A 124354-nucleotide genomic window follows, 5' to 3' on the forward strand; every position below is an offset into this window, starting at 1 on the left:
ATTACTCTTCGCTCATTCTCCTCCCTTCACGTTCTCTCCCCATAACAAAACGTTGCCAAATTCCTTTAGTTTTTCCTTGATGTCTGCGTTGAGGATTAAAAAAACAAAATGACGGATTGATTGAACGGATTTAAAACGTTAACTCTAGATAATATAACCCTCTAAATATCGAAGTTTACGAAGGAAAAGAAAATTAAATCTTCATGAATGAAAAGGAGTGAAGGATAAACGAAGACAAGGAGGGCTCGTAACGGGACAGCTCGGAGGAAAACAAGTTATAAAGCCCAAGAAAACGATGGAATTTGTATGAGGTTTGACTTGTCGGACAGAATTTGCAAACACATTCTAACAAAAAAGTAAGTATAACGTTACCTCTAAAACTAAGCAATACAAACGTTTTAGGATACATCGTGTCAGTTCAATACGTGGCCAAAGTGTTAGCACCAGGATTACAAGACTTTAAATAATTGGAATGTATTATTTAATATGGAAATATTTTCTTGTGTATGACCCAATTTCCAACCTAGTCAGTTTCAGAGTAATGTTTTGAGAGTTTCAGAGGAAATACGTTAGATGGCTCCTTATGCATGTTCTGGGTGTTGTAATGTTTCAAGGAATTCTTTTTTTTATGTTCCGCCCATAATGTTTTGTGAAAGACAAACAAAACACAAATGTTGCTAGAAATGCACAAATGTAAGCCGTTTTAGCAAGTAAAATGATACTAGTTACAACTGAAATACACACTAGTATCTGTTTAATTAAAACAAGACAAACTGTGTATATAACTATTTGAATAGTTAAGTTACTAGAATAAATAGCCTACAATTACTTAATAAATACTAAACAAATAAGAAAAATAAAAAAAATAGGTACCAGAAATAGTCTGAATACATACTAGTCTGGAGTGATGTATGAACCACAGAACCCTATTAGTAATTAACAGTTAAATAATTTCTTGTGACTATTGGGACTGGATGCAAATGAATAAATGCTATCCTGTACTAAGTACTAGCGTCTCATTGAATAAATATTTTTCAAAAAGATGGCCGCTTTTGCATTATATTCCAGTAATTAAAAAGGTACTGTGAACATAAACGAATTACTTAGCTTTAATGAATACATGTTAAATGTTAAATAAATGGTTTATCTGATGATGCAGTTTCTCTTACGGAACTATGAGAGGCAGCTTCTTTCATAGTACCACCATAAACATGTGGTATTACCAATGTTTCAGCAAAACAAGTAGCCTTTGTCATGGTATGTACCTTACCTTGACAAAGGCTACTTGTTTTGCTGAAATGTTGGTAATAATAAAATGTGCTTAAGAGAATGTGTAGTTATATTTTCTTTGCATTAAATTTTCCCCTTCAACTTGCTCGTCAAAAGGTGTGTGTATGCCTTGCTGCTATTTTGAGAATGATAGAAATAACAACATTTTTAAACCTAAAATATATTGACTTCTTAATCTTCAGAGGCCTTGTGACCCTTTTATTCTCTTAGGGGTCTTGGGAATGGATGGAGAAAAAGAAAAAGAGCGGGAGAGAGGAAATGAAAAAGAGAGTGATGAGACAGAGGATGCAGAGGGGGCAGCCTTATTATGGCAAAAGGGATACCCTGATGATGACCTGGGCTTACCCATCATGCACTGGGAGGATCTGAGCCTTCGTATTGCTGAACTTGAGAAGCAACAAGAAGAGCAGAGACAGAGGGAAAAGGTCTGAATGAAAGTAAAGATATTCATCTGCATTAAATTGTAAAAGATGGAAAAAAAATACTCCTTGTCTACTTATCCACAGTAACAGCTACTATGAATTGATACTAAAATGTTTTTCTACAGGACTTGGACAAGCTGACGGTAGACTGGACAGAAATCAGAGGGCTGAGCAGTCTTAGAGAATCCTATGAGGACACAGAGGATGATTGCAACAGTCGTCTGACTTCTCTGACATCAAGGTCACCAAGATTTAATGAATCTCTCTCAACTACTTCTGAATTTGAATGAAATCTTTAGAAACTATGCTTTATTATTCTAGGCTCCAGAGCCAGATGAATCTACAGCTCTGCTTCATCAATAACAGTGAAAGTGAGGAGGAAGAAGAGGAAATAGAGGCAAAGAAAGAGGTGAAATAAATTGCCAGTTTGCCACACTGCATGTTTTTCCACTGTTGCTGGGTGTGGGTAGCAACATAATGTGGACAGTGTGAACAACTTCAGTGGGTGTAGTGCTCAGAAGGATAGGGATAGAGATAGAGACATACTGTACAATTTTGTTCATGTCTGTTTTATGACGAGAAAAACAATTGCTCTTTGTTACCTTTTCAGTTGGCAAAACAGTCCAGTAAGAGTGGCAGCATTCAGAGGTTAGAGAAGGAGTGTGGTTCAAGCTCTGCATCGACTAAGAAAACCAAATCAAGAGGGTTTAAGAATGATGTCAGAGCTGCACTGAGTGTACTTAGACACAAATTGAGACTGGAGCAAAAACAGGTTAGAGCAGATCACATATTCATGGTCTTGTGTATGTTTTGCATTTCATTTTATGCATTTGAATTGAGAAAGCACATTTATCAAAATAGTTATGTAGTATTTTGTATTTGTAATGTATAAATGGAATGTTCTGTACACCAGTATTTAAAAGTTTGGGGTCAGTAAGATCATTTTTAAAGAAATTAATATTCAGCATGGATGCATTCAATTGAACAAAAGTTACAGTCAAGACTTTTACATTGTTACAGAAAAATTATATTTCAAATAAATGTTGTTGTTTTGAATTTTCTATTCATCAAAGAATCCTAAAAACTGTATCACAGTTTCCACAAAAATATTATGCTGCACAAGTTCACAACTGTTTTCAACATTGATGATGATGATAAACGCTTCTTGAGCACCAATTCAGCATATTATAATGATTTCTGAAGGATCATGTTACACTGAAGACTGGAGTAATGATGCTGAAAATAGAAAACAGTTATTTTAAATTGAAATGATATGTGACAATATTGCTGTTTTTACTGTATTGGCTAAATACAGCTTCGGTGAGCATAACAGTCTTCTTTCAAAAACCTTTTAAAAATCATACCGACCCCAAACTTTTGAATGGTAGTGAAGATATGCACAATTGTGCATAATTGCACTCCACTGACCCCCATCCCAGACTATACCTCCCAGTGAGGCTGTCAGAGAAAGGAAGCACTATGAGCGAAATGACTTGAAGAATTTCAGCTTGAAGGAGTTGAAAGCATTGAGGACCTCACTAAGCAAAGACATTCATGGTAAACCGATGCATTTACTATTATGTAACAGTGATGAAATAATCGTCGGATGTGAATAAATGAGTAAGTGTGTGTCTGTGTGTGTGTAGACCTCAGTTCAGACCTGGTGGGTCGACTTCTCACAAGGGACCAGCTGAGAACAGAGCAGGACGCCATGCTGCTGGAGGTACAAGATATGACATCACTCTGATGCACAATCAACAAAATGGAACAAAATAACCGGACATTCGTTTACAAGAGCTGCCTGACCTAATGACTTTACTGTGAAAAAGCTACAGCACTCCATCATCACTGCAAAAGACTTTTAAGGTTTTTATAGTTTTTCATTTCAGCTTTTTTATGACACTTTTAAGGCACCAATGAGAATTTAAAACGGCAGTTTACATTCTTAAAATTGATAGGTCAAACAGATAAAGCAACATTTTCAACAAAAGGCACTAAATGCCATGCTATGCTCCTTTGCTCAATATTACTTTAATTTGTTTAGTGGCAAAGCCAATTATCCCAAGCCTCACATGTTAGGATATGGCTCATTAAATGCCACAAAGTATGTGTGTGTACATACATTGCCAAGCAACTCATAACTGGATTGTTGTTGTCACTGTTTGTGAAATTCTTAAATATTATTTTGTGAAATAAAAGGGATTTCATTAAGATTGAATATGTGTATTGTTTTGTTACATCATTGCTCTTCTGCTCTCGTTGTGTGTGTGTATTTTGCCTAGCCAGATTTTTTATTGTCAAAAGGCCAGCTCAGCACTAAAAGAGGAAAAAAGAAAGAGGGAGGGACAGATCATGGAGCAAGAGATGACCAAGGAGGGTTGGATTGAGAGAATGGTAAAAATAGTGAGAAGAAACTGTCAGAGAAACTGATGTTAAAGGCAAAGATTCAAGGGTGTATTGACTAGACGGAGCCATTTATGCAAACAAATCTTCTTTGAATTTGCGCTTCTGTATTTAGCTTGATAGTCAAATTAGCTGTTAACTGTTTTCAGTGTTAGAATAGAGGTACTCCTCATGTTTTATTCATACTAAGATTCTTTCTTTTTTCTAAAAAAAGGACTTTATTACTCTGTTTAATAGGTAAGTGAACATTTTCACCTCATAACCAGATGTTTTGGTTGTTGTCCGGTGTTTTGTTGTTGTCCTTGCATGTCATGTCAATGGTTTTACAATATATATATATATATATATATATATATATATATGTATATATATATATATATATATATGTATATATATATTTCTTGTCTTTTTACTTTTTTTACTTCTTGTTTTTTGCCATTAAATAAATTCAGGCAGGGACCTCTTGCAATATGTTGGTAATGTGATTTATAATTAGGGTTGTTTGCTCTGTTTATGATGTTGTGTTATTTCCCAAGTAAGGACCTTGTTATTTATTCAGCCAAAGAAGACTACCTTAATGTCATTTAGTGACCTTCAGGTACTCACTCATTTATTGACATAGTGTCTTATATGTCTGAGAAGTGGTAGGCAATAAGCAATTCACCGTGGGCTCAGTCAGCTGTGTGCAAACTTTACCAGGAGGTAGGGATAGCCATGACATAGCATCCCAAAGTTGTTTAATGTGCAAATGGATCCATAGGGAGTCTAGGCGTAGTTTGACAAATGCTAAAAGGAATGGGGTAGAGAGTCCTGATGTGAGGGACAGGCTGAGGGGCGGGTAAGATAGAGAATAGGACATAGAGGGGAAGTGTGGTTACTGTTTGATGGGTTAATGAAGTGAAAAGGGCCTGAATCAGCAGCATATATACCTATGTGCAAACAGTACCAGGGGTTGTGAAAGAGTAAGGGGGATGTGGGGAGGGCTAGAAAGAGCAAGTGGGAGGCTTTTGTGGGATGACATCTGCAAAGGTTTTGACAGTTGGTTATATTTTGTGTATTCTAACAGCAATGTATCTCTCTTAGATGTTAAACTAAACAAGGAGTAGGAGATCACAGGAAATTCAAAAAAGGTGCTTATTGGAAAAGAGGTGGACTCAGAAGCAAAGAATGGGAGGATGAAACAAGGACGCTCCCTAAGAACTAGCCGACAATGACGACAAGAGTGCCTACTGTTTTGTTTGAAACAGAGAAGGGTGTAGACGCCCAGCTTTCTTCCTTACTTAATTCTTCAGTTACTGGCGCCTGCAATATTGACGAGTCCTACAAGTACATCTTCCTGCCAATTTGTTACTCCTTTACCTTTGTCTTCAGTATAACTCTTAACTTTGTGGTTCTCTACCGTTCCTTTCGACGTACCAGACGCTGGAATGCGTCCCTGATTTACATGGTAAACCTGGCCACGACAGACTTCATGTATGGTTTATCCCTGCCCTTTCTGGTGGCTAGTTACGTCATGCGGGACGACTGGGTGTTTGGAGACTTCATGTGCCGCCTAGTGCGCTTCCTCTTTTACTTCAACCTCTACTGCAGCATCTTCTTTCTCACTTGTATCTCAGTGCACCGCTACCTGGGCATCTGTCACCCTATGAAGACCATCACCTTGGAGACCAAGCGAGCCGTGAAGGTGACTTGCGTTTTGGTGTGGATTGCTGTTTTTGCACTAACATGCCCAATTTTTCGTTTTGCACAGACGCAGTATCTTCCACGTGAAGGAAAGGGCACGAGGGAGGAGATGTTCAATAATTGCTGGGATGATGCCATTGATAGAGAGTTCCATGATTACATCCCATATGGGGTCACGCTTCATTTCTTGGGTTTTTTTGCTCCATTTAGCATCATTGCCTGGTGCTACTCACGTGTGGTGTTGACTATATTTCGGACGCTACACTCTCAACAACCTCCTCAAAGAGTCAGAAGTGGGACAGGCTGTGAAAGCGTCGCAGGGATAGGGGGAGAGGGCATGTCAATCATCTTGGGGGCTCATTCGCCTTACGTGAACAGGCGTCGCAAGTCCATCAAGACCATAATTACCATCACTCTGCTCTTTGCCCTTTGCTTCTTTCCCTTCCATGTCACTCGCACCATTTTCCTGCTTCTGAAAGTGACAAGTAAGGTGCCGTGTCACACCATGCGCATGGTTTCCATCTGTTATAAAATCACTCGGCCTCTGGCCTCATTCAACGCCTGGCTGAATGCACTGCTTTATTTCCTTACCAAAGAGAAAAATGGGCCCTGCTGTCAAAAACCTAAACATGCCCAGCATGGTTTGCTATGGCCCCTGAGAATGCTGGGAAAAGGAGAGGAAGAGGAGAATGAAGCTGAGGAGACACGGAACCATAAGGACAATGGGCCAACTGCTGAAAACAAAATATTCAGAGGTCTACCGTAAGGAATAACAGTGCAGGACACCAACAAGTGAGCCTAATGGAACTGCCTTCAAATGGGATTCATTTGAAATGAACTTTAATGTTTTGTTATATTCAATGTATTTGTATAATCCTGTGTATTCACATAAAACGTGGAGGATCTTGTGGTTGTTTTGTCTTTTCGAGACCCCTAACAGATTGTTTTTCTTGTTGATTGTTTGGAGGGTTAATTCGTTATTGAAATGTTGCTTAGTTGATCAGGTTTAATGATTTATTGTATTGCAAAAGCATATATAGAATAATACACTCATTTGTTGTTTATCTTATTTTTGCAGTTCTTGGCATACCTCAGATTAGACATATTTTGTGCATGAACTATGTTTAGTGCTGTCATAGATAGAATAGAAGATAGAATATATCTTGTTGTGAATAATTAAACTGTTCTAATAAATATGTTCTGAACCTGTTTAAATGAAAATTTAATTATGAGCTCTTTTAAAGATGCTATGCACCATTAAGCATTGTTCCAGATTAGTTTGTCCTTCTGTGAGTATTGAATCTTAATTTGTTGTAGAATAAACTTCTTAAGGGTGACGGTTTATGCATCTTGTTCACAAGTTATATTTACTTAATTTAAACAGACCTTCAGTTTTGCCATAGTGGTCAAAAAGTGTCTCTACTCCCTTTTTCATACAGTTGTATTGTACCACCTCGCTTTGTGTACTTTCTAAGTACACTGAACACAAGTACATTAGTATTAGGAACTGGTAAACTACCCTTTGTCCTTCCGTCTTACTAAAATAAGTTAAAAGGAGATGATCCACGGAAGACCTCAGCCTCAGAGACTTGTTATTACTGCTTGGTATTACATTGGTTAATGATCAACTGTCCTGTTGCAAGATTTTCTGAACCAAAGGATAGCCTGTCTAAATGTAAACATTTATATATGGTATTAGTGGAAGAATGCATGTTATTGATTAAATATCTTGTCAGTATTGTAGCAATAAATGTAGCTCTTTCTGTTCCTCTGTGAAGATCTCAGTACAGACTATAATTTGTTTTTGCGGTATAGATAATGTACTGTAGCCTGATACAGTCAGTCCTGATGCACAGATCATGTATGTTGAGATGTTTTAAGAGATTTTTTGTGTGATTTTTGATGTAGTCATAATTAATTTCTCAGATATTTATTATTGCATTAAGAGCAGACATGTTTCAAGGAGACTCACCCTGGACCAGTGACATTTTTTTTAATAAGCTGCAAGCAATATGTGCTCTCTGGATCAGATTTTGTTTTTAACCATATAAAAGACAGCTTGATGTCTATGTCAAATCAAATGCATTCTAAACTCATAACTAGGCATAGATAAAGAAATAGAAATCAACACACACAAACACACACACACACACACACACACACACACACACACACATATATATATATATTTATATATATATATTTTTATTTATTTATTATTATTATTTTTTTTTCTTTTATGTGTGTTTATTTTGTAGCCCCTGCTATGTTGGATTTTTGCCAAAAGTTTCTGTCTCTGCCCTGGACATTAGGCCTGTTATATCAGGTTCTGTGTAGGCTACTCTTGTGAGAAAAGTTGCTACGTTTGTCAAATTTATTAAAACTTCAACAGTTAGCTCTGGAGTTGGTCTTTTCATTTGTGTTTTTAGTTTTATTATATTTTATTATTATTATTATTATTATTATTAAACATAAAATAAATGAAAGAGAGAAAAACTACAATATAAATGAATAAATAACAGGTGCCATGGGAGGTAGAAATATAAACATAAAAAATACAAGCAGGTATAACAATTATAAAAAGGTAAATACTTTGTAAAGTTATTTATTGTTGGAGTCATAGCGCAGAAAAAAAACAAAGCTTTTGACGTCGACAGTAGGGTGCAAGCAAAGAGTGCAAGCTAAAAAATAATACACAGATAATACAACAGGGGGCGACATGGCGGCCATTCAGGACTGTAGTTTGGAAATTTAAAAGAAAACCAGCAAGGGCACTTCCCGACCTGCACCGCGGCTAAGGCATGATCTGACGGTTATCAAAAATTATCAAAAAATAATTAAAAATTATAGAAGCAAACAATTCAACAAGAAATAACTCGAATAGCTTATTTTAGCCAAAGTGCAACAGATCCGTTTGTGGAAAAAAATATTTTTCACTGAGGAAAATTTATATTTATTTTTTTATCTGTCCCGTGTCATCACAGTGGTAGAGCTGCTGCAGTGGAACATTGGCGCCATTTTCAAACTTCAGAGCATCAGTGACTGGAACACTTCTAACAGCTACATTATTCCTCATTATAATATTTTTTTCTTCTCAAGACTTTTTATTACGTTAACAACCTTTTTCAAATATTGGAAACTGGAAGAGGATTTTCATAAAAGGTATGTAATTATTACTTTTTTGTTTATGTAATTATTACTTTTTTGTATGCGACATATTTTTTTGCAAGCTTTGTGAAATTGGTCACGTTTACCATTTATTATTAACTTATTGAAAAAAATTAGTAACGAACATGTTGCTACAAACTAATAGTACTTTCAGAAAATGACGTATGCGTTATAGAAAGACGTTGTTAACATTATTTTTGTTGTTTAGAGTAAGCTGTTTCGGCACTTATTTCTTTTGTGTTGAACAAAACCAAAAACAAACATTATTTCTTAGTATAATTAAACAGACTACCTCCAAAACGTGTTGGAACCCGCGGGATAACGTCCAAACAACTTACTACAACCTAAACGATGGTTTGACTATATTAACACCATAAAGCAAACCGAATAAAGTGGTCTTCTAGTCTTTGGCATATGTTAGCTTTTAAAGACAATGATTTCTCGGTGCGTCTAATGCTCTGAACCACTCCCCTCTGTATCTGTCCCCTCACCCACAACCAAGCTTCAAGCACTACTTTCCCCTCTTTTAATTCGATCCATTCACAGCGATTTAATCGAAACAGTGTAGACAGGAATGAAAACATATTGTCTAACATCAAAATGACAGCTAAGTTAAATGAAATTGTTTCGAACAGTCTTTGTGATTCGAACATTAGAACGTTGGTTCGTCAAAATTCAAATGACATCTTAAGGTGACAGCGTGACGAAACGTAGATCTCTGGAAGCGGCCAAAAAAATAACGACGAATTTTTCGAATGTAATGTTAGTTGAAGACGCGCTTTGAGGTGACATTCAAGACCACGGCAGAATTATTTGGCGATGAATCAAAAGTTCAAGCTTCCAAGTATGCACGTTTTAAAACAATTGATTACTTGTCTAACAATATGTATATATAAATATATATATATAATTTTCTCGATACTCGACTAATTGGAAGTTTTGAAACATGCACCCATCTTACATCGCTTTAGGTAACGTTAACGTTAACTACGTTTAATAATAACTGATCATTTTATAGCGTTTCTCGTAGGTATGCCTGGCAAATTAATATTCACATTGTAATATAGCAACCTATTGTCGTCCTTTACTATTTATATGTATCTAGAGTATGTTTTGTTTTGTTAAAAAAAGTCCAATTACAGTCAGTGTCAGACCAATTAATTTGCTATTAAAATTACAGATGTATGACTAATATTATAGAATGATGTGTGACTTTGCTGTGCTGTTTTAAAAGTTGTCATAAAGTGTTGAAGTTATTGTCAAAGGGAATGTTGTGGTCTTTACAATGACCCTGCAACCTTGTGATAAAAGTACACGTTGCTTTTTCTTAGTTTTGGCGTGGGGTTTGCTTTATAGTTAATGTATTAATTCCAGTGGTTTCCTTGTTGCCTTTTCTTTTTTTCTGCGCTCACAAGATTTTCTTCAAGAACAATAAAAAAAAAAAAAAAATAGCTGTAAAAGATTTGATCAGTGGTTCTTGTCATACTGAATATTTTAGAATATCTAAAAGTATGCAGTGTGCCATTGTCTGAGCTTTTTTGAATAAATGACATAGAGTGAAGGTCTGGTCTTGGGTATGCCATGAAAGCTCTGCACCTGTTCCTGGATGTCATATTTAACAATATTTCTTGATTTTGCTACACATCTGCTGAAAGTAATATAAGGGAGAGGCTGGGCATTGGATGTGTAGTTTGGATTTGAAAAAGGTAGTTTTTAATTTTTCAGTAAAAAAAAAAAAATTTAACATGCATTAACCACGTATTGTCATTATTTATACTACATTTCTAATTTTCAAGGCTGTAATACGTTTTTGTAGTATTGTGAATTGCTATGAATTTATTCTTATTGTTTAATTCAATCAAGTCTTTACTGGCAGATGTCATACAAAAAAAAACTTTAGTTCTTGCCTTTTTAATGTTTTTAGTTGGGGTATTTTTAGTCTTCCTGTTTTGGTGTGTGGTTCCTGAAGCTTAGTGCTTTTGTTTTTTGATTGTACGAGATGGTACTTGTTGGATTTAAAGGTAAAAGACAAGGGACTGTATACTTTTGGGACAAAAATTATATTCACAAGAGCAACGTTAAAATATAAATGTGCTGTTTCAGTTTTATAATAACTGTGATTTTATTAAAATGTTATTTAGCTTTAGCTGGATTTTATTAGTAAATTATGAAGCTAATCTGATTTTCAGACAATTTATGAAAAATAAGATTATATTATTTAACTTTCCATAACAATATATTAATCTGAAAATGTATGGCTGGAGATTGATTTCCCTTTTAATTCGTTTATTTAAAAAAAATGTTTTATAATAATCACAGAGGCCTTTGTCTTGTCTGTCTGTGTGTGTGTGTGTGTGTGTGTGTGTGTGTGTGTGTGTGTGTGTGTGTGTGTGTGTGTGTGTGTGTGTGTGTGTGTGTGTGTGTGTGTGGTTTGTGTGTACTGTTGGACCATGGTTGTGCTACTCAGTAAAACTATCTGTAGAACCAGATCAACATATTCTCCAATCTTTGTAGCTAGCCTTGTACTAAACAGAAAACCCACAGAGACCCTGCTTAAAATCCGGTCGCACTAAGAGTATAAAAGTAATATAACTTTGCTTTGTTTGAGCACCCCAAACTCTTGACATCTGTTTTTGCTGTTCCTTCTTTGTTTGTTTTTTTGGTGTTTTTTTCAATGGATAATGAACTAATGCCGAGAATATAAAATAATTTTGTTGTTGTTTTTTCTTTTTGAACAATGCGTTTGGACTTGAAACACCCCCCTGTGCGGTCGATTGTGTTAAGAGTTTGTGGTGAAAGCTTTCCCGCAGTGTAACGCAAAAAACACCACAAACACATAACACTTTTCCTAGTTTCATATCCCCCTTTCTGTGCATCTTTGCAGCCGAGCCTTCTCCTTCTTTTGTTCCCCCCTCCTCCCTCTCTTTCTCTCCGTTGGCTGTATGAATGCTTTGGCAAGCCTACAAGAAATCAAGCAAGCGAGAGCTGCTAGCACTGACGCGCCCCAGACACTAAGCCCAAGAAATTAATTTTTTCCTCTGAAACGGTAGCGCCGACTGTCCTCAAACTTCACACTCTTCTAAGGGGAGCCCTGGGCGATGCCCTGATTTTTTTGGAGATTTTTCCTGTCCCCCGAAAATGTTCATTTTAATTGTAGAAACTGATGCCCCGGGAAAAAGGCTACAACCCCTGCTTTTTATGCCTACCAAGTTCCTCAGGCAGCCTCACTAGCTACAGCTAAGCAGAGGCTGCACACTGCACTGGACTGCTGGTCTGAAGGTGAATAGGGAGAGAAAGGGGTTTAAGGGCTGAAAATAGGTGCCTGTGGACAAAAGGTTTAGGCACTTATTTGACTCTTGGAACCCCACCCCCCAATCTGGAATGGGAGCCCCAAGCTCAGACGAATGGGTGTATTTTTGACCTGAAATTAAGACTTGGGATTCCCATTGATAAGTGCATTTGTGGGTTTGTTTTCCTTTTCAATTATGTTTCTACAATTTTTTTGAAAGCAACCAAAGTGTTTTAATTGTAGATTTAGCTGTAGATTTGCGTAGAATTAAAATATTTGCAGTGGGCGAACTACTTTGTGAGTTTAATGAGTTTTCTGAAAGAATGAAAAAAAAGTATTTTTCAAGTACTTTGCTTGGCTTTTTTGAATACAAAAACAACTTCATTGAATTAAGTTGGGGAATTACTGTTCCCCCCCCCCCCCCCCTACCCAGGTGCAGGAGACAGACTACACTGGAAGAGGGGAGTCCGGCGGGTTACTTTGGGAATACCAGGAACCTTTTCCTCTCCCCTGTTGCCTAACATTCTGAAAAACGTGGATCGAGGGTAAGTGAAATCTTTCCTGTGTCCGTTTCAAAGCTTAACCAAAACGGCCCCTGGTTTGAATGGGTGAGCAAAGTTAGGCCAGGGTGTGTATGTGTCTATGTAATTGTGAGCTTCTCTTTTAGGTCTCCCTCTCCCACCCATTGCTGTCTATCCTTTTCTCATTTTCTCTCTCTCCCTCTCTTTTGCTAACACCCCCCACCCCCCTTTCTCTCCCTCTCTCGATGAACGACGGGCAGAAGTAGACAGAAGCAAATGCCTTCTGCAACTGTGCTGACGTGATCATTTGACTCGGACCATAAATAGGCTGCCCTTTATGAGATGTAACCGTTTGTCAGGGTTGATTTGAACTAAAAGTATTAAACATAAAATATTAAATATACGTTTTTTAAGAACGTTTGGCTTTTGTGTAGCACAAATTTAGCCTGCATTTTGCTATGGATAAACTTGTTCTTTTTTTGTGAACTCTGACTTCAAGATGAAGTCTCAAATATCTTTAAGCAAATATTAAAGATCATGTTTTGGCATATTACAATAGTCGGAATTAATTATTTTGTATTTAGGCCTTGATTTTCTGCTAACATTAGAACTTCATCAGACAGCATAGGGTGTGGTGTACTTAAAAGAAAAAAAATGAAGCCCTTCAAAAATACTTTGTGTTTCTTTTTCTCTGCCACAACAGTTGAGATTATAAATATCAAATACTTTTTTTAGACCTTTCAACTTCTTTCAGTCATTGGTTTTGAGCAAAATATAAATAAAATGAGTTTTTCAGTAAAACAATGATTATTATTGTGGGTTTCCCACTTAATTGATGCTACATTTATGTTGGTCCAGTGTTGTAGGTGTGAGCTTCTTTTCCTCTATTTTTTGTTAATTTATTAACAAGCTAAATAAAAACAAAAAATAATAATAATAATAATAAAAAACAGTGAAATGTAGTGATGGGCCAAGATCATTCTGCCATTTACCTTTTATACACTGCAACAAATGATCTGTCATATACCCTCATCGCTTTGACCATCACTGGCTTTTTACAGATAATACTACAGTAATTCGTCTTAAAACTAATCTGGTAGTCTCAAAATCACACTTTTTAAAAAAATCAGATGTTCCTCCCTTTTTCTAGCCTCATATCTCTTCATAATTAAAACTCTACTGTGTTATTCAATATATTGCAGACCTTAAAGTTAAAAACCTTAAAATTTTAATTATTTCTTTGTAATTTTTTGTTAATGTATTCTTGCCTCTTTTTGCTAAGTATTTGTCTCTTTTTGAAAATGATTCTTGTGGAGTGTACAAGCATTCTTTTTTTCTGTCCTTATTTATTTTTACATTTGGACAAATTTTTCTTTTAATCCTTTAAGTTAATTTAACAATTTTTTTGGCAACAATTACTTCATTGGATTATTCATAAACATAAAATGTTAAATTACTGTATGTGTAATGCTATTAGATTTACTTTGATTTATTAGAGTGATACTTAATCTTGTTTCACAATATTAAGCCTAAGAATTTGGAAGAAGCATTTATTTTAAAAGAAAATAAATATTAATATTAAATTATAATTTTTGCTTGCTTCATTTCACCCAAAGTAAATTATTCCCATGGTAATGAAACCTTTTTTGACAGGCAATAGTTTTTTCTCCTCATCTCCCCCTTTTGTTATCCTCCATTTTGTCTTCATCCTCAACATCCATTTTAGGACAGTGTGTTCACAGTAACTCACTTATTAAGTCTCAAAGGGCATTATTAGACTGCCATCAAAAAGATGTGGATGACAACAAGCTTCCACCTGATTGTCTGTGCCAGAGAAATTGCAGTAATGCTGTCACTCTTTGCTGTCACACAACTTTTATTTAAAAAATTAGAAACAAAAGAAGCAATTTGTTCACATTGCTTTCTCATCAAATTTTGCTCTGTCATTCATTTTTAATAACTTAGTCATGGCGCTAAATATGCATAAGACATTTCTGTCACACTTAATCCAACAATTAATTTTGTCTCTAATCTTATTCTAGTGAGGACCACTGAAGTCTGTCGTCATCTTTTTATGTAGCCCAGAGTGCCCTGTAGCAGCACATCATGGTTTGTAAGTTCTAAGGGCAAATTCCAAATGATGATGTGCTGTCACTGGGAGCCTGGGAGTTTCTCCATTAACATGACAGCATTAAACACCTAGTCTTCTGCTTGTATCATAAATCTGAGTGTAATAAATGCATCAAAGGTAAGCTTTTTGATAAGTAATGTGATATGCTGTATGTATTGTTTGTATTGCATTTACAATTAGGTTTGAAGTTAAAGCTGTCTTTCAGATTTATGAATAAAAATGTGACAAAGCAGGGGGGTTTTTTCCAACTCAAATTTTATATATGTATTTTTTTTTTAACAAATTACCAAACAATAAATGATTCATGACTGAATCACCTGGTGTGGCTTAGGTGGCCTCTTCAGTGAATTATTCTTCAAAAACTGAATTCACATCCTTTATTTGCTAGGCTGTATTTTAGGAGATCAGCATTGCTTTTTTTTCTATGATAGTATAACCATTAACGCTGTTGAATTAATCTGCATATATTTTGTATGTTCCTTTCGTCCTCTTTCCTCCCTTGGACCACTTGATACCTCAGTGTGCCTGACAGTAGCAGCACATCAATATTGGCAGCTGCCCTCTCCCTGGGTTGCCAGTATGGTTTGTGCTGCTCCCGTCAGACAGACACACTCAGCGACTCTCCAGTTATTTGGAGCATTATAGAAACCGCCTGTCCAGAAATGAATTATTGTATGTATTTTACCTTGACAATCTCATAATTCAAATGAAAGCCATTGTTCAGTCTTGCAAGAAAACATAATTAAAAATAACATCAGTCTAACTTGGCCACAATAATTGAGGTTACTTCTGACAAATGAGGAACAAAGATATAGGCAGAAAGTGTAATTATGAGGAGATCTGCTGTGCTGCATTTTACACATACTCTTTTCAATATGCAATCAGTGATTTAACACTGATTTGGCTTTTCTTAATGTAGAAACATTGGTAGGGCTAAGACTATATGACTAATTCGGTAACAGCCCAATTATGCAAAAATTAGCTCAGATCAATAAACCCATAGGTTAGAATTTTATAAAAGTGAACAAAAATGAATTTGCTTTGCCAAACAAAGCTTCGAGTACCAGCAATGCATTTCAAGCCTTTTGGCCACACTTTCCCCACAAAACAAAGTACTGGTCATAATGTTGTTTTTGGAATGAATTTAAAAAAATATACACAATAATACCTTTATATCAGTAACTTATTTTAAAATGTGGCATTTTGGACCAAGAACATTAATATGTATTAAGCAATATGTGTTAGCATCTTTCAAAACTGTTCTACACTGATAAATGCCTACCTTCACTAATAACTCAAGTTCACTATGAGTCTTATACTGGAAAAAGAAACCTTTTCACCAGATTAAGAAAATGCAAGTTTCTTGCTCCTTTACTGAAGTGAAAATATTAGTTCAATTTTCTGATGGTATGTTGCAGAAGATTTCAACGGGATAGCAACGGTAAGTCACTGGAATTTATGATGAGACTGGAGTCAAGATTTAGACTATCTGCAGGGAAAAAATAAATACAGATATTATTTTTACCTTAAGAACCAGGAAAAAAGGAAATAACATGCAATGTGGAAAAACATGAATAGCACAATATAAGTAATTTAAATATATACATGAGAAAATTCTAAATTTGGAGAAATAAATATTGAGAAACGGTCTCTTACCTTGATCAAAATTTAGCTTTTTAGATGTGGAACTATCAACCAACCCCTCGATATCTACGAGATCGCTGTTGGCATCAGAGTCATTCAGTGCACTCAGAGTGACATCTGAGGGGAAATAATATGAATGCATTTGTTATATTTTAATATATTCAAATTGCTTAAATCAGTTTAAATGAAAGTAGTATTTTTTTTTTCAAGTGTAAAAATGAAATGCAACACAAATGAGTGCAATAAGGAATTCTCACCTGCTGTTTTTGATGACTTAATGCTAGATGGACCTGTGGTTGGGCGCTGTAAACCTGCAGTCACCACAACCTGAGATGTTGGCACAGCGATGACTTTAGGTGGGGCTGGGGGAGCCATAGAAACGGGCACCTTTTTCATACTCTTCTTTGGTGAATCGGTGGATAAAGGAATTCCACCATCTTCATAAATCTTCCTCTTGACAGTTGTCTTCACTTGTGGCCTTATGTTTAGAAAATGTCTAATTAATTACTGACAAACTTTTTATGGCCTACAAACACAAATATAAAACATTAAAACTTTTTCAGAATGTTATTTGGCTTTTATTGAATTTCCTCAATGAATGGGGAATCTAGAAAATAGCAATCCCTCTAGATTTAAGAAAAATGTTAACTGCAAATTTCACCTTCATTTGTGAGTAGGGTGTCTTTACATATATATTTTTTTGTATGGATAAGTGTTCAAGCTACTTCAGACTCTGTGTATCCACCTAGCTCTCTCAGTAAACGGCAATAGAAGTTACAAGGCCCATAATATCGTGGAAAACAATATTTTATCGTGTCCATAAAATTTTATCGTGTCCTAACCCTAACCCATAATATTAAAAAGTAGATAAGGAGCGTTGTCAACTTTTGAGGGATCCTTGGGAAATTCAAAAATAAAACAAGCCAAAAGATATGTAAAATGATGTACATTTTTTTCCATGTACGGGCCATATCCATTACACAAAGTAAAAAAGGTTAATATACCAAAAGACTAATGCACTGTGTGTATAATATAGGACCTTATGGTGAATACTAGTGTCTCACCCTGCTGGACTAATATCGGCCACTGGATGCAGCTGCATGGTTAACTCTCCTAGTTTTGTAAAAGCAGCTCCAGCTGCGGAAAATATCTCACCAACCTAAATATGCAAAGCAAAAATAACACTGTACCGAATGTTTATGAAAGCGTGTAAGTTATGTGTTCAGAAACGGACATATGGTTGATAGTTAGCATGCTAGCGATAACAAACCAAGACAAAAAATAATAATACGGCGAAGCAGTTAGCATGGACGTACACTATCAAGACAAACGTTTAATCTTTCTTTATGTAAGTTACCATATGTATAAACCCATTTACCTTGGTAGAGGCTGAAGTCATTGTTTTGATTTACAACTGATGACTGCGGTTTAGAAATGTTAGGAGAAAGCTAGCTAACTTGGGTAAGTTACCAATGACCGGCATAAACTTATATGATACTTATTCTTCAACTATTTACATTATGAAACAATAATAAAAGCATTTTTAACTAAACGGATAGCATAAGTGCGCCATAAAGATGACACTGTGATTCAATGGTGCTTATTGGTCTAAATTACAGGCTTCGGTTCTTATTGGTCAACACCAGAAAGGTACTCAAGACATTCAAAGCTGCGTTCAACCTGCGCAATTAGTTCGCGATTTCTCTAACTGTTTTCTTCCGTTTAATTTCGCTCTGAATTAATACATACAGCTAATCTAGAGCTAGTTTTTATATTTATTTGTCCAAAATGGTGTCAACATATTATGGAAGAAGTGATACGGTTGCTGTTGTCTCAGATGAAACAGTTGCTGCTTTTTTACCTTACACATCTTGTTCGTCATTGTGATCACCGAGATGACAACGCTTAAAACTAATTCATTATTTTGTATGTTGTGCTACAAAGGCCTACAATACATGGAACATGTGTCCAGGAATTGCATAATTAAAAATATACTCTCTATATTTTAATATATGTGTGTGTTATATGTTAAATACACAATTACTAAGTTTAGTAAAAGGACGTTTTGTCGGCCCGTACAATGTATAATCCTGCGTATGCTGCCCTCTGGTGCACAAAACAGTCCATTACTAGAATTCACCTTCAGATTTAGTCAATACTTTGTATGAGAGAAGAACCACACAGACAAGCAGCTTCCTTTAAGTCAATAACTTTTATTGTGATTGCGTTGGAAAGCTTCTGATATGGTGCCCAAAGAGGGCGGATATGACAAATAACATCACACGGAGGATTTGCACGATCCTGTCACTATACACATTTGGCACTAATTTGACACGACAGGCGATATCTGGATTTAACAGTTATTTCTGTTGTTATAAATGTTTTCAAAGTGCAACAAATTCAGAACACATGCTTGTTTAGCTATGTGCATTGTTCTACATATATTTGGGGTAGAATAATATGAATTTACCATATAATATTTATGGATAACATTTTCTCTTTGTGGTAAAATTAAGGGGCAGGTTTCCTCAACCAATTTACTTAAGAATTGCCCTAATATACGACATAAGGAAACGTTTAAAGCCAAGCTAATGCAAATTAGCCAAACAATAACATTAAGAACCGAAGAAAAATATTTGCAAGATACCATATGGCACTCTATATTGCTTTGAAGAAACAGCTGACTTACAAACAGTTACAATACTTATGATCATTGCTGTCAATTCATGACCACTGTTTTTATCAGTCAAGTCTTTGACATTAGATGAGTATCAAAGCATTCAAATAAATATATTCCATTTTAAGTGTATTTTGTTATTGCTAACATCAATATCTATCTCTGGGCTATTATAATGTTTTTATAGCTATAAATATGTAATATTATAAACAGACATCAGCACTAATATTGTCAGAGAGGATAACAGTCAATTTTAAAAGCGCATAATACAGAGGAGGAGGGGTCTAAGGCATGCACAGGGGGATTTCATGAAGTGGAAGAGATAGTTGGAAAAGAGCAGCTGTCGTTCAGACCCATAAACAAACACACATAATTGCACCATACTTGCATTACATTTTATAGATAGTACAACATATTATTTTCATTTTAAATGGCATTCTTTAAAGCTAATCTACATTATTCCAGTCATATTCATATTAAGTTAAATGCTTAATGTCAACCTATCGTTTTGTGTGCTGGAAGACCTGCTGTCTCATCACAGCACTCAGGCAGATCCCTTCCAAAGTGTTAACAAAATACCAGATGATTGGTACTAGACATATACTCTAGATTTAGTAAAAACAGACTGATGGGAAGTCAATGAGATGGGCATAGGCTAGCATTCACAAATTCAGCATGTTCACGTGTATATGCCAGTGTATATTATGATAGAATGATTGACTATGATACATTCACACAGTAAAATACAAAATAATTTTTGATCCAGATTCACAGGCAAAATTCAATATATACGTATGCAATTCCACACTCTTAATAAATACACACAAAAATAAACATTTGCTCTTATTAAAGCTAACTAAAAACTTTTAGTTCTTTTGATACTTGATGCAATCATGCAAATAATTTAATTAAATAAAAAATACACCAAATATTACAATAAATATCGAGCATGTCAGCATTTTGTAACCCTGTTTTCTTGTTTGTCCTTACAGCTTCCTTTGCCTGTGTTTTCCTTCATCATCCTCCCACTGCATCAAAAGGGCTAGAGTTAAGATGGCTGACACAGCGGGCTGTCATTTCAAATGAGCACTAAGTGAATTACTCTCCCTCCATTATCGTAATGAGAAGCCTTTCCCATCGAGAGAGGGAAACAGCAAGGGGGGGAAATTATATTGACCCTTTGGCACACATACATTAGTCTTACTTGCCAAGCCCTCTCCTCCATCCCAGATAAAATACTCAAACATACAATGCCCGTATGAAATTTGAACTAAGAAGAGGTGAAATACACAGACATGTATACTGTCCAGTGTAGTTGGTAAATGGTAAACACAGACTTTCTCTCTCATATACACACACACACACACACACACACACACACACACACACACACACACACACACACACACACACACACACACACACACACACACACACACACACACACACACACACACACACACACACACACAAACACACACACACACACACACACACACACACGAAGAGTCATGCTGTGGGCACTAGACTACATGCAATGTAAGTAGCAATCGAAATAAAAATAGGTTTTAAATATTAGTACATTAACACACAGACTCGCCCACACAGAAACTGTTCAGTACAGTTAAACAACATACATGAAATGAAATGGCTCCTGATTCCAGAATGAAGTATTAATATATTGAGTTGGACCACAGTCAGAAAGCAGAGACAGCCGGATAAAGTAGCACATGAATTACTGAGTAGATGTGGTAGATACATTATGGAGATAAATGTATGGTAAATCAGCCAATATAATTTAAGCCAATAAAAACAAGAAAATTATTAAAAAAAGTGGGATCCTGAGGACCAGTGTAAATGAGGGTTTCTAGGTTCCAATGGAACAGACATGTGTCACTGTTCAGAGGTAATATAACTATAACATTTTTTTTCTGATACATACATTTGATGACCGTAGCACTTGGTAATCTCTAATAGCATCTTGAATTCACCTCCTCTCTTATATATATATATATATATATATATATATATATATATATATATATATATATATATATATATATATTCACATAATATAATTGAGTGATAAGTATAATATTCTACACAGGGAGGAACTAAAGTGCAACATTCACAAATTCACTCTCATGCCTACTCAGAGACTGTAATCAACGAAAAAGCTTTGGCAACCTTTGCTGTTCTGAAAAGAGACTATTAAGGGTTATGGTCATCAGTTTTCCCTTCCTTTGATCTACACTTTCTTACATTAACACCAGATTTATCTAGAGATCTGTGCAGCGCTCCTGCTTGCTGTAATGGTCGAACTGGCTCTTCCAATGCATCATGTAAGAGCTCCAGCGATTGAACTCCACTTTCCATTGTCGCTCAACATCATCAATGTTTTCTGGGTAAGAAATATGGGAAAACAACAGCATGAGCTTTGACAGAAAGGCAAGAGAAAAACGTTGAGGGAATGATGATTTTAAGAATGGCAGAAAATAACATTTCTGTACAGAGAGCTGTAGAAACCAAGTAATCCATTAACTACTCAACAGTAGTTCATCACTAGAAAGGTCCCACCCATTTAACAAAGAATTTGGCAACAGCTCCCACAGGAGAATTTATAACTTACGATTCTAAGTTACTATGGACAGGCCTGCACAATCCTCCCTGCCCCCACCCAAGAGCAAGTGTTTAATTGCTTTATATTCTGGTTCACTTCCAGTGTAATAGTTGGCACAGGACGTTTGTTTAGATTCTGAGCAAAACAGATACACTAGAATAGACAAGGCATTTCCTTGAGAAACAAAGTGGATAGTTTACATTGTGGCTGTACTTTGTTCAGACTTCAAATATGTTAATAAAAAATGTTAGAGAGGGGAAAATTAGATAGGAAAAAGTGAACCTAACACATTTTCTTTTGTAAGATGATTTAATCTTACTGTTATGTAGACTCCCTCTACTAAACAATAAATTCCACTGTACCATTCCATAAAACACAAACCTGCAGTTTTTCATCTTTAAACTAAACTCTAAGAAAATGACCTACAGTATCTCTGTAGATCTTCCATGTTTAAATGTATAAGATAATGTAATTGCATGACAGAGGAATATACTGGTTGGGTTTGTTACCTGTGATGTTAAGCAGGCGAGGCAGGAAGCCGTTCCACAGAGCACAAACCTGTGTCCTTAGACCCTTGTGCACCTTCAGTGGCTCTGTGTTCAAGCCCATATGCTTTTGCTCAGTAGCTGTAAATTGAGGCCACTTCCTCCGACTGTCTATGGTGCCATCGTTGTTAATGTTGGGATTACTTCATGAAGACAGAAAAAAAGAATGTAGGGAGTTAACCTTCTAGGCAACAATACACAACATTACACAACTATTAGATAAGTTGAACCTTTTCTGAAAAAGCATGAAGACAAATTTTTCATGGACACAGACTCTTTTGCCATTTAGCCACCTCTTACCCGGTGCGAGCGAAGTTTGCCCAGTATCTCATCATTCGTCGACTGAGTTTCTCTTCCTCTGCTGTGTAATTGAGTCGTTTTTCTAATGGCAGGCCAAACACAAACTCAATCTCATAACCATGGATTACGCCCATCCACTCAGGCCAGGCCAGGTTTGAAGCTTGATGGTCAAACAGGTAAAGGTACACAGCACCTAAGGACAAAAAGAAGGGGTATAGATTGAAGAAAAACTGGAATTGCACAATTTCATATAAAAAGATACACTCTGTTAATGTACGTGTTGCTCTATCTTCATCCCATCGGTCTTGGATTTTATACTGACATCTGTCCGACTTGGTAAGGATGCATTAAGTTTATTAACTGTTGATGCTTCACTCCGGTGTGTTTTACACTGTTATCCTTTACCACTATAATGACCTTACCATGTGAGTTGCCACTGTTGTAGCCTGTTGGTCCTGAGTTTCCCCAGCCTAGTGTCCCTTGAGCTGCGGCTCCCTGCTGGGTATGGAGGCCAGTGTGCTGGGCGTAAGTCTTTGCAAAATGCTGCAGAGGACAGATGACATTTTGATCTCCTACAATATCATCCATGGCATCTCGATTCTTTTGGGGGTTGTTCTCATCCATCCAGTCAGTGTACTGAAGGATAACTGCATCCAAGCCAATCTCATTAGCATGGGGAACACTCATTTTCACGCCTTCAAGGAATTCTTCTCGAGATATCAAACTCTCATTGTCTTTACTGAATCCCGGTGCGCCGTAAAGCAAGAAGTAAGATCCCTCATCCTGATTTACACCCAGCATGATCTGAGTGTATTTGAAGTTCCCTGAGCTAATCATGGCATCTGGGGTGTCGGGAAGGAATACACCATCTATGACAGGGACAAAGGAAAAGCGGAACAAGCTACTATAGGGGAGCACTTGCCACTCCTGATCAATTAGTTCCTGTGGATTTTTGTTCCTCAGGCAGTCAACCAGCTCAGTATCGTTACCCTCGCTGCAGCCAACGAGTTTGCCCAACAAGGTGGCCCTCCGACGGGCCTCATCAAAGCTAACGGTAGCCCAGGGTGTATTAGGAACACCGCTCTGCATTATGGCACGTGTGAATAACGGGCGGCTGTCTGGTGATAGAACATGCATGCCAACTGATGCTCCTCCAGCACTTTCTCCAAAAATGGTGACCTGTTTTGGGTTACCGCCGAAGAAGTGGATGTTTTCTTGGACCCATTGGAGGGCCATCCTCTGGTCAAGGAGACCCACATTTCCTGGTGCTTCTGATGAGCCATTGAGGGCAAGGAATCCAAAAGCTCCAACACGATAGTTCATAGACACAACCACTACCCTTTCAGAGTATGCCAAGTACCGGCCATCATAGACATCAAGAGAGGAGGAGCCACTATAGAAGCCTCCACCATATATCCAGACCATTACTGGGAGGTTCTGTGGCCTAGGGGTAGGAGGTACCCACACATTAAGATACAGGCAGTCCTCGCTCATCATTCTGTTGGGGTTCCACATCTCGATACCTGGAAAGCCTGGGTAAGAGGTGTCTATGAACTGATGGCAGGCATTTGGGTAGTCTCTAGCCTCGAAGAGACCATTCCAGGGCTTTTTGGGCTCTGCTTTCTTGAAACGCCTCTTACCCAGTGGAGGTTCAGCGTACGGGATGCCCAAGAAAGCGATCACATGACTCCGGTCTGGAACAGGCAAGCGTACACCCTGCACACGGCCCAGCCTTGTTGCTACTACGAGGTCAGGATCACTCTGCGCGAGACACCAGTTGAAAAGGAACATGAGGAGAACAGCGGGCAGAATGCAAATGTCTGAGGTCTTCATTGTGATTTTCTGTTGTTCGCTGGGATACTACTGTGATCACACTGTTCTGAGCCAAGGTCAGTATGACCTGTGGATGAAAGACAAAAGTTACAAAACTGAGGCAACAAAACAGATTTTCGATCCATTCAATTTCATCCTATGCATGTGAATGCTGAATACCAGAAACACAAGCTCATTCAAAGAAAGTTTCCCCAAGAATAAATTTCAATACCTGCGAATTTTGCATAGCAAAAAAAAATAAAAAAATACCGGCTTCTTGATAGAATTCAATGTACATTTAAAATTTGCATGCTCAAAGTCTATTGTGACTGAATGAACACTGTTTAAGCCTGCTTGGCCCTGTCAGTGCGACCAAACAAAAAGGCACTGATCCGTAGATAAATTCAGAGTCTGCTTTAGTTAGGTTTCATGCTCACTTTCTAGGACCCACAAACACACCTGTGAGGTGAATGTTTATGTTTTACATGTTGCCTGGTTGCTATGCTGACTGGATTAGTTTTGGGGTCACAGTTAGGGATAGAAGCACATGAATTTGACTGCAGCTGTGTGAGTGTCTGTTTAAACAAGGCTATTTCTGTTCACCCAGCCCCCTTTGCCTGTGTGGGGTTCTATTTTTGAGGGTGTTACTTCTCTCTATCAGTCCATCAGCCTCTCTGTTTTTCCAACCCTTTCTCTTTTACAAGCACCCTACACAAAGCATCACTTACTGTAAGTGTTCTCTGCAACCCAATCTTTACACAATTAAAGAGGCTGTCTGCTCAAAAATGACAATTCACTCACCCTGATGTTGTTAACAAGCCTATGACTCTCTTTCTTCTGTGTGACACAAAAGAAGATATTTGGAAAATGTTTGTTTTTTTCCCATACAATGAACTTTCATTGTATGGAAAAACATTTGAAACATTCTTACAAACATTTTCTTTTGTGTTTGGTGAAATAATGAAATAGAGGCTTTCAAAGCCACCATCAATGGATTATTAGAATAAAAGATATCTTAATAAGGGATTGGTGCCAAATGCATTAAACTGGACTGCTCATTACATAATCTCTTGGCCATTTCAGAGAAACCGATCTTAAAATAACAAGTAAGATTATATTGGAATCAATAGTGAAAAGAGGCTTGGGGGACTGCAATCCAATTCATCAGTCACAGCGTCTCAATGGATTTATTAATATCTTAAAAGACAGCTGCATGCTGGAAATGGGGGGCAAGGGTAGCTATAAGTGGGGATTGCGGATAGACGTAGAGGGGGGAGAGGCTGCCGGGACTCAAATTAGATCCTGGAATCCATGTATGAAGTTCACTGGGGGGTTTGCTTTCAGCTTGGGATTACACTTTGTTGTGCACACTATCATGTCATTAAACACACAGCTTACTTTCTCTGTCTAACTTTCCACAATTCTTTCGTATGAGGAAGAATGACAGTCTGTCTTTTTTCAATTTAACGGGAAACTTTAATGCTAAGCCATTAGGCATATATCTGTCCCTTTCTCATTCTTTTCATGCATCACAATCACTGTCAGTAAACCTAAATCTATCTCAGGTTGAGCTCTGTTGCCATAGAAATTAAGAGCCTGCCTGCATTTCTCATTGCATCCTCACTTATTTGTCCAGTCGGTCTGTACTTGGTTTCAATTTTTTTTCCATCTCTAAGACTGTTGCTTACTTCATGTGTGAATGAAGTGGTGAGTTAACCCATTAATATCCTCAAAAAGAGCCGTGTGTTAATTTTGTAATGACCACAAGTAGGTCCAATGAATGCCATTAACAGAATAGACTAAACATGATTAGTTAGAATTTCCTTCTCACTAACAGTGGAAGCAAAAATTTTGACCGAATTAATACCACCATCAAACCTAAATGACAATCTATTTGTGTGTCAGTTCGTGGTACCCACAGTGTGACATGACCAATAGGCCAAAACATTTCAAAACTGACAGTTTGATGAGCGGCACTGAGATCGATGGAATTTTCCGTTTCGTGGTCTGTCCATCTAATATTTCATGAGAGCGTTCTCAGCAGTGAACACGTGCCCATGCATACATGCTTGTGCTCATGCTGTTCAGGAGCCAACTACAGACATGCTAATATTACAATTACAACCACAATATTTTAAGCTTTCAAACAATCCCCCAGTTGATGAGGTAGTGTCCATGCTACAATAGAATACTAATGTTAATTGCCCTTCTCTGAGGCAGTTTTACGACTATAATTAACTTTTCCCAGAGGAGCACAGCTTCTGAAGTCTAAAAGCTTATCATAACTGCATCAACATCTGAGTCAGAAGTCTCTATGTAATTGAGAGACCAAGTGGGTCATTATTGTAATGCAGTATATTTTGAGCTATCTAACTTAAATTAATATGCCTGTGTCAGACTTTCAGAAATGTACTCTGTTCAAACTAAGAAAACCATTCAATTATCACTGTAAGTTCTTTTTGTTGCTGCAACTGAGCATTGAAAAAAAGGTCCAGTTAAGACTTATTTCAGGGAGGGATTTGAGTTAGCTTACATGAGGATGTCACAAGTTATTTAATTTTCAACCATTTTAGGAAAATGTCACTAAAACATTTCATCAATATCTGGCTGGAGGATGATTTTATCACAGCTTGGCTTTTGATAGATAAAGGGAAACAACAGATAACATGATGGAAAGTGATATTGAGGACACATACAGAAAAACAATTAAGAAAACATATTTCCAAGAAAATTGTTTTGTTTGAAATATTTTAATTAGAAAAAGGAAACATGTGGAATATTTCTTAAACTGCAGTGTATACATGAAAAAATTGTAACACCCACGCAAAAAGAGATACAATTCCTTGAAATCCATCCCGATGTCCACATAATTGTGGGGGTGGGTGGGGAGCTAGCTTACTAATAGGCTATGTGTTATCTCTACACATTGAGAGTGCATTACGACATAAAATGGGTAGGCTACATGGAGAAATCAGCATAGCAGTGAAGACCCAAATCATTAAAATAAGTGTAAATCTAACCTTGACATGAAAGCTATGAGAGGGAAATCCGAAAACATTTAATAATTCCAATCGCCGTGTTTTGCGGTGAACTTCAATAAACAGAAATCACAGACACGCATGCACGTAAACTGAGCCTTTAGGCTACGTACCAGAAGGATTCGAAGCAAACGAGCGATCGGTTGACGCTCTAGTTAAATTGGTAAAAAGAAAAAAGGTTACAAGTAGACAGGTGCTGAAGGCAGTGGCAGGTTCTAGAGGGGGGGCCAGGGGGGCCCGTGCCCCTGTGACAACAAGCTTGGCCCCCCTAAATGTGGAGTGTGAAATAATTTTTACAAAACTGTTTTTTTGCTATCGTTGTTATTGTTGTATGCGTATTATTTTTTTATTATTCTATTTGTGGATTTGCTTGTTCACGTGACAATTCGCATCACATTCGCGGGAATCGCGGCAGAATAACGTCTGTCTCCTGCACGCGAGAGAGGAGAGAAGGAGAAAGCTGGTAAATGTCAGTTCAGTTGCAAGTTCATTCTTTGTGCGTATCGGGTGTGCGATGTGTAGGCTATTGTCTATTATGATATTGTAATCAATGTCTTAACTATACGAGGCACTGTGAGCTGACATCGCATTTCTCTATCGTCCTTTCACTGCTGTGTGCGGTTCATAGGTAGGCTATGTCCCCAAATTAGTTTATGTCTTATATTTATATCATATTACGTTCTTATTTAGAATATCAGATCAGCAAGAGTGCCGTTTTGCCGTGCACAATTGCAACTGTGATATTGATGTTATACAACAGTTAAATTAACAATAAGTGAACATTGGGAGTTACTTTTTAGAGACAATATTGTTTGTTTTCCCTTTTTTTCGCCGACTAGAATTTCAAAATGAAACCGTAGCAGAGTCTCAATGCAACAGACAGCGATGATTTATAGACTGAAATCCGCGTTTTGAAGGAATCACTTGCTCCTTTCCCGAATGAATCAGCCGTTTGAACAAATCGGTTGAATGAATGAATCCCTCAACTCACCTATTAAGACCGTGACTTGCCGCCGCCTACTGGCGGTTTTAGTTTCATATTTAAAGTATCCTTTAATTAAAACATTAAAATTAGAAATCATTTCATATTTAAATATTGATTTAAAAAAAATATCTCGTAGCTTTATTTATGAAATTATAAATGGACTGTAAATATATTAATGCCGCTTCTGTGTCACCTCTAGACTGCACTGCAAAGATTGATTTTGATTAAATACTTTAATTTGACTGGTAACAGTGGTACTGTATAATTATTGTATAATTAAGTATTATTGTATAAATAAGTATAATTACTGTATAATTTGAATGTTAGTATTTGACATAAAAGGTGATTCATAACTCTAAATAAGTTTAGAAAGAATGTCCATATATAGGTAAAAATGCCCCTGGAAATCAATTTAAGGTGGCAAATTAAATTAATAAAAAATTTAATTTCGGTCCCTGCTGTTAACTGAACACTGCATAGAATATTAAAAAATATGAATATCTTTGTGAGTCTGCTGTCAACAACAGGCCTAAACCAGCCATGTCACCAGCACAAAAACACAATCAGTAAAATATCATCTAATTATCAACAAAACATTGAAAATATTGAGATATATTTTTGTCAATATTGCACACCCCTAATGTACGGTATGAATTTTGATTTCTTCAGGTCTTAAAAAGCCTTAAATTTGGCTTTAAAAGGTGTGCAGGAACCCTGTAAACGGTTAGTAGTTACCTAGCAAGTCAGTTATTTTCAGTAAATAAATTAATACGCTACTTGGTCCCCATTGCTTTTGCTCTATAGTTCTCACCAAAATGAAGAGAAAGAAGGACATCATGTCAATTACAGTTACTGTGACTAATACTGAATATGTAATGCAAATGTAAAAATATAATGGAAATGCAAATGCTTTGTTGAATGATTATAAACATGGTATTTTGCCTGTTAATGCCTGCAGTGCAGTGCAGAAAATATGACAACAATAAGGTCTAAATGTAACTGGCCCCTCTAATAGTACAACTGGCCCCCAGCTTGTCCCCCCTCCCCCCCTAGTTGAAATGGTCTAGAACCGCCACTGGCTAAAGGTAAACAAGACTTGCTATCAGGGAACCAGGGTCTCCGAGTGCGCGTGCGCCACTGTATTTCTCTAGCATGTCTAATTTCATCTATTCTTCAGCGCCACAAATATGACCATTAAAGACACGAGCATCCAATACTCACAATGTTTTTCGGTTTGCTTACTTGTTTATAAATATATTTATTCGCAATGCGCACAATTTTGGCGGCACATTTTGTCTGGAATTATCCATATTTAGCGCAGCCTACTGTAAAACAGAAATTACAGTCAGTGCTTCATATAACAATTATGCAATAATCGGTTTGGCCTACAAAATGACATAAAATAATCAGCGCCGTTAACTATATTCTTAATTAAACCCCTACTCGATCACTATTCATGACTGTACAACAACACACGATATAATATTTACAAAACTGCCTTATTCGTTTATAAATGCAACATGAATCGAAATGTAAATATGCCCAGAGTAGCTGAACCCTGACGCTAAATTCGGATCTCATCTTCTATATATAGGCTATATATATATATATATATATATATATATTTTTTTTTTTTTTTACACAATATAGCCTGTTGGACTAGTCAACTGAAGAGCATATGAAGTGCCCGATTAAAAACTATAGAAGCCGCAAAGATGACTAAATTATTGTAGGCTACCTGGTGATTCCAGTTCACAAGCCGGCTTTGCTTCAGCGCCTCTGCCCTGGGCTCTTCCCCTCCTCTGCTTGTCCTTGAAAGAAGAAAGCCAGAATTGTTGCCGTGCCGTAGGGCGATAAGCAAAAGCAGGACAACTGGGCTAGGAGTAGCGTGAAGGGAGAGAATTATAGTGTCGCCTGTCTGATTTTAACGCTGGATCAAGCCTCAGACGGAACTAAGAGAAGAGTCGCACTGCATTGCTGTGTCGGTAGGGGGAGACTCATTATAATAAGCAAAATCGACTAAAAAAAACCAAACAAACCATAGAGTTCTCGCGAGACGATGCACCACTGTTGTTCGCACGCTCTCCACCACCCAGATCTAAAGCGCCTGTGTGTAGGGTCTGTCGTTTGCAGGCGTCAGCATTAAGTGCATTTCTCAGGTCCTCTATATTTCTTGTTTTGTACCGCCGGGTAAATAAACGCACAGTGTACAATATAAAATACATGGGGTATTTTTTATGTTTATCACAAAGATTCTTTCTCTAATAACAACTCTAAAAATATATATATTTTTAAATCTCAGCATACCGCACGTAACAATGCAGGATTAGTTTCTGTTTGAATAAGGCAGAATTGTCTAAATAAGCAGCCTATATTCTAAAAAGCATAGGCTATCATGGAATTATAACATCATACCATATATCTATCATTCCAAAAGATAAGCATGCTGCATACATTTGTCTATCTATATTTGATTTTATTTGTTTCAGATAAGATTGTATATCATCATCTTCACATGTCAATTTACAGTTCTGATCCAATCTTCCTCAGGTTATTGTCCTGCCTTGATGCCACTAGCTTATCACACAACAACAAAAAGCATGGAAGAGAGTATGGAGCTATATCTCTTACTTTAAGGGACTTAAGTTGTCTCTTGTCCACATTGTTCTTGGACATGTCTTGTCCTTGTTCTTGTTTTTACCTACCGTTAAACCTACTGTTTCACCTAGAAAATGTGTCATGCAGAATCTATTATCACCTTGCTGGTGTTGAGATGTAAATGGCTAAGATTACTCCACTCTACACAGTTATTTCCCCACATTCCTTTATTCCTCCTCACTTTCATTGCTAATGACCAGGCCCAAATAGAATCTGCTCCCACAGAACTCAGCAGAAAATAATTTCCACATAATTGAAGTACTTGAATGTCATGCCCCTCCCCGTTTAAACATTTTGATACAGTAATGCTTTTAGCTAGAAATAAGAGTGTGGCATACTCAGTTCAGGTTAAAACACTTTTTGTTTACATCTATTCCACAGATTTAGTACGATCAGCACAAAAAGGCAAAAAGGTCATCCGATTAATTATGGGATACTGAACTAGCAGATTTTGAATCTTTGAGTTTCTCTTGTAAACCATCTCAGTAGAGCTCAGTATGCCTCCAACCTTCTCTGGGTTACAGTTCTGTGAACATATTTACTTAAGTCAACGTCCACCAGGGGATCTGTACTGACATTAGTGTAGACATTAGTGTATAGTGTATGAGATTAGTGTATTGGGACCTGTGTGATGTTAAAGTGTGGGTCACACCATGACTCACACAGCGCATTCCTGTCATCCATTTAGAATATTGCAGTAATACATTTATGTTGACTAAATTGTATTTTTGAATATGTATGGCAAAAGAGTGGCTATGTCCTATTGCTATCAGTGTACTCTTCCCTAGAGCATTCTAGTCTTTAATTGGAAAATTATAGTGCACCATTTTAAATGCTAATACAGAGTAAATCCATCTTCCTCTTTGTTGGTTCTGCATTTGTGATTCCTGCCAAATCAGCACCATTAATGTATTTCCAAGCCAAGTAGAGAGTGAAAAAACTGCAGACAGGCAGACAGAAAAACGCAGGGAGATGGTGGATAGAAAAAAAGCACCTTCTCAGAGCAATCAATAAGAGCAGTTAAAAGCATCTGTTTGCTGAGCTCAACCTATTATCTAATTGCTGGCCTACCGGTGATTGCATGGACACATTAATCTCTCTCTCCCTCTCTCGTTCTGCCCCCAATAATTCTGGCCTATAATTCACTGCTGTAAATTTCAGCAATTTGAAGACAAAATGCTGTTTGTGAAGATATTCAAAAACTAGGTATGCCATTAGGAAGATTACATTTTTAATCAGAAACAAAAAGATTTTTGATGCACCAATAAGAAACGTATTTATTTGAGTATACATTTAGGCCTATGTGAGACATATGAACGTAATTAAAGGATGATACTGCATCAATCCTTAAGCATACTAATAATTATATATAATGACGATGACAGTAATGATGGCAGCAGGCATACAAGATCCTTAGTCGTGCTTCAAGTAGATAGAAATCACACAGAGTAACACAAAAAGCTGATATGCAGAATTGTACCCAGCATGCATCTGTTTGAAACTGCTCCCCCAACAGGCCAACGAGTGGAAACGCATGTATGCCACTGTAAAATGGCAGAGCGGCTTGAATTTTACTGTCAGTTAAGGGTGGCTTTACTTACTTACTAATTGTAGTTTGTAACTGATTTTTTCTTTTATTTATTTTTTTAGATTTGACATGTAATCAGTTTCTCTTTACAAGTAAAATGATTTATATAAATTCAGTGGTCACCTAGTGGCGTGTGCAATTCCACTAAATCACGTTACTTTTTTGCTCTCTTTTTTCACTCCGACCCAATCATATATATCTCTCAGCAACCTCATCAATATATATTACCTCAGCAAACTGCTCTAGAGCTCCTCCTGCTGGTAAATCCTATTGGTCTTGGTGAGTTGATGACTCATGAACTTGAAATAAAATATGGCAGGTTGTAACAACAGTATAGTTTAGGAATAAGTAGTAGCCTACATATGTCAAAATAACTCTAAACAGATTAATAGGGGAATATTATAGACATATATAAAGTTTGAGGCACTTAGCAAATATAATGACAAACAAAATGTGCTCCAACACTCTCTCCCATAACGCTTCAGCTAATTTGATTGTATATCCATAATAACCATCAAATATAACACAGAGGCAGGGTGAGCTGATTTTTAACTATAGTTAAAATAACTACTGGGTCATTCTGTAAAAGATTTTTCACATAGGCCTATATGTGAAAAATCTTTAACAAAATGACCCAGTTATCATCTTTTTGTGTTCATAAAATGTCTTCATAAAACATCAAGGTTAGTGGACAGCTGGCAGGTTGAAAGTTCAGTCAGTAAAGATATTTTCATGGTCCAGAGTCCAGAGCTAATTTTATTTCCGCAATCACTGGAGATTTGAACAAACATTGTAGCCTTTGATATCATTAAACAACAATGCCATCATTTGATGGCAGGGTTCTGAATAATACACCAGTACATTGTTATCTGCAATATGTTTGTGTCAGTCATAGACAGTAATAAAATATTCATTTATGAAGACATTAATCATAAAACAGGCCTACAGTACTGTTATCAACCATGACCAAAAGCACACTTTTTTATGATAAACTTGCGCAATATTTCTGACAAGCATATGACAAGTTACTAGGTGGTGGCCACATAGGCCATAAAAAATAAATAGAAATGTTGTGCAGAATACAGGACACATACTGGGGCAGGACACAATGCCACACCTGTCTACTTTAAACTGAAAAGTGTAACATTCAACCAATTAAATCTTCATCAGTCAAAGATGAAAAATAACAATTTGGTCGCAATGTTCAAATTTAAGTATTCAAGATTTGGTGATATATTATTGCTACACTGCAACAATTGTTTGTAATTTTTACAGAAGAAAATAAAAAAAATCTTAAAATCGTAAAAACAAACTGCAGGGTTTAACATCACATTATATGTAAATTTACTGTAAAATGCTGTCAAATTTATGTTTGACAGTAGGTATGCACCGATATGGAAATTTTGGCCGATACCGATAACCGATAACTCTTTATATTTGGAAGCCGATAACCGATAAATTGGCCGATAAATACAAATCCTGATATTATTTTCTCTGTTTACAAAAACAAAAGCAAAACGAATACAGTGAACTGCTTTTTTTTTTTTTTTAATTACAGCAGAAAACAAGGAAACTCCAAGGAAACATCTCGATCTTTCTTTACCCAAATTCATTCACTAAATGTAGCAAACTTATATTTGGAACATATTTCATAACTTTTCAAATTAATTATACAATTATATCTTTGCACAATATTATTTATACAAATATATAATTTGCCTGATAAAAAAAATAATAATGCATAAAACTTACTAGTCACTGAACAACATTAACAAAGAATCAAAATGTGCCATGGATAAATAAAGCATGACTTTGCTTTGTGTGCATTTAAGAACAGTTAGGCCAACTAGAAATTATATGGGATTGATTTGGCTGCTACTTATGTGAATGTAAGAGTGGAATGTTTTTTTTAACGAAGAGAAGCATTTCAGCTTTCTCACACAAAAGTCGTTTCTCTTTTCATCAATCACGTTTGATGCCGCTGAGAAGAGACGTTCGCTGTCGACACTTGTACAGGGAGCTGACAGGTATTTGCGTGCAGCTTGGGCCAGGGCTGGAAAACGTGACATGTTGCTTTTCCAAAACTGCAGTGGGCTCTCATTCCTGGAAATGGGTGGCTCGCTTAGATATGCATTCACCTACAAAGAGGCACACAAAGTCTATTAAAATCTTTTCTTCAATATAACACAAATAAGCATGTAAAGTTGTATGCATGTAAGCACTGTAAAAAATTAAAAAAAAAGAATACTTGCTGCCTTAAATTAAGTGCAGTCAACTTGGCTGTTAAATTTAGTCTTAAATTATGTTAAACTGACTTTAATACATGAGTTTAATCTAGTATAACTAATAAAAAAGTTGAACATTGCTTAACTTATGAGTTAAAGTAATGTAAAAACATGTAATGGCTTATTAATTATATTTTTTACAGTGAAGTCCTAACATGAATGTTTTGTTTTCTACTCTTTATAACTGTTGTCAAATAAAATTGTATTTGTTGTAATTCTGTTTTTTTTCTTTGTTATTAAATGGTTAGGTACAGCACTTTTTAATATGATAATTTTTTACCTGTTGTCCTACTGGAGTGTCTTCATATGTCTGATGTTCCTTAGTTGTGTTTTCTTCAAGAATTTCACCATACATGTCAAGCAGGGATTTTGCGCCTCCGTCGCTCTCTGTGCGTCTTTTTTTTAAAGGAGACTCTGTCTCGCTCGTCTCTTTCTCTGCATCTTCTGGTGCTGTCATCTTGTTCAGTTGTCTCAGCAGCATTTCTGTTGCTCGTTGTTTAGTGGCTTGATCAAAAAAGCAATCTTTGTACCTTGGGTCCAAGATCGTTGCCACGACGTACAAAGGCTCTGTGTATATGCTGTTAAACCGCTGCTTCACAGCCTCGAGCAGAGTAGCTTTTGTCGTCTTCACTCCGCTATCTGTACTGAGACTCTTGTTCAGTAAACGTTTCAGAGCCTCAACAGAGGGGATAACATCTGAAGTCGTTGCCTTGTGTGAACTTACTTCTCTCGTCAGTTCTTCGAAAGGTGCAAGGAGTGTTACTGCATTTTCAATAAGGCCCCACTGGTATGCGCTGAATAATGCGGGAAGCTCGTATTCTGCCCCATAGGCACCAAGTGCACGCTTCTGCGCGATCAAACTCGACATCATATAAAATGTACTGTTCCATCGTGTCGGAGTGTCTTGTTGGAGCATCTTTTTTGACAATCCTAGCACTGTCTGTATCTCTCCGAGTCGGGACATGGCGAGCTGAGAATGTTTGAAGTGTCCGACTATCTTTCTCCCTATCGCCAAACAGTCAGAAATGCTGCGCTGGCTCAGAACTCCTTCGTGTACGGCTAACTGAAGAGTATGAGCCATGCAGCCAAGACTGTTCAAACCACAATCTTCCATGGCTTTTGCCATATTTCGGCCATTATCTCGCATGACAACATGAACCATATCTTTCGTTATGTTCCACTGAGCTAACATGCTCTCAAATGCACGCGCTATAGCAGCGCCGGTGTGAGAGCCTGGGCATTCTTGTGCGTGAAGCACCACTCTCTTCATCTCAAAGTTTTCCTCAATCCACTGAGCAGTAAGGCTCAACATACTCACTGGACTTACGTCGGAACTCCATATGTCAGTAGTAAAACTGATATGAGTTACATTTTTGCTCAAAAGCATGTGGATGTGTGTTGCTACTTCATTGTATAAAGCAGGGAGCGACACATCAGAAAAGTACCGCCGGCTAGGGAGGGAGTAGCGCGGTTCAATAAACTCAAGTAGCCGACGAAATCCTTGGTCATCAACAATGCTAAAAGGTTGGTCATCAACTGCTATCATTTCCATAACTTTGCATGTGATTGCTTTTGCTTTGGCACTGCTCTTGTCGAATTTCCTTGTACTGTCAAGTGTTTGTTGTACTGGCTTGTTGGTAAGGGCTACCGCTGTTTGTTTGCTTGTCACTTTTGTCTGATTGTCTTTATAAATTTCGGAATGGCGAAACTTCAGGTGGCTAATTAAATTAGTAGTATTGAAGTTTTTTGTTCTACTGCCTCCTCGCATTACCTCACATTGACAGCTGTTGCAAATTGCAATTTTGATGTCCTCTTTTTTCATGCTGAAGAACTCCCACACCACTGACATTTTGTCTCCACTCTAGCATAAACACTTTCAAATGCGCGCGCGTCTGTTGCGTGTGACGTCATGCGGAAGGCGCCAATTTATCGGTTTTGATATATCGGCCAAATTTTCTTATCAGGCCGATAACGATAACACTAAAAATAATCATTTATCGACCGATAACGATATGGCGCCGATATATCGTGCATCCCTATTTGACAGTATATCACTTAATGAAATACACAGGTATAAGTTAACACATACTGGCCAATATGTCATCTCCAACCTGAAACATTTTCACTATATTTTTTATGATGAATTACTGGCAAATCACAGCTGACTGTCAGGGTTCTGCTCTGGCAGCTTAGTGTCACGATCCAATTTACAAAAAGTGGAGAAGAGGACTCAAGTGCAGTAAAAGGATATTTATTAACAAATGAAAACCAAAACACAAAGCAAAAACCCACAAGGGGGAAAACATAATCAATGAAACATAAAACAGAACTGAACTAGAATGACAAACACTGACCAAGAACACGAATACGAAGACCATTACAAGGAACAGGGGTAACATAAGACAAAGATTCGACCAAGACAGCAAACAAGAAGAGACTTAAATAGGGAACAAATCAAGAGGGAACAGGTGGAAGAACTCAAACACTAATCAGGTAACGAGGGGGAGGGATCAAACAATGACAAGAGCACATGGCCCAACATAACAAAGACACCCATGTGCAATAGGAGACAGGACAGACACGTGACATTACCCCCTCCCTACGGAGCGGCTACCAGACGCTCCATCAGGCGGGACGGGAGGGACAGACCAGGGCGGGATGGGAGGGACATGGCACTTAGTCCTGAGAGTCCAAGGCGGAACACAAAGTCCATCGGGCGGTCAGGACGAAACACAAAGTCCATCGGGCGGTCAGGACGAAACACAAAGTCCATCGGGCGGTCAGGACGAAACACAAAGTCCATCGGGCGGTCAGGACGAAACACAAAGTCCATCTGGCGGCCAGGGCGGTGAAGACCCCTCGGGCGGCCAGGGCGGTGAAGACCCCTCGGGCGGCCAGGGCGGTGAAGACCCCTCGGGCGGCCAGGGCGGTGAAGACCCCCTCGGGCGGCCAGGGCGGTGAAGACCCCTCGGGCGGCCAGGGCGGTGAAGACCCCTCGGGCGGCCGTGGCGGTGAGAACCTTTCGGGCGGCCGTGGCGGTGAGAAGCCTTCGGGCGGCCGTGGCGGTGAGAACCCTTCGGGCGGCCGTGGTGGTGACTCCGGCTCAGGAACCGCGGACACCGGCTCAGGAACCGCGGACACCGGCTCAGGAACAGCGGACACCGGCTCAGGAACAGCGGACACCGGCTCAGGAACAGCGGACACCGGCTCAGGAACAGCGGACACCGGCTCAGGAACAGCGGACACCGGCTCAGGAACAGCGGACACCGGCTCAGGAACAGCCACAAGAACTGAAACAGTTACAAGAACAGACACAAACACAGACACAAACACTGGGTCCGGAACCGACATGGGCTCCAGCTCTGAAACAGGCACTGGCTCTGCCTCCGGCTCAGGAACAGGCACTGGCTCTGCCTTCGGCTCTGGAACAGGCACTGGCTCTGCCTCTGGAACAGGCACTGGCTCTGCCTCTGGGACCGGAACAGCAGAGACTGGCATCTCCAAGATCCGAGCCAGACGCTCCAGATAGTCCGTCACAACCTTGGCGGCCACGCCAAAGGGGATTTCTGGCTCTGTCCCAGACTGAACAGACGGAACGTGATCAGTCTCTCGCTGGGCAGACGGGACGTGAACCGTCTCTCGCTGGGCAGACGGGACGTGAACCGTCTCTCGCTGGGCAGACGGGACGTGAACCGTCTCTCGCTGGGCAGACGGGACGTGAACAGTCTCTCGCTGGGCAGACGGGACGTGAACAGTCTCTCGCTGGGCAGACGGGACGTGAACAGTCTCTCGCTGGGCAGACGGGACGTGAACAGTCTCTCGCTGGGCAGACGGGACGTGAACAGTCTCTCGCTGGGCAGACGGGACGTGAACCGTCTCTCGCTGGGCAGACGGGATGTGAACCGTCTCTCGCTGGGCAGACGGGACGTGAACCGTCTCTCGCTGGGCAGACGGGATGTGAACCGTCTCTCGCTGGGCAGACGGGACGTGAACAGTCTCTCGCTGGGCAGACGGGACGTGAACAGTCTCTCGCTGGGCAGACGGGACGTGAACAGTCTCTCGCTGGGCAGACGGGACGTGAACAGTCTCTCGCTGGGCAGACGGGACGTGAACAGTCTCTCGCTGGGCAGACGGGACGTGAACAGTCTCTCGCTGGGCAGACGGGACGTGAACAGTCTCTCGCTGGGCAGACGGGCATTTCCCCCTCCTTCTCCGTCCGTGACGGCGAGAAGTAGGTCCTGAGCTGTCCCTACAGATGGACAAAAATTGGGTTGACCCACATGTGGCGATGGTGTAGTCCGGGCAATCCAAGTAATCGTCGTCCATATAATTATCATCCGGATTCACCCAGTCAAACTCCTCGTCCTCCATGCTGCTGAGTCCACAAGTGGTCGGATCTTTCTGTCACGATCCAATTTACAAAAAGTGGAGAAGAGGACTCAAGTGCAGTAAAAGGATATTTATTAACAAATGAAAACCAAAACACAAAGCAAAAACCCACAAGGGGGAAAACATAATCAATGAAACATAAAACAGAACTGAACTAGAATGACAAACACTGACCAAGAACACGAAGACCATCACAAGGAACAGGGGTAACATAAGACAAAGATCCGACCAAGACAGCAAACAAGAAGAGACTTAAATAGGAAACAAATCAAGAGGGAACAGGTGGAAGAACTCAAACACTAATCAGGTAACGAGGGGGAGGGATCAAACAATGACAAGAGCACATGGCCCAACATAACAAAGACACCCATGTGCAATAGGAGACAGGACAGACTTAGTCTGTCGTGACACTTAGTCTGTGTTGTCTTTGTTTCATGTCTCTATGTTTGTGTTGTGCTTCAACTTATGGTTTTGTTTGTGTTGACCATGTGCTCCTTTGTTCCTGCCTCCTTGTTTCCCTGTACCACACCCTCTTGTCTAGTTGAGTCCAGTTTGTCTGAGTGTTGTCACCTGTTCCTTGTCCGAGTGTTGTCACCTGCTTCTCATGTTCTCTGCTCCCTTGTTGGAGTCCTCGTTTACCTGAGTGTGTTCACCTGTTCCTTGTCCAAGTGTTGTCACCTGTTTATCATGTTCTCACCTCCCTTTATATGTGTTCTCTTAGGCTATGTTTACACGGAAACGATCTGAAGAGAAAACGCAAAAGTGGCGTTGCGTTATCACTTTTTATTCTGGGTTTAGACGAGCGTTATCGGGGGAAATCCGCGTGCATATGATGACGCAAAAGTGTGTGAAATTCGATGTAGTATGCACTCCAGGCGGCTAGGTGTCAATGTGAAGCACTGCGACACAACAACACCAATATCTGAGAATATTTTGTACAACTGCTGAAAAGACTCTAGTACGTTTATCAGAGCTGCTATGGCAACTTGAAGGTCCAACGTATGGAAATAATCCGGAATATTGGGGTTATTTTCCTGTAATGGCGCATGCCTGTGGCGTAAACACGTACGCGACGAGAGCCACAGTGAGCAGATTTGCGTTTTTACTGTTTAGATGGGAACGCGACGGTGGATCGTTTTTAAGATTTCCACTCTGGAGGGTGGTTTCACTTTTTTGCGTTTTTAAGCCTCCAAAACGCCGTCGCCGTGTAAACGAAAGGCACATCCGATAAAATATTTTTACGTTTTCACCCAGAATCGTTCTCGTGTAAACAGGGCCTTACCCTCATGTTTTGCCAGTTCGTTATCATTGAGTGTGTTGTGCTACCTGTTGCTCATGGTTTCAGTTGTGGATAGTGCCTGGATATCTTGTCTTTTTGCGTTCCTGTTTGTCCCAGCCCTGCAAGCTGGCTGCTTCCTCTCTCTACCAAGCAGCAAGACAGGTGCAGTGACTGATCGTGCCCTGTGAGTCCATCTTCGTGTGCAGTATTATCCTGTCTGGCTCTTGCTGCATCCATTGGCATTGTGCAGCACATCTACCGCAGAACACCAGTGTGTTCACCTTGGGCGGGTCTCAACTGCCACCCTCTCAGCTTGCCTGACATTGTGCTTTGTTCCCTGCCTACTGTTTGGACTGTTCACCTCCTCATCCACCATCTCTCGTCTTGTCAACTGTCTTTCAATCAAATCTGTTGACACTCATTCTGCGCTTGAGTTCTCTCTCATAGACCCGTAACAAAACGAACTGGCCAGCCCAGGACTCAGCAGAATGAGCATCAGAATCCTGCCACCTGCTAACACCCGAGAGAGACTGGCACGTCATCGTGGTCTCACTGCTCTCCGCCAGGAAGGTTTTGAGGTGGGGGGTTTTGCCCAATTTTTTGGACCATGTCTGTGGAGCTAATTATAATGATGCTGCTCTCAAGGACATCTTTAACTCTTGCTTGGATGACCCCCTACCTGCATGGGAGATGGATTCTCTCAGAATTCTGGATTTCTGGGGGTTCTCCAGGTACCTTGGTCATCGCAGTAAGTGGGGAGTGCCAAGTCGACCAGAATCTGCTTGCAGCAATCACCCTGCCCTTCGTCGCCTGTCATGCCAAGTTTATGATCCTCTTCTGGCTTCTACAAAGAAATTAAGAAGCAGAAGGATGAGGGCAGTCCAGACCACCACAGCCCTGAGTCATTCAAACCAACCGCCATATTCTCCCAGGCATCCAGGTCAGTTCCACTCACTTTAAAATCTGAGTCAATATCTGTTATTCAAGAACCAGTCAAGTCAACCACTGTCATCTCTCATCCATTCAAGTCAGTTCCAGCCATCTCTCAGTCTGCTGACATAAACTCTGTCTTCCCAGTAACTGCCAAGAATATTCCTGTCTCTTCAGAGTCCGTTTCAGTCACTGAGTCGACGAAGGTCAATACTATTCCGCCTAGGTTTGCTGATTTAGCTCTAGATATTACAGAGGCAGCCCAGCACACAGTATCAGCCCGTCGAAAGAGGAAGAAGAGAAAGGTGCGTTACGAACAGTCTACGATTCTCCATTCTCCAGCTCCATGTGTAATGGTTCCTGAGGTGTCAAGTTCAGTGAAATCCTTTTCTATGCAATTGACAATGTCATGCCCTCAGAAACTATTTCTGCCAGTCCTGTCATGTTCACAGAGGCCATTCCCAAACTGCCTGTTGTCATTGCCGCAGAGGCCTTCTCTGAATGTCTTGCAGATCTTGTCAAGTCTCTAGCAATAATTCCTGCCAAACCTGTCGTGACAACAGAATGTGACGCTGCTGTGGGAGCTGTTCCCGAGCCCGCTGCTGTGGGAGCTGTTCCCGAGCCCGCTGCTGTGGGAGCTGTTCTTGAGCCCGCTGCTGTGGGAGCAGTTCCCGAGCCCGCTGCTGTGGGAGCTGTTCCCGAGCCCGCTGCTGTGGGAGCTGTTCCCGAGCCCGCTGCTGTGGGAGCTGTTCCCGAGCCCGCTGCTGTGGGAGCTGTTCCCGAGCCCGCTGCCCAGGAGGGTGCTCACGAGTCAGTCTCCGAGCACACCAGCATGGCCCAGCAGGAGTCTCCGAGCACGCCAGCATGGCCCAGCAGGGCGCTCACGAGAGCGCTGCCCAGGAGGGTGCTCACGAGTCAGTCTCCGAGCACGCCAGCATGGCACAGCAGGGCGCTCACGAGTCAGTCTCCGAGCACGCCAGCATGGCCCAGCAGGGCGCTCACGAGAGCGCTGCCCAGGAGGGTGCTCACGAGTCAGTCTCCGAGCACGGCAGCATGGCCCAGCAGGGCGCTCACGAGGGCGCTCACGATTCAGTCTCCGAGCACGCCAGCATGGCCCAGCAGGGCGCTCACGAGTCAGTCTCCAAGCACGCCAGCATGGCCCAGCAGGGCGCTCACGAGTCAGTCTCCGAGCACGCCAGCATGGCCCAGCAGGGCGCTCACGAGTCAGTCCCCGAGCACGCCAGCATGGCCCAGCAGGGCGCTCACGAGTCAGTCTCCGAGCACGCCAGCATAGCCCAGCAGGGCGCTCACGAGTCAGTCTCCGAGCACGCCAGCATGGCCCAGCAGGGTGCTCACGAGTCAGTCTCCGAGAACGCCAGCATGGCCCAAGCAGGGCGCTCACGAGTCAGTCTCCAAGCACGCCAGCATAGCCCAGCAGGGCGCACATGAGAGCGCTGCCCAGGAGGGTGCTCACGAGTCAGTCTCCGAGCACGCCAGCATAGCCCAGCAGGGCGCTCACGAGTCAGTCTCCGAGCACGCCAGCATAGCCCAGCAGGGCGCTCATGAGAGCGCTGCCTAGGAGGGTGCTCACGAGTCAGTCTCCGAGCACGCCAGCATGGCCCAGCAGGGCGCTCACGAGGGCGCTCATGAGTCAGTCTCCGAGCACGCCAGCAGGGCACTCCTGAGTCATTCCCCGTGCACGCCAGCGCAGCCCTGGAGGGCGTACACGAGTCAGTCCCCGAGCACGCCAGCGCAGCCCTGGAGGGCGTACACGAGTCAGTCCCCGAGCACGCCAGCGCAGTCCTGGAGGGCACACACAAGGCAGTCCCCGAGCACGCCAGCCCCGCCCAGCAGGGTGCTCCTGAGTCAGTCCCTGTTCCTGATTCCAAGACCTTCAATCCTGCCAGTTCTGTCTTTGCTCCCAAATCTGTCAAGCCCTGTTGGAAGTCCAGACCTTTAAGGCCAGTTCCTGTGTCCAAGAGTGCCTCCAATCAGGTTCCCATTCCTCCCATCCCACCCTTTGTGTTTCCTGGTTATGGTTCCCCTAAGCCGGCACCTCCTTGGTCAGCCTTGAACTTTTTGTTCTGTTCTGTTCCCTCTCGCCCCATCCCTTCCTCTGTGTTCCCTGGTCAGTTTGGGACTTCCATGTTTACGCCCTACCCGCCCCCCCCAGTTGTTGCCTCTGTGGACTTCTTTGCCTGTTTTGGACGCCTGGAGGCGTCCATTAGTGGGAGGGTACTGTCAGGGTTCTGCCCTGGCAGCTTTGTCTGTGTTGTCTTTGTTTCGTGTCCCTTTGTTTCGTGTCTCTATGTTTGTGTTGTGCTTCAACTTATGGTTTTGTTTGATTTGGCCATGTGCTCCTTTGTTCCTGCCTCCTTGTTTCCCTGTACCACACCCTCTTGTCTAGTTGAGTCCACGTTTGTCTGAATGTTGTCACCTGTTCCTTGTCCGAGTGTTGTCACCTGCTTCTCATGTTCTCTGCTCCATTGTTGGAGTCCTCGTTTACCTGAGTGTGTTCTTCTGTTCCTTGTCCAAGTGTTGTCACCTGTTTCTCATGTTCTCACCTCCCTTTATATGCGTTCTCTTATCCTCATGTTTTGCCAGTTCGTTATCATTGAGTGTGTTGTGCTACCTGTTGCTCATGGTTTCAGTTGTGGATAGTGCCTGGATATCTTGTCTTGTGTTTGTTGTGTTCCTGTTTGTCCCAGCCCAGCAAGCTGGCTGCTGCCTCTCTCTACCAAGCAGCAAGACCGGTGCAGTGATTGATCGTGCCCTGTGAGTCCATCTTCGTGTGCAGTATTATCCTGTCTGGCTCTTGCTGCATCCATTGGCATTGTGCAGCACATCTACCGCAGAACACCAGTGTGTTCACCTTGGGCGGGTCTCAACTGCCGCCCTCTCAGCTTGCCTGACATTATGCTTTGTTCCCTGCCTACTGTTTGGACTGTTCACCTCCTCATCCACCATCTCTCGTCTTGTCAACTGTCTTTCAATAAAATCTGTTGACACTCATTCTGCGCTTGAGTTCTCTCTCATAGACCCATAACAGCTGTCAGTTTTTATTTTATTTTTTTACCATAAATTTAATAGGATATTTTTTACAGTGTATTATATTATTTTTAATGTTGGGCCTAAAGAGCAATGAAGTCTTATGCAGATTTATTTAAATGTTCATCTTGAGCTGAAAATAGAGGTTGTGCAGTGACCTAGATATTGTTCTGGAGAATGAGTATTGCATTTCACCAGAACAAAGTACAGATTACAGTTTTCTCAAGGCACAAATGTAAACCATTATTGTGGATATAAACTAGTGTTTGGAACAATAACAGCAAACAAAACAAAGACATCATCTTCCCATAATGAGTTAATGACAAAATGTATTTTCCATGTTCCATTGTGTAATGTAGTCATATGCCAGTCCCATCCCTCTTATAAAAAAAAGTTTTTTTTCTGTCTCACTTTTGCTGTACATTCTTTTAAAAGGGGTAAAAACTAAATTTGTGTAAAAAAACTTCTCAGCACTTTTGATGAAAGGTTACGCTATTTTTAATTTTGTCATTTCATATGAATATCAACATTTGTGAGATTTTAGGTTATAGGTTAGGGTATCTAATTAGGTTAGTGTCTGAAAATTTAGGGTTAGGATGACATTGTATTTTTGTCTATTTGATAATGGGGATTTGTGGACACATCAATGTTTTTGGATTTGTGGAGTAAAAGTTATAGTTTTTAATTTGAAGTAAAAAGATCAAATTAGACCTTTGGGCAAAGATGACATATTGATGAATAACACATATTCTGGGTATCAACACTGAGAGCTCCAACCCTGACATCCAAACCGTTGAAAACAAAATCGGTTGAATGGCAAAGCATACACACCGGAGGGTCAGGCCGATGCATACCATGGCAGTGTTGCAGGCATACCAGGCCGATCTGCTGGGGAATCTCGACCAGAGGGCGGGGCTGTCCCCTGAGGCGGTTGCTGAGCTGCGCCACACCACAGAACTAGCTCTCCGGGCCACCAAACAAACTGCTGCCACAATCGGCCGGTTGATGACAGCGATGGTGGGCACGGAGAGACATCTGTGGTTGAACTTATCCGACATTGCGGAGAAAGAGAAGGGCTTTCTCCTTGGTTCGCTGGTTTCGGCCTCTGAGCTTTTCGGCACCCCCGTAGAAGAGGTGGTTGGAAAGTTCAGAGAGGTGAAGACACGCTCAGTGGCGAACAGTGTTGGTGATGGAGCACCTCCCCTGAGGGCTTAATATATCTTACCTCTGTCCTCTATTCAGGCGGTTCTTACATCAGGCTTGAGGCTGGGCCCATGATGAGTGGAATACGATATTCTGATGGCCCACCTTGGCTTGGTTAGTAAGAGTCCCTCTTTTAGGCATGTAATGATGGTAGACCCCATGTTCATAAAAGAACTGTGGTGAATTATGGGGTCATGTCACTGGTATAAGGTAAGGTATGGTATTATTAGGGCCCTGAAGTCCCCCTGTTAGGTGGCTAGAACAATAGAGAGAAGCCCCAGTTATAGTAAATGGTAAATAGACTGCATTTATATAGCGCTTTAACAGACCCAATGGCCACAAAACATATTGCCTCACATTCACCCATTCACTAACTCATTCATACACCGACGGCGGTGTCAGCCATGCAAGGCGCCATCCAGCTCATCAGGAGCAGCTGGGGTTAGGTGTCTTGCTCATGGACACCTCGACACTTGGTCAGGTGGAACCGGGGATCGAACCACCAACCTTTCAGTTTGTAGACAACCTACATGAACCACTGAGCCACTGCCACCCAGTCACTGCCTAGTATGGGCTTCATGTGTGAGTATGTGATGGCCTTCCCTTTTTGTGAATTCATAGGGTGTGCCACTGTTCATTGTAGATGTAAAGTATGTTAACAGCTCAGGCTTCCTCTCATTATGAGAGCATTTTGAGGCCACCACTCATTTCTACTGGAATGTTAGCGGAGCATAAGTGACAGAACGTCATTTTAAAAAGAATGGAAACATTGAATGTTGCCACTTGGTTTATTTTCTAAGCACATCTGTTTTAGCCCTCAGGCTATTAGCCACCTCAGGGTAGAGTAGTTTGTCTCCTCTCTTAAATAATAATAATTTTTATTAGAGAGTATATAGATTTATTTCTAGAGACTGACACTGGAGCTTCAAATAGATATTATGTCCGGCCCAGGGGCCGCCTGACATTTTCCTGAGTACATCGCTCCCCTGAGCTTTGTTTGGGTTTTCCATACAGGCTGAGTGGTTTTGCAGCCTCTCATATTAGAAATTTTCTCTTGAGGCTGTTGCTCCTTCTATGCTTGTAGGCTGGGCCTCACCAGGGCCGCCTCAATAACTGGCCTAGGTTATACTAGGGATAGTGAAGGTGTTCTGCTAAAGAATTTTCTGCCTCTGGCCCTTTACTATGTGAATGTAGGCTTTTTAGAATCCCTGTATGACAGCCTCCTCCCATGGTAGGGAGTCGCTCGACCAAGGCCCACCCCCTTCTCTGCATTCAGGGGTGAGAAGAGTAATGCAGGCTGGTGCAGAGGCATGATTGATAAAGACCTAGGGTAGGCCTTCAAAAAGGCCTCCCCAGTACAATGGGTCTTTTTAGGCAGGGTTAGGCCGTCTTTCGCTCTGCGAAGGTTTGCCACTGTATGGTTGGCCGTTTAGGCCTCCCAGAAGGCAAACCCCCAACAGCGTGGGTAATTTTTGCCAGCTAGTAAGACCACTGTTAAGCGGTTGGCCTTATCAGGCCACCATGAAGCTCCGTCCCCAACCTTACTGGTCCATGGCAGTCAGTTTCTTACCTAAGAAAACTTTCAGGTGGCCGGCCTTAACAGACCGCTCCGAGACTTAGCCCCAGGACTGGACAGCTGGCCTTAGCAGGCCACTCTGGGACTGACACCCGGAATCGAGGTTCATAGCAACCAGTTTTCTAGCTTGCTATCAGGTAGTAAGCCTTTCCAGGCCTCCCTGAAGGCGAGTTCCCACATATGGGCAACAGGACAGCTAGCCTGACTGGCTATCAGGAAGTAGGCCTCACCAGGCCTCCCTGAAGGCAAGTTACCAAGTATGGGCACTAGGTAGCCAGCCTACTGGTTATCAGGTAGTAGGCCTCACCTGGCCTCCCTAAATGGTTTCCCATCGATACTGGGTTCTGGCTGCTAGTGTCAGCTTGCTATCAGTTCAGCTGGCCTTAGCAGGCAGCTTCTGGAGGCGAGCTTGCGCCCTAGCACTACTAAAGTGTTTACTTTCTACCACTAGTTCCCTCCCGGAACCTCTTTTTTATATAGCCTACAGCCTTGTTTGCCTACTAGACAGGCCATGTGCTCCCCTCACTGATGGTTACTATGAGTACTCGGCCTCTTGAGTCTGTTCAGACGGTCGTAGGGCTCTCGCGAGGCCTCCCAGTTAGATCAGCTCTTAGGCCTTTTCAGGCCTCCTCAGTGCTTTGAAACACAAGCCCTGGGTAGATCTGTGGATCGAGCAGAGAAACTCCCCTCGCTGGCAAGGGTTGTAAGCGCTATGCTGAGTCATGCTCTCCTGGGTACCCCGTCTCTGAGATCCGGGCTGAGTGGTTCACTGTCAGCTTCGCAGTCCCTCGGGTTGGATGCCTTACCTAAGGCAAGTGTCCAGAGGCTCTGTCTTCAGACAGACAGGAAGTTGGCCAGACTGAAGTGTCCCAGGTAAGTGGCGCCAGGTCAGGCCTTCCTGGTGGCATTTCGGGTGAGTATGTTCCCCTGAATAGTGATTGGTTGGTGCTCCTTCGGGATCCCTGGCCACATTCCCTAGAAGGGACCCCTTCTAATTTGAAGCTGTGGTCCTAGGCCCTTGAGCAGGCCCAGGTAGGCCTTTCATTAATCAAAGTTTACGGAGGTTTTTCCTGTGAAGCGTAGAGCTTTGGCTATGACCGTAAGGAATGCTGTCACTAGGCTCATTTCAATTACAGATTTGCGCAAATCTTTTGTGATATTTTCTAACTGTTGACAAAAAACGAATGCAAAATTATGGCGTTTCCATTATCCGATTAAAACTTCATTTTTTCCTCTCACGATAAGTCATTCCAAAAATCCTCGCAACGGACGTTGGTAGGTTTACATATATCTCAGTCAACTGGCCATTAATAATAATCAAAGGAGACGTATGTGTGTTATCCAATCATTATGACAAGGAAAGACCCTTATATTTGAGAGCGGCACAAATAAGGTGTTTCTGGGTGTTTCTCCCTCATATCTGCTTCGAAGTCTTGATTGTGGCATTTCTTTGAGGTTTAGAATCCAGTATTCCTGTAATTCTTTTGTCTTTAATGAATTTAATAAAGAACTCGGTCTCATATTCTGTCCAAACATACCGCGTCATATGTTAGGTGACCCGTAAATGCGCAAAAACCTCTTTCCATTGCAGTTTTGCGAAATATTTATTTTTTGAATTGCCTGAAAAACCACCTCATGCGAGCGAATTTTTTTGTTGTTGAAATTGACGTGTTTCCATTGCGCGTATTTTCAATTGACAATTTCAATTTGCACAATTTGAAGGGTAATGGAAACGTGGTTACTGACAGCCCAATGTGACCTGAGGGTGAGTGGTTCTGGCATTTCATTTAAATTCATTTGAAGTTCTGACAGTTGTCACTGCCAATGGGCATGCACTCCCCTTAGCATGGTGGCGTGGGTATATCGTTCCCCAATGTGTCATTCGACACAGTGCGAGTTCCCTTTCGAAAGGAAACGTCTCAGGTTACGACTGTAACCGTTGTTCCCTGAGAGCAGGGAACGAGACACTACGTCTTTTTGCCATGCCTCGGGGCCTGCCTGTCAAACAGTCCCTTCAGAAGATAAGGTGAATGTCATGTTTGCAAGGCTCCCTTATATACAGGTCCTTCTCAAAAAATTAGCATATTATGATAAAGTTAATTATTTTCCGTAATGTAATGATAAAAATTAAACTTTCATATATTTTAGATTCATTGCACACCAACTGAAATATTTCAGGTCTTTTATTGTTTTAATACTGATGATTTTGGCATACAGCTCATGAAAACCCAAAATTCCTATCTCAAAAAATTAGCATATCATGAAAAGGGTCTCTAAACAAGCTATTAACCTAATCATCTGAATCAACTATAATTAACTCTAAACACCTGCAAAAGATTCCTGAGGCTTTTAAAAACTCCCAGCCTGTTTCATTACTCAAAACCGCAATCATGGGTAAGACTGCCGACCTGACTGCTGTCCAGAAGGCCATCATTGACACCCTCAAGCAAGAGGGTAAGACACAGAAAGAAATTTCTGAACAAATAGGCTGTTCCCAGAGTGCTGTATCAAGGCACCTCAGTGGGAAGTCTATGGGAAGGAAAAAGTGTGGCAAAAAACGCTGCACAACGAGAAGAGGTGACCGGACCCTGAGGAAGATTGTGGAGAAGGACCGATTCCAGACCTTGGGGGACCTGCGGAAGCAGTGGACTGAGTCTGGAGTAGAAACATCCAGAGCCACCGTGCACAGGCGTGTGCAGAAAATGGGCTACAGGTGCCGCATTCCCCAGGTCAAGCCACTTTTGAACCAGAAACAGCGGCAGAAGTGCCTGACCTGGGCTACAGAGAAGCAGCACTGGACGGTTGCTCAGTGGTCCAAAGTACTTTTTTCGGATGAAAGCAAATTTTGCATGTCATTCGGAAATCAAGGTGCGAGAGTCTGGAGGTAGACTGGGGAGAAGGAATGCCAAAATGCCTGAAGTCCAGTGTCAAGTACCCACAGTCAGCTGCTGGTGTTGGTCCACTGTGTTTTATCAAGGGCAGGGTCAATGCAGCTAGCTATCAGGAGATTTTGGAGCACTTCATGCTTCCATCTGCTGAAAAGCTTTATGGAGATGAAGATTTAATTTTTCAGCACGACCTGGCACCTGCTCACAGTGCCAAAACCACTGGTAAATGGTTTACTGACCATGGTATTACTGTGCTCAATTGGCCTGCCAACTCTCCTGACCTGAACCCCATAGAGAATCTGTGGGATATTGTGAAGAGAAAGATGAGAGACGAAGACCCAACACTCTGGATGAGCTTAAGGCCGCTGTCGAAGCATCCTGGGCCTCCATAACACCTCAGCAGTGCCACAGGCTGATTGCCTCCATGCCACGACGCATTGAAGCAGTCATTTCTGCAAAAGGATTCCCGACCAAGTATTGAGTGCATAACTGAACATAATTATTTGAAGGTTGACTTTTTTTGTATTAAAAAAAAACTTCTTTTATTTGCCGGATGAAATATGCTAATTTTTTAGATGGGAATTTTTGGTTTTCATGAGCTGTATGCCAAAATCATCAGTATTAAAACAATAAAAGACCTGAAATATTTCAGTTGGTGTGCAATGAATCTAAAATATATGAAAGTTTAATTTTTATCATTACATTATGGAAAATAATTAACTTTATCACAATATTCAAATTTTTTGAGAAGGACCTATATATGGGCATCATATTATGACATGAATGCAAATGAAATAGAAAAATTTCTCAGATGCAGAAATTGAAGTTTCATTATCAGAAGTTCATTCAAAATGCCACATTTTATTTTCAAGCGAACATAGGCGTATCGGGTCCTAAAAAAAAGGAAGCTTGGCAGCATATTACAGATGCAGTCAATGGAGTTTCATCTGTTAATCGAACATTCCCAGAAGTGAGAAGAAAATGGTTTCGACATTAAGCTTGAGAGCAAAAAACGAATTAGTTCACTTTGGAAAAATCGTACTAAAACTGGAGAAGGACCACCATCGCAGATGCTATTACTGGCTCTCATAATAAGAAAAACCGTATGTAATTACTATATATAACATTTTTTCAAAATGCTGTGTAAATATGTACCCGATTAAGGTGAATTAAAATGCAGCCTGATTAATGAGCAAAACGTTCGGGTGTTAAGCGCACTATTTACGCGTGGCTGATTGCAGGTGTAGATTTCTTGCGTACCAACTAACATTTGGAAAATACGAACATTTTAATGAATCCGAAAATTTACGCCAGAACCACTTTACACACGATTTACACAAAAATTTGTTCTGCTCGTGTTTCATGAATGAGACCCATTGTGCTGTAATATTCCTGAAAATGATAATCTCTATACCGAAATCTCAGATGATGGTTAGTTATTCAGCTATTTTGAATTATAAAATGTTGAAGTCTGGGATGCCGTGAGACTGGACTGTAATGTACACTATGGCTTTTGAAAAGCTTAAATGTGTGTCTTGAATCAACAGTGTTAATGGTTGTTGAGTATTCTCATTAGAAATAAGATAGAAGTAGAAGTAGAGGCTTCGACCCGGAAACAGTATTCCTTATGTCACAACAAGCAGAAAACATTTTACATTTTAACAGAGTTAAGGTGCAGTAAAATTATCTGTTGTTCTGTGAATTTTCACTGGTGAATTCAAGTCATTTCAATAAGAATCCACACGATCAGCAGTTTCGTGTGTGTTCAAAAATGTCACTATGGGACCAAGTTGGTCACTGAATTCGCTGGATTTGACCAACAGAAAGCTGCTTGAATACATTATGTCGCTACACTGCTGACAATGGTCAATGGACTTTTTTGCCTTTGTAATTTCACGAAATTCACAAATGTGACCGCACCTTTACTTGCTGCAACATAAAATGCAATCATAAACTATTCACAAAGGACATGTGAGGTACTTAACGGGTTATAAAAGTGAAAAGGTGCAGCAGCTTCGTTTTCCATTTGTTTTTCCTCTTTGGTGGATGGTCCAGGCACTTTAAGGATTTTCAGGTCTACAGGAGGATTTTTATTCTTGTTCAAACTTGTATTTCCGAGGTCCCTGCAAAGAACAAAAATTCCTGTTAGTAATATTATTAAAGTGATAATTGTGAACTTAAAATAATTTCCTCAGCCTTGTGACATTCCAAACCTGTTTGACTTTGTCTGTGGAACCCAAAAGCAGATCTCAAGCATAATGCAACCCCAGTTATAATTTCAACTATAGTTCGATTGCACCCTTGATACATCTATTTATAACACAAAACATTAGTGTATAATCACAATATAAATGCCACAGTCATCAAGACAAGAATACACATGAACCAACATGTTAAAAGTCCAAACCTGTATGACCTTCTTCTGCGGAACACAAAAGAAGATATTTTAAAGTATGTTGGTAACCACACAGTTTTGATTACCATCAACATCCATATAGAAAGAAAAAATACAATGGAAGTCAACGGGAACCCAACCCTATAATATACCAACAAATTATCTTCTTTTTTTTTTGGGTGAACTATCCTTTTAATCTGACAAAATCATCTGAACCTAAATTTCGGAATTCTGTATGTGATTAACTGCCTGTGACTGGTAGATGCTCTGAGCTGTTGGTGGTCCTGAAGTCTGACCACACTGGCTATCCTCAGTTAGGGAGCTGCTCTGGGGTCCAGTGGTGATGGGTTAGGGTTAGGGCTGGGGTCTGTTTGCACCTTATCTGGCTGTTTGTGCTTCTTTAAAAAGAACTCTGATATCTCTCCCTTTCTTTTCATGCATTGATCCTGTGCAAAAATATGACAGCCTATGGTTACATCTAATCATCGAATTACTAACATTTTCATGTCAACTCTCTCCCGTCAGCATTTAAAATGAAATAAAAAGATGTCAGCCACAGCCAGCGTTTTTGGGCATTTTCACACAATTTCCAGAATATTTTTGTTGTATGAATATCTGAACATGCACTATATCAAAAAAAAAGAACAGACCCTCTGCTTTTAAACAACAACAACAACAAAAAGTTCTAGCTTCGTGCATCCTTTTTTATCATCCATCCAAATCAGATTCAGAATGACGATAAAAATGAAGAGTAGATCGAACACCCCAAAAAACGTCACAGTCCTATAACGATTGCATTATGATACAGCTTGTTTCTGCTTCTTCTTTGCCTGCGTTTTGATCTGGAGGTACTTGTTCAGGAGATGCGTAATAGTGCCACCTACCTTATAACAGTGAAAACTCAGAAAACTGGAAACTCTCAATGGTGGGGAGAGAGTAATTTAACTTACATTCTTAACTGTACATTAAAATCAACTACCAGTCTAAGTTACCAATTTAAACATGGCTAGCCCTATTCTGAACTGAAGTGACTGAGCTACCTAATCGATTTCAAACTGCCAAATGTTAACTCGCTAAACACTGACAGCTGTAGCCTACTTCCCCACATTAGCTAAACATTTGTAAACTGTAATGTACACAATGCTTTGGTATATGTTTGCATTACTAGCACATGTGTAAGCGTACGGATTGTTATGCTAAATCGCGACCGATCTGTCTAGTCTGATAAACTGGTAGCCTATTGCAGCCTCATAAAATGTATTCAGAGCAAAAACAACCCTGATGTTAAACCTTAAAACCTAACTTCAAATATGATGTTTTTCTTATTCTTCGGTATATTGCAACCATATTCTGTCATCCTCTGCTCGTCTGTTTGAAAACTGCATGCACTCCCGGCAAATGTAAAAAAAAAATAAAAAAATAATTCAGCATCAGAAACTGCCAGTAGCGAATAAAATTTTGAGGTGGCACCCAGAGTGGCCATTCAGATGTCAGCCACCCGTGACCCCGGACACCTCTCTGGCTCTGCCACTGTTTAAAACTAATCCACACCTTGTAAGAAAAGTGTGTAAGAAAAATATCTTTAATATTATATAATTTTATATATTTAAAACTTTATCAACTAAAATAACTAGCTTCCGAAGGACGGCCGTACACATCGTTTTACGGCGAAAGAGTAACCCTTGACATGATGCATGATGGATTGTCAAACGAGGAAGCGCAGAAGAGCAAAACAAAACACGGTCAATTAGAAGTCTAAAACGAAAATATGTTCTCAAAATATGTAAGAGTTTGAGTTAGTTGCCCAGCCCTTTTTGTTTGAACCGCGAGAGGCGTCAAAGCTTACGCTACTCTCCTACATATGTCATACATCATCAAGTGTTACTCTTTTGGCGTAAGTCGACTTGCGAAGGCCATCTGCTAGAAGCTAGTTATTTTAGTCGATAAAGTTTTAAATATGGATATTTATTTTACACAGATGCATCGCTTTGCTTCAGAAGGCCTTTGTTAACCTCCCGGAGCCATTTGGACTACTTTAATGGATGGATGCACTTTTTTGGGCTTCCAATTTTGTTCTTCCATTCACTGTCATTATAAAGCTTGGATTAGCCAGGACATTTTTTAATATAACTCCGATTGTATTTGTCTTAAAGAAGAATGTTATATACACATAGAATGGCCTGAGTTTGTGAGTAAATCATGGGGTAATTTTCTTCATTGGGTGAACTATCACTTTAAGGTGAAAATGGCGATTGTGCAGTTACCTAGATATTGTTCAGGAGATATTTTTTGAATGAGTATTGCATTTCACCAGAACAAAGTACAGTATACATTTTTCTCAAGGCATCAAAGCAAACTTTGATCGTGGTTAAATAACTAGCGTATTTTTTGGAACTATGACAGCAAATAAAACATCATCTTTATCTTCGCATAATGAGCGAATGCTAAAAATATATTTCCATGTTCCATTGTGTAATTAAGTCGTATTCCAGTCCCACCCCTCTTATAAAAAAATATTTTCCTGAGAAACATAAACGTTTTACACACATAATTTTAACAATCATAGACAAAGAACTGAACAAAACAGGAAATACTTATTCACAAAGATAACAATGGTAACTAATAAAATGACAGTTAAAAGTAATCATTAACATTCAAGAGAAGCCAAGGACACTGACTAGGGTTAGAACGCTAAACTGAACAGATATCCAGGGACCAAAACCAAAACAAAACTTTTTGACACACACACACACACACACACACACACACACACACACACACACACACACACACACACACACACACACACACACACACACACACACACACACACACACACACACACACACACACACACTTGTATATCTATGTAGAGGTTATAATAGTCACGTAATCTTTATGTTGGGATGTTGACAAGAAATATATATCAGATGTAAAGATCTTTTTCTTGAAGAAAGGACAAATTTATCAAGGTCAAGGTCAGGTTTATTTATATAGCACCTTAAAAGCAACACGAGTGCTGACCAAAGTGCTGCATAAAAACAGACATTAAGAAATGTAAAAAAAAATATTGTTTTAAATTCAAATATTATAAAAGAAAAAAGGAGAGAAAAACATAATACAAGACAATTTTAAAACATAATTGTACTAAAGGTGTAATCAAGTTACGCATAAGCCAGAGAAAATATATATGTTTTAAGAGATTATTTAAATGTAGATTCTAGAGTAGGGGGTGATCTAATGAAGATAGGTAAGGTGTTCCAAGACTATGCTGAGAATTGAGAAAACTCTATCTTTTTTGGTGTTTAATCAAGATTTTGGAACAGTCAGTAACAGCTGCGAGGAGGATCTGAGCATTCTCTTGGAAGAACAGGGATGAAGAAGATCCGAGATGTAACTAAAACCTTAGAATCAACCCTATATTGAAGAAGTAACCAATGAACTGATGCTAACACAGGCGTGATATGCTCCCTCTTTTGTGTCCCTATCAGAAAACAAGCTGCATGGTTCTGTACCAGTTATAGACACAAGAGTGAGGAGTGGCTAATTCCAGCGTAAAGAGCATTAAAGTAATCATCCAGCCTGGTTGAAATTAATGTGTGAATGACATTCTCCAAGTCATTAGAAGTAAGATTGCTTTTTTAAGATTGCGAAGCCCCGTAAGCTGCATAAAGCTGGCTCTGACTACAGAATTTCTGTGTTTGTCAAATTTTAATTCAGGATGGAAAATAACTCCTAGGTTTTTAATGTTATCCAGGAGAGTTGGAATCATAAAAAGAGCTGAAGACAATTGGAAATGTTTGTCCCTTATTCAGTGATATAATTTTGTTTGTAACCACACTCTAAAGCCTGACTAAAAAGGATCCAGAATGTTACAAAACTTCTCACATGACTGAACTACGACTTGGACTGGCTGCTCTAGATGAATATAAAACTGAATTTAAAGAAGAGAACACAATCTTTGGGCAGTTGGAATTTTTTAAGATTACATTGAATAGATACTTTGCCATTTGCAAAGAGACAGCTTCCTGGAATTTAGACAGACTATTCTTCAGTAGTTGATATGAAATTTGTAACTTTTCCATTTTCATGATTTTAATGTATATTAAAACCACCAAGAATCAACAGATTATCAGAACTTGGGACCACATAGGATAAGAAGTCTGAAAACTACAAGTCATTGTTAGATTTCGGCAGTCTTTAAATCAAAACACAAAGCAAATGACTTAATAGTTCCACTTTGCATATTAAAACCTCAAAACTGGTGTAGACATCAACAGGAAAAAGCATACATTTGAACAAATCCTAAAAATAACAGCAAACCACCAATCCTGACTGGAAGTTCTGGGGCAGCTGAAGTAGTTACAGTTTACAGGGGAAAGTTCAGATTTAGCAGGAATATTGCAGTCGTAGTTGTGTGTGTGTGGAACAAACTCCATGTTGAACAAACTGTATCGTAAGTGATGGATATTCTTCAGATCTATGCACCATAGATAAATGTCTGATGGTAGGTGCGCCACTGACCGATAGTTTGATCGCATGAGTTCAGAGAATGTTAAAGTAATGGCCATTCTCGGGGGAGGTGAGAACATAAGAGAAGTGTTATTCACTTTTCTAAGTGATGATAATTCACAGAACGGTCAAAAGAGACCAGCAGTAGCCAAAATCGTAGCCAAAATCCCATGGAGATATTCACTCACCAGAGAACTATATACAGGGGAATTTAACGATGAAAACTCTGATGAAGAGGAAACAATGCTGATGAATCCAGATGAAAGACTTGCAAATAAAAGGCCATAAATACAGCCCACAGAAACCAAACCTGAGAGAAATTGAGTGGCGAAAACTGAAGCAAAACACAACACCAAAAACCAAATGGCGAGATGTGCAGCAGTAGTCCTCAAATACGTTCTGAACTCTTCGTGAGGAAGCAGAGTGTCGTTCATTGCCAAACCATGCCCGGTATGGCCCAAGAGGCTGAGGAAACTGCACTTTTATTGAAAAAGTGGGTACTACTGACCGCGGGGCCAGCGGTGGAACAGAAATGGGGGAAGGAGTGGTGCGATCATCTCTGGGCTGCCCGTATCAGGGCTGCTTAGATGGACGCTCAGAGGGTTTAGCGGCGACCTGAGGGACTGGCTGCGTTGCTCGACTGGGTGGCAGGATAGACGTCTCCAGTCACACCATGCAGGTGTAGAAACCGCAGGGTGTGCTTAATGACCTCATTCTGCTTTTGGAATGCTGAGGACTGCTCGGAAAAGTCCTCGACAGAGTCGCTGAAGAGGCCACCTTGCAAGATGGGGCGTCGAGAAAGCGAGACTTTGTTGACATCCTGCATTTCTGCAAGGTTCAGCCAGAGATAGCATACCTGCACCACCAAGGTGGACATCGTCTGGCCGAGAGCCGGCACCGTGACTTTCGTCGCCCGGAGGGAAACTACCCTCATGCAGTACTTTGAGTGCTGTGGCCTGATAGACTTGCAGCATGGCCATCACATGCAGGGCGGCCTGTCCAGCGGCACTGTAAGGCTTATCATCCAGGGCTGCCATCATCTTACAGGTCTTGGACTGGAGACATGGATGGTTCCACCAGGTGGCAGCACTTTGTGGGCACAAGTGCATCTCAATTAAAACTGAATTATCCACGTAACCCTTTGCGGCCCCACCAGCAAGGGTAGGGAGAGTGGAGTAGCTTTGGAGAGTAATAGGTGCCTTCCACAACTTCTGCACCTCCTCATCCACTTCTGGAAAGAAAGGCACTGGGGCAGAACGTATTTGTGGACTGCTCGCTGCACCCAGGAACCAATCATTCAACCACGAGTGCTCAGGACAAGATGGAAGGTTCCACTCAAGTCCACTGCCTGTGGTGGCCCGGGCAAGCATGGCCATCAACTCTGAATCCAATTCAGAGTGAGCGACCACCCCAGAATGGGTAAGCTCAGCTTCATCTTCCTCTCCTGAGGAAAATAGCCCACTCTTAGATGCAGCTATCGACATCTGATCCTCATCCGGAGCACCGAATGACACGCTGGGTCCCCGCCCAGAAGGACCCGTGCCATCATCTGGCAGCTCGACGGCACATGGCATGCTAGAGGAGTGAGCGGTCAGAGTGGGGACTGGCCCGGTGGAATTCCTCCCGCTGTAACACTCAAGTCTCTCAGAGTGTAAACTATATACAGCCTACCACATTTATATAACCAGATTTGTGACCACAATGCCAATATGGTCATTCATCCATCCATCACAACTCAGAGGTGATTGTGGCTCCCGAATGAGACCCCTTTTGCCAGTCTTTGAGGTAATGTTGAGCGCGACTGACAGATAGGTAACTTATAGTATGTAAAGCAGACCTTTGTTCTTAAAAACGTTAAAATTGTGTGAGGAAATACAAACTTTAGCATGGACTTGAATCAATTATTGAATGTATCAATAAATGAAATAACATTGACCTTTGTTCGAAAGTCATTACCTGTGTATGAGGAAACAACAACTCAAGGAAGGTTTTCAATCATTGAATCTATCAATAAATGAAACTGAAATACATTAATATTACTGTAATACGGTAATATTTACTGAAAACATTCCTATGTTTAATTTCTCACCATTTTTTCCAACTCTAATTATCCCTTCTCAGAACATCTTCTTTCTATTTGTCAGTCTCTCTCTCTCTGTATGTATATATCTATTGCTGTTACTTTAAATTATATTTATCTAGAGAAATTGAACATTTAATTAATTTAGATTTATTTGGGAATGAAAGAAAGAAACAACCCTAACAATTATATACTGAAGGTGCTTTGAAGGTTATTTTCAAAATCATTTTAACATCCTCTTAGCATTTTGTGGAAACTGTGCTTGTTTCAATTGATGCATTTTATATTAAAATATTTTATCAGCTAATCTTTGAAGAGCATAATGAAGAAAGGGAAACAAATCACACTTACAGTAGTGTGACATTCTCCGTAAGAAGCCACAAATGGCAAGTTAAAACTGATTAGAGCCCATTGTTACAAATTCATAATATGGATATAGGCTAGTATAAGAAGCTAAATTATTTGTAGTTTTTGAATATCTTATATATATATAAATTTTTTTTTTTGGCTAAAAGGCCAATTCAAATTTATCTTAATCATTTGTCTTAATTTATTTTGCTGTAACAAGAATGAGTTGTGTAACAGCTGCGTTCCTTCAGCCGCGTTCCTTCAGCCAGCCATCATATCCAAAACATGAAAGTTTTTCACAGCGTTATGGCTAGTCAGGAAATATCCACCAGTTTGTGTAATATCAGTGTATTATAAAACGATGTTGGGAAATATGTAGCAATGTGAAATGATTTGAGAAAAAAAATATTTTTTATCAGTGTTTTATGATCTGTGCAATCCCTCTCTCACAGTGGACTTTGATACATAATTAAGGCTTTCAGAATGTGTGACTTATAATATATTACCAATGTACTTAGGTCAGTAAATCACATTGAGTTGGACATTTGAAGGTGCACAAGCTGAGATGTGTTAGAGGCTACACCTGTTAAAGACGGAGGCTCCAGTGTATTATTTTTCATGTGTTTGGATACTGGCATCATTTGCGGAAATGATTCTGATAAGCTACACATCTTCATTCATTTTGATCCTGAGTCTGTCTCTCATTTCAGGTAGGGAGAAAAATACACATCAAAATTCTCACAATTAGTGTCACTTTTTTTTGTTTCCCTTTGTTACCCATTTACTTTGTTTCATTTTTCCGCTCTTCGTTGGTTTTTGATTAATTGGCACCTGTTCATTTTTTTGAGTTCATAGTCCCTCAGTTCATTTCCCGGTATTATTTGTGCCATGCATGCAAACATGTTGTGTTTGCACCCATTTGGATATCAGTTTTGCTTTATTTAATAAAACCATGCTGTTGTTTTGAAATACTTTGACTATCTTCTTCCTCATTGGACGCTGTTTAAAACATTACACAAATATGAATCATTGAGTATAAAAATATAAATAGTCTGGCAGAGAGATAAAAAGATTGAAATATTGTTCTAGACAAATAAGAGAATAAATGAGAACATTAGTAAAAATTTTAAGAATCAATTCATATTTGCTGGCTTTTTAGACCTGCCAAAGTTCGCCCAGCATTAGTTAGCCTATATAAAAAAAAATTTGTATAAAAAGTGAATTCTAAATCTCATGATGTAACAACAGAACATAGTGTGTTGACACGTTTTAAAAGGCTAGTAATATTTGGCACTGAATGTTTTGTCTGTCAGATCTATTGTTAAATATTAAAACATTCTGTATAAATATAATTTAATAAAAATAAAATCTTGATATAAATTTGGATGAACCAATTAAAAGGACCAAATGTTTTGTTGATCTCATACATTGATTCATCCAGAAACAAGATTGCATGGTCCTGAAAGGGTGTTTAAAAGGAAATAAAGTATGTCTGTTGAAAAAAAGGTGTAGGCATTACCATATGCACACTCTCAGAGAAATATATGTCAATGTGTTGATTTAGGAAACGGAGTGGAAGAAGTAAATCTTTAATGATTATTCTGGTTTCAAAATCTATAAACCCTCTTCTAAAGGACATTGAATGGTGGAAAATGCAGGAATAGTGTATTTTTGATGGAAAAGTTTGAGAGGTGTTGATTACACAATTGTACAATTACACACCATTAAAAAGATGATCATATTATCAAAATATTTTTGTGAAGCTAATGTGAGAACCATACCTGTATAATATCGTTACACACTCTTTTCATATACTATTAATTGCTGGGACATAAATGGCACAATAGTTATAATGGCCTCATCTGAAACCACAATAGATGTCTAAATCATGAACTGTTAGATATCACAGTGAAATGTTTAATTTTGTGAAAAATCACATTTAGACTGACTTTGTGTTTGCTTTATAACCAGACTGTCTTCATACAAAAAAATAGTGATTTCTCAATTATACATCAGACTTCAGACATCAGATCCCCTTAAAGCTATAACTGTTTCTATATCTACAACAGATGCTTCTTCAACTTCATCTCCCCCGAGTCCTTCAGAAGTTTCATCAACTGATGAGGTGCCAACAGCTGTCCCCACTAAAGGAGGTAATTTAGATATTTCCATCACAAGCAATTAAAACTAAATTTCATTTAAGAAATTTAGAATTGGGAATTTCATAATTTAATTGTATATAGGCTAGGCCTACACATATTATAAAAGCTGCAACTAAAAAGAATGTTTAATAATATGATTTGTTGATAATTTCCTTGGTTGTTAATTAATCTAAGCACCTGTTCTGTTTTCAGTTAACTACTCTGTATGTATTTAAGCCCTCAGTTAATTCAGTTAATTGTCTGGTATCGTCTTTGTTCTATGTGGTTGTGTTTATATTATGTTATTAAAGACTGTGTTAGTTTGGATTCTCCTGCATTCTGCGATTTCTACAACCACCAGTACGTGACACCAGCTAAATATTCGACTTAAAACAATGTGCAAATTGAAGTCACAAAAACACATAGCCTATGAATGTAGGCTATAGTATAATTATGTGAAAACAAAATGTTATAGGCTAACATATAACAAAGACATCAGTGGTCAGACAAAACAGAAGCTTAAATAAGAAAGCTGAACTTCTTTGAACTTGACAGTGTACCGCAGCGCTCATGCGTGAGACACAGCGCAACTGTAATGTCATTTGGTGTTCTTATTAAAAAAATTGCTTGTGTTATGTATGAAAAAAATATTTACAGCACTCAGTCTTGTTGACATGCGTGCACACATGTTTGTTATTAGGACTGGACAGAGCATGATCATCATGGTCCACATTTACATATGCACAGAATGAAACCCAAACCCCAAATTGTGACAATGAACTGTGTAAATTTTCTTGATTCAGTTAGATATAAAAATAAAGCAAACTCTTAGGAAAAAAACAAAATTCTGTATAGACCCCTAGGGTTCTTCTTGACTTTATTTTAAAGAACACCTAAATAGTTGTAAATAAGGAGAAATGTCTTAAATGATTGCAAAATACTTTCATGTTCAACAGGTTATAATTTTATTTATTTTCATTTAAGGTTCTATATAGAACCTGTACTTCTAAGAGTGTGCTGATTATTTAGTTGTCTCATAAAAGACTACTGCAAAACGTTGTTAAGGTTTATTGCTAAGTTTTAACATATTTTCCACTGAGTGCAGCAAAATAGGCTCAGTGCTATACCAATAACAAGAAATGTTTCTATTTTCACAACAGATATCACTTCATTTTCTTCTGATACAACTTCAGGAGATTCTGCTACAACTACAGTCGACACCACTCATACACCAGATATGTCAACAACTACTGAAATCACAGAAACCAGTGAACCTTTGAATACAGCAGAAACTTTTACAACTCCACATGAAAGTACAACAGGGATTTCCAGTGTAACTTCAGGAGATTCTGCTTCAACTACAGTCGACACCACTCATACACCAGATATTTTAACAACTACTGAAATCACAGAAACCAGTGAACCTTCAAATACAGCAGAAACCTCTACAACTCCAGATGAAAGTACAACAGGGATTTCCAGTGTAACTTCAGGAGATCCTGCTACAACTATAGTTGACACCACTCATACACCAGATATTTTAACAACTACTGAAATCACAGAAACCAGTGAACCTTCAAATACAGCAGAAACCTCTCCAACTCCAGATGAAAGTACAACAGGGATTTCCAGTGTAACTTCAGGAGATGGAGATTCTGCTACAACTACAGTCGACACCACTCATACACCAGATATTTTAACAACTACTGAAATCACAGAAACCAGTGAACCTTTGAATACAGCAGAAACCACTACAACTCCAGATGAAAGTACAACAAGGATTTCCAGTGTAACTTCAGGAGATTCTGCTACAACTACAGTCGACACCACTCATACACCAGATATTTTAACAACTACTGAAATCACAGAAACCAGCGAACCTTCAAATACAGCAGAAACCTCTACAACTCCAGATGAAAGTGCAACAGGGATTTCCAGTGTAACTTCAGGAGATTCTGCTTCAACTACAGTCGACACCACTCATACACCAGATATTGTAACAACTACTGAAATCACAGAAACCAGTGAACCTTTGAATACAGCAGAAACCTTTACAACTCCAGATGAAAGTACAACAGGGATTTCCAGTGTAACTTCAGGAGATCCTGCTACAACTATAGTTGACACCACTCATACACCAGATATTTCAACAACTACTGAAATCACAGAAACCAGTGAACCTTCAAATACAGCAGAAACCACTACAACTCCAGATGAAAGTACAACAGGGATTTCCAGTGTAACTTCAGGAGATCCTGCTACAACTATAGTTGACACCACTCATACACCAGATATTTCAACAACTACTGAAATCACAGAAACCAGTGAACCTTCAAATACAGCAGAAACCACTACAACTCCAGATGAAAGTACAACAGGGATTTCCAGTGTAACTTCAGGAGATCCTGCTACAACTATAGTTGACACCACTCATAGACCAGATATTTCAACAACTACTGAAATCACAGAAACCAGTGAACCTTTGAATACAGCAGAAACCACTACAACTCCAGATGAAAGTACAACAGGGATTTCCAGTGTAACTTCAGGAGATCCTGCTACAACTATAGTTGACACCACTCATACACCAGATATTTCAACAACTACTGAAATCACAGAAACCAGTGAACCTTCAAATACAGCAGAAACCACTACAACTCCAGATGAAAGTACAACAGGGATTTCCAGTGTAACTTCAGGAGATCCTGCTACAACTATAGTTGACACCACTCATACAACAGATATTTCAACAACTACTGAAATCACAGAAACCAGTGAACCTTCAAATACAGCAGAAACCTCTACAACTCCAGATGAAAGTACAACAGGGATTTCCAGTGTAACTTCAGGAGATTCTGCTACAACTACAGTCGACACCACTCATACACCAGATATTTTAACAACTACTGAAATCACAGAAACCAGTGAACCTTTGAATACAGCAGAAACCACTACAACTCCAGATGAAAGTACAACAAGGATTTCCAGTGTAACTTCAGGAGATTCTGCTACAACTATAGTTGACACCACTCATACACCAGATATTTTAACAACTACTGAAATCACAGAAACCAGTGAACCTTTGAATACAGCAGAAACCACTACAACTCCAGATGAAAGTACAACAGGGATTTCCAGTGTAACTTCAGGAGATCCTGCTACAACTATAGTTGACACCACTCATACACCAGATATTTCAACAACTACTGAAATCACAGAAACCAGTGAACCTTCAAATACAGCAGAAACCTCTACAACTCCAGATGAAAGTACAACAGGGATTTCCAGTGTAACTTCAGGAGATTCTGCTACAACTACAGTCGACACCACTCATACACCAGATATTTTAACAACTACTGAAATCACAGAAACCAGTGAACCTTTGAATACAGCAGAAACCACTACAACTCCAGATGAAAGTACAACAAGGATTTCCAGTGTAACTTCAGGAGATTCTGCTACAACTACAGTTGACACCACTCATACACCAGATATTTTAACAACTACTGAAATCACAGAAACCAGTGAACCTTTGAATACAGCAGAAACCACTACAACTCTAGATGAAAGTACAACAAGGATTTCCAGTGTAACTTCAGGAGATTCTGCTACAACTATAGTTGACACCACTCATACACCAGATATTTCAACAACTACTGAAATCACAGAAACCAGTGAACCTTCAAATACAGCAGAAACCTCTACAACTCCAGATGAAAGTACAATAGGGATTTCCAGTGTAACTTCAGGAGATTCTGCTACAACTACAGTCGACACCACTCATACACCAGATATTTTGACAACTACTGAAATCACAGAAACCAGTGAACCTTCAAATACAGCAGAAACCACTACAACTCCAGATGAAAGTACAACAAGGATTTCCAGTGTAACTTCAGGAGATGGAGATTCTGCTACAACTACAGTCGACAGCACTCATACACCAGATATTTTAACAACTACTGAAATCACAGAAACCAGTGAACCTTTGAATACAGCAGAAACCTCTACAACTCCAGATGAAAGTACAACAAGGATTTCCAGTGTAACTTCAGGAGATTCTGCTACAGCTACAGTCGACACCACCCATACACCAGATATTTTAACAACTACTGAAATCACAGAAACCAGTGAACCTTTGAATACAGCAGAAACCACTACAACTCCAGATGAAAGTACAACAAGGATTTCCAGTGTAACTTCAGGAGATTCTGCTACAACTACAGTTGACACCACTCATACACCAGATATTTTAACAACTACTGAAATCACAGAAACCAGTGAACCTTTGAATACAGCAGAAACCTCTACAACTCCAGATGAAAGTACAACAAGGATTTCCAGTGTAACTTCAGGAGATTCTGCTACAACTACAGTTGACACCACTCATACACCAGATATTTTAACAACTACTGAAATCACAGAAACCAGTGAACCTTTGAATACAGCAGAAACCTCTACAACTCCAGATGACAGTACAACAGGGATTTCCAGTGTAACTTCAGGAGATGGAGATTCTGCTACAACTACAGTCGACTTCACTCATACACCAGATATTTTAACAACTACTGAAATCACAGAAACCAGCGAACATTCAAATACAGCAGAAACATCTACAACACCAGATGAAAGTACAACTAAGATTTCCAGTGTAACTTCAGGAGATTCTGCTACAACTACAGTCGACACCACTCATACACCAGATATTTTAACAACTACTGAAATCACAGAAACCAGTGAACCTTTGAATACAGCAGAAACCTCTACAACTCCACATGAAAGTACAACAAGGCTTTCCAGTGTAACTTCAGGAGATGGAGATTCTGCTACAACTACAGTCGACACCACTCATACACCAGATATTTTAGCAACTACTGAAATCACAGAAACCAGTGAACCTTTGAATACAGCAGAAAGTACAACAAGGATTTCTGGTGTAACTTCTGGAGATTCTACTACAGCTATGACAGATTCTGGTAAAACAACAGATTATGCCACCACTACAGCATATATAGCAACAACAACAGGTACAATTACGACTTCAGGAATTGTTCCCGCTTCAACTACTGAGGGTGACATATCTACGGAAAATACTGCCACAACTACAGGAGATGTCAGCTCTACTTCTGCTAGTGTCACAACTACAGTAGTTACTGCTACAGGAGACACCAAATCCACACCAAATGCTGCCTCAACTACAGCTGATGTCACAACTCCAAAAGAACCTGTTATGACTACCGTTAATGTAACAACAACACCCACAACACCACCAACAACAACAGGATCTACTCAGTCAACGACTGAAACCATAACCGCCAAACCTATTCAATGTGAAAATGGTGGAACTCCACATTCAAACAACCTGGCTTGTATCTGTCTGCCTGCTTATACGGGGAGATTATGCAATAATGTTAACAATGAAATTCCAGTCAAAGGTTTGTTAAAAAGTTATATCAAATATATAAAAAAAAAATTTATTGTATGATTAACTTTTATCTCTACGTCACACATGAAAGTGGGCTTCACATGCCTATTTCTCTGTAATTATTTTGCAACAATGTCATCTTCAGAAGGAAAATTTGTGCAGTTGTTTTTCCAGTAAGATTGGTCTCATTAATTAAAATGTGGTGAATTAAAATGTCTTCGAAGCTGAATGAAGTTGCGGCTTAATAAATCTATAGCTTAACTTTTTCTAATTGCATAGAAACTTAGCCACAAAACAATGGTATCTCGACTACATGAGATGGGCAGGATGCCCTTTTTAGTTTTAATTAGTTGTTACATTTTATACTTATACTTTCTAAAAATTTTACAAATTGTTTTCTGAAAGTCCTATACTACTTTGATTTCTTAAAATGTCCTCTACTTTTATTTCAGAGTACATTGAAAGGACAGTTCACGTTGAGATGGAAATGGATGAAATGTTTACTGATGATTATAACAACCCATCATCTGAAAAATATTTGGAGTTTGTTAAGAGGTGTAGAGAAAATGTAGGTATTATGGATTAGATGGCTTCCCTCTCCCCCATTTTAAAATTACATATTTTAAAGGTATAGTTCACCAAAATATGAAAATCCTGTCATCATTTACTCACCCTAAAGTTTTCAAACCTGTATGAATTTCTATTTTCTGCTGAACACAAAATAAGATGTTTTGAAGAATATGGGTTACCATTTGATGGATCCCATTGATAATAATAATTCATAAAATAATAATAATTCCATAATACTATGGAAGTCAGTGGGGCCCATCAACTGGTTGGAACAAGTTGAGGGTGAGTAAATAATTACAGAAATTTCATGTTTGGGTGAACTATGCCAGTTTAAGTAAAGGCCTTAGTCTAAATTACTTATTTTGCTGAGTTGACACAAGGAAAGTTGTTAACATTTAAATTTCTACAATTCTGCCCTTTCATTTTCTATTCATGTTTCTTGCAAATGTGCTTGATCACTTACATATTATTACCCATATATTTGGGGAGTGGATCTAACTGCATATATATTACTAAAATCAGCTTGGGACCGGTTGGTTAAAAGTAATTTAAGTGAGATTAATTTAAGTGAAAAAGTTAACTCTGAGAAAAGCTCTAGCTTTTAATCATTTGTTTACAGATGCCTCTTTGTTTCATACTTTGATACCTATGAAGTAACATACATTTTTTAAAAGTGACATAAGTATCTAAGACTTTCACAAAGTATTTTGAACAGTGGAGGTAATTTTTTTACTTGAAATATAACAGATACATTTGCATTCTATTATAGGTTAACCCCATTTATGACCGCCATATACCTACTTTTGAGAGAGTGGACAACATAAATCTAAGGTAATTCATCTACTTTGATAGCACAAGCTATTTTGTAATTATATTTATGCCCTTATAATGTACGACTATGAGGTCTTATTGTAGTTTCTTTTCTTTTTTTTGTCCTTTCAAAGTGCTGGTGGACAGATGAGTCAACAAAATAGGCATAAAGGAAAAAGAAGCTTGCCTTTTAAGCAAAATGAACGAAGGTAACAGTGCAAAATGTAATAAACCAAACATGTATAATAAATTGATTTATTTTTTAATGTATCAATTAAAAATAAACGTAATTATACAGCTTGAAAACACTGAAAAAAACAAACAATTTAAGGACTGATTTTATATTTTTGTCTTTTTTCTCTCTCTCACTCTCTCTCTCTCTTTAAATCATAGGTTTAGACTGAAATTTAAGCATGATGCTATTTGTACCATTAAAAACGATGAAAATGCCATCGGGGCTTATAATAATGTACTTGACCAGTTGAATATGGCTCTCAAAGACTTAAAAGTAAATTCAAGTAGGTTGTCATATGCATTTCCTCACTTTATATATTCTGAAGTTATTAGATGATTAGTTAATCTATGGTTGTCTTTTTTCTATAGCTGCAGACTTTCGTGTAATTAATGCCTCTTCATCACGGACTGAGCTCAGTGGTGAGTTTTCAGTAAAAATGTTGTGCTAGGAGCAAGATGAATATAGTGTTATTTTATATAGGCTACTGTTAATCAGTTCTGTCATTTCATTGAATTGCATATTCTATGCCAAAACAAAAATCGCATTTTTAAGCACCGAGTGAACTACTGAAATAACTAAAATGCGTTTTAATGTGTAATGTTTGATGTTGAAATATTCAAAACATTCTGCATGTTTTCAATCACAGTTATGCAAAAGCTTAAAGTTTACACAAATAACTTCCAACTGGCCTCTGCATATGAATTGTATTTTAGAGATAAAACACAAATGCACAAAATCAGAAAAAGGGCACAATACATTATCAATAAGAATTCTCATTTCTAATAATTGAATTGTTACTAGAAACCAATACACTACTTAGAAAAGGTCAAAAAAGGTTATAAAAGGTTTCAGTGAAAAAACGAGAGAATTGGGAGAGAAGCTATACAGAGAGACCAACAATTAATTTGAGGAAGCAAAAAAAATAAAAAAAATATACAGTAGCATAGATTTTCTATTAAAATCAGGCAATTGATTATACTTTTATTTATTTACTTTTATTGTATTTATTATTTATGTTAACTGTTTCTTTATTTCCCCGGCCAAAGAGGTGTGTGTTGTGGCTGCACAAAATATTTCTGTAAACATCCCAAAAGATTTTGAGGCTGTTGTGTTGGATGGCAAAGTGACATGTGTGACTCCGTGCCATAACGATCATCCTAGACCAAAATTGTGTATGCACTATGGCACCTGTACATTTGCTGAACAAGGACCAATCTGCAAGTATGTACTATCACTATATTTAATTATTTAACCATAGTGGTGGTTAAAGATCTGGGCTGGAAACAGAAATATTGTCCCCGACATAGCCTAAGTAATAAAAGCATCTCCTAATGGCTAGTTTGATTATAGAAATATAAATATATGCTTAAATTGGTTTGCAAGCAATATCAAAAGTTTGAATCTTTCTGATAGGATGAAATATTTCATGTGATCAAGACCAATGATTGGAAGAACTGGAATGATCTAAATGGAACAAAAGCAATTACAAAGCAATAGTAACAAATATGTACAGATGTCTTTATGAAAATTGAAAAGGACTTATAATGCATCTTTGCTCTAGTTGCCACCATACTGAAGCTTACTGGTTCTTGGGAGACAACTGCAGAATCCAGGTGCACAAGGTTGGATTATATGCCGGATTGGGAACAGTAGCAGCAATTGCAGTAATAACTATAGCAATCCTGACAGCTTATCTCGTGATAAACAAACGGACGGTAAAAAGGTAAGCTATCGCATGAAACTTATTTTTTACAAAATGTTTTGGAATATCCAGTCTGAGTCGCACTCTTGAGGTCATAACAAGGCATTTCACTAAGGTTCAAACTGGGCCTCTCCAAAAGTTGTATTTCCTTCTGCTGAAGTCATTCAGTTGGTCATTTACTCCTTTGCTTTGGGTTGTTGCCTTGTTACATCACCCGACGTCTTTTGAGCATCAATTGGTGGACAGATGGCCTGCAGAATGTCCTGATAAACTTCATGTTTGAACACAATGCCCTTTGAACATAAGATCACTACACGATCATTGTTCCACTACCGCCCTAAAAATAACCCATCAGCCACTCTCGAGTCCAGAAAGGGCAGTTTGCTTAAGAATTTTCTAATACCATTTGATTATTTAGCAGTATTTAACATGTATAAGGGCTACAATCCTGTCATAAAATCTGTGGATGATTCAAAACTTTCTGACAGTCACTCTAAAAATCTGGGGTAATGCAATCCCTCAGGTTTAATGAAAAAAGCATATTTTCCAAATGTGTATTGGAAAAAAGATGGTGTTCTTATGTTTTTACGTCTTCCTGTCCATAATTCTATTTCTTTGACTTACAGGAATAAAGACATTAAGCAAGAGCTTGTGAAAGAATGGCTAGATGATGACTTTGAGTGGCCACCACAAAAGAAAACATCAGGTACCCAAAAAAACCCCAGAACATTTGAATCATTCACCAAATTATTGTCGTGCACAATTAATTAGTGTTAACAGTAGTGTTATCTCAGAAAAATTTGTTACATAAAACACTTGTAATTAACCTGAATCGATAGGAAAACAATTTATTCATTCCCAATCAGTTCACTGTATTTCAGATACAGATTTTTTGTTGTTGTTGCTACTAGCACAAAATAGAGAGCATCTAAAAAAAAAGCAAGTCTTTTCTGGGCGCTTCGAATGCATGCATTATGGGAAATATTAGCGAATGTACATCATTTGCACACCATAAATCCCTGATTTATACCCATAAACTATACGGAGAATAAACTTAGATCACTACCCCACTACAAATATATGATTTAATTTTGACTTCCTGTGCAATAATAGAAGATTCCCCCCGTTTGAATATAAATTTTACTTTTTAACAAGTCTCTGATTAGTCAACTTACCATTTTTTGTATTTCCAGATGACACGTATTATAATCCAGTATACTCACATAAGCAGGGCAGTTTAGGAAAACCAGATTTCTCTGCGGCTCGATTCTACACCCGGAATTTCTCACCTGATCCTGATATTCATCTCCGCTATCTTCAGATAGATCAGCCTGTGAGTACTGACAGGATACACAGATAAACATGTATCAGCATATGTTGTACAAACAGTCAGTATAAAGTAAACAAATCTAAAACTATGTGCAGCCATAGGGTTGATAAAGGATACATTTTAATTTATGACTACTTTTACTGCACAATTGCATATGTCCACAGAAGGTACCTGTTACAAACAGCCAGTGATTTTTCTTGTACTGGTTTTTATGTAAGCATTGTAGCATCACTATATCATTGTTTTTAGAAAATTCCTCATTATGTCTTTTGCTCTTAACAGATGAGAATGGACAGACCTCAGATCCGGTCATCATTTGATATTTAAGTGGGATATTCTAAATGCATGGAATTTAACACAAGTAGGACGGCTCTGTTCGACATATTGAATATATTTGTTGCTTTGATGCTTTAAAATATCCAGTCTTGATGTATTAATCTAAATCCAGTTAGAAAAAGATTTCTATTTATACCATAAAATTTAGTAGTACAATTGTGCATATTTTCTGTATCTCAGATGTCTGACAAACATTGTCCGACCACATGTGTTTGATTCCATGATGAAGAGAAGCAGTGAAACTTCAGAAATGCCCTGCTACCCTTCAGATACGTTATTCAAATAATGAAGGTAGCATAAGAATATAGTGTAGAACTATATAATTTTACAGGTTTTACTTTGTTAGTGCTTCTTCAGGTGTCCTTGTGTTTTATTATTGTTGTTCATTATGACATTACATTAATATGAATTGGTTTGTAAATTACATAACCACAAATTATTTATTAACATTATACTCCACAAATTATTTATTATCGTTATACTCCACACGTTTGTAAATTGACACTTTCTTATGTTTAAATAAATAAATATCTATATTCTCAATTGTTTTAGGTGTCTTCTTTTTTTAACCTGTAATTGCAATTGAATACATGAACAACAAAATAATATTCTTGAGCTATTGTGTACTGAGCATGAGCATTAAGAAAACATCAGATTTAAACATCTAAGATTTTGAGCACATCATGAGCTAACAGAGAGTATCTTTATTAGTTCTTTGTACTTTTCAATGTTTTCTAATTCACAGACATGCAACACTCTTTGTTCTTCCGAAAGCACTGTTCATATGGATTTCTTACTCTATATATTATTCCACCACACAATTTAGTCCTTCCGGATTACGTTGTTACATTATTTTATATTCCCAAACCTATGTTTTGCAAAGTGAGTTTCTTTATCTCAGATATCTTATCGGCAGCCAGTCAAACAATGTGAGCGATGGTGAGTTATACACGCCATTGTGGGAGCGGAACAGATAAGAGCTTCAATATCATGACACGTTGCAATTGGTAGCATAACTTAACTTGATGTACCTCTGTATTGCAATTGGACTCATGAGTCATTGTGTAACCGTGTTACTCATCTGTGTAGTGATTCTCACTCTAAAAGGTAATTCTTTATTAGGGGTCCATGCACCAAAGTGTTGTGTTCCGTTTTGCCAATTATTCTTTTTCTGGCCTAAAAGCATCAGAGACTATAAGTCATAGAGATCTCAAACTTGGTGGGATGGTTCCAAATCTTCCCACTACTCGGCTACCTCCACACACATCCATCCGACATAAGGTTGTGTTATAATATGAACATTGGCATTTTGGTCTGGAACCATAGGAGAGATAAATAACAAATAATACAAACAAAAAAAAAAGATAAAAAAAAAAAGGTTTGTTCTCATCTGAAGAAAGTTTGTCATATACATCTGGAATGGCATTAAGGGGTAATTAAAGGATGAGAGAAATTTCACTTTTGGATGGAATATCCCTTTAACTGGTTCTTTGAAAATTGTTCTTTAACAAAAAAAAACTTTAATTATACAAACTGCAATAAATGGTTGTTTCCATTCACAACAATTTGAAGATGTAGACACTTATATTCAATGTTACATTTATTTTTTGTATTTTATGTCTTGGATATTTTTTATAAGAAACTTATTTTAACAAAATCAACAACTCAAGTATAGTGAAATAATATGAATACATTATACACACACATTTCCCAAACAAAAGAAAAGAACAAATCTGAACCTGTAGAAAAGTGAAACACAGAGGGTTACTTAGGCTCAGCTGTATTCTGAAGGGGTTCCGCCTAAGCATATCATTTCTCAGAATCCAGAGGCAGTCTTTTCAGCAAGGTTACTGGAACTAACAAAGGATTGAGAGGACAGGTGCCAGCCGTAGCCCAGTCTTTGTCCTTTGCTGGTTCTGTGACAGACTCAGTGGAGGATCCAGTAGTAGTTCTAAGTTTCTGTGTTGATACAGTAGAATCAGAATTCGCACCTGGGACGTTTGAAGAAGAAGCTGTTTTGGAGAGCTGCGTGTGTAACTGGAGGAGGTGATGTTGAAGTTCCTTGCAGTCCAGTAAGGGGAGCTCCTCAGGCAAACACATCAGCATATCCAACAGCACTGCACTCTCTGAGGACATATCAGATAGAATGTGCAAAAATATGAGGAAAAAGAGAGATCTTTTCACATAGGTATAACAGATAGGTTCACCTAGAATTAAAATTCTGTCATTATTTATTTACCCTCTTGTCATTCCCACATGATTGGCTGACTGACTTATGAAAGTCAAAGTTCAAAAAACAACATTGATCCTCATTGACTTTCATTGTAATCTTTTTAAAGCCAAAATAAAGGATGTCATACAGGTTTGGAACGGCATGAAGGTTGTTATTATGAGACTTTTTAAACTGATTAAGTTGATCTAACTTCCACATTCCTGGGACAATGTGTAAAATGGCCATGAAGAGTATAATTTATTCCAATTTTTAATATCATAATAGAATATTATACGTAAAAAGTATTATATAACAATACATACCCATAGAAGTAAGGGACGAATTGCCGGTTGTAGAGCCAACGCCACTTAAATATTTATAAATCTTGTCAAAATTCATAACACACTTCAGCATTCTTGGTTTGGATAATAAGTTATTGTGCTCTAACAGTCCCGATCGAACTGGATTGTGCCTATTTGAGGAAACTGATGGTGACACTGGATCAGTGGAAACAGGACTGGACACTGTTGGTTCTGCTTCTGATTGTAGTTGGCTTGGGCTTCTTGTCATCTGTGAGGATGTTGGTGTCTCAGGTGTGTTAGGCACTACAGGTGAACTGCTTGATGCATTATCCAATTTGCTAATATGGTCAACAGCATTAGAACTAGAGTCAGGCTGAATAAGAGATCCAGCTGAGGTAGTGAAAACGCTAGGATTTGGGCTCATGCCGGAGGCGGAAGGCCGAGAGGGGGTTTTAGGGGACTGAACAGGGTAAAGTCTGGAGAAAGCAGGTGTTCGGCTGGTGGGGTGTGGAGGTTCAGACTGCATTAGGCCACAGGGCTCCGTGGCAGCAATCACAAGCATCTGATGACGGAGTACAAAATAAACACAAATTATTTACATTTTATCTGATTTACGTGATAAAAGGCAATAAAGCAGTAAAATACAGTATACTGTTTGTCATAAATGAGAGTCATAAGAGATTGATCATCGACAGAATCAATTGCTGAACTTTGTGTTGTATAATTGTAGTTCAAAAGTATCATAAGTAACACAACCTTGTTGTCAAACATAAACATTATCCATCATTATTTGTCTACCTGAGAAAAGGCAGAGGAAATAGTCTTCTCATGGGATCTGGAGATTTTCTGAACCAGCTCTGCCCAGATTTCAATGGGAACCTTAGTCTTGTGATGCTCCCTCCTCTGACTCTGAACCTGTAGATAAACCTTCTGCAGCATACGTGACTTCAGGGACTTTATCAGGCCTTCAATCTGAAACCAAGCAGTAATTGCATTACAATGGACATGTGCATGTTCATCCGGCTTAATCTGTTTTAGGTGATGGCAATGAGTTTACCTCTTTGAGAGATCGTCGGGGAACTTTCTTTTGAAGCTCAGTCAGATCTAACTCCGATTCAAAATTATTCTGTAGTTTCAAAGCTTGCAAAAAGCTCTGTAGATCTTTGCGAGCCCATCCTTTGCAGAATGATTTGTCTCTCACTGTCTGGTTTTGCTCAATGCTCTTAATTAGAAAGCGTGACGGTTCAGTTCGCTGACGAAATGGAGGTTTCATTGTTACTGATTAGATAAAAGTTATGTCCAATGTAACTTGAAATTGCCTGCTGTATAAAAAAGAAAATGTTCACATTTAATATTTAAAAACTACCCAAGCTTAAACAAACTTTGTTCATGAGCACAAAATAATGGGAAAGCAACATTTTATATTAATATAGCCACAAGTGGCAATCATCAGAGTTCAAGCACTAAAAATAATCAGTGATCTAAATTAAATGTATCTTATGACATGGTTTTTATAGCAACATCCATATTGAATCTTTACTGAAGTTAGGGTTTGATTATGTGGACCCACATTCAACAATTAAATTTAAAAGGATGTCAGAGGACAATTTCAAATGAATGTGAAGATACCTTCAGTGCTTGGAGTCCTAAATATCAATGGCTTATTTATGTTTTTAAACCATAACTTACATTCCTTTAAGAAGGACTTTAAGAGGAAACTTGCAACTGAGAAACTAATGAAGGTCAGTTTTTTTAATGGAGTTAATAACAGGAATGTATATAAAAAGGTTACAAATGCAGCAGTAATGCCCCAATAACCTCACACCGGATCTTTTCAATCTCTGTAAATTGCGCCAGAATGCTGAAAAACATTATTATCGATCTAACGTTAAATGGCACTAAGGATTTCACACCACATTACATATTTTCAACAAGTTTTAAGCTGTAGGGCAGCGACCAACGGACATATTCATATTCATATTCATATTCACTTCATTTACACAGCTTTAAGGTAACGTTAACCATCAAATAAAATTACTTACAATAAGCTAGATGGAAAGTCTAAAGATCAGAAACTTACGTAACTTACTAGCTTGTCACAACCCAAGTGTTTCGGTAGGGGCAGAGCCATATAGAGGGGTAACGGAAGTACCCGTATCTCAATACGAGCCACTAAGAGGCTCAAAAACCACGAAGCTGAAATGCGTTTTCACATGTCCGCTTGCAAAGGCTGTTCTCGATTATTATGTCTAATTCAATATACACTTTATATATGTATATATCAAAATTTCAATTAATAAAAAAACTATTATAAAAGTCTAAGCGGTCGTTAGCTCTCACTTTCGTTTATACTTAGCAGATAAGGCCTACAGAGTTTGCACCACTTGTCATTTGTGAAACACACCACTAGAGACCGCTAAAACTTTTCACACGAAAACGAACTTCTCACTGCAGTAATTTTAATATACTATGAACTTTAAATACAGGTATACTATCACAATCGGTATTTGTCTAAACATGTTATAGTGACAAAAAGACCTGAATTATAAAATATTTTCAAACCTTGGAACCTAAAATCAATTTATCTTATTCTGTTTATTTTTTCTCCCGCATGCAATATGATGTGATAGATCTATTTCCGTCAACTCAGTTCTGACATTTCATCAATTGTACGGTAAAGTACTTCCGCCTGTGATGGAACCACTAAAGCCCTAAAGCAACATTATGACATTATACTTCATATCCAGTTCCGCCTTCATGTGGGCATTCTTTTCTTGTCATGAGAACTGTAATGTAGTATAAGCATTGCGGCTGCTGCTAGCCGTACATTCAAAAGCACTGGCAGCGGTGGGATTCGAACCCACGCCCCCGAAGAGACTGGAGCCTTAATCCAGCGCCTTAGACCGCTCGGCCACGCTACCTACGAGCTGGAAAGTAAATAACCGATTTTGAGCGATTTTGTTTCTGAATATATATATATAGTCCTATATGCCTATATAAAATGCAGTATTTATGCAGAATATATGTAGGCTATTACATATAATAACAATATAGCCTACATATTCAAAATTAATACATAGGCTACGGCATTCTTGATATGGACTGCATTATCTTAAAATATTAAATCCACCACGAGCATCAGTTGCAAACGAGTCCCAAATGAAAACCCAGGATCATAATTGAAAACAGAGGCACAATGGTAGACTGATATAATAAGCATGAGATGTTGTCATGAAGATTGGATAAATTCTGTGGTGATTATGACCTCTGCTGGTGATTGCGTGACATGATTTTAGTGGATGTGTGAACGTCTTAGAACTGCGGTTGTTTCTGTAAAAACTGAGAGATGCCAACACGTTTTGGTGATTGAACTTCGGATAAAACAAATTAAATTAATGTGTATGCCTTGACTGTTTTTGGATATTTTATTATTTCATAAAACATGATTGATTTTAAAAGGAGAAAATTTTAATTTCAGATAAGTTGTTATATATTTTACTGACAAACACTATTGAGTAAACAAACAAACCAACAAACAAATAATTACCTAAACACAGCTCTTGCATCGGAATGCCTTGTCATGTTCGAGCCCATTGTCCTCGTGTTTCATGTACTATTTCCTACAAATGGTGCATTTAATTCAAACTTCAGCCATCTTGGGGCTATGAGACAAAAGGTCAAGCAAGTCAAATTGATTTACGCAATGAATGTCATGTTAGGAATTGTATTTTTATGATCACGCTTGTATAAAGAAGACAGAATAAAGATTAAAAGGAAATCTAAATATGCACATTATATTTTTCTATTTTATCCCCTTAAGGGGATTTACCTCAGAAGGCTTTTCCATTTTACTTACCACTGCTGTCCAAATATGACGTGACTCCTGAAATGAGTATCACCTGTATAGTTTAACATGAACTAAAAGTCGATTTTCCATAATGGGTGAACATTCCAACATATACAGTAGGTGTTTAAAAAGGATAGACAGCCTCAGTCACCATTCACTTTCATTGCATCCTTTTCCATTAATTTATATTGACAGATTATTTATTTGTATATTATTATGTTTATTTTATTGCTGTGCCAACACTGAGAAATTGTGAGAATTTGTCTTCCACTTTTGTGCTAAATTATTGAAGGCTGCCTTATGTTCACCCAATTAATTCAGTTGATCTTTAGAATCTCGCATTTACCAAATGTCATTAGTCTCAACAATAAGAAAAAGTAGGTCAGAGTTTTTTTTGTGTGTATATAAATATTACAGAAGTCTATTTGCACTTCTTAATAGTTCCAAATTGTCAAATGATGACACAAGTCATTTTGCATCTGTATCAGTAAACCCGATTAATATGGATAGGTTATCATTGTTTAATCTGTGTTGTTTTTGCCATTTCAAAGATATGTTATCTGTAAGCCTTTTCAATCGGTATGTATTGTGTTTTATGTAGGCTACACATTTTGTTTCATTGGTGTCAGTTACAGATTTCAACCTCATAACATTAACCATCATGACTGAAGTCATAGACCTATTTTCTTTCTTTCTTTCTTTCTTTCTTTCTTTCTTTCTTTCTTTCTTTCTTTTAAAGTAGTTAGCCAAATGAAAAGTAATAAACCCATCTCTGCCTTCAAAAAACAAACCAGGATGTCTTTGACCTCTAGGGGTCCTTGACACTATAGGCCTACAATGGATCTGCAAATTACCGTTTATGAATTTTTGCACAAAAAAAAGAAAAGAAAAGGTGTTTAACAAAAAGAAGAAGCAAGAGTTCAGCTAAATGTTTAATTGTGCTTGCCTATACTTTAAAATGATTCAATTTACATCAAATTTTAATGTAGCTTAATGTACAAGTATATGATCAGGTATATACATATTTTATGATATATGCCTGAAATAGCCCAGTAAATGCAACACTCAGTTTCGTACAATATGCAAAAAATAAAAAAAATAAATAAAAAAAAAAATATATATATATATATTTATATATATATATATATATATATATATATATATATATATATATATATGGTTCTTTCTATCTGCCGAAAGGGACCTTGGCCACCAATTTCGATACTTGTCCGAACACCTGTGCACCATCTCTTTTGTATATGCAAAGCACATTTACTCAAATTCAGCTGTGTATGTACAGTATCTATTTAAGTTGCAAAAACCAAGGGGAGCAAAGCATGCACTGAGTCAACAGAACAGTAGTGTTCGTACGCATTGGGAGTGAGGGTGAGAGGCAGAGGGAGAGAGAAGAGAGAGAGGTCGATCATGATTGGGCGATGGTTTCGGGGGTTGGCATACCTCTCTGCTCCTTACTGGGGGATGGGGATGAGGATGGAAATTCTGGGAGGGGCTTCACAGTGACCTCATACTTCATATATTGTAAGCCTGAACCGGCATTATCTAAAAATTCTGCCTTTAATCTAACCGCAGTGCAACGAAAGCTTAAATCTATCAGCATCTGCCAATCTGACCTCTGTATTCTTCACCGGTCCGACGCACGACGTAAAGGTAAGTGAAACGGTCCTCTGTGTCCGCTAGAAAGGATTTTTCTCGTGCAGCCTATGCATGGCAAGGGCTCGGCGCGGTCGAACAGTCATTGTACTTGGATTTTCACTTCTTCAAATTGTCATTAACATCACGCATTTGCTGTATTGTCCTTCTCACCCTTTTTCAAGTCTCACGGCTATTTTGTACGGCCCAAATTAATACCTCTTACAGCCGACAAGGCAATGAATGAAATATAAAGAATTCGCCGGGAACCCCGCAGTATAGGTTTTGTTATATGTTGGCATTCATGTCGAGCAGCCTATTTTCCTTTGGTCTCTCTGCGTGCGACGTTTTTCAATTTATGATGGATGCCGGTACGGCATTTGTGGAAAATAGAAATGTATCGAATAATCCAGTTATAGGCTAATAGTAACAATGGAACTGCTTCGTTAATAGATGCAGGAATTCCTGTCTAAAGCCTCCCCGCTTGACATGTCAAAACGTATGTAGGCTAGGCTACAATGACCAATTTTTTTTATTTATTATTTATATTAGAATTTACAATATAAAATAAACATTATATGAATGTATACGGTAAGCATTGCATCATTAGAGTGAGATCTATTTGCAATATTTTGTGTTAGATCATTGATTTAATTTGTGTTTCGAGTGGGGGTGGGGCGAATCAATAGGATCGAATAATTGCAGTGATGCTGAGAACACGACACGGCTTTGACTTTAAAAGATGCTGAATGCATCCATCATTAAAGATATCATCATTCATCTGTTGTATTTATATAATAGGCCTATTTATATAAATGTTAATTGCTGACTTTTTTTAAAAAGAATTCTAAATTGAATGTAAGTCAAATGTAGGCCGATTCTTCGTTAACCGATGCAATGTGCTTATGTCCTGTTCGTGTTTTGTAGTTCTTGCTGGTGAAGTCCGCAGGCTCAGTCATATCATAGTTATTTTCCACTGGCACGTGAATGCCCATGCTGACGCACCATACCTCCAGTGTAGGCTACATGACATAACCGCGAGAAGTAGGGGAGACATATGGCATGCCCTATTATTTATGGACATGGTGTGCAGGCAAGCTGCTGCAGTGGTGCAAGGCATGTACCAGTGTCATGCTTAGCCCATTTTATCATGCTACTTTTGGTTTTTGATTTTGCTCCAGATACCACAATACTGCATTTAATGAGCGCATGCGCACACGCACACACACACACACACACACACATACACACCCACACACACGCTCGCACACACACACACACACACACACACACACACACACACACACACACACACACACACACACACACACACACACACACACACACACACACACACACACACACACACACACTTCTGTGCCTCTTGAAGACAGATATGTGGTCCTGATGGTCATAATTTGACTGAACACATTTTTATCTGTCAAGAGTAGCCTAATGTTTCAAGCATGCAAGTTGTTTTTGTTCATTATTATGTTGTCAAGAATGACTAATGAATAAAGTGATAATTCACCCACAAATAAAAATTCTGTCATTCTTTACTCACCCTCGTGTTGTTCCAAATGTATTGTTCTTTTTTTTCCACGGAGCACACTAGATGTATTTTTTAAAAGAATCTTTACACAGGTGTTCTCCGTCCATTTATAGTGACCATGCGTGTCATGCTCCAAAAAAGGACAAAACCCTCCATAAAAATAGTTCCTATGCCTTGTGTCATATGATAGCTTTGTGTGTGGTTGATTACCCCTAACCCTAACCTTGGCACATTGCACCAGGTTTAAAGTCAAAAAGCAGTTGGTTCTAACATGTCTTGTAAGAGTATATGCAATGCGCCAAAAAAGCAGGGTGGAGAATGACATTTAAGGTGTAAAATCCCAAATTTTGTTGTTCCTCGCACAAATAACTGAAATAACTCTGAATATAGAGCACAAATAATAAAGACTGGTGTTTTTTAGGTCTTTTTGGAGTTTGGCACTATTTGGTTACTATAAACTTGCATTGTATAAAAAGAACTGTGAACATTCTTCTGAATTACTCCTTTTGTGCTCCACAGAACAAAAGAACACATAACGAACGACATGAGGGAGAATAAATTGTGACAAAATTCTTGTTTTGGCTGAACTTTCTGTTAAATTAGATTCTTTTCTGTATTCTCAGAGTGCTATCACCTTTATCTTCACATATTCATACAGGGCTTGCTGTGTCGACTCCACTTTGTAATCATGTTCACCATGTGACACGACAGAACTTGCCACTGACCTAAATATGTGTTCCATAATAAAGTATTGACAGTTTGTCAATTTGCTTTTATGCTGACATGAGACGCCAAAATGACACTGCATGAAAAAAGAGAGCAATTAAAACACAAAAGCATTGCGAATTAACACATTTCAGTGTGTCTCTTGTTCATCATGTATTGACGGATTCGTATTTAACACTGATGTGTTAGTTAATTTATAAATCTATATATCACACATTTTTCTTACTGAATTCTAAAGGCATCTAAAATGGAAATGTTATGAAAGGGACATTATTTTTCAAGGTTATCCTCTGTGCTCCCATAATCTGGTCTAATGAATTTATATAAACAAATATGGGAGGGGAAGCTAGCTACAGAATGCAATGTTTTGTCATCTATATTAAGACAGGAATTTTAAAGGACAGAAGAGATTACATTAATTGCTATCTTGTATGATGCATGAGAATGGATGATGAATAATTGATCTAGTCCAGAATTATTCACTATTATAATATTTTTTATTCACATTATGTATGATGCTCAGATTAATCTATGATGTTCTTATTTAAAGCAAAGTGCTGGTCAACAGAATAAATGTTTTCTTTGAATATAATTTTTTCTTTTCAGATTATGTAAATGTGCCATAATAAGCTTGTAGAGAGAACAGAATGCTGTAACGTTCTTTGTAGATTACACTTTCATTTATGTCCTTATGACCTTCTCAGTATGCCAACCTCCTTTTGTCTTGATAATAATTCTTTCCCCATAAATTACATGAACATAATCTTACATTTTTCTAATTTTACCTAATTGTAATTCTTGAATGAAATCAAAACTAGTTAATAGGCAGACACGTCTGTCCTTTGTTATAATTAATTAATATGATGTTGAGATGCAAAACCTTAGCCTTAGCCCAAACATGTGACTTTTTCATTTTTAGCTTTCTTTTCCATTTAATTTTTAACAGGTGGCAAGTGATTGCCTGACTACAGTAGTAGTGAAAATAAACTATAATGGGTACAATCTCAATCAAACTGAACCTATTAGAAGCTCACAGAAGCCCATTATTTGGCAGTGCCAAATTGTTGGTCAGGTCAGACACTACATCATAGTAGTATGCATCAAATCAATTGTCGTCGTTAAAGGTTGTAGGAGCATGTATCTATAAAACTAGGCAGTGTGCAATAAACTCATGAGAGCCCACTTGACCATAACAGTATCACGGCTTGAATAGAAAGTGAGAGCAGGGGTTAACTGGGTTAGTTTTGTTAATTTAAGTTTGTGGTCCTAACAGACACTTACTCAAACCAATGCACAGTACATTTATTAAAAAGATAATATCTGGAATAACATGGTTATGCTACAGCCCACTGATCACTCCTTGCAATGTTTGAACTTAGAGCCTTTTGACATTACCAGCCCAGATCTATAGCACTGGGGCGTAGCCCGTGAAAATTCACACAGTAGAGCAACACCAACGTCATAGTTCCCAGGGAATGCGTGAACTGATAAAATATATACTCTGAATACGATGTAAGTAGCTTTGGTCAAAAGACTAAAAACAAATGGCAGATTCAAATATTCTGCTCAGTGTCTTTGAAGAAGTTGTTTATCTGTGCAGTCAGATTCCAATACTCCATGGAGCAGTCAGTTTTAAAATATACAGAGAGCTTTATTTGTAGACTACATTTACATTTAGTCTTCCTCGACCGGGTCCTCATGATCTACTCAACAATGTGATTGTTTTCTTGACTTCATACTTTATATATATGGTATATATACCATATTTTACCCCAAGCATGTTTAAAGCATGATTTTTCTTCTTGATGTTATACGTTTTTCACATTCATCCTCTTTCAATGTGATGTAATTGTAATAACTCCGCCTGAGGCAACTTTAAATTCTATCCCATGGAGAGATGACAAGTCGAGCCCTATGATATAACAGCAGATAAGGACTTTTTTGCAATTATATAACACATCTCATTGAAAGATGTCATGCACTATAACTACATGTTCACAGACACTAATTAACACATTGGTGCTAAAGTCCATTGAGAAGTTATTTTTGCATGCATCTTCAAAATAACTAAATAATTTAAAAAAAATTTGTTTGGAACTCATTAACGGACCGTTATGCAGCCTCACAGATTCCACTAACCTGATGGAATTTGCTAATTGGTGCTTTGATATTTTTTTGTTCTCTTATTTACTGAGATAAATTAATTTGGGGTTAATAAGGGTTACCAGACCTAGACTCACCGAGCATGAGTTCAGTTAAGGAATCTAGGGAAACACATTGATCCGGCCCAATGGAAATATCAGACATCTGTTGAGTTTAAGCAAACTATCCCATTACAAATTGAAGGGCAATTGAAAGACTAATAGAGACAGTCACATGGAAATTTGGAAATCGAAAATTGCATAGCAATTGGCAAATGAACCATGAGTGAATAGTTTTTGCCACAACATCACAAAGTGCTGCTCCATATATGTTTGCCAAACCCAAAAAAGCTTTCGGACATGAAGGGTTTTCCCATTACAGTAGTGCATCAATGGAAAAGTACCAGGGCTTTCTCAACCGGTAAAGGCCCAAGGGGGTGCAAACAATGTTTGCTCTGTGACTTGATCGCAGTGTTGTTCCCACTGCACGGATTTTCTGCCTTTCAATCCCTGACACTCACTACCCATATATGCGTGCCTGCACACATCTGCCTACCCATCCGCTCCTCCTTCCCCTGGATGTCTCACGCCATTATTTCCCAAGTCCTTTCAAAAAATGTGTTTATTTTCCACTGGGAACCAGGGCAATGCTGCTCAGTGAGAATTAAAAAAAGGATTAAGGGTTCTGGCAATAGGAGGTGGACATGTCTGTGTATGTGCGTTGGCTGAGGGGCGTCTGTCTCGCATTTGGGCACGGTTACAAGTTGCCGCTATTGATGCCAACCTGCTGGCGTGTTGGCACAGGAAGATAAACACTGCGACATGAAGCACAAACCTTGCACTGTACTGAGCTGATAAGGACCCTCACACAATTTTTTTTGTAAAGTTCAATCTTGACATCCTTGAAACGTAAAATGCAGGAAATAAAATTTGCAAACTAAGGGACAAAAAGTTGAATGTCACATGGAACCTCTTTTTGGGTCACAGATCATAACGTGATCCTCAAGTAGAAATCTCATTGTAAATCTCTTTCCGTGATTGACTGTGTCTACAGCTCTAAGGATGAAGATTGAAAACGGCCTGCCTTGCTCTCAGCTCCCTGAGGCCCCTCCTCAGACCGGCCTACAGTTTACGGTGGCAACGGAAGAGGACTTTGATGACATCATGGCCATGAGCAAGGATATCTATGGTGGCCTGGACTATCTGCCCTCCCGCTATCAAGCCTGGCTGCAAGAGAGCAACCGCACTGTCATTTTGGCTCGCAAGCAAGGCAAAGTGGTAAGAAAGCGGATATGTGTGTGAGTGATTTTCTGCAGTGCGTGTTATACCCTCATTCCTTCAAAGGAATAGTTTACCCAAAATTAAAATGATTTATCCATCCCCATGTCATTCCAATCTCATATGACTTTCTTTTTTGGGGGAAACATGTAAGGAACATACAGGATATTTGAATGAATGTATTGAAGGGCTGCATGATTTGGCCCAAAAATTATATTGCAACTATTTTGTCATTTATTGCATTTTGAATTGTGATAGGATAAACATTTAATCTCAAATGAAAACATAATAGCTTCTTCTAAAACATCCAGGCAAAAGTAATAATAACAAAAATTATAATAATTGGTCTAACTTGTATTTTTAATTTATAATTAAATGTTTTTAATATAATTTATATTTATATATATTTATTCTTTTCTTTAAAGGGTAAACCATCCAGCTTTTATTTAGGCAGAAAATCTTTAAGTTTCTATGTTTAGTTGAAAACATGTTGATAATTACAACTCAAAAGGCTGAAAACTTCTGTCCACAAACATTGTGTCTTCTGAAGCCAAACAGTGATAAGGGTTTTTTGAAAGGTACACTATCTAACTTTTGTGGTTAAAAAACAAAACTACAAAACTTTGCTGAAGAACATTGTTTTGGTTGTGCTTTGGCTCTGCATGACTGCGGATGAATATGGTTCTTTCTTATAACTAAAAAAGAGAAATATTATCCTACTGCTCTTAAAACATTCACTACTAGGTTTAAGAGATACTGTATAACCAGCTTAGATGGAAAGGATCTCAAGCTGACTAGCTGAAGATGTTACTATAGCTTTACCCATTAATAGACAGGTACTGTCTTAATAGACGGTACTTCCTTGAAAATAAATTCCAGCATAGCGCTACAACAATCCATGTTGAAATGACCATTCACAGTAATGAAATAACTAAATTCACAGTAATTTACAATAAACTCTGTTAGAGAGCTACATGTGGCAATTGATCTGTTCAATAAAATACCTTACTCACCTGCTGAGTTACAAAAAAGGCATCTCCGCATCGCTTTTACAACATTTAAAATCCCTCAGTTCTCGCCATCTCCAAAAAGCCAAGCAAATGTTGATTCTGGTTTTATTACGAGCTCTTTCGCACTCTCTATTTGCCAGCAGACTCTCCATCAGACTCAGCTTTTTTTAAACGGTGATTCCCAGGAGGTTCGAGATTTAGCGAGCTCTGTCACGCTTTTTCATGCTCTTTGTGACAACTATCCTATGCTACTCCTACACCATACACATATAAAAGTAGCCGTAGTAACAGAAATGAAGAGACACGCACGGGCGAGTGACGTTGGTATGTAATTTCCTGTGTAAACCATCCCTCCCGATTTAAAATATAAACACTTACAATAGGCTTTCCATTGTAAATCATTATTTAAATTTTGATATGTACGAAGTGTACCTTTAAACTTATTTATTCACTGAAAATTAAACAGCTTGACAGCCCCAGCCCAATTAATTCATATTATATGGAAAAGACTGACCAAGATATTATTCAAAGTATACCTTTTGTGTTACATGAATGAAAGAAAGTCATGTAGGTTTAGAACAAAATGAAGGTGAGTAAATTATTTTTAAAAACTCTGTATTGTAGATATTACTTAGGTCTGATTCATGCAACTACATTTTCCAGATTGCACTGGAGTCAGCGTGTGTTATTGATGATGGTGAGACCATGCTGGTGGAAGGGCTTCGTGTTGCCCCACAGGAGAGGGGGAAAGGTGTGGCAGGGGTACTTCTTCGGTTTTGCTCTCAATTGGTTAAGTCCAAGTACCCTGACGTTAAAGTCAGCAGATTGACAAGAGATGACCAACTGGGACCAAAAGACTTCCAGAAATACCGGCTCATCACCAAACAGGTAAGAACCATTTACATTAAAATATAAACATTTTGTTTAGGTAAGGTTTTATCTTGAATAAAACCAGCTAAAGCCACATTGTCTCCATTCTGTCACCAAATTCAAACGTGAAGGGAATCCTCCTGGTGCGCTTCCATGCTGAAGACCTAAAATTACGCCTTGCTGATCTTGGGCCTAATATCACTATATCAGGGGAGAGTCTGTCCACCACAAACATCCCAGTCCCTTTGGAGCCAACAGAGGTGCACCAGCTCTTCTTAAGCGATGTTCTAATGCAGGGCGTCCTTCCCAATGCTACCATCGTTCAAGATTGGCAGCCCTTCAAGCCTCTGTCTAGCAACATGGACATCCTGCTGAAGAAGGACATTGATTGGATGGTTGATGATGCCAGGCGCCCAACCATGGCCAGCTTGTGCACCTTCCCGTTCCATGTGCCAATCGGTGATGACTGGTACTACCTCAACATCGACATGTTTGGTAAAGACCTGACACTGGCCATACAACAACTGTTGTGCCACCTGAGGCGCCACACTGGCACTCTGAAGGGTTACGTCATGTGTCAGGTATTCCTGGAGCCCGCGCTGTGGAAGCCGATGGCCGATTTCTTTAGGGAGACCCTTAAAGTGGAGCTGGTGAAAGAGTACACAGAGCAGTGTGTTGTGGAGTCTGATGTTGTTTAGTCAAGGAGCCTCAGAAACAACTTCCTTTAAAAATTAGACACCAAACTTACATAATGAGAGGAAACATCTCCTTCAAATATGGCACCTAAAAAAACACCTAAAATATCTAATTTAAAGGGACAAAAAAAAAAGAAAAAATCTGTTCTATTCCGCTTAATGAAAATGCTCTCATAGGATTTAATTTATTTTAACAGCAATTAATTAATTAAAATAAAATGCATGTAAGTGAACAAACTAGAGTAAATGTGGTAGATGCTTGTTTAGGTTACTTAATTTATTTCCATATGCAGTACTGTAGACAGTGGCGCTGACAGGACAGGGACTGGAAAAAAGGGAGCAGTTCCAGATTATTTAAAATTAGGGACCCAAATTGTTCCAGGCCCTTTCATTTCTGTTAGCATCGCTGACAGTGAAAGCATATTTACTCATGCTGAGTTGAAAAGAAAACTGCACAATCTTTAGGGCACTTTATGATAAAAAAAAAAATGGGATCTCACTTTAGTGTCTGTTGCTTTTTCAGAATGTGGCACTGTAGCTGCTAGAGTATTTAGAGGGGGAAAAAAACAAGAACAACATTTCTTTTTTTAAAGGGACTTTATGACAGGCTACCCATATGCAAATCAAAATGGTCTTTAGAGGCAGTTTTAACTAACTTGAAATAACTAACATTACCACATTGGGAAAATGTAATCTCAGACTATACACCTTTCTGATTTGCTCCTCGAAAAAATTGCCTTTAATAATATTTCCTCTAAAAGTACTTTGCAGTGCTTTAAACTCTGTATCAAATGATAAATGTCTGGCTGAGAACTTGCTTTAAGAAATTAATTTCTATCAGTATTTGTCAACTAACTGTAGATTTAAAGTGCAATTTCAATTATAATACACTGGAATATTGCTAGAAGTACATTCAGGTAGATATGATTAATAACTAAAAATGAAACAGACAAGTTCAATTGTTTTTTTTAATTCATATTTTATTTTTAAAATTATAAACTTACTGATTGGATCACATTTAAATGAAAAATGCAGAAAATATAACTAGGGATATATATGGTAAACATTTTTGTATAAATGTTCTTTCTTAAATAGTTCATTAAAAATCATTCATTAATGTAGTTATCACTATGTAGTGATTTTGTTACATTTTACATATGATTCAGACGAAACGTGATCTTAAGGAAATTCCTCCAAATTCGGTTCTCCAATAAAAAAAAAGAGAAACTTCTGCCATTCACCCATGGAATCATGAAAACAAAACCTCATATTCTGTACAATTGGAAACCTGAGCAAGACAAGTGACAGCCACTCATCTCAATGAAGATTTTTATTTTTTAAAGTTGACAGACAGACACAATTTATTCGGTGGAAAAGAATGGATGAAATCACCAGTGCTCCTTTTTATAATGAAGATAAGGACACATCATCTCCTTCTATTGGCCTTGTCTTGGAAGAAAGTGAAGCGAAATATTGCCAACACAGAAAAAGAAAAACAGGGGATAAAAGCCTTCAGAAAAATATTTTTGCCCCAAAACCCAGATTGCAGCATGCTCTTTCCCTGAAGAACTTTGCCAGAATGAGAGACACACAGTCCACACTAGCAAATGCATTGCTGTTTGTTTATCAAATGGCTAATTTTCTGGCACTAATCAGAAGGTTAAATGAAACAAAAGTTCTATTCATTTATATCTTAATATATCTGTAAAAAAATTTATATAACTTACAGTTTCAGTCCTCACAGAGTCCACTCCTATTTTCAGGCAGATCTAAAGGTCAATCTGTATCCACTAAACTGAAACCCTGATTTTCTTTACTCTTATTACTAATTATGTGTCTGGTTTGACTTGATTTGGTGGACTTATTTTGTATCCTTGTATGAACTCTCAACATCCACTGATGAAAAGGAGGCCACGTCTCCTCCATTTGGACAGCTGCATGTGGGACTTGTATCGGTCAGTATACAGGCAACCTTTTTTGATTCTGAAAGTTAAAGCATTTTTAAGATTATTAACTGCTATTCAAATGTCAGTTTATTGCATTTGTATTGGTGTACGTACATATACACATTTATATGTTTGTTTTTTTTTGGGGGGGGGGGGGGGTGATGATTTGAAAGGGAATTTTTGATCAAAATCTTTCATGGCTGAAATCTCGAAATCCTTCATGTCTGCTATGTGCTTTCAGAGAAAATGGTCAAACTCAGTTTAAAAATATGTAGTCAAGAAGCACAAGGAACATTAATGCTTCAGTTTCCCATGGAAATGATATTTTCTCAACTCAAAACAGTGAATATTGGCCTTTAAAACGCTACAAATTATGTTAGAGTCAAGCACCCTTGATATGCTATTTTTAATTGGCTTTTTTCTCCTCTCTAAAGCACTCGTCATATTTAGACATGAGAGATTAGAGAGCCAAAATGTGTACGGTTTGTGTTTTCTCTTGTACATAGTGCAGTGTATTTAGATTTAAGTGTTATGTATTATGTCAGTTTACCTTAGGCTACGTCTACATTAATCTGGATAGATTTGAAAACAGAGTTTTTGTTTCAAAACATTCTCCGTCCACACTAGTGTTTTCAAGTGTTTTCCAAAAGTTTCTCATCCACACTGAAACGTCGTAAAACTCTAAATTCACCTTAAAGTCCATGCGTAAACCCTCATAAAAGCTCACTAAGATGATACAGACAGAACAAGACGTAATCAAGTTATCACGCAATTCTTCTGGCAGGATCCTTTTATTTAGCAAAATATCTCACCATTCACTGATGTGTCCTGGTCCTATTCACTCACCACTATATGTTTGGTCTAAAATGCAACTGATCTCATGTTTTGCCGCAGGACAGCAAATGCGAGTGAATTTTCTGTCATCTTTGCAGCACTGTTGATATGAAGAGTGTGCATAGTAACATATTTTAATGTTAATAGTGAATAGCACATAACAGGCACAATATCGGTATAAACATGAACATCTATTGGTACACAGTTTTCAAATACCTCCGGTTTCACAGTCCACATAACAACGTGAAAACAGCGTTTTCAAATGTATCCACATTGGAGAGCGATTTCAAAAAGCTTTGTTTTTGTTGCTAAAAATGGCATCTCAGTGTGGACGGAAGGCCAAAACGGAGGGGAAAAAAAAGATGCGTTTTCAAACTAAATCATATTAGTGTAGACAAGGCCTTCGTGGTTCGGTCACTTGCCTCTGTATTTAGCTGTTACTCTCTTTTGTCATTTTTATCTGTGAGACAATTGCTAATCCAGTAATATTTTTCTTTTGTTGTTGTTTTGATCTTTCAGCTCCACCTTTTAGCACTTTTGATGTCGAATTGCCTTTCCAAGTATTTGTGAATTGTGCAGGAGGTTGTAACTCTATATTTTACACAGGTCCCAGTCTCAGGCCAATGAGACTATAAAAGGTTAGAGGCATGTGACCAACTGATGGTGTAGAGATGTAAAGGATACGTTGCCCCTTGTTTTGCTGGCACACGTGGAGTGAACTTTAAACCTATTTCTTTCAATTATGAAGTGGCTTTTCACTTTCTTTTTCTGGAATGGAAAAATAAGACAGGTTGCAGAGAGAGATAAGAGATGAAGCCGCGAATAGGAATAGGTGGCGAGGATAGGACATGTGATCCAGATCATGTTACCACTCTAAAAATGAGTAAACATTCATTTTGTATTGTGCAGATGATCTTTAGCAAGAGAAGCGATCAGGCCTTGAGTTTGTAATTTATTTAGGAAGAGGGCACACTGTAGTAGACAGACCATCCTGACCAGCATATCTGGTATTTCCCGAGCTCTGGTTTGTTAGACTCAGCACTAAAGTAATATCTCGAGTGCTAAGACATACAAGGCAAATATATACATAGGCACTTGTTATCCTGTTTGACCGTGGGCCAGTTAAAGTTTCAGGGCTCGTCTCCGAGTAAGTGAAACTGGATAGCGAAAGTGTCATCTTGCGTAGAACAAGGGTTCACCCCAGACTCCCTTTACCTTCCACCTGATCCCCATCAGCTTGACACATGGAAATAGTGAGCAGGAGAGGTTAAAATAAGAAGACTCAAGGCTTTAAGCCTCATCATACAAATGCACGGTCCTTTGCCACGCTGCTCAGTACCTATTCCTGATTTTTGTTGTCTATTTCACGATGGTATCTTTTATTTTTCATTTTCCTGACTGATCTGTAATGTTTATGAAGGGCTTTACGTGTATTAGCATCAGCTTGTACTGTATGATTTGTGAAACGAAAACCAGAGGAAAACCACCGGGGAGATTTGTTTTTTATTCCAAGTCACTATTCAAAACTGAAAACTTAACTGAAAGCCTTATGCAGGCGATATCAGTTGAATTGATGATTTGCACTACCAGAGCTTACAACTCTGTTTCTCCCGTTGTTTTCCATAAGAAAAAAACCCATATACTGTGTCTATACACAGATGCTTCTGAAATGGCTAAATCACACAGGTATTTTCACTTGTAGTGCATTAAGCTATTTTGTTACATTTGATCTACAAATCTCATTCAGTATTTGGAGGTAAAATGCAACTAGATCCCGATGCAAATGGTATTTTATCTCATGCCATGTCAGAATCATCCAACTCTGATTGGATTAACCATTCATCTAGCTGTTCTGATGTGCTGCACTTTATACTGTAGATATGTAGATATTCCAAAAGCACAGTGGGGATCTTCATAAAACATCAGTGTGTGTGTTGCTGTAACAGTCATGGTCATTCAGTGGATAACACTATATTTTTTTGTAATCGAATTGGAGCTTTTTTAAATTCAAGGATATTTTTATGAGTGTGCTCCTCACTTGATAGGCTATCCATAGAAGTAATAAAGCTCCTACTTAATGACCATGGTCTGAATAAACCACACTATACCTGTCTGAAACCGCTGATGGACATATTTACCACTATCAGCAAAGCAGGGACCATGATTTCTACAGACCTCAAGAAGGTGGTGGTTTGAATGTCCATGTCATCCATTCTCTTGATGCAGCAGTGGCTGTTGAGTTTGTTTTCACGCAAGTCTTCCCATTAGCCCTAGATACAAACTGGGTGTCATGTTTTGTGTGTTTGTGCAATTGGAATATACCTATGATGGGACACTAATGCGTATGGTTGAGATTTCTAAAATGAAAAAGAAAAAAAGAACTCATGGCCAACTGTCAATCAAGAGGGTGAATACAGTTTCAATGCTATAAAGGCATTTTGATTATATGATAATTATTTTCCTTTTTTTTAAGATTTTTTTTTGATCACCCAATATGACTGCTTATTCTCAAGCAGTGATGTGACAACTAATGGAAAAGTATTTTAGTATTTTGTTACCTGTTTCTTTTTTCAGAGATTGTGAGAGATGCAGAACTATTTTAAATACAGTAATTTTTTAAAAACCTTATAATCCATGAGAGGTTTTTGAAATGTGCATGTTGTGTGAGTGGGTGGGGAAGGGCTTTACAACGAGCATGAAACTAGATTTACACTGAGCACAAAGACCCTGTGATGACATTTAGAAACTGTCAAATTGAAATCGATGATAACGTACAAATTATTGGTGGAAGTTAAGACAGGGTATTTAAAAATGGTAAGGTTAAAACTTTCTCTTTTTTTCCTTTTTTTAGCCATGTTATAATTTTTTTAGTATTGATAGCCTATATTTCGTTAAGTATAAAAGGATTTAAAAATCTGATCACTGATCATTATTGCTAGCGATATTTTATTGTAATTGTGCGCATCTCTATCTACCCATTTCTTTGTACACTTAACAAATAGCTCAGCTTGAATATCTTAATATACAATATATATTTAGAAATGTATCCCAAACTAGAAACTGTCACTTCTTAAAATAATAAAATCATTACAGCCGAGGTCATAATGTGTAAACTGTAGGCAGTGGTATATCTATAAACTGTAATTTGCTATATTTTTTGTTAGTATTGCTATTTTATGTTATTTTTATTTGTAGTTTTTTTCTTTATTTATTTAGATGATAGATTTACAGGTCTAGATCAATGTTAAATCGAGTAAGAATCCTGGCTGGTACACTTGTTATAAGAAATTACTTGCAAAATTAACTTCTATTTAACTCATTTAACATACATTCCCTATTCTTTTAAAAACAAGAGTTTAAATTTGCCTTTACTAAATGCTAAATGTACCAACGAATGCGAGTAGTAACTTGTAAATGGATGGATGATCCAGAAGCAGATTAAAGTGTGACTATAGGCAGATGGTATGAAGGGACCTTATCTTACTTACTAGTAACAGATATGCCAATGGCCATGAAACTAGTCTATGTGCTCTATCGTATATTGTTAAATTAAATGACAATGACATGTTTATGTTTATATTGTATAGGACAAATTTACTGCACGTAAGGTTTTGTTTACCTCTAACATTGAACAAAATGTAAATTTATGTAAAAATCTAGAACGTTTAAGGTCCGAGCTATGTCTCTGCTGTCAAGTGTGATGAGTAATTATATTTATAATTTCCCAAAGATCACATTTTGAAGGCAGTAGAAAACCAGGTGAAAATACGACTGTCATGTTTCCATATTCTGCCATTTAAAAAAAGCCCAAAACCATAAGATCAATACAGTCTTTGACAAGACCCCAAATGTTGAAATTCTGTATATTTTCCATTGAAATCCTTCATACATATTGGACTTTTTGGAGCTCAGTTCTTATGACTGCAATATGTGATTGAAAAAAAAAAAACAGTGTCACTGCAGTCTTTTCTTGGTTAATGTCACCTTTTTTGTTGTGTTTTTGTATTGCTTTACCTTGTGCATAACCATTTAACATTTTTAACATTTTAACTAGTGCTTATGTTGTCAGAGTGTTTGTCATTACCATTGTAACAACGTAACCGTAATGAGCTCTATCTTTAATGGCAACAGATGTAATGCAGTAATTCCTTTGCAAGAGTGAAAATATGGCAGATAACAAATGGCTTTATATGAAGACTTGTGACTAATATTGTTGATCAAATGCATTTGTAAAAGGACTGGTGAGGTTTTAGCCACTTGCTGTAGTTGCAATGCAGTATCAGAATGAACAAAATGTATCTAAATAGCATAGTTTAGATGTTATTCGCTAAGTGATGTTTTGAATTGATGTATTAGAATAAGTGTTTTATTTTCCAAATTGTTAATCAAAACTTAGTGTTAGAGATATTTGTGTGTGTGTGTGTTTACCTAACTGTATATTGTGCTATTTAGCAATAAACAAACAAAGAAAACAAAAAAGAAAAAAAGAAAAAAAAAGAAAAAAATCCCTAAAACAACCCTTAAACAAATAAGGCATAGAATGAATTCCGAAATGTTAAGAAGAAAACCCCACAGGAAGTGAACATTGATGCCAGTGTTAAATGGTTAATCTGAAAAAATAGAAGCCTACATTAGGTTTTTTTTTTATATGCATAACAATGTGTATTAACAGAAGCTCAGCAGATGCTTTCAAGGTGACCGACAGTTCAACACAGTACACAAATCACATTACAGAGAAATACCAGGACAAGCAGCTGACAATACACAATGCTTGCCAAGCTAGGCCTTAGTCACCAAGAAGAAACTCCTTACAACTGGAGGTATAATAAAACTCTGCTTACTAATTACTTTAACTCTTAGCCAGGATGCTTGGTATGACGACAACTAATTATGTTTCTTGTTTGTTAAGCGTTTAATTTCTTTCCACAAGAATGGGTTTTTTAATTCTTTGATGAGCAAAATGTGCAGTGCTGCACAGTGACAGTATATTAACTACCCCAAAATCTAGTGCTGTGTCTTCAGGCCCACTATTATCCATAAAAACGATTGCACCATTATATTATAGAGAACACATGCACTGCCAGCACATACAGTAATGTGAAACATTTTGGCTTGGATAAGCAACAAACATGCAGCCACACCGAAGAGGGCTATAACGGTATAGCATAAGATAAGTGAAACAAAAGCAGTGCTACGATAGTCGAGTATATGTATATATATATATATATATATATATATACACACACACATATATAAGGCAATGACAAATGGAGAACGTGACAAGCTTCTTTGCTGAACTATGCTGACACGAGGAGCAGCTGTCACTGCAGCCTCACATTATTGACCTCTATATTACTACTGCGCTAGATTACAATAGTGTTTTATGAATGAGCATTTCTTAATAAACACACTTAGGAAAATGTAAATGTCTTAAATGTTTGGTAAAAATGGTTTCAGACAGAACATGAGAGGTGGACAGCTGCTAAAGATGGGTTTGAAGAATTTAACCCATACCACCTGTTCTTGGATTACAGAGAACATTTCAGAAATTCATTGCACGCCAATTCAGAGGCTAGATTAAATAAAATGAGTCTAGAGTTTGACATCACAACTCAATCAATTCCTGATATTTTTTTGGGTTACCCTACTTGGTTGCTTTTGGAAGAGTGGCATATTTAAGAGTAAATGAACAATAAACAGCATTATTTAATTGCATGATTAATTTTGGTAATTTTATGATGACGAGAAGAGAAAATATATTTGACTTAATTAAGTGTGTAAGCCTAAAAAAATCATGGCGAGAGTTGGGATTAAAGTTGAATACTGGAAAAACTGTCTGTTTTTAGTTGGAATTCAGGTTCTAAAATGAATGGGCGCTTTGGGCAAAAATGACACCAAAAATGACAAAGTGTCCCCCAAATTCTATAAAAGGGGGCAAGAAATGCCCCTACACAATTAAGCTTGATCTATTGAAATTAATAAAATGTGTCGATTTCGGCATTACATTTACAGTGGATTTGCTCATGTTGCGTCAGATATTTTTTATGCACGGTGTGCAGCGTTGAGCATTATAACCAATTACACCGTTTTTTTGTGTGTGTAGATGAGCAGCATTAAAAGCCTGTGTAATAAAACATAAATGCCATGTCAGATGCAGCTTCTGTTCCACCTTTGCTGTCCTCGTCATATTTGACCTTCATAATACTAAATGAGGTGGGATTATGTGGTTGCAAAAATTGTGATATGAAATGGTACTGCATGTACTAAAAACATTAAACCATTCTAGTTTAAAAAAAAAGGAGAGAGAGAGAGAGAGAGTGAGACAAGGTCCTTTGTCAGTTATATAATAGCAATGGCCTAGACAGCGTCAGAGTGGAATTTACGCAAACTCTATTTCTTGCTATGCAGAGCTATGGAGGGGGATGGGAAAGCAGTGTTGCAGTGTAATAAAATGCAGTGAGGTCAGCCTGTGTGTTAAAGTGGGGGTGGGGTTCAGGGTATAAAACCCCATAGGGATACTAAAAGTAAGACTGGGGTTAAAGGAGAAGAGGTGGGGGAAACTGGATCGGGCACACAAGCTGGCTTTATCTTTCTCTCAGTACACAAACCAAACACATGCTATTGTATTCCAAGAGACAGAATATAGAAAAGCAGGGTGATGGATATGGTGTTACATAGATGCATTATGCAACACGTCCCCTGTGAATGGTTATAAACGCACACAAACAAACATATATGCACCTGCACACAGAGACATACACCGCATATATATATATATATATATATATATATATATATAATTTCTTTGTAATATTCATACATAATTATACATCATATTTTTTAATACTTATTCATATGTATATATATATATATATATATATATATATATATATATATGTGTGTGTGTGTGTTTGTGCGTCAGGTTGGATAAATTATATTTACAGCAACATATCCACAATAAATAGTGTTAGCTAGCGCATGATCATATGCCACACACAGAGCGCTGAAACCTCTGTATGTACACCTGTCCATCTGACAGATGGGAATGGGGGAGGGGTGGAGAGAGAGTGAGAAATAGGCCTACGGTAGGAGAGAAAATGGGTCAGAGGAAGAAGCAGAAAAAAGGATACAGAAACAAGTCGCACATGTGTAATAAAAATAGAAAGGAAAATAATCAAGCAGACAGAATTTAAGAACAGTGCCACAAAGTTAATTAGAAGTTAGTTTAAGCTCATACAAGACAACACAATCTTGATCAGATAAATCACAATGAATCATATTACATAATTTTTGTAAATGACAACAATGTCAGAGTGCTAAAACATCAGTGCGAATGTGTCTGTGTAACTGTGTGTACCTCATGAAAGTGCGTATCAATACAATGAATGTTATTTCTCGTGCCATTTATACGCCTAAAAGAGTTTTTGCGTGTATATGATACGCAGTTTGCGCGTGCATATGATACGCACTTTATGGCGTGTAATACACACGCACCCCCCTCCCCCCTTCCCCTAATCCTACCCAAGGGGATTTCAGTCCGTAGCATATACACGCAAAAAACATTTTTGGCGTATAAATGGCACGAGAAATAACATTAGTGGTATAGATACGCACTGTCATAAGACTGTGTTGGTACCTCAGTCTTGCCTCTAGAAATCTAGATGTTCCTTAGAACTAAATTCTGCAAAAATAATCTTCCTATGGTATAGACAATCACGTTTCAAATATTTTTTTCTGAAAGCTCTGAATAGTCTTTAGGGAGAGCCGATGTTAATGACTCATAAACAACTCAAATGGATTTGTTGGTCAGAGCAGGGCAGATGTTTGTGTCTAAATGTGTATGTGTGTCTACTATGTGTAAGAAAATGAAAGACTGAGAGCAACAGAGCACATGGTGTGGACAGAGTGTAAATTAGGACCAACGCCATTAATAGGAGGAAAAGGAAGGTGTTTTTTTAGAAAAAGGACAGTGTGACCTACACACTCACAAAATTACCTGCTAAGAGAACTGCTTTTCTGGCAGGACATTTTGCTTGGTCTAAACTTATTATGAACTTAGCCTTAGTTAAATTAGGACATTTAACCTGCCTTAAAACCCGTGATCTCATGAGAATACATGTGTATTTTTACGTTAAGTGTAGTTCTACCACACGTACATTTACTTACGTTTGATAGGCTACACTCAGAAACGTATAGTAATAGCCTACTAACGTATTTACAGCACTAAAACGTAAAATATTTACGTATTGACAGCGCAAAAATGTAAATTATTTACGTATGGACTCTACCAACGTACAAATTTGTACCTATTATTTATGCATATTAAAATTGTGGCATTAATATTTTGACTCTATTGCATTCAATTGTTTTATTACGTTTTCAGTCACATTTTACCATGCAGTTTACTCATTTAAAGGGGCATTCGGCAACTATTTAAACTTAATAAAACCGTTTAGAAATCATTTGGATGGTTTAATAACCTGTTCTGCTGAGAATGGTGACTTTCCCCACTCCCCCCAGCGTTCCTAGGCGGAAAACCAACCTTGCAACATGGGGACTAACGTCCCGGTAAGTCGGAAATAGGAAGTCATGTGAGAAGCGAGAACGAGCGAGAAACACAAACTGCTTTACGGCAATTCGACATAAACACACACGCAGCCCTCAATGTGTGTGATGTAGGCCTATTACCCACCTCGGTAGACATAGCTCCACACGATAAAGTTGCCCCGCTCCGATAATAACAAATGCACATGAGCAGCGGTAGAAAGGGGGAGGAGGGTGCTGCAAGTGAGTTTTTTTATGACGTTGTTGTGAAATATATACGCCTCACAGCTGTAGGGGGAGCTCGTTGAGAAAACATGTGACAACAAAAGTGACAATCAGCGAAGAAATAGCTAGAGTTGCCGAATGTCCCTTTAAGAAATACTAACATTTCACTCTGTTCGTGCCTTCTGCTGCAAACTCGTTTCGGATGATTAATAATTAGCCTTCATGGTGTTAAATAAGACTGCACTTTAAAATCTTAAAAATACCTTATCGTTTAACCATTTTTTATGCGTTTTCTCCTATAGAACCATAATACACCAAAACACAACATAAAATCACAAAAGACATACATTTTATTAGCTTGATGTAATCCAAATCTTTAGAATCCATACGATTGCAAGAAACAGATCCAAATTCAGCCCTTTATCCAGCGATCTTCAACTCCATCCTCAGCAGCGACCGTAAACGTCAAATCCCGCGCTCATGATGAATTCAAATTCAAAAATTGCGCCCTCAAGAAGCTTAAGGATGGCAGGCTCTCGCCATATCTATGGGCATTTGATATCCCTGCCGTAAAACATGTCGTTTTAATACAAGACCAAACGACAGGTGCAGCTGATAATCAAACTCTATGAAAACCCATGGAAACTAAGTGAAACACAGGAAACTAAACAAAACCCACACAACCAGACATGAAACACAGATGATCCCTTACATCAGTGAGTCTGTTTTTAGAAAAAAGTGAATCATAGTAATATAGAGAATTTAATGATATTAACGATAATACTAAATTGTATTAAAAGTCAAAATTAACATCTTTATGGTTTGGTTGCAATGTACTTACAGTCTTATACAGATGGGGGGCCATAAGACAAAAACTGCTCTAGAATGTCAGGACAGCCCTAGCTTTACATTTATGTGTGTGCGTGTGTCTGGTCATCTCAACTGTCACCTTGTAGTAAAATTCTTTAACTTCCTTTCTGGGCAATATATCATGTACAGTTTAAGTATGGCATTATTTCAATGTGGATTAAAGCTGCCCTGAGAATGGAAGTTGAAGCACTTGATTTGTTTCCATTATTTTGGCTATCCCTTGCAGTTTCCTTTAAATGATTCCATTTCCTCTACAGATGATTTATTTTCCATTTTCTAGTGCAATTTTTTTAATTTGGTGAGCATGACTTTACTTAAAGTTTTTGCATATTAATTTTTACATTTCAAATAATAAACTAGCCTTATACTTAAATACATAAAATTTAATTTGAGTGCCGTTTCTGGGTAGAAAGACATGCTTGGTGGAAACTCCCACGTTCACTAAGCATAATTTCCTTCTCAGAGACATCAAAGATCTGAGTTGGCAATAAAAGTTAAAAAAAAAAGAAAGAAAGAACAAAGCGAATTCAAAATGGTTGATGGTAAGATATAGAGGTCTAGTGTGAAGTCAGAATAACAACACGCTAAAAAAAATCAGACAAAGTAGGAAACAGGCGGAACAGAAAGTCAGTGTTGGTTTAGCGCGACAACCATGAGCAGCAACTTTCTTAGTGCTCTTCTCATACTTGTCTTCCTGGAATCAGGTAAGTGAATATTGTGTTAGTTTGAGAAGATGATGCCAAATTTATTTATACATTTGCCTGGTTAAAGTCACACTAAGATAACACACTAATGCTAACACAAGCATAGGTCAACACCGTCACAGCACTTTCACTGACAGACACTCGTATTATACCTATATCTTATCAACTGTACTATACCTTTCAATGAATGGGTTGCTTTTGAAGCATATTTCATTTTCATTCTGTGATTTACTTTTCGAATTCACTTTTTAGAATTTACATTATTGATTTATTACACCTGATTTGATTTTGGATTTTTTTATTATTATTATGAAAGGTTAATAAACATAATAGAGCGAGTTCTTTTTTTTTTTTTTTTTTTTGCAACAACAATATATATATATATTGCAGTACGCCTATATAAACCACTTCTGTGACTAAACTTAAAACCTCCATTTTGGCTTCATTTGAAAAAGCCAATGCATTATTCTTATTAGTAAATAAGTTTGCAATAGTAAAGATTTACTGGATAGGCAGATTAACTAAATAATCCATAAACAATGAATTGTAAACAATTATTTTTTAGTCAGTAACAACTACATCTGCCACGATCAAAACTTTTGTGCTGACGATACAATTAATAATGATTAAAGATTTAATTGTTTTGTTACTACAGTGTAAGTCTAATGTTTTGTTTTAACTTGGATTCGTATATAATAAAAAATAATAATAATAAAGGCCCATATGATTTAGCCTACTTGTAATGTTGTGAAATTTAATAATATCTATATAAGTACTTATGTAATTATTTATAATATAATATAATGCAGTCTGATTAAACACACAAGCCTTCATTTCATATGAAGGAAGATCTTTGACTACTTTATAATAGCTTACCTCTACCACATTTGATGGCATTTCTTTAAGCGCTTAAATTTGCTTTATTTGGATGGCGAAATGTAATTGAAATTTAAACTGCACAATAACTGCAGTTATCTCAAATAATTGTGATTCATCATAGGATTAATTAATAATCGTGACAGGCTTAGTAACAACACTAAACTAAATTTTTCTGAATGTAAGCAATAGCCTTTTTAAGCATTCATCATTTAATATTTTTAGGGTTGTGTCTCAGTGATCCTTATAATCTCTGCATCTTTTTCATTGGTGTTCTTTAACAGGCAAATCAAACAGTGATGTTTCTATCAGTCACAGTCGTGATGGACATGGTCAGAACATTACCTGTGTCCTCTCAGGGGGCGAAAATATGACACAAATCAACTGGGAGATGCTAAGAGGTCCGAATCGCACCAAACTGGGCACGTATCATCCATATTTTGGAACTTACATAAATGATGAATATAAGACTAAAGTGAAGATACAGAAAAAAACCACGTCGTCTCCACGTCAATCATCATCCCTTCTCATTAAAGTAGCATCAAATGAGAGTGTGAGCATCTGTTGTGCGTTCATAACATTTCCTTCTGGTAAACTGGAGCAGTGTACTGATATCAGTAAGAAAGATGTCAGTATCAACGCGTCTATGATAAAAGGTAATGCTTGCACATGTAGTCCTACACATACTCTGCCATAAATTTGAGACTCTTGATTTTATTATGTTATTTTCATCATAGATTTTACTTACATGGAGGAAAAAACAAAGCTGGGATTATTTGGACGTTTGGGTGCAATTATCATTGGAACGATTCTTACCCTTTTTATCCTGACCGTCCTATTCTACTTATGCAGAAACAACAACTGCAGAAGGTATAGAGATCACATCTTACAGATGTTTACACAAAAACAACAAAGACTAATATTTATAAAAAATATACATTAAAGATCAAAACAGCAAAAAGCTGCATATAAAAAAAAGTTAAAAAAAAAAAACATTTGCAAAATCTGAGAGTAATTTCATGGGAAATTTGACCTTGCAGGATGAAGTCTTTTGAAATACGAACATACCAGACAGATTCACCGTCTGAGGTAAGAATTTAAAGCTATAAACAAAACAATGAATAAATAATTAGAGATAAAGTTTCTGTCGTTGAGAAGATGAGTGAGGTTAATAATTTACTGCTCTTCTAAATAGTAATTCTAAACATGCAAACATTTAGAGGCTCATGCAGTAGCTTTCTAGAATTATACATGCTAAATGTGACTATTCACAAAAAGCATATCAACAGCAGTCACAGTTGAAATGCTCAGAGCAATCTAAAATGTGCAGTGCAAAAGTGTAAAAAGTGGAGTGTACTGTTTTTAACTGTGCCATTTTTCAACCTGGAACACACTTTATCACAGTAAGTGATTACAGTACATTAAAGGTATCAGTTTCCTGTTATTGTCTAAAGAACGTGCATGGTTGCGGTTAAAGTTTGAGTGCTCCTCTGCACGACCAATTCTCACGACCCTTGTTTGCAGCAAGATCGATATATTCTTCAGTACATATTGTTTGACCATATTTTTATAGCAATAATAAAACCATCCTAAAATGTAAATCTCTTACTTTAGACAAATGCAGAAGAATCAGATGATGCACCAACTTCTCAAAGTTCTCCTAATGGCTTTGACCCCTCAAAACTTTATGCCAAGATCAAAAAAGACCTTTTCTATGGCCGGCTGTGGAAGTCTTACCAAGGCCAACCCAAAGCATGGACACAAGGTACAATGACTGATCAAGGACATGTTTATCACCTGTTAGGACAGAGTCCCTTACCAAAGAGAAATGTAGAGGGCAGCCCCTTGAGGCCAGATACAACTGAATGATTATTTCAGCAGTTCATATTATCCAGTCTTTCCAGAGCAATTCAGAGGAACCTAATCATACTTGTATAAAGTAAAATAGTATAAAGCTAATTCTAATGTATTGCACAAATAAAAATTATTAAATGAATAATTTTTTTTGTTTTCAGATTGAGAAACATGCATGTTTTTTATCACTGAATCATCTCATTAATCTTTTACTGTTACAATCTAACATACATTATCGCAACTTAAGTCTTTGCCATAAGTCCAAGTATCATATAACATTCATAATGCCTAAGTATCTTATTGTTCATTAAGTCATGCTAAAAGTGTATTTTACTTACATCAAAGGATCATTTTACTATTTAATACCTTTTAATACATTGAAATATATTAAATGACTTGTTAAATAAAGAATCTCCCCTCCCCCTACAAATCTATTGTTTTCTTTCTATAAATGCTTTTCTATAAAAGTCTAACTTTTATGATAAGTGATAGACTATATTGCATAGGACAAGGAAATGTTATGAACTTCCGTTATCTAGATCTTGTGCTGGTTTTATACTTCCTGCCCGTGGTTGCAAGTTTCCATAACAGTACATCCTCTGAGCATAAACTCTTTTTTCGACATGCTTTATCTTCATTGAGGCCACAAAACTGCAATGTCGCCTTGTTCCCGCTGGGTGGGGCTGCGATACTGTTTTTGAAAAGGAAATGGCTTCAGGTTGTTTATTTTAAAGAGGCTAATTATTATTTAATTACTTTTTTTAATTTACTCGAAACGTCTCAAAGAAGATCTATGTGCCCACTGTATCGAATGTTGGATAATTATTGACATAGGCCTACAATAAAAGATGCCAAAAAAAAAAAAGAGGTTCAGTCTTTGTAAAGGTTGGACATTTTAAACACAAAGGCCTGGTTTCACAGACAATGCTTAGATTAAGCCAGGATCAGGCCTGAGTTAAATTAGTAATTTAAGTAGCTTTTATAAACGTATACCCCAAAAAACAAAAACAATTACTGTGGTGCATCTTGAGACAAAACAATGACACTGACATATTGTAAGATGTCAGTGCAAGTTGCTTTCAGTTAAAACAGCTCAAACATGTTGCTATTTTAGTCTGGAACTAGGCTTAAGCCTTGTCTATGAAACCGGCAACCAAAGTTTAACAAGCCTGCAAGAGTAAAGTCCATGTTCGTCCGGGGTGGAACTTGTCGTCCTTATTGTCTTCTGGAACACATCGTCAAAAGCACACGACTGTCGATTCGTCACGCGGTAAGTCCTGCAGACTGAGACTCGTTTCCCATCAAACACTACATTACTGAAGAAATCTTCTACACGGTTTTTGGTGTATCAATTGTAAACTTAGATCAGTAATGCTTTGCTAAGTCTATGTTTTTGAAAGTAGGGTGTAGTTGCATTTTTATCAGTGCTCTAATAATAAGTGGTTAGTGATCACATGATCATAGCAAGTTCACTAGTAGACCGTAATCCAGAATGATATTAGGTTTTTGCTTAATTATAATGACTGTTATCCACACTTAGCAGTGATGGTGTTTGAATCATAAGTTGCTCAATACACTTAGATGCAGATTGCATCTAGGCTAGCTACTTTAAATTGCATATTTAATAATTGCAATCAATTTAAATAAGGTATTTCAGACTTTTATTGTTGTTTTAATCTGTTTTTATTTGTTTCTGAGACTAGACTAGACATACATAAAATACTGTGTTTTACACAGTCCACGGTTAATCCCTGTGCAGAAGTAACGATGACTTCACACTGTGTGGGTGAAAGTGATGGACTGATCTTCTGTCTGGCCAGACCAGAAGATTACGATGACGTCATGGCCATATCACAAGACATATATGATGGCAATGACTACCTGCCACATCGCTATCACTCCTGGATGAGTGAGCCAGGAAGAGTGGTTATTATAGCACGGAGAGATAGGAAGCTGGTAAGCGATACACAAGTAAAAAGGTTTGACAGACCTCATGTGTTTTCTGATATCACATAGCTTTAACCTCAGCCAGAAGGCATGCTAAAATATTAAATAGCCCATCCTTGTTAAATTGTAGAATATTTGTCATCAGACCCAAGACACACTGTATTATAGTGTATACAATATAAGCTTATTGTGTATTATATTATAAAACTAGGATGATACAAAAATACTTTTGTAATGATAATATCAAACAATTACAATTGTGTAGTTGGCCTTATTTACTGCCCTAGACAATAGTATATGAAGAGCAAAGCTGTCCAGTGGTATAAATGTCATATCCAGAGTACAAGTATATGGGTCATGAGTCAATCAATATGTGCACAGCAGAGAACACAGGCATTGATGTGGTTAATTTCAGCCACAGGTTAGTATGCTGTCTTTCTTGAGAACTGCAAGGATTATATTAATCAGTAAACACATCAGAGCATATTTTAACCATTAGCATTTTTCCTATCGTAGCGGTTAGTGATTTAAAAAAAAAAAACACCGATGTTGAATGTTAATACAATCCTTGCAGTTCTCAAGAAAGACAGCATACTAACCTGTGTCTGAAATTAACCACATCAATGCCTGTGTTCTCTGCTGTGCACATATTGATTGACTCATGACCCATATACTTGTACTCTGGATATGACATTTATACCACTGGACAGCTTCGCTCTTCATATACTATTGTCTAGGGCAGTAAAATAAGGCCAACTACACAATTGTAATTGTTTGATATTATCATTACAAAAGTATTATGTTGTGCCATTATACAACACCAGTGAACCTCTGCTGGTGGTATGCATGTTGATGAGCACTTTTGCAGATTGGCTTTTGTAATTATATTACAGTTTTTCTCAATCGATTTGACACATTTCTCCAAACTCAGGTCACTGCTCTCAAAACACTTAACAGGCAACTAAACACACTCTTAACTTAGCCAAACAGTTCCACTTTAATAAAGTGCTGCATTTTTCTGGTAAATGCCATCATCAAAACTACAAGAGTGTTCTCTATTGATTTTATAAAATATTCAGCTGTAGTTTAATATTCAGACACAGTTTTCATTTGTTTAGCCTATTATATCTATAATTATTACAATGTGCCTTTAGGTGGCGCTGGAGTCAGGCCTGGTGGTTGATGGAGGTGAAACTGTGATAGTTGAGGGATTAAGAGTGTGTCCGAATGAAAGGGGCTGTGGTCTGGCTGGAGTGATCCAGACATTTGTTGATGGCTACATAAAGAAGGTCTACCCCAATGTGAAGACCAAACGCCTCACCAGAGGAGATGACCCAGGGCCCGAAAAACTGCGCAAGTTCACACTGCTGGCCAGAAGGGTGAGTTAAATTGATATAACTTGAAAAGTGAAAAATATTTCACGTCAGGTCACCTTTATTTAATATATTAGAGCTTTATACAAAACAGATTTGTTTCAAAGCAGCTTTACAGTAATAAACAGAAAAATGATTCAGTGCCCTAAAAAGAATTATAGTGTCATTACTCAGCTGAAATCAGTTCAGTATTCATTCAGTTTGGTTCAATAACTGTAAAGTTCATATGGAATGAGTTCAATTCAGCTATAAAGCAGCTCTGCAGAAAACAGTGATGTCATCAGCTCAGTTCTTGATGACATCACTGTTTTCTGCATATCTGCTTTATAGCTGAATTCATGTTATGTAAACTTTATTTAAGGCTTTATGAGCAAACATTTATTAACGATGAACAATAGTATATTTATAAATGAACACAACACTACCCTTTTGCTTACATTGTTAGGTCATGATATCTAATGCATTAACTAATGCTAACAAATTTACCCTTTTTGCAAAGTGTTACCAAAATTCAATAAGGGAAAAACATGTTGCAGCAAACCTTATCAATCATACTTTCCTTTGAATATGTTCTAAATCAGTTTAGACTTAAATATTCATTGCTTGATAATCAAAATAGTCTAATCTGCATTTCTTATACCTTTTTATATTGTTATTTTTGATATTGTTGTTCTTAGTGAATTATGCTTCACTAAAGGTCTTCTTTCTTCTTGACTTTCTCTCACCACCTTTTGATCCTTGCCAGAGCAACATTTATCACTGTTTTCTCTTTCTGTCTTTTAAAACAGGCTGTTCTCTCTCTGTTGGGGAATTCTGAGGGTTTTGATAGCTTTGTCTCAGGTCTGAAGGAAAAACTGCTTATGTCAGATGGGTCCAACAGCAGCCGTCCTTTAGTGTCAGTAAAGGACTTGGATGCTCTTAAGGCCCTTCTCTTGGATTCAGACCTGTCTCCCAGACTTCAGCTTCCAGGGAATGCTATCATCCAGGACTGGCAGCCCTTGAAACTCATGGAGAGTAACCTCCACATCTTGGCAAGGCGAAACTTGACATGGTTTGTAGATGGTTCTGGTGGGAAACCTCACTTCATGAGCCTCCACACACATCCCTATCCTATTCCATTTAACAGAGGGTCTCTTCGTTTTAATATCGACCTGTACGGGACAGACACTTCTTTAGCAAAGAAGGCATTAACAGCTCACCTGGACAGTGTGATAAGTGAGATTCAAGGAGTAGTTGTGGTTCATATTTATATGCATCAGACTCTATGGGACGATTTAAAGCAGTTTTGTGATGGCCATGACAGAGTGAAGCAGCTCCGGGATTTCTGGGTGCAGCTGTTATTGGAAAGAGAGTTCTATTGATATCTAAAGAGGATAAAGAAAAGAAAAAGTTGCCTGAGATAAAGAAAAAAAAAAGGTGATTGATTTTGTATTGGCCATAATGGAGTTGTCAGCTTCATTTAAACAAAGTGTTTGTTCAGCATGAATCAGTTAATCAAGTTATTGTATAACAATATTGTAGCACTTTTTGTCATTTGTGCCTGAGTGAAACAAGGCAAACAAACTCAGTAAACTCATTACAGTAACAGGTGACGTCAGAAACATGAGGGATGTAATTGTTCCTCCATGCCTCATGAGTACAGGATGATTTAAGAATTGAATGTTTAAACTGAAAAGTACTTCAAACTGATTGTTTGAAGCATCTAGTGTCTAATTTAATGAATTAAAAGAATGGCTTTGTGACATTTATAATATAATACACTACCATTGGTAATTTTTTTAATGTTCTTGAAATTGAAATCTCATATAAAATAAAAACAGCAATATTGTGAAATGTTATTACAATTTAATATATATATATCAGACATTCAACCATATATTGTTGTATCTAACACTATTATAAAAATAAAATTTTAAAAAACTGTATAAACAATAACTTTAAAATGAATCTTTAAACATTTATTTTTTTAAATAAAAACAACAAAGTTGAAAGTGTCTCTCACTGTATGTACGATACATTACAGGTGTTAAGCAACTGATATTGGCAGTGACAAGAAAAAAGGATGATAACACTGTGGAAAATCAGCCTCTTTTTCCACTGGGTGTTTTGTAATTGCCTTTCATGATGGAAAAGCGGACGAGGAGTCCTTGGAGAAAATATGTGTTGTCTGAGAAACAGGCAACAGTGTATGTATGTTCTGAGAATCTATCAATCAGCAAATTATTCTTCTCCTCTCACCATCTCTGTTGTTCCCCCCTCTCTCTCTTTCTCCATTACATTCTTTCCTGTTGCTACTCTTTCCTTTGTAACACCCTCTCTTTACTTTACAACCATGATTTATGTCTTTCCGGCACACTAACCCCTTCCACCATTCTCACTATTCCACCTCTGTCCTTTCGTTTCTCCTCCTCCATTAGTTTCACTCTTGCTCTGCTGAAGCACTTGGCTTGTCGTTACACTCATTTAGTTCCAGTTCTGTCTCTCAAATAATGTCCATCTGTTCCTCGTACCAGACTTTATTACAGAGCGTCTCATGACAGAGCAGATCACTTTCTCCCTCCCTCTTTTCACAAGCACACATGAAAACAAGAAACCCATCCAGACACACAATTACAACCATCAACTTCATTAAATGGAGACATCTTGTGCACTCTCAAAATTTTACATTAGAGGTTTACACTATTTCATGCATGCTGTTATAAAAAGCTTATTTGACATTTCTTTAATCAGATTTCTAACTTTGTCACATTCATACTGACACATCCTTTCTGACATGCATTACATTTTAATATGGACCGTGTGAGACTGAATTATTAACATATGAGAAAGGCTCAGTCATAATTTCACAGCTGTGTCAATGATTAACTCATTAGCTAATTTTCAGTCACAAACTGGTTGGTACTCAGTGAAGAAAACATTTTAGTATTTAAGTGAAAAGAGCAGAAGATAGGAATGAAAACTGCACTAAATGAGTCACTTTATTGTCATGAGTTACTATTATGTTTTCTTTCTATGAGTTAAAGTACTTAAATTCAGATAGTCAGCATATCTAATGTGTCTAAATGATTCACTGTGATTTCAATCTATACAGCTAAACTCTTGGCTAACAGTTTTCAAAATGTTTTATTTGTACAAAATGTTTACTGTGATCTGTGAGAACGAATGTTAATGCTGTTCAGTATTTTTACAATTAATTTACATTAGCTACATTTGTTTTTTATTTTTTGTATGTATTTATGATATAATGTTTGATATTTTTTAAATATTATGTATATTTTATATTTTTTTAAATATTTTTTATTGTCTTCAAAACTCATTTTAGACTTATTTAAAATGATACCAAAACTTAAACTATTAGCAATAACCAGAAGTGTGTGATGACTTCTTTTAAGTTGATGCTCAGACTTCCAGCATTTTGGACCAGTTTTCCACAAACAGATTAAACCAAGGCCAGGACTAAGAGGGGACTGCTATAACTGACAGTGAAATTTAATCTTGGATTTGACATAATCTGCGTCTGAGAAGCAGTCCTTTGTGTGTATTTTACTATCAGGCACAGAGCAGACAGGTTTAAAGTAGGCCTCTTTCGTAAAGCTTTTATGAATGAAATTCAGTTCACTAAACATCCAACATGCTGAGGAAAACAGGCATTATCCTGTGGACCCAATATATAAGAATATGTGATGCAAAATGAAAGATTTACCTGCAGCAGGAAGCTCAGCACAGCAGTAAATACTGAATAAAATACTAAATACTAAAAAGAAAATACAAGGGAAATGAAAGGTGGAAATTATAAATCCAACTTGTATATAAAAACCAAAATGAATGAATTTGCTTTTGTCTCTGCTCTGATGAATGAAATGATAACATAAACATATATATATATATATATATATATATCTTTTATCTTTAGATTTGTTAGAATATTTTTTTTTATATTATTTTACACACATATAAACAACTTTAAATTAATTTGCCTCAATGTCAGTCATAGTTATTAACCTTGTATTAAATATAAGATCATTGATTGCTTTCTTACTATCTCTCTGGAGGATCTGCAAGTCCAAAGTAATCCTCTCTCTCTCTTTTTCTTTATCTCCTTCAGCAGTACAAATACAAACCAAAAATAAGTTTGAACTGCAGATGGTCAGTGGCAGGGTAATGTCTAATAATGATGGCAGGATAATAATCTGTATACATGTTATACAGTGAATCACAATAAAATTTCTTTTAGACTAAATTTAATTTTATGGGTCATAATTTACCTTGGGGGAATTTAATTAATTCACTTTATTCCTGCGGATCTTTAATTCTCCTTTCTGTGTGTGTGTCTTTGTACATAAATGAGGGGGGGGGGGGGGCACAATTATTATTAGCCTACAGTATGTATATTTATAATAATCAACTCTAGTCGCGCAGCACGTAATCATCACCTTAAACATATAACCTACAGCAATATGACCAGGTAGCCTATAGCCTACACCACATTACACAGAAGCAATGTTATGAATATCCATAAAACACTTGACTACACCACATATTAGATGTAAACAAACATCTCAAACATTGCATTTTAAAGCAGTCAACAGAGGGATATGCATTGCCATGACACACACACACATACATACACACGCACGCACGCAAATACACTCGCACAGATACTTTGAGTGGAGGCAGCGCTGTCCTCTCTCCAGTCCCAGTACAGCGGGAATAAGCGTTTCTCCGAGCAGAAGTATCATCCACTCGGGATAAGCCGACGAAAACTCGTTTTGAAACCGCTTTCAAAAATGCGCGGTAACTGTTGAGCGGCAGCGGCTTAGTTGTATGTCACGTACGTAGCCTAACGTTCTTTTGTAAGGCCGTGATAGGCTGTTGCAGTGTAGATTCCCATCAATCAAACTAAATCACACCATTGTTTCTTTATATTTTTAATATTTTAATTATAAAGAATGCAACATTAATGCAACACAAAATTAGCAACTATGATAATATTAAAATTAAATTAAAATTAAATTATCTGTGCCTCAAGTGGGGGGGCACAAGCATTTTTGGGGGCGGGCCCGGCCCCTCATGGCCCGCCCATAGCGACGGGTCAGTTTCTACAGTAGAAAAGACTGCAGTTCCATGTTTCAACAAAAGTAGGCTGTACTGAGCTTCCTCTCATGTTCATAATGAAATACAGCTCTGTCAGTCAGACTGGGAAAAGCAGGTGTGGGAGAACGGGTATAGGCCTACGGACACAATATACAAAGTGCTTTTGCTGGTGAAGACAAGAGTAACAGCAGCTAGTTGGTACTTTGAAGTTGTGTCAAACTTTTTAAAATCCGTGCAAGCAATGCAGTGTTTAAAACTTCTGGAAGTACAAAGGGCAAGATTCTGCTCTCCCTTGATTTGAGTTACAGGATTTGCCAATACTTTATGACGTTTCTTGCTCTCATTTTCTCTTTTGTCATTTTCCTAATTTTTTTTCCCACTTCCTGGCACTTGTATGGATTTGACCTAGCCATATGACACATCTCATAAATGGAAGAGAAAGACAGAGCGCAGGTTGCTACTGGAGCAGATCATTATTATCATGATGATGATGATAAGCCCACGACGGCCACTCTGTGTTAAATTTGGACTTCCCTGAGCTTCCGCTGTAGATATCCTAAATTTAACCCCCTGTGGGCCACTATCAGTGTGTGTGGGTCTGCAAAGTAGTCATGGGCTAAAGACCTAAAGAAGCGATTACCTGAAAACGAGGTTCTTCTCTCACATTTTGCCAAATAAATTACACATTCAAATATAGTTAGTGTGTCTTTGGCATTGAAATGATTGTACTACAGCAAAGACATTTAAAATACTTTGAAATTGAGGGTGACAGAGGTCATTTAAATCAATTTTGTGCCACAGAGCTGTTCAGAGGCGCTCTATGAAACACATTTAAAAGTGTTACAAAACTATACTGTGATGATGATCAATTTGTTTGACATTATGGCTTTAAATTCTTCAGTAACTGTTACTGTCATAAGGTGGACCATTCATACCATCAATTAACATATGTAGCACTAATTACAGTTTTGTCATGACAACTCTCGGAGTGTTTGGCATGCTATTAATTATTTGACAGTAAATTTACAGTAAATTGCAGATTACCAGTTGCCTGACTTTCACAGTAAGTTACTGTATCTTTTTACAGTAAATAATTGTGTAATGACAGCTGTATACTGTGACCTCACAATAGTTATGCCATCGTATTACTGTGATTTATAAGCTGCTGCTGGCACCTGCATAATATGGGTTCTGTCTACTATCTACAAAATATAAGACAGACAAAAAGTTTAAGTTACTCTGTGGTGGACTGGCTCCCTGTAAGTATGGTACTCACATTGTAAAACTAATCCTAAAATGTCTAAAATGTAAGTAATTTAAACTATAAAAAAATCATGTGAATAGTACTATATCAATTAATATTAAATCAACAAACCAGAGGACTCTTCTCACTCCTGTTACTTTTAGTCAGTCCTGTTATTTTTCATATGAGTAGCAGGACTGAAAGTAACATGATTGAGGTTAAGCAAAATTACAAAAATGACATGACAAATTGCCACATGGCGTACATAGTAATGCAACTCAGTAGCCAGTAATGTGATGTAAATGTACACTTAAAACTATTGTAAAGTACTGTAAATTTGACGTTTTTATTCTAACCCATCAATTACCTATAACATTGAAATGTTTAATTCAAATAAGAACAATGAATTTTACACATTAATTTTGCAGTCTGTCTAAACTCTCCATTGAACCAGGATAAACTAAAGTTAAAGAGATACACATTAAAGGGATAGTTCACCCAAAAACTCACCCTCATTCCAAACCCGTAAGCCCTTCATTCATCTTTGGAATACAAATTAAGATATTTTAAGAAATCCGAGAGCTTCCTCCATGGACAACAATTTTATTAAAACTTTCAAGGCCCGGAAAGGTAGCAAAGATTGTTAAAATAGTCCATGTGACTGACTACAGTGGTTCAACCCTAAATGTTATGAAGCGATGAGAATACTTTTACTGCTCAAAAGCAAAACAAAACAGAATAACGACTTCATTCAACAATTTCTTCCTTTCTGTGTCAGTATCAGACGCTGTTCACGTGAGCTACACGACGCATACATGTGATGCTGATGCAGGAGCTAGCCAATACTGAGCCAGCGTTCTGACGAAGAACCTGGAAGTGCACTGTGTTTACAACGTGAACGTCATCAGAGACTGACACAGAAGAGAAGAGATTTTTAAATAAACTCTTTATTTCGTGGTGGTGGTGGGGGGGGGGGGACTATTTTAATGATGTTTTTACAACCTTTCTGGGGCTTCTAAGCAGTTATAATTTTGCAGTCTATAGAAGGGATCAGAAAGATTTCTTAAAATTATCTTAATTTGTGTTGAACAAAATTCTTATGTGTTTGGAACATCATGAGAGAGTGTAATTGACAGAATTACATTTTTTGGGTGAACTATCCCTTTAATAGCTTAAGTAAACATCTTACTGCATAACTACATATAGCTTAACACAGAGACAGTTTTTCGTTACTCTGTTTTGAATTTGGAACACATCTTACATTAGATTGACATCCATTCAGTCAATGAGCTTCCTGATCAGTGTACAGACTTGCTGGTTTCTGTGTACTCTCTGATTTTGTACCTGTCTCTGGGTTGATGCCCAAGAAGCACCTATAAACAAAAAGACAGAAGAAAGCTGTTAGTTTAATTCAAGTGGGATGAAAAAGGTGTCAGTTCCCAGTCACCACTTTCAGTGGGTCACTGCTGTTCCAGTACAGAGCAAAACTAAAGTTAGCTTAGTTTTAACAAGGTGACATTACTGTAATAGAATAGCACCAGTAACGAAGCTCCACTAATTCAGTGATAAACACATTTAATTTCCTGTCTTTTTCACAATATAAAAGCATCCAGTTTTATTGTAACGCACACATTTTTCTGTTTCACACACACAGCAGGGGAGAAAATTATGAAGAAGCCCAGCTAACGTTACTAATTTATTCCACCTTTGCCCAAATCCACAACACTATGATTTATCTAGTTAATAACCCGGTGGTCACCGTAGAAAAAGGCTATGGAAAAAGAGAGAAACGCTGTTAAGTTTAGCCTAAGCAAAGCTAAAGTTAAATTTTCTACGCTGTCACACAGTTAATACGGAAGAGTGCCGAAGTTATGACGTCACTTTGTAGGACAACTCGGAATAGCGGCGCATGGGTTCCCTCGATCGAAAAGCTATGCATTTTCCCCATAGACTTTTGGAAAATCGCAAAAAATAAGATCTGTGTTCAACAAAGAGTTGTGACCCTTACCGTACGTTATCACCGCCGCCGACCTGAGCGGCAAAGAAGCTCTGGACGCCCTGTCAAGGCTTGTCAAAAAGTACGGGGAACTTTGTTGACGCTTTAGTCGCTCTGACATAGCAGGGAGAAGAGAAGTGTCACAACATGAAATGTCATATGAGATTGGTGTTTTTGCATTCCACTTCACTACTTTTCTATTTAACTATGTAAACACGCGCTAGACTGTGTGCTCGAGTGTCTTTTTCCGCGTCTCGCGCATGGCACAGCATTTTAAAAAACGCGTCATTCAAGTTAAAACAAGTTCAACTTTAATAACAAAAATGTAAACTATCCCAGCTATTTTGTCCCATGCCTCGTTCTTTTGTAACTGGTCCCTATAAGCAAACAACGTCATATCATAAATGATAGGAAACCCAGCAACGGCGATTATTAGCTTCTCCTCCATTTTCTCGGAACTAATGTTTTGGTAGGAAAAAAAGTTTACATCGTGTGATTATCCGGAATCAGCCTGCGCGGAGGACGTCTATATTCCGATTGGTTGCTGGCTTTTGCCGCTGCTTGCCGCTGAACCGCGTCATAGCTCATTACCATAAAGTTGAGCTACTTTCAACTTTCTGATTGACGCTCAAGACGCTCAAAACGCCAAAAACGCGACGCCGATGGATTTGACGCTCCTTGCAGCTGAGAGAAGCCAGCTTCCATTGAAAATGGATGACTTCCGGTAGCTTTGGAAGCTCAAGTCGGCGGCGGTGTGAACGTACAGTTATACGTTTTGTCTATCAAGATAATCTTTACAAGTTAATCTAAAATGTATACATTTTGAAGCCTATGTAAAGTTTAAAAAACCACAAGCAGACACAATAAAGTTTTAAAAAACCACAAGCAGGTTATAACTGGTGTGTTTTATGTCATAGATCAAAACGTGAAAATATTTAGAGGCTTTGTTAACCACAGACCTTATTTCAGGCGATTTAGCAAAAACACATTAAAAAAACCCATAGACTTTAGGGCGAGGGAACCGGAAGTGCTAAAATGCTAACTCACTTCCGCGTTTTGGCCTACACTTTGGCCTCACTGTGTACGTCGCTATACGTCTTAGCTAGAAACGCCTGCAAGTAAAACATTACTTTGGGATTATCTCTAACTCGTGTACAAAGAAGGCTTTAAAAACAATTGAAATATGTAAGTCTTTTAATCTTTTCCTTTGTTATGTAATCTTTTCTGATTAGTTATGTACCCCTGTCTTGTTTTTTTTCCCGTTTATTTGTTCTATATTGTCACTGTTTTCTTCTTTGCTTACATAATGTTTTCAATAAAAAATAAAAAAAAGTAAAAAAAAGCTAGAAATGCTTGGGCCAACTTCAAGCATAACAATTACAATGGAGGACTACATCGTGTTTCTGCAAATGTTTCTCCTGGCTTTGCGGTCAGAAAAGATGTTTAGAACACATCTAAACCCGCCCCCAGCCCCCGCCGTAAGCATGACGTGGTAAAAGAACGGTTCTCTGGTTCTAGTCCAGCAAAGAGTTGGTGCCGCTTTGGAACCAGTTTTCCTGGCCGAGAACCGGTTCTTTGGCTGTCGAAACACAAAGAACTGGTTCGCGAGTAGGCACCGGCTCCGTACCCGGCTCTCAAAATGCTTTGGTGGAAAAGGGGTAAAAGTGACGTCATAACTTCGGCACTCTATTAAAGCAGCACCAAGTAACTTTTCCTCTGCGGTCGCCCTACAGCTTGGAAGCAGAATTGTCCATTACCGCTGTCATAGACAATTTAGCCTTCTGTCGCACGCGCACGCACATGCTCTCTGTTTATCCAGCACCGGCTTTGGAATCAACAATGGCCACAGACAAGGTAGAGTATGATGCATGATTTTATGAAAGTATGATGTATTGCGATATCACAAACGAGCAATTGTAATGCTTGCCGTAAAGCAAGTCAAATTAGTAGTTCCCTTTCGAACGGTCACTTCGTATTGCGTAGCTATACGCAGTGGGGAAACTCCTTTTCCTCGATTTACTGAAGCCTTTATGTAAAGCGCATTTGCAGCTGCACAGCTAGAACACGAGCGTCTGGCTCGCTCATAGGCTGCGCTGCGGCAACTGCACATCCAATGGCGCAGGCGCCTCTGACGTGCAACCAATGAGATCACTCTGCGTCATACACGTCAGAGCCCGCCAAGGGGGCGTGACCTCAGTCTATAATAGCCCCCGAATTCGCCATTATAGCAGATTTTACTCCTTCAGCGACAAACTTCACGTCTCTGACCATTTATTGAGCCTTCGCCGTCGAACAAGCCTTCAGCCTGAGCCAGCTACAGTTCAGCAGACGACACATTTCACCGTGTTTCTCCTGACGCCGTCTCTCCTGTGGCTATCCGGCGATATCCTTTTCATTGCTCTTTGTATATTGTATTATTTGTACGAGCGTTGTTCAAATGCATCGTGTTAAGACCTGCGCCACGTGCGGATGCAAGCTGCACGAGGCGGACGAACACGCTAGCTGCATTCCATGCCTGGGACTTCACCACGCGGAGAATGCACTGTCTGTCGGCGGATGTGCGGCCTGCGAGAGCATGCCTATCTCCGTGCTGCGAACTCGGCTAGCCCTCTCCCGTGACGGCGACGCCGCCTCTCCCGCGCTTCCTTTTCCGGCCCTACTTCAGCCAAGGAAGAAGAAGCGCCGCAGCCAACGGCAGCCGGAGAACATGGATGTTAGTGAACGCACGCCGGCCTCGTCCCCGCGTGCCTCACTCTCTCCAACCCGTTCATCTCCGGTCCTGTTCGAGGGAGATCAGCGCCCCCCCCACGTGGCGGGCCTTGTCTCCTTCGGCGGGCCTAGCGAGCACGACGACAGCCTGTCTATCGCTGCGTCTGAGGAAGAATGGCCGGGCTCTTTCGACCCCGTCATGGCTTCCCAGCCAACGCCCAACGCCTCAGCTACCAGGACTAACTCCGACGCGGAAATGCTTCGGATCCTGACGCAGGCCGTAGCGGACCTCGAGCTCGAGTGGGCCGCGCCCGCTGAACACCCTCGAAGTCGGCTGGATGGCTGGTTTCTGCCAGGGCACCAACAGGCCCCTCGTCACAAGCCAGCGCCATTTTTTCCTGAGGTACACGAGGAGCTTACCAAGGCCTGGCGCACTCCTTATTCTACACGAGGCCCCGCAGTTTTCGCGACGCTCTCCTCCGTGGACGGAGCAGCGGAAAAAGGCTATGAGTCGTTGCCGCCCCTCCAAGAGGCGTTGGCCGCTCATCTCTGCCCGAACACAGCTGCTAGCTGGCGAACTAGAGCTGTGCATCCCAACAAGCCGTGCCGTAGCACTTCAGCCCTCGCCGGACGCGCGTATTCCGCCTCCGGTCAGGCTGCATCGGCCCTGCACACGATGGCCGTGCTGCAGGTTTACCAGGCCAAACTCCTCCGGTCTATGGACGAGGCTGGCCCGGACCCTGAGGCTTTTCGGGACCTTCGGAGCGCCACAGACCTGGCCCTGAGAGCTACTAAGGCCACAGCGCAGGCTATCGGGAGGAATATGGCGAGTTTGGTCGTGCTCGAGCGCCACCTCTGGCTTACCCTCACTGACATTAAGGACGCGGAGAGAACAAAGTTCCTCGACGCCCCAGTATCCAGCACCGGCCTCTTCGGCCCGGCAGTGAAGGGGTTCTCAGAAAGATACACCGAGGCACAGAAAGCGTCCCAGGCCATGCGTCACTTCCTGCCTAAGCGCTCTAGCTCGGCGTCGAGTGCTCACAAGCTAGCCCCGCCGACGCCTCGGCCAACAAAGCCCACGAAGCAGGCCTCTCAGCCCCGCCCTGCGGCTGATGCCCAGCGCCAGCCGAGAGCAACCAAGCGCTTCCCGCTTCCCCGACGCCAAGGCCCCAGACCAAGCGCCGCGCCTCACACAGCGCCGCCAAAGTCGTCCTAGCATGCAGGGGAAAGAGAGAGGGCACGGGTCCCGCACTCGCCGGACCACCCTCGAAGAAGTCAACAAAACTTCCCACAGCCCCTTGTTCAGTTCAGGTGGCTGGGGATTTTATTACTGCAAACAGGCCCGCAACAGTAAGCGCGTTCTTGCAAACAAACGCCGTTTTCACGGCGACCCATATAAAGCACAAAAAGAGTATGTTTCACAAACACAACACGTGGGTTCACGGTCCCCCTTCATCAGGCGGCCCCTCCCCCGTTATAATACTGCCTTCCCTACACGCAAATGCTTGTACAGTCAGTCCAATACTCAATGTGTGCACAAATCACAATATAAGGGTATCAGGTCCCCCTTCACTAGGCGGCCCCTCCCCTGTTGTAACACTGACTTCCCCACACGCGAATGCCTGTACAGTCAGTCCAATACTCAATGTATGCACAAATCACATGATAAGGGTATCCGGTCCCCCTACATTAGGCGACCAGCCCCAGTCAGTGTGTCAAGCCCTAGCCACACGTGTTCTAGCCTGGCAAGCTATCCCCGGTGTGTCGAGTTGGGTCATAAACACTATAAAGCGAGGTTACTCGCTCCAATTCGCTCGCAGACCCCCGAAATTTCAGGCGGTTCTCGAGACTTCGGTGAGAAGCAACGTGGGTCACGTGCTTCGCACCGAAGTACAGAATCTATTAGCAAAAGGGGCGATAGAATTAGTCCCCCCCGCGCTAAAACACATGGGTTTTTACAGCCGCTATTTTCTGATTCCGAAAAAAGACGGCGGTCTCAGACCCATTCTAGATTTGAGACATTTGAACAAAGCTCTCATGAGACGGCCGTTCAAAATGTTAACTATCAAACATATCCTCGCGCAAGTGCGCACGGGGGATTGGTTTGTCACAATGGATCTGAAAGACGCTTACTTTCACATTCAGATAAACCCTCGTCACAGGCCATTCTTGAGATTCGCCTTCGAGGGCCAAGCTTATCAATACACCGTTCTGCCGTTCGGTCTATCGTTAGCACCCCGTACATTCACGAAGTGTGTGGATGCAGCGCTTTCTCCTCTGAGACATCAGGGAGTGCGTGTGTTAAATTATCTCGACGACTGGCTGGTGCTGGCACAGTCGAGAACCGAGCTATTAGCTCACAGGGATTTGATTATGATCAAAATATCTAAATATGCCTGGGTTTCACAATCAATGTTTCAAAAAGCAAACTAACCCCCAGCCAGAGTGTGATCTTTCTGGGTACAGTTTTAGACTCGAGAGCGATGACAGCGCGACTCACACCAGAGCGCGCGCTCTCAGTGCGAGCGCTTACAGGCACTTTCAGAGCGCGCGAGCACGCGCCACTGAAGAAATTTCAGAAACTGCTTGGTCTCATGGCAGCAGCATCGCCAGTACTCCGCTTGGGATTACTGCGCATGGGCCCGCTGCAGCATTGGCTGAAACGGCGTGTGCCAACTCACGCATGGCAGTCAGGCAACTTGCGCGTTATGGTAAATCACGGTTGTTTAAGAACCCTGATTCCCTGGCGAGCGCAGAACTGGTACCACGAGGGGGTGACAATGGGAACAATTTCCAGAAGGAAAATGGTTCTTACAGATGCGTCCAACCTGGGTTGGGGAGCGCTGCACGAGGGCATGCCTGCATCCGGCCTCTGGTCGAGCACGGAGCAGAGCTTACATATCAACTGTCTGGAGATGAAAGCAGTTGGATTGGCCCTGAAAGCATTTCTGTCGAACCTCAGGGGTCACCACGTTTTAGTCCGCACAGACAATATATCAGTGGTGGCCTACATAAATCGCCAGGGGGGCATCAGGTCAGGAAACCTGCATGCGATGGCGAGAGACCTCCTCTTATGGGCACAAACCAACCTGAGCTCTCTGAGAGCAGCGCATATACCGGGCATCCAGAATGTGGGCGCGGATATGCTTTCACGGGGCAACACTCCCCTCGGCGAGTGGTCCCTGAACCCACAGACGGTCAGTCTGATATGGAAGGTGTTTGGCGAGGCCGAAGTCGACCTGTTCGCCTCGAGAATCAATACCCACTGCAAATTGTTCTTCTCGAAGGACAGGGACGCGCTGGCCCATGTCTGGCCCAACCGTCCCCTTTATGCCTTTCCCCCCGTCTCGATGATTCCACAAGTCATCAAACGGGTCAGAGAGAGCGGGTGCCCAGTCCTTCTGGTGGCCCCTCTCTGGAAAACCAGACCGTGGTTCCCGGAACTGGTTCAGTTATCGGACACAATCCCATGGCCTGTCCCACTGAGGAAAGACCTCCTCACACAGGCGAACGGGACATTGTGGCATCCGAGACCCGATTTATGGGCCCTCCATGTGTGGCCCCTCAACGGGTACCCAAAGACCTTCCTGAGAAGGTCTTAAGCACTATATCTGAAGCCAGGGCCCCGTCGACTCGGCGCCTTTACGCTTCGAAATGGTCGGGTTTTTCCAGCTGGTGCTCGAAAAATCAGGCTGACCCAGAGTCATGTGAGATATCTGTAGTTCTCTCATTCTTACAGGAGCTGCTGGATGCGGGTCGCTCCCCATCCACGCTCAAAGTGTATGTGGCAGCCATAGCAGCACATCATGTTCTGGTGGCTGGCCAGTCACTAGGAAGAAACGACCTGGTCGTCAGATTCCTTAAAGGTGCTAGGAGAATGAACCCCTCCAGACCTCCATCTGTGCCATCTTGGGACCTCTCCACGGTCCTGGGGGCTCTGAAAGGTCCACCTTTCGAACCGCTCCAATCGGTTGATCTAAAACCCCTCTCGCTGAAGACCGCTCTCCTTATGGCTTTGGCATCTATCAAGCGAGTGGGAGATCTGCAGGCACTCTCTGTGAGCCCTGCATGTTTGGAGTGGGGTCCAGATGACTCCAGAGTCGTCCTCAAGCCCAGACATGGTTACGTTCCTAAAGTGCTCTCAACACCGTTCAGAGCACAGGTGGTGACGTTATCAGCCCTCCCTCCTTCTGCAGAGGATGGAGAGGTTAATCTTCTCTGCCCTGTCAGAGCGCTGAGAATCTATCTGGAGCGTTCTGCGTCTTTTAGACAATCAGAACAGCTTTTTGTCTGCTTTGGTGGTAGATCCAAGGGGGATCCAGTCACTAAGCAAAGACTGTCTAGATGGATAGTGGATGCTATTTCTATGGCTTATACCGCAGCGGGTCAAGTTTGCCCTATAGGCGTCAAGGCCCATTCAACCAGAGGTATGGCCTCGTCATGGGCTTGGTCATCTGGCATTCCCATTAGTGATATTTGTGATGCGGCCGGCTGGTCCTCGCCTTCCACATTTATGAGTTTTTATAATATGGAAGTGCCTTCCCTGCAGGCGAAGGTGCTTTCGGTATGATTAAGACCCGTTGGTGGCCGGTCTTGTCATATATTACTGTGCACAATCACATTCACATATATACATGAAACCCGCTGCTGGCCGGTTGTAGTTCATACATAAACCCGCTGTGGCTGGTTATATTTATATATATATAAACCCGCTTTTGGCCGGTTATATGACATATACAAAACCCGCTTTGGCCGGTTATATGACATATATAAATTCCATACATATATAAAACCCGCTTCGGCCGGTTATATTCCATAACAGATATCAACCCACTTTAGCTGGTTAAGATTTCATATATAAACCCACTTGACTGGGTATATGTTCGTATACTAATAACCCCGACAGAGTCTGGGTTCATTGGTGTAGTATATTGGGTATTTCTACTGATGTATACTACTGAGACCTGACGGTGTCTGGTCTATTTTTACATAAATTATGCGGTTATGGCTTGTTCTGTACGCTCAGGGGTCCTGAGTTGCAGTGACAGCCAGTTACTCAGTGCGGCGTTTTGCATGGCGTCCCCACTGCGTATAGCTACGCAATACGAAGTGACCGTTCGAAAGGGAACTACTCGGTTACTCACGTAACCTCAGTTCCCTGAGTTAGGGAACGAGTATTGCGTAGCCAGCCGCACTATGGTAACATGGCAAGTTGTCGCTTCAGTCGTTAAACCTGCTATAATGGCGAATTCGGGGGCTATTATAGACTGAGGTCACGCCCCCTTGGCGGGCTCTGACGTGTATGACGCAGAGTGATCTCATTGGTTGCACGTCAGAGGCGCCTGTGCCATTGGATGTGCAGTTGCCGCAGCGCAGCCTATGAGCGAGCCAGACGCTCATGTTCTAGCTGTGCAGCTGCAAATGCGCTTTACATAAAGGCTTCAGTAAATCGAGGAAAAGGAGTTTCCCCACTGCGTATAGCTACGCAATACTCGTTCCCTAACTCAGGGAACTGAGGTTACGTGAGTAACCGAGTAGTTTTCTTATGTCTCATTAGAACTACAGAAACGCGACTCGATCTGGTAATCTTACATAGAGTG

General features: G+C 38.9%; 11 protein-coding genes and 1 non-coding gene across 20 annotated transcripts; 7 read left to right on the forward strand and 5 right to left on the reverse strand.

Annotated features, from left to right (window-relative positions):
* The first annotated feature begins 215 nt into the window (after positions 1-215).
* LOC143737217 (schwannomin-interacting protein 1) lies at positions 216-5310 on the forward strand. 2 transcript variants are annotated; one of them, XR_013203640.1, is made up of 8 exons: positions 216-356; positions 1501-1715; positions 1838-1953; positions 2034-2121; positions 2323-2484; positions 3152-3269; positions 3359-3578; positions 5199-5310. XR_013203640.1 is itself a non-coding variant. In XM_077228313.1 (7 exons), the coding sequence occupies exons 2-7, from the start codon at positions 1512-1514 to the stop codon at positions 3457-3459; spliced, it is 789 nt and encodes a 262-aa protein (XP_077084428.1). In that variant the 5' UTR covers positions 216-356; positions 1501-1511; the 3' UTR covers positions 3460-3930. The 2 variants fall into 2 exon arrangements, 1 of the variants encoding a protein (XP_077084428.1); XM_077228313.1 differs by lacking the exon at positions 5199-5310 and having other exon boundaries at positions 3359-3930.
* A 4-nt stretch (positions 5311-5314) lies between these two features.
* On the forward strand, positions 5315-6706 carry LOC143737213 (P2Y purinoceptor 3). The gene has a single exon (XM_077228306.1). It carries the CDS (start codon positions 5326-5328, stop codon positions 6562-6564), a length of 1239 nt encoding a protein of 412 aa, XP_077084421.1. The 5' UTR covers positions 5315-5325; the 3' UTR covers positions 6565-6706.
* Positions 6707-14634: 7928 nt separating this feature from the next.
* Positions 14635-18180, reverse strand: LOC143737198 (BPTF-associated chromatin complex component 1). The gene is made up of 5 exons (XM_077228269.1): positions 17930-18180; positions 17616-17710; positions 16809-17029; positions 16564-16668; positions 14635-16396 (listed from the first exon to the last, which is right to left on the reverse strand). Exons 1-5 carry the CDS (start codon positions 17948-17950, stop codon positions 16332-16334), a joined length of 507 nt encoding a protein of 168 aa, XP_077084384.1. The 5' UTR covers positions 17951-18180; the 3' UTR covers positions 14635-16331.
* Positions 18181-18744: 564 nt separating this feature from the next.
* On the reverse strand, positions 18745-30507 carry ache (acetylcholinesterase (Yt blood group)). 2 transcript variants are annotated; one of them, XM_077228270.1, is made up of 5 exons: positions 30267-30507; positions 23116-24593; positions 22694-22886; positions 22358-22536; positions 18745-21629 (listed from the first exon to the last, which is right to left on the reverse strand). In XM_077228270.1, the coding sequence occupies exons 2-5, from the start codon at positions 24524-24526 to the stop codon at positions 21508-21510; spliced, it is 1905 nt and encodes a 634-aa protein (XP_077084385.1). In that variant the 5' UTR covers positions 24527-24593; positions 30267-30507; the 3' UTR covers positions 18745-21507. The 2 variants fall into 2 exon arrangements, with proteins under 2 accessions (XP_077084385.1, XP_077084386.1); XM_077228271.1 differs by lacking the exon at positions 30267-30507 and adding an exon at positions 27657-27746.
* A 544-nt stretch (positions 30508-31051) lies between these two features.
* On the reverse strand, positions 31052-36371 carry LOC143736511 (zinc finger BED domain-containing protein 4-like). Its single transcript, XM_077227213.1, has 3 exons — positions 35340-36371; positions 34715-34912; positions 31052-31105 (listed from the first exon to the last, which is right to left on the reverse strand). Exons 1-3 carry the CDS (start codon positions 36369-36371, stop codon positions 31052-31054), a joined length of 1284 nt encoding a protein of 427 aa, XP_077083328.1.
* Positions 36372-60244: 23873 nt separating this feature from the next.
* LOC143737847 (uncharacterized) lies at positions 60245-67718 on the forward strand. Its single transcript, XM_077229707.1, has 2 exons — positions 60245-60417; positions 63990-67718. Exons 1-2 carry the CDS (start codon positions 60357-60359, stop codon positions 67331-67333), a joined length of 3405 nt encoding a protein of 1134 aa, XP_077085822.1. The 5' UTR covers positions 60245-60356; the 3' UTR covers positions 67334-67718.
* Positions 67719-67754: 36 nt separating this feature from the next.
* Positions 67755-72762, forward strand: LOC143737848 (uncharacterized). The gene is made up of 10 exons (XM_077229708.1): positions 67755-67841; positions 68613-68674; positions 68788-68862; positions 69047-69171; positions 69257-69307; positions 69863-70109; positions 70450-70611; positions 71217-71296; positions 71784-71923; positions 72203-72762. The coding sequence occupies exons 1-10, from the start codon at positions 67755-67757 to the stop codon at positions 72245-72247; spliced, it is 1074 nt and encodes a 357-aa protein (XP_077085823.1). The 3' UTR covers positions 72248-72762.
* Positions 72763-72940: 178 nt separating this feature from the next.
* On the reverse strand, positions 72941-76990 carry snapc2 (small nuclear RNA activating complex, polypeptide 2). Of its 6 annotated transcripts, none has more exons than XM_077228321.1 (5): positions 76860-76990; positions 75828-76089; positions 75569-75742; positions 74792-75332; positions 72941-74382 (listed from the first exon to the last, which is right to left on the reverse strand). In XM_077228321.1, exons 2-5 carry the CDS (start codon positions 76041-76043, stop codon positions 74066-74068), a joined length of 1248 nt encoding a protein of 415 aa, XP_077084436.1. In that variant the 5' UTR covers positions 76044-76089; positions 76860-76990; the 3' UTR covers positions 72941-74065. The 6 variants fall into 6 exon arrangements, with proteins under 6 accessions (XP_077084436.1, XP_077084433.1, XP_077084434.1 ...); XM_077228318.1 differs by having other exon boundaries at positions 75828-76092; positions 76860-76950; XM_077228319.1 differs by having other exon boundaries at positions 75828-76092; positions 76851-76926.
* A 619-nt stretch (positions 76991-77609) lies between these two features.
* trnal-aag (transfer RNA leucine (anticodon AAG)) lies at positions 77610-77691 on the reverse strand. Its single transcript has one exon. It is a non-coding gene; the product is annotated as a tRNA-Leu (tRNA).
* A 2338-nt stretch (positions 77692-80029) lies between these two features.
* Positions 80030-90035, forward strand: nat16 (N-acetyltransferase 16). The gene is made up of 4 exons (XM_077228272.1): positions 80030-80285; positions 85741-85964; positions 87638-87862; positions 87976-90035. The coding sequence occupies exons 1-4, from the start codon at positions 80054-80056 to the stop codon at positions 88540-88542; spliced, it is 1248 nt and encodes a 415-aa protein (XP_077084387.1). The 5' UTR covers positions 80030-80053; the 3' UTR covers positions 88543-90035.
* An 11304-nt stretch (positions 90036-101339) lies between these two features.
* LOC143737202 (uncharacterized) lies at positions 101340-104822 on the forward strand. Its single transcript, XM_077228275.1, has 5 exons — positions 101340-101662; positions 102823-103194; positions 103276-103408; positions 103579-103627; positions 104153-104822. The coding sequence occupies exons 1-5, from the start codon at positions 101611-101613 to the stop codon at positions 104405-104407; spliced, it is 861 nt and encodes a 286-aa protein (XP_077084390.1). The 5' UTR covers positions 101340-101610; the 3' UTR covers positions 104408-104822.
* Positions 104823-105458: 636 nt separating this feature from the next.
* Positions 105459-109488, forward strand: nat16l (N-acetyltransferase 16, like). Of its 2 annotated transcripts, none has more exons than XM_077228273.1 (4): positions 105459-105662; positions 106091-106348; positions 107494-107718; positions 108501-109488. In XM_077228273.1, the coding sequence occupies exons 1-4, from the start codon at positions 105579-105581 to the stop codon at positions 109071-109073; spliced, it is 1140 nt and encodes a 379-aa protein (XP_077084388.1). In that variant the 5' UTR covers positions 105459-105578; the 3' UTR covers positions 109074-109488. The 2 variants fall into 2 exon arrangements, with proteins under 2 accessions (XP_077084388.1, XP_077084389.1); XM_077228274.1 differs by having other exon boundaries at positions 105541-105662; positions 106152-106348.
* The last annotated feature ends 14866 nt before the right edge of the window (positions 109489-124354 follow it).

Source organism: Siphateles boraxobius, unplaced genomic scaffold (genome assembly GCF_051911475.1).
Source record: "Siphateles boraxobius isolate OS27281-9 unplaced genomic scaffold, OSU_SipBor_1 130, whole genome shotgun sequence".
Taxonomy (NCBI): Eukaryota; Metazoa; Chordata; class Actinopteri; order Cypriniformes; family Leuciscidae; genus Siphateles; species Siphateles boraxobius.

Coding starts and splice junctions, on each gene's coding strand:
- LOC143736511 (XM_077227213.1), bottom strand. CDS start 36,371: ATGTTGAGCCTTACTGCTCAGTGGATTGAGGAAAACTTTGAGATGAAG. Junction 34,913..35,339: donor ACACTCCAGTAGGACAACAG/GTAAAAAATTAT, acceptor GCCTCTTTGTAG/GTGAATGCATATCTAAGCGA. Junction 31,106..34,714: donor AAAAGAGAAACGACTTTTGT/GTGAGAAAGCTG, acceptor TTGTGTGATAAG/CTAGTGGCATCAAGGCAGGA.
- LOC143737198 (XM_077228269.1), bottom strand. CDS start 17,950: ATGACTTCAGCCTCTACCAAG. Junction 17,711..17,929: donor TGACTTCAGCCTCTACCAAG/GTAAATGGGTTT, acceptor TTGCATATTTAG/GTTGGTGAGATATTTTCCGC. Junction 17,030..17,615: donor GCCGATATTAGTCCAGCAGG/GTGAGACACTAG, acceptor TCTAAACATAAG/GCCACAAGTGAAGACAACTG.
- nat16l (XM_077228273.1), top strand. CDS start 105,579: ATGTTCGTCCGGGGTGGAACTTGTCGTCCTTATTGTCTTCTGGAACAC. Junction 105,663..106,090: donor GACTGTCGATTCGTCACGCG/GTAAGTCCTGCA, acceptor TTTGTTTCTGAG/ACTAGACTAGACATACATAA. Junction 107,719..108,500: donor TCACACTGCTGGCCAGAAGG/GTGAGTTAAATT, acceptor CTTTTAAAACAG/GCTGTTCTCTCTCTGTTGGG.
- snapc2 (XM_077228321.1), bottom strand. CDS start 76,043: ATGAAACCTCCATTTCGTCAGCGAACTGAACCGTCACGCTTTCTAATT. Junction 75,743..75,827: donor CCCGACGATCTCTCAAAGAG/GTAAACTCATTG, acceptor GCTTGGTTTCAG/ATTGAAGGCCTGATAAAGTC. Junction 75,333..75,568: donor TTTCCTCTGCCTTTTCTCAG/GTAGACAAATAA, acceptor CTCCGTCATCAG/ATGCTTGTGATTGCTGCCAC.
- LOC143737848 (XM_077229708.1), top strand. CDS start 67,755: ATGGAAATGGATGAAATGTTTACTGATGATTATAACAACCCATCATCT. Junction 67,842..68,612: donor TTAAGAGGTGTAGAGAAAAT/GTAGGTATTATG, acceptor ATTCTATTATAG/GTTAACCCCATTTATGACCG. Junction 68,675..68,787: donor GTGGACAACATAAATCTAAG/GTAATTCATCTA, acceptor GTCCTTTCAAAG/TGCTGGTGGACAGATGAGTC.
- LOC143737202 (XM_077228275.1), top strand. CDS start 101,611: ATGAGCAGCAACTTTCTTAGTGCTCTTCTCATACTTGTCTTCCTGGAA. Junction 101,663..102,822: donor ACTTGTCTTCCTGGAATCAG/GTAAGTGAATAT, acceptor GTTCTTTAACAG/GCAAATCAAACAGTGATGTT. Junction 103,195..103,275: donor CAACGCGTCTATGATAAAAG/GTAATGCTTGCA, acceptor TTTTCATCATAG/ATTTTACTTACATGGAGGAA.
- nat16 (XM_077228272.1), top strand. CDS start 80,054: ATGGTTTCGGGGGTTGGCATACCTCTCTGCTCCTTACTGGGGGATGGG. Junction 80,286..85,740: donor GTCCGACGCACGACGTAAAG/GTAAGTGAAACG, acceptor CTGTGTCTACAG/CTCTAAGGATGAAGATTGAA. Junction 87,863..87,975: donor ACCGGCTCATCACCAAACAG/GTAAGAACCATT, acceptor TCAAACGTGAAG/GGAATCCTCCTGGTGCGCTT.
- ache (XM_077228270.1), bottom strand. CDS start 24,526: ATGAAGACCTCAGACATTTGCATTCTGCCCGCTGTTCTCCTCATGTTC. Junction 22,887..23,115: donor CAACAGTGGCAACTCACATG/GTAAGGTCATTA, acceptor TTTTGTCCTTAG/GTGCTGTGTACCTTTACCTG. Junction 22,537..22,693: donor GCAAACTTCGCTCGCACCGG/GTAAGAGGTGGC, acceptor GTCTTCATGAAG/TAATCCCAACATTAACAACG.
- LOC143737217 (XM_077228313.1), top strand. CDS start 1,512: ATGGATGGAGAAAAAGAAAAAGAGCGGGAGAGAGGAAATGAAAAAGAG. Junction 1,954..2,033: donor CTGACTTCTCTGACATCAAG/GTCACCAAGATT, acceptor TTATTATTCTAG/GCTCCAGAGCCAGATGAATC. Junction 2,122..2,322: donor AAATAGAGGCAAAGAAAGAG/GTGAAATAAATT, acceptor TTACCTTTTCAG/TTGGCAAAACAGTCCAGTAA.
- LOC143737213 (XM_077228306.1), top strand. CDS start 5,326: ATGACGACAAGAGTGCCTACTGTTTTGTTTGAAACAGAGAAGGGTGTA.
- LOC143737847 (XM_077229707.1), top strand. CDS start 60,357: ATGATTCTGATAAGCTACACATCTTCATTCATTTTGATCCTGAGTCTG. Junction 60,418..63,989: donor GAGTCTGTCTCTCATTTCAG/GTAGGGAGAAAA, acceptor CTCATACACCAG/ATATTTCAACAACTACTGAA.